At 47.0% G+C, this 142759-nt stretch overlaps 3 protein-coding genes and 3 long non-coding RNA genes across 11 annotated transcripts in view; 3 read left to right on the top strand and 3 right to left on the bottom strand.

Annotated features, from left to right (window-relative positions):
- LOC113885308 overlaps nucleotides 1-1309 on the bottom strand; it is a 1737-nt gene extending 428 nt beyond the window's left edge. The window contains exons 1-2 of the long non-coding RNA XR_003509174.1: nucleotides 1147-1309; nucleotides 1-31 (exon numbers count right to left, since the gene is read on the bottom strand). The exon at nucleotides 1-31 is cut by the window's left edge and continues 428 nt beyond it. This is a non-coding gene — a long non-coding RNA (uncharacterized LOC113885308). The remainder of the gene's footprint in view (nucleotides 32-1146) is intronic.
- Nucleotides 1309-10116, top strand: TMEM254 (transmembrane protein 254). Of its 2 annotated transcripts, none has more exons than XM_027530531.1 (4): nucleotides 1309-1477; nucleotides 2785-2888; nucleotides 3068-3127; nucleotides 8403-10116. In XM_027530531.1, exons 1-4 carry the CDS (start codon nucleotides 1370-1372, stop codon nucleotides 8521-8523), a joined length of 393 nt encoding a protein of 130 aa, XP_027386332.1. In that variant the 5' UTR covers nucleotides 1309-1369; the 3' UTR covers nucleotides 8524-10116. The 2 variants fall into 2 exon arrangements, with proteins under 2 accessions (XP_027386332.1, XP_027386333.1); XM_027530532.1 differs by lacking the exon at nucleotides 1309-1477 and adding an exon at nucleotides 1642-1836.
- Nucleotides 10117-22592: 12476 nt separating this feature from the next.
- On the bottom strand, nucleotides 22593-54730 carry LOC113885441. Of its 2 annotated transcripts, none has more exons than XR_003509211.1 (3): nucleotides 54545-54730; nucleotides 41409-41497; nucleotides 22593-23239 (listed from the first exon to the last, which is right to left on the bottom strand). It is a non-coding gene; the product is annotated as an uncharacterized LOC113885441 (long non-coding RNA). The 2 variants fall into 2 exon arrangements; XR_003509210.1 differs by lacking the exon at nucleotides 54545-54730 and adding an exon at nucleotides 52159-53335.
- Nucleotides 54731-56792: 2062 nt separating this feature from the next.
- Nucleotides 56793-69129, top strand: PLAC9 (placenta specific 9). Its single transcript, XM_027530729.1, has 4 exons — nucleotides 56793-57149; nucleotides 66363-66460; nucleotides 67838-67967; nucleotides 68334-69129. Exons 1-4 carry the CDS (start codon nucleotides 57086-57088, stop codon nucleotides 68342-68344), a joined length of 303 nt encoding a protein of 100 aa, XP_027386530.1. The 5' UTR covers nucleotides 56793-57085; the 3' UTR covers nucleotides 68345-69129.
- A 5218-nt stretch (nucleotides 69130-74347) lies between these two features.
- Nucleotides 74348-116690, bottom strand: ANXA11 (annexin A11). 2 transcript variants are annotated; one of them, XM_027531131.1, is made up of 16 exons: nucleotides 116443-116645; nucleotides 90939-91001; nucleotides 89373-89485; nucleotides 88099-88485; nucleotides 86940-87972; nucleotides 86747-86834; nucleotides 86409-86503; nucleotides 85664-85777; nucleotides 83441-83531; nucleotides 82988-83067; nucleotides 82797-82853; nucleotides 80672-80765; nucleotides 78209-78304; nucleotides 77153-77211; nucleotides 76831-76953; nucleotides 74348-75132 (listed from the first exon to the last, which is right to left on the bottom strand). In XM_027531131.1, the coding sequence occupies exons 6-16, from the start codon at nucleotides 86757-86759 to the stop codon at nucleotides 75073-75075; spliced, it is 882 nt and encodes a 293-aa protein (XP_027386932.1). In that variant the 5' UTR covers nucleotides 86760-86834; nucleotides 86940-87972; nucleotides 88099-88485; nucleotides 89373-89485; nucleotides 90939-91001; nucleotides 116443-116645; the 3' UTR covers nucleotides 74348-75072. The 2 variants fall into 2 exon arrangements, with proteins under 2 accessions (XP_027386932.1, XP_027386930.1); XM_027531129.1 differs by lacking the exon at nucleotides 86940-87972 and having other exon boundaries at nucleotides 116443-116690.
- Nucleotides 116691-119728: 3038 nt separating this feature from the next.
- LOC113885440 lies at nucleotides 119729-142383 on the top strand. Of its 3 annotated transcripts, none has more exons than XR_003509209.1 (5): nucleotides 119729-120355; nucleotides 132902-132941; nucleotides 137569-139063; nucleotides 139988-142000; nucleotides 142277-142383. It is a non-coding gene; the product is annotated as an uncharacterized LOC113885440 (long non-coding RNA). The 3 variants fall into 3 exon arrangements; XR_003509208.1 differs by having other exon boundaries at nucleotides 120082-120355; nucleotides 137569-137750; nucleotides 138913-142000; XR_003509207.1 differs by having other exon boundaries at nucleotides 119731-120355; nucleotides 137569-142000.
- The last annotated feature ends 376 nt before the right edge of the window (nucleotides 142384-142759 follow it).

Here is a 142759-nt window from a genome sequence, read left to right as displayed (position 1 = left end):
ACAGTCTCTTCAACAAATGGTGCTGAGAAACCTGGACAGTTACATGTAAAAAAAAAAAAAAAAAATCAGATCATTCTTGAACACCATACACAAAAATAAGCTCAAAATGGATTAAAGACCTAAATGTGAGACCAGACACTATAAAACTTCTACAGGAAAACAAAGGCAGAACACTCTGACACAAATTGCAGCAATATCTTTCTCAATCCATCTCCTAGAGTAACGGAAATAAAAACAAACAAATGCGACCTACTGAAAAACTTCTGCATAACAAAGGAAACAATAAACAAAATGAAAAGACAACCTACAGATTGGGAGAAAATATTTGCAAATGATGTGACCAACAGGGGATTAGTAGCCAAAATTTACAGACAGCAGACAGAAGACCTAAATAGACATTTCTCCAAATAAGAGACACAGTTGGCCAAGAGGCACATGAAAAAATGTTCAACATGGCTAATTAATTATTAGAGAAATGAAAATCAAAACTACAATGAGATATCACCTCACACTAGCCAGAATGGCAATCATCAAAAATCCACAAACAATAAATGCTGGTGAGGGTGGAGAGAAAAGGGAATCCTCCCACAATGTTGGAGGGGATGTAAATTGGTACAGCCACTATGACGAACAGTATGGAGGTTCCTTGAAAAAACCTACAACTAGAGCTACCATATGATTCAGTCCCACTCCAGCATGTATCTGGAGAAAAACATGATCCAAAAGGATACACACACCCCAGTGTTCACTGCAGCACCATTTGCAACACCCAAGACGTGGAAGCAATCTAAATGTCTATCGACAGAGGAAGGATGAAGATGTACATACATACAGTGGAATGTCACCGAGTCATTAAAAAGAATGAAATAATGCCATGTGCAGCAACATGGATGGCCTTACAGATTGCCATACTGAGTGAAGTAAGTCAAAGAGGGAGAAATATCACTGGACATCACTTATATGTGGAATCTAAAAAGAAATGATACAAATGAACTTACAAAACAGAATGAAATTCACAGACTTAGAGAACACTTGAAAGTATCACAGCATTGTTACTCAGCTATATACACCCCAATACAAAATAAAAAGTTTAAAAAAAAAAAAAACAGACCTAACAGACCTATAGTTATCAGAAACATAACGCACCATTCTATTTCAACACCATTATCTTAAGCTCCGGAAACCCAGAGAAGGTGGGGGGGTCTCCCCTGCAAGATGATGACCAGCCCACCAGGCCAGAGTGGATGGGGACTCTTTCCAAGTTTCAAGGCCACAGACTCTTCTCTTTTAGGGAAGAGAAGGGAGGAGCTTTTGCCGTGGTCCCGCCCCAGCCTTGCCTTTGAACTGCCGGTGGCCTGCCAGGCATCCCATGATGTGCGCTGCAGCGATGGGGAAGGCAAGAGGAGATGAGGCTTACTTCCAGAGGAGTAGTCTGTTCTGGGTTACTATCATCATTCTCTCTTTTGGCTATTACACGGTAAGGACAGCGGGCCCCGAGGAAGGCGAGGTGAGGGGCTGGAGTGCTGCCTGGAGGTGCAAGATTCCACCTGGAGCCGTGGAGTGGTCGCAGGCGCGATCGCGGCTCTCGGGCGCTCTGAGCCAGGGGACTAGACCCGGGAAGAAAACGCAGGCGCACTCGTCTGTCTACGCCTTTCGCCTGTGTTGAGATCTTGAGAAACCAGCTGCCCACGCTTTCCCTCCCTACCCCATGACTAAGTGACTAGATCTTTCAAAATGGTGGCGAAGTCGGAGGGTGGCGGGGCTGCTGCCTCCTACTTCCGTGTAGCCAGACCCCTGCCCTCGCTGGTCACGGTCCTGGTGCTGGGATATTTCGGGGTAAGGTGTGTAGTACGGCGCGGCGCTTCTGTTTTGGCCCGCCGGGCTCCCGTAGAGCCAGGGGCACTGGGGAGGGGGAAGGAGGGAGGTCTTGCGCTTGCGCGGCTGGCGGTTGCCTAGGTAATTGGCGTAAGCTGAAGTTCGGTGGGCTTGTCAGGTTTTCGGTTGGAAATGTTCCTGCCTTTGCGTCTCCAAGGTTAGTAGGACTTGTTCAGGTCTGAGTAGAGCTAGAGGAGAAAGAGGCCAAGTTGACAGTTCTAAACCTGCCAAGACAAGATAGGGCTTCCAAAGCAGAATGTCTGAGGCAGTTGGAATTGCTTGGAAAATGGGGATAAACCTAAAGGTTGGGTAGAATTTAAGTGGTAAGAAAGGATAAAGAGGATGTGCATATTATGACATAGATGTAAAATCAAGAAGACAATCTCTACTGAGATAAGCAACAACTTTTTTTTGAGAGACAGAATTCATTTAAAGAATACAGTGAAAGTGAAAGTTGCTCAGTCGTGTCTGAGTCTTTGCGACCCCATGAACTATACAGTCCATGGAATTCTCCAGGCCAGAATACTGGAGTGGGTAGCCTTTCCCTTCTCCAGGGGATCTTCCCAACCCAGGGATTGAACCCAGGTCTCCCGCATTGCAGGCGGATTCTTTACCAGCTGAGCCACAAGAAGATACCCAAAACGGTGGGTTGCGGAGTACTACATTGTGGAATTCAGTAAGAACAGAAGTCAGCTAATCTGGGTACTAAATCTGATAACCACATAGTTTCCTTAGCAGAAATCTTCCACTGAAATGGCTTTAAGAAAATAGAATTCAAGAATTGAAGCCCGTATGGCTTGGTTCAGAGTTGCTTTGGTCTGTTATTTGTTCTTGCAGAATCAGGATTATTTCATAGCGTTGGTTAAAAATACATTGAAGTGATCTAAAAGCACTCTGGTTCTCTTTCAGTGGGTGATCTTCTGGCCTGAGAGTATTCCTTATCAGAGCCTGGGACCCCTGGGCCCCTTCACTCAGTACTTGCTGAAGCATCATCACACCCTCGTGCATGCTTGGTAAGTAGAGCTCCAGAAATGGGATGTGGACCCCACAGTTTCAGTCTCCCTGGAAGGCCCATGGTTGCCTTCTAAAAGTGGTGTTCGTTCATATGAAAGCACTTTTCTTTTGGAGGTTTTTCTGTTAGAGCTCATCAGCAGAGGACCATCACCTTAAACGAGGCTGACTTCTGTTTCAGGTATTGGCTTGCCTGGATGATTCACGTGGGAGAGTCCTTGTATGCCATTGTATTGTGCAAGTAAGTGTTTTTAACAGATCTCTGTTGCTTTTCACTTGGTATCTCACATAAGTGAAGAGTAGCCACATTTGAATAATTCATGCGCTTGTAGGCTGAGAACACTCTCAGGGTAGAGTTGAAGTCCCACACCTAATACTGAGCCTCACTCAGTACTCAGAGGGAGTACTCAGTAAATAGTTAATGAATGAATTCATTTCATTTATATTAATGAGTCAATTATTTAGTCACTTAATTTAGAAATTTTTTTTCTTTTTTTTCCAAAAATCTCCCTGTAGCCCCAACTAGAAGGAAAGATTAGCAGGTTGCCTTCTAATTTGAAAAAGAGCTGTACTGACCTAGCCCAATGATTCTCAACCCCTAGTTTTGCAACTGAATTACCTGAAGAGCTTTCTTAAAATTCACTTGTCTGGTTTCCAGACCCAGAGATCCTAATCTGGTAGGCCTTGCTTCAGGCACAGGAATGTGTTATTTTTTTTCAAGTTCTGTAGATGATTCTGGGGTGCAATGAAAGCTAAAAGTCCTATGACTAGGCCCTACTCAGCAAATGCCAGTGTAAATAATAAATGTGAGAAAACTACAAAAAGCTTCTGTTTACATTTGGACTTTATGTAAGCATACACAGAAAGTAAATGGTTATAGTAATGCCAGACTGCTTTACAATTGAGTTTTTTTTCTTTGGCTCAAGATTAATTACCACCTCTGTTTTTGTGGTACTACTTCTAAAAGTGGAAAATAAGATACTTTATTATGTTTTAATAATAAATATAATTAATATTTCTTGGGTGCACACTATGCCAGACAACTGCTAACTGACTTAAATATGTTACTCCACCTTCTGTTTTATTAAATGAGCTGGACTTTCTAGGAGAGGAGCATAAAGCAGCTTTATTTTTTTACCTCTCTCCAGTCCCCTGTGGATTATTGTCTGCCTCCCACCCTAGCCCTGGATCAAATCTAAAGCAGGTCCATAGGTTGTCCAGTCAAGTTACAAAGTTATTAAAACTATGAACTTTCATCAGATTCAGTACATCTGTTCTTCAGCCAAGGCTCAGCAGGCCGCCATGGGGAAGAGGGTGTAATCGACGTCTTCACTCTCCCTTGGGGTGTCGGAAGTATATGTAAAGGAAGCAGGGCATGATCTGCCTTGTGATCAGGCAACTGGGTGATGTGGCAGTTACACACCCATTGTTGATTCTTTCTCTCCAAAGGGTCCCTGGTGGGTTTTTGAGAAACCGCTCATCACCAGGGATCTCCCTTCCACAGTTCCCCTGATGGTTCCTTCAACCTTAGTCAGCATATCATTTGCAGTTTCCCCTTTGGGTTGATGATGTTTTCCTCTTATTTAGGTTTCTTCTGCCCTTTAGTTAGGCCTCTGGGGCAGGGTTGCTTTTAAGCCCATGCACACCAGTGCCCTTCCACAAGACCTGTAAGGCTCAGAATGACAGCTTCCTTATCCCTCCATTGGGATAAATCTGTAGGTGTGTGCTGTTTCCTGCACAGCCATGTATCCTATCAGGCAGCTCTACTGGTATTTAAACTTGTGAGTCAGATGTTAACCCTCCCACAAGTCACAGGGGACTCTGGTCAGGCTCTCTCAATGGTTCTTTTGAAGCTGCTTGTCAGGCTGACTTGTGATAGGAGGTGCCACAGCACCAGTACCTCTTTCTGAAAGCCTCTTCACTTCTCAATGACAGCTCAGCTTGGAGGTGTGCAGTCCAGCCCTCCAAATTACAGTGTTGGAGTACATGACACCTATTTTGCAATTGGCATATGAAGCCTCTAATGAAAACAAAAAGACTCAAATTGAACATCCAGCTCTCCAGTTCTTTGAGAGGAAGTGGGAGAACAGGCATAGAGAGGTTAGAGCACTGTTCTCATGTTCCTGAAATCATTTATTTATGGAGTAACATGTTGCAATGTATCATTGGTCACTGTAAATCAGAATGAATATTCCTTTTATGAATGAATGAATACATTTAAATGAAAGAATCACTAAATGTGTTGTTGTAAGGCAGAATAAAGCAGTTTTCCTCCAATTAAAAAAAAATCATGAAGACATGCAGAACATTTGTAGCCCTCAACCCCAAATTCCACTGTCCAACAATAGAAAGGAATTGATGAATTCCATTTAACTAGACATTAGATTGGACTGGATGTTTGACTTTATAGCTGCCATATATATATACATATAGACACAAACTCTTCTATAATTTTTCTGTTGTCATATATGCCTATTTTCCCATGTCTATGCCTGTAAATTGAACTCATTCATTTCATTAGTACATAATATTATATAGATGTGTCCTAATGTATTTAACTAATCTTCCTTCTGATGGACTTTTACACCTCGAGCTTTTCTAAACTATTATAAATAATTCTGTGTGAATGAATTTCTTGTATGTCCTGGCCCACTGTGATATATATTTCACCTTTTTATTGTTTGGTGGTAGAATCTATGAATATAGTTGATGCTTATCTACTGACCTCATACACAGTGACCTTGGTAAATTCATTTTTTAGTTCTAATAGTTTATCTGTTCATCTAATTATTCATCATTAATGATTTAAAAGATCCCTTTACATTTTCTAGGTACCTGGTTGCCTATAGAAATAGACAGTTTTATTTCTTTCTTTCAACTCCATATACCTTTTATTTAAGTTTCCTTCACTGCACTAGCTAGTAATGAAAGGTTGTTGCTGAACAGTGAAGAGATGCCGGGATTCTTGGCTTCCGGAGGAGAGGAATTCAATCTGGGGCCAGTGATAAGCCTTGCTCGCTCAGAGGCTTTATTTTTGTGTAATAAAGTTTTGTTAAAGTATAAAAGAGAGAAAGCTTCTGATATAGACATCAGAAGGAGGCAGAAAGAGTGCCCCCCTGCTAGCCTTTAGCAGTAAGTTATATACCTATTAGCAAGCTGTTAATTAGAGAAAGGAGATGTCTCAAAATTCAGTGGCACCAGGCCCTCACCCATAACATGCATTTTGATATAACATTGGCACCAGGTGAGTCATCCCAGGCCATAAAACGATTGACATGAATCTTGAAGAAAGACAGGTTTCCAAGTAAATATATAGATAGTTTCATTAATATAGATTAGGAGAACAATATATGAGTAAAACATACAGGTTTGTTGAGCCCTTATCTGTTATGGAACCAGATGCCATGATCTTAGGTTTCTGAATGTTGAGTTTTAAGCTCACTTTTTCATCTGGTCCCATCACTTCATGGCAAATAGATGGGGAACCAGTGGAAACAGTGAAAGACTTTATTTTGGGGGACTCCAAAATCACTGCAGATGGTGATTGCAGCCATGAAATTAAAAGACCCTTGCTCCTTGGAAGAAGAGCTATGACCAACCTAGACAGCATATTAAAAAGCAGAGACATTACTTTGCCAACAAAGGTCCATCTAGTCAAAGCTATGGTTTTTCCAGTAGTCATGTATAAATGTGAGACTATAAAGAAAGCTGAGTGCTGAAGAATTGATGCTTTTGAACTGTGGTGTTGGAGAAGACTCTTGAGAGTCCCTTCTACAGCAAGGAGATCCAGCCAGTCCATCTAAAGGAAATCAGTCCTGAATACATTGGAAGGACTGATGTTGAACCTGAAACTCCAATACTTTGGCCACCTGATGCAAAGAACTGACTCATTTGAAAAGACCCTGATGCTGGGAAAGATTGAAGGCAGGGGGAGAAGGGACCACCAAGGATGAGATAGTTGGATGGCATCACCGACTCAATGGACGTGAGTTTGAATAAACTGTGGGAGTTGGTGATGGACAGGGAGGCCTGGCGTGCAGCAGTCCACGGAGTCGCAAAGAGTCGGTACATGACTGAGTGAACTATCAGTTCTGAGTCTTAAGCAGAACCGACTTAAAGAAAGACAGAGTCTAGGGTAAATACATAGTTCATTAACATACCTTAAGACAAACATTTCCATCAGAAAAACGCATTGGTTAGCTCAAAGTTTGAGAAAAGTTAAGTTTAGGTGGAACCAGGTGTGGTCACAGCAACACAGAATTTTAAGAGAAACCTCTTTTTAAATTTGTATGGAGAAGGGGGAAAAATATAACACTAGTAGTTTGTTTCCTGACCGTTTAATAGAGAGATAAAAAATGTCTGACACTTGTAGCCTATTTCCTCTGTTTGGAGACCCCTGGCCTTTCTGCCTGTTACCCTCTCAGTAACCCAGTTCATTGTCAACCTGAAGTGGTAATAGTAGGCATCCTGGCCTTGTAAACTTTCAACACTCTGCCTCATGTTTTTTCTAGAGTTGTATATTGTATAGATCTTCTCTATCAGATTAAAGTTCTGTTCTCTAAGTTTTCTAAGAACTTGTATTAAGAGTGGATGTTGAATTTATCAAATGCTTTTTCTGCATTTTTTATGATCATACAATTTTTTTTTCCTTTAATCTGTTAGTATAGAAAATTATATTGTTTTTACATTTAAAAATATATATATATATGAGACTTATTTATATAAAGATGAAACTGTCACAAGTCAGTCACTTGAACTGGGCCATTTTCTTTTGACCTTGGTGTTAAGCAGTTTAGTTTGAATGGATGTATAAACAGTATTCATTATTTCCATGTGCCAGGCCCTTTACTAACCACTTTGTGTAACTTATCTCAAGGTGAGATAAACACTATTATTCCTGTTTTTTCAGATGAGGAAACTGAGAGTGAGTGAGTGTCTTGCCCAAGGTCATGCTGGTAGTTGGCCAAGCTAGGATTTGTTTTTTGTTGTCTAGTTGCTAAATCATGTCCTACTCTTTTTGTGACTCCACAGATGGTAGCCCGCTAGGCTCCTCTGTCCAGGGGATTTTCCAGGCAAGAATACTGGAGTGGGTTTCCATTTCCTTCTTCAGGGGATCCTCTCAACCCAGGGATAGAACCTGGGTCTCCTGCACTGGCAGCACTGAGCCACCAGGGAAGCCCAAGCTAAGATTTACATCTAATCTGTCTTCAAAACACTTGCTTTGAAGCCATCCCAGTGATTTTTAACCCTATATGTTCATCAAATCATGTGAGAAATAGTTTCATAATATCATCCCCTAGGCAGTAGCCAGACTTTCTCAGGGAGGAGTGTATCCTCCTAAATGCATAAGAAAAACTAAAGTAAATGAACTAACAATTCAAGTTAAGAAGTGGGAGGAAAGTGCAAAATAAATGCAATGAAAGTAGGTAGAAGTAATACATTTTTTTTTAAATGCCTCCTGTGAAACCATAACACTAAGATTCTGGTGGACAGATTTTTCTCTTTTCTCTTTTTAGGTCTAAAGGCATCACGAATACTTGGACCCAACTGCTCTGGTTCCTACAGACGTTCCTTTTTGGGTTGGCATCTCTCTATTACTTGATTGCTTTTAGACCAAAACACCAAAAACAAACTTAAAGAAGATATCCAAAAAAAACTTGTCACTTTATTGTACACTTGAAACTAATATAATATTTTTAACCAACTATACTTCAGTTTAAAAAAAATTTTTTAATTAATTAATGAATTAAAAAGAGAGAGAAAATAGAGCATATAAAGTTCCTGGGGGGAGAAAAGAAGACATTCAAAAGCCTTCTCTATACTTTGATATTCAGCCTCATCTTTTTTGAGGGGTGCTGTGTTTACTTCATCTTCCTACTTTCTAGAAAGTTAAGGCCCTCTAGTTATTCATGATTCCCTCATCAGCTCTAGTTAAAGTTAAGTAGATAGTAGAAAAAGATTTTAGCTTTCTAATTACACAGACTAACGTATTTGGCAAAGTGCTCCCAGCTACCTTCCTGTGGTCCTTGGTTGCACTGACATTCTCCCTGTCACCTGCTTTAAGCCACATACTAAGTTTGATATACCCTTGCTCACACCTTCTGATTAAAACACCTTATCCTTACCACCACCATCTTATCAGCTCTCCTTTCCTCCAATTTTTTTCTCCCCACTTAGTCCAAAATAGAGTGAGGGCTCCACAGCACATCAATTCCACCCACAGTTATTAGACACCTGTGAGGCAGGATCTTCTCCTCTCAGGCTTCCATTTCACATTACAGAGAAAGATAAGGAAGACAAACAAGTGCCTGGAATGGGGTGGGCTGAGCAGCGACACAGAGGACATGCTAGGAATCCAGAATAAAGGATTGGAGAATGCCTCTCCTGCCCTCCCAGCCGGAAGTGGTGTCTCCTTTCACTCGGGGCCTCCGACACGGTGTTCTGTAGTGTGCGGGTCTGACGGCCACTTTCAGGTCAGGACGGCAGCTGAGACAGCTTCGTTTTTAACCCTAACACCTGTCCCATCACCTCACACAGTGTTTACTCTGATTTCACATTGCACTAGTTCAGCAGCATTCCGGTTTTTATCTGAAAACTGCAGGGCCCGGACAGTGTACACCTGTCTCAGAGAAAAGCACAGAACTGCCCTTGACTCCCATCTTTCTATGGGTCTCCTTCAGTGTGGGAAACCTGTATCTTTTCCACACTTTCCTATTCTTAATTACTTTTCTCCAGACTGTAGATGTGTCCTTCCCGTTCTGACTCACTCAGCCGTTCCTGTTCTAGAGAGTCTAGCTCATGGTCCTCCAGCTAATGACTACCTCTCATTCACCTGGCTATCTCATGACTACTAACTGGCTGGGGCAGAAGGGTTATTGGCTGTGGCCTCTAGGAGACTGTAGCTTCCTTTCCTGAAGGCCCCCCTTGCTTGTTGGCTCACTAGGAACTAGACCTTAGTTTTTTCCCATGACACAGTACAGCATGTTATTTGTTTCAAACTAATACTTGTGAGAAACAGATCCCTCTCCCTGCTTCCCACTAAAAAGAGGCTCCTGGTAAAACCACAGCCATGAAAGATGGTAGACTATGAATTGCTTTTGGTGGAGAGTGACTTCTGCACAAAAATCCGGGTCTTTCCCACTGCTTCTTTTGTGATTGAGGTGTTATTAATGGTTTCAAAGATAATATAGCAGATTACTGAATAAAATGTGAATTGTATCTCCAACTAAATGCTTTTCTGGTATGTCAGTTTTTTATACACTCCCACACATTTGATACTTCTCTTTCTCCAACTGACTCTATTCTGGAACTATTTGTAACAGGGTTTTGTTTGTTTTTCCACTGAAAACAAAATGCAGGGGATTTCCCTGGCCATCCAGTGTCTAAGACTCTACACTCTCAATGGGCCTCCTCTATGCAGGGGGCCCAGGTTCGATCCCTGGTCAGGGAACTAGATCCTACATGCCACAACTAAGATCCTTGCTTATGTTTCAAGAGCTGCCTATAGTCCACATAACTCCTCCACATCTACCAAGTCGTGGGTGGATATGAGCATCTCCTTTCATTGCAGGATTGGCCTCCTTTTGTTTCTATTACGTTTCATTCCGTTTGATACAGTCTATGCAGCAAGTAAACGGAATACTGTTTTTAAAGGCAGAAAGTATAAAACATGTAATTTTATTTGGGGTATTATCATGGCTTAGAGCAAAACACATCATAGCAAACTGTGGGTCGTTGATTTTTTGGACCCATAAGCTCCATCCTATGGGGTGAAGTAACACACAGAGGCCAGACTAACTGGATCTCATGTTCCTCCCCTCCCTCTCCCACAGCCCAGGAGTTTAGAAGTCTGTGAAGCAAACAATAAACATAGAGACATCTTGGACTTGTGTTGCAGTCACAGTGGTTATATGGGAGAAACACCTATGTGCAGTTTGGATGAGAAAAGGCCAAGCATGTTGGAAGCAACCATGGAGGGCAAATAGACTAAAACCCCAGAAATACCAACAGCAAGTAGAGTTTGGAAGAACAAGAAAGGACCAATAGAAGGAACAAAAACAAAACTGATGACCTTCAACAACCAGGACTTGTCTCCCTGAAGTTATCGGCCCGTGACCTTTTTTCTTAAATGCAGAATGCTACAAGAGAGTGTTGGAGAAGGAAATGGCAACCCACTCCAGTATCGTTGCCTGGAGAATCCCAGGGACATAGGAGCCTGGTGGGCTGCTGTCTATGGGGTTGCACAGAGTCAGACACGACTGAAGCAACTTAGGAGCAGCTGGTTTACATTTGGAGAAGGGAATGGCAATCCATTCCAGTATTCTTGCCTGGAGAATTCCGTGGACAAAGAAGCCTGGGGGGGGGGCGGGGGGGGTGCGGGGGTGGGGGGGTGGGCGGCGGCTACAGTCCGTGGGGTCGCAAAGAGTCGGACACAACTGAGCCACTAACATACACACACACACACACACACACACACACACGAGAGTGTAGGGGGGAAAGCAAGCTAGGTGCAGAGTGTAATCTGTATGGAGTCAGAGTAAATAAGCTCTGTGAAGGATAAGTCCAGTTACAATCATTTGTTGCTGCTGCTGCTGCTGTTGCTAAGTCACTTCAGTCGTGTCCAACTCTTTGTGACCCCATAGACAGCAGCCCACCAGGCTCACCCGTCCCTGGGACTCTCTAAGCAAGAACACTGGAGGGGGTTGCCATTTCCTTCTCCAATGCATGAAAGTGAAAAGTGAAAGGGAAGTCGCTCAGTCGTGTCCGACTCTTCGCAACCCCATGGACTGCAGCCCGCCAGGCTCCTCCGTCCATGGGATTTTCCAGGCAAGAGTACTGGAGTGGAGTGCCATCGCCTTCTCCTAGTAACAGCTAAAGAATAATGAAGATTGTTTAACTCTTGTAGGCTTGTTTGGCTGGTATGTGCCAAAGGCTGTTCACTCATTTCTGTTTTTGCTGCACAACCTCACAACTTAAAAACAGGCCACATTTATAAACTAACACTGTTCCCTATATTCAACGTGTTTATGACTCCAGGCAATCCAAGTCCAAACATATTTTATAAGCCATGATTTTAAAACAAATCTTGAGGTTATATTCCAGATGTGTAAAGAAGTTCTTTAGCAAAACAACTTACCATCTGGGGGCCTGTATGTATTTACATGAAGGGCATGAAAGCACCAAAGAGACACTGGAGAACTTGCCTTTGAGGTTACAGTACAGAACGCAAGCACATCATGAGAATTGCCAGGGCCCTTGCTGGAACCTTGTTAATTAAAGCTCTTAGTTGAACAATTTGGCTTATAAAAATATATAAATATTTTTCCTTCCATTCTTTACAAACAAAAAAATCTAGTGCAGTCAATTAATATATGAATCTATGAGACCCTTGTCTCTGCAAGGCTCCTTGTCCACACTGAATTGGAAATTATAGTTCCTTTTTCTGTCAGGGTTAGACGACGAGAGTGTGTGCTTATCATTTTACATTTCTCTTTATTTATGATGATTTACACAATGGACACTTAAAAATCTTATCCAAAATACTGCATTTGTAATTCTATCAACAAACATTTTAAGATGGCTCTTAAGCTTTCTGAATAGGTTTGAGTGTATACTGGTTATCCCTCCTCCCTGGTGGCTCAGATGGTAAGACGTCTGCCTGCAATGCGGGAGACCGGAGTTCAATTCCAGGGTCAGGAAGATCCCCTGGAGAAGGAAATGGCGACCCACTCAGTATTCCTGCCTGGAGAATCCCATGGACGGAGGAGCCTGGTAGGCTACAGTCCATGGGGTCGCAAAGAGTCGGACACGACTGAGTGATTTCATTCATTCATTCATACTGGTTACCTCATTTCTGTTTATAGTAAGGCGTAAGGTTGGATTAGGGAAAATACTTTTGCATGCTACAACTATTCAGAGAAATATTCATGAAGAATTTTTAGTTTTTCCTTGTACCAACGCAATGCACTAGATGTTTGTAGTAAATAAAAATTACTCAATATAAATTGTCACTAAAATCAAAGTTTTGACATTGCTGTAAATGAAAGAGAGGAATGGCATCTATAATATAAAGTAGGAAAGTGTTTCCTGAACCTGGAGCATGGAGGGACCATGCTCAAAACTTTAGTCATCTGAATTCACTTTAAAAAACTTCTCAAACAAGAATAACTGAAATGCCACGCCTGGTTAGTGTGTTCATTATATTTTTATATCTAAAATCACCATGCATACTAATGCTACATTCAGCACACTATTAATAATCAAAAAGTATTCTACCATCCACTGAGACTGAAGTTGGGGTTCACCTGGCTCTAGACATATGATTTTAGGCAAGTTTTTCACCTTCCTGGACTTCAGTTTCATCATTGAATATGAATAATTTTATATTGTGGCTGGGATGAAAATAAAATAATAAATTTAAATGAAATCAACTATGTAAAGCAACTTTGTAAACTGTAACATTAAATAAGAGTATAGTTTTTGCTTGAAGATTGGTCATGGCTGATGAAATATGCTACGTTTCTCAAATTTGACTGTGCATATGGATTCCATGAGGTCTTGTGAAAATGCAGGCTCTGATCTAGTGAGTATGGAGCGGGTCCAAGATTCCACATGTCTAGCAAGCTCCCTGGTGATCTGTAGACCACTTTGAGTAGTAAGAGTTTTAGAGAAATTTTAGAATAAGAACCCACGTGGTTTGACCCTGATTTCTTGATATCTGGGGATGATTTCTATACATGACAACATGTTTGTGTCAATAATACACATAATACCTTCACTGGGAGCCCAACACTCAGTGTAAACAATACTTGGAGTCCTGACAATGGTCAAAGAACACTGCTGCAGAGCTAAAAATGCTATGAATGTAACAAAACACAAATAGACTGAAAGATAGAACAAACCACTAGTGGTCACCAGTGGGGAGAGGGAAAAGGGGAGGGGCGAGATGGGATAGGGGATTAAGAAGGTATAGATAAGCTACAAGGATATACTGTACAGCACAAGAAATATAGAGTATTTTATACTAACATTACATGGAATATAAAATTTTGTTGTACACTTGAAACTAATTTATATCATAAATCAACCACAATTTTTAAAAAGCTGGTGAAATTAGTGAATTGTCATACCTGCATACTCCCCACTCTTTGAAAATAAAAGTTTGGGCTTGAGGTCTTTTGAAAGTGTTAGGTAGGAAGTTAGACATGAGCAATGAGGGGTGGCCTAGCCTAAAAGGATGCAAGCTTATCTTGAAACACCCCATCCCAGACATGCCCAGGAGAGCTCACAGATATGCTACAAAAATAACCACAGAGACTTTATCAACTCCTGCACATGTGCCCTGCTGCTGCTGCTGCTGCTAAGTCGCTTCAGTCGTGTCGGACTCTGTGCGACCCCATAGGACGGCAGCCCAGCAGGCCCCGTCGTCCCTGGGATTCTCCAGGCACGAACACTGGAGTGGGTTGCCATTTCCTTCTCCAATACATGAAGGTGAAAAGGGAAAGTGAAGTCACTCAGACGTGTCCAACTCTTAGCGACCCCATGGACTGCAGCCTACCAGGCTCCTCCATCCATGGGATTTTCCAGGCGAGAGTACTGGAGTCGGTGCCATCGCCTTCTCCGTGCACATGTGCCCTAGGCACACAGTAAATACAGACTAACCACAGGGGCTTCTCCAAGTCCAGCACATGCCCCCTCGATGCACAGCTGTGTCCTCAAGTAACCATAGTCAGCGAGGAGCCCATTAAAGGTTCATAAATATTCTATACATACACATGTCTGACTATAACAGACTTAATTATGGGAACAACATGAGCAATAGAGCCTGTTGTTATGTAACTTGCAACTGTCAATTGGTCTTGAGCATATATTTGCATTCCCTTTCCTGATTGGTGGCGGGTACAAGCCCTATTTTTGGACAGGGCAGAACCAAGAAGAGGAGACAGAGTATAAAAGGGAAAGTCAAGAGGGATCGTGGCCACTGCTTTGCAGCCAGCCCACTCCTACATCTTGGGGTGAACTATCCACTGTCCATTTAACTGAGCTGTAACCAGTATGTTGTTTCAAGAAATCCTGCCTGCTTGAGCTGTAATTAATCCATCATTCTGTCAGACGAGTGTATTCTCCTCAGTTCTGTCTCATCACAACAAAGATTTGGAGTGACGGACATTAAAGCCCTCTGCGCGTCACAGCTCTCGGGTCTTGAACAGACCATGTTATAGCTCTCCGGTCTCGAATAGACTGTTATAGCTCTTAGACAAATCAGTGTTAACAACTCTATTTTATTTAGAAGATAGCAGGAGAATCCATCCTCGAAGTATGAGGGCATGCCAACCCAAAGACACGAAGAGAAGAGAGTGGAGGAGAGAGAGAGAAAGAGCGCACGCATGCGGGGGGGAGAGTGAGAGAGTGCGCCCTTTGGCTCCTCTTTTTATATGTTTTTTTCTTCCCCCTGGGCCTGCCCTATGCAAATTGGGCTTAGTCAGGAGTGCTATTCTACCTGAAGTCCTCACGCTGGTCCTTGGACCTTCCTTTGACCTTCCTCTGTTCTATTTTCGTGGGCTTTTCTCTTCCTTGTCTTTTAGCCACCACCATTTTGGACTCTTTTTCCCTATTCTAACTACCTAACATTCCCCCAAGAGATGGGAGGCCTAATTCTTTGGGAATAGGGGTGTCGAGGTCTTTCTGGCTACTTCCTGCTGAACTGGGATGGCAAGGGGCATTGGGCCTCCTCCTCTTGCTAGTCTCAAGCCTCAGAGTCCTTATAGCGGTGTCCATCTAAGGGTGAGTGATATTTTCTGTGGTCGGCTGTAGTTTTATATCTTTGTTGAACTGGCACTGCATGTTGTAGCTTTGTTGACCTGGTCAGAGACAAAACAGGTTAGACAATTGATAATACATGGGGCAATCATAAGCAGCATCAATATGGCATAACGAGTAGGGGCATTAGCCAATTCTAAATTCACATCGCCAGGATGGCTCAAGTCCCTCCTTGTTCAGGGATCAGAAGATTTATCTCCTGTCTGTTTTGGAGTACAATCTCTGTCAAGCTGTGCTGGCTCTTTACAGCTCTCCTGAGAAATCTTATCCCCAGAAACCAGATTTTGGGGGTGTTCATTAGAATGGCACTCATTGGTAGTCCTGAATAGGTATCTGAGATCTCCCAGGGACTCACAGGTGTATTGTGTCCTCTTCTGTTTTCTTCCATGGCTTGACTCATGAGTAGTGAATCCAGGAGTCATGACCTTGACTGCTGTGGGGGTAGAAAGTATTACGGGGTAGGGGCCCTTCCATGTGGGCTGGAGTTGAGCCTTTGGGGACCCATCTTTCAGACTTTAATTAAGACTTGAGTCCCTGGAGCATATAGTGGTGACTCCTTAGAATCTTTTGGGTCCTGATTCATACCCCACAAGTGTATATCCTGTTTGAATTGCCCAATGGCCATGGTATAAGACTGGAGGGTCTGAACCTCTGGGTCTAGGAAGAGGTCATTGACATAAACAAAAGGTCTCCCATATAGCATCTCATAAGGACTAAGACCAACCTGTTCCTTAGAGGCCATACAGGTGCAGAGGAGAGCTATTGGTAAAGCCTCCTTCCATCCCATTTCCTGGGTTATCTTTTTTATCACTGATTTTAAGAATTGGTTGGCTCTTTCTACTTTTCCTGAAGACTGAGCCTCCAGGCACAATGGAGATAATAAGTAATGCCCAGTGCTTTAGAGACCCCTTGGGTGACCTTAGAAGTAAATGATGTCCCATTGTCACTTTGTAATGACCTGGGCAGACCAAATCATGGAATGATTTCATGGAGCAGTTTTTTACCACCTCTATGGGTTCGCACAGAGTCGGATATGACTGAAGCGACTTAGCAGCAGCAGCAGCAGCCTTCTCAGTCCGGGTGGGAAAGCCTTCAATCCATTCTGTGAATGTATCTATCATGACTAATAGGAATTTATACCCTTGAGAAACTGGCATCTGGGTGAAGTCCATCTGCCAGTCCTCTCCTGGATATGTCCCACGTCATTGGATGTGCTGGGCCAACTAGGATCTTCAAGCTCCTTGGGGGCTGTTTAATTGGCAAGTGGGACAAGAGGAGACCACTTGCCTTACAGTTGTTTGGAGGCCTGTTCCTCTGAAGGACCTTTCTAGTAAGTTTTGGAGGGTCTTTTCCCCTAAATGAGTGCTGGCATATAAGGAGTTAATCAACTTCCATTGGAGGTTCCCAGGAAGAAAAAGGAGTCCCTCCTTTTGGAACCACCCCATATGATCTTCTTGAAGGCCCTCACTCTTAGCTTTAAGATTCTCACCTTCAGTATATGAAGGAGTTTCTGGCAAATTAGTCTGTGGAACTAAGGTGGCAATCCCTATTAGGTCATGGTTCTGTAATGCTGCTCTCCTAGCTGCCTGATCGGCTGCTTGGTTCCCTCGTGCCATTTCTGTGCTCCCTTTTTGGTGTCCTTTACAGTAGGAGACTGAAACCTCAGTGGGCAGATGGACTGCCTCCAAGAGCCTAAGGATTTGATCACCATATTTGATTGGGGACCCTTGGGTGGTCAAGTGGTCCCTTTCTTTCCAAATAGCAGCATGTGCATGTATCACCAGAAAGGCATACTTGGAGTCAGTGTAGATGGCTATTCTTTTTCTTTTTCCCAGCTCTAAAGCTTGGGTCAGGGCTATGAGCTCAGCTAATTGGGCTGGTGGCAGAGGCTTAGCCTCTATGATCTCAAAATTGGAGACTACTGCATATCCAGCTCTTCTTTTTCCATCTATGACAAAGCTGCTTCCATCAGTGTATCAGATTTCCTCAGGATTGGTCAGAGGATCTTCTGACAATCCGTCTTGGGGTTTTGTCCAGTGGTCCAAGGTTTCTAGACAAGAATGAAAGGGGAGAGAGCCCTCGGGGGTAGGCAGGAGGGTGGCTGGGTTAAGAACCTCACAAGGGATATAGTGAGGCCTGGATTTTCCATCAGCATTACTTGATATCTGAGGATTTTTTAATCAGACATCCATAAATGGCCTCTCCCCTTTAGGAGTTGTTTTACTTGGTGGCTAGTAAAAATAGTTAGTTTGTCCCAAAAGGAGAGTTTTAAAGCATCTTCAATCATGACTGCAATAGCTGCAAGATTTTGAAGGCAGGGAGGCCAGCCTTGGGCGGTTGGATCGAGTCCTTTGGATAAGCAAGCTACAGGCTGGGGCTCAGATCCCAACCTTTGAGCTAACACTCCCAAGGCTATTCTCACTCTTTCATGGACATAAAGTTGGAATGCTTTTTCTGGGTCTGGCAACCTCAAGGCAGATGCCTGAATTAAGGCCTATTTTAGTATAGCCTCTGTCTTCTTTTGAGGAGTTCCCCACATCAGTGGGATTGAATTATCTCGTCCCTTTAAGCTTTCATATAAGGGCTGGACAATTAGACCATAGTTGGGTATCCAGATTCTACAATACCCAGTTAGCCCCAGGAAAGCTCGCAATTGTTTTTGAGCCGTGGGGGAGGGCAACTGGGGGATTCCTTGTACCCGATCAGAGGACAGCTTCTGGACCCGTGTGTAATCCGAACTCCCAGGTAAGTGACCTTTGTCTCCACCATCTATGCCTCAGCATGGGAGACTTTATATCCCCTTTATGCCAAAAAGTTTAGAACCTGAATTGCATGTTGTTGGGCATTTTCCTCATCTGGAGAGCAGATTAGTAGGTCATCTACGTATTGTAATATTTTCCCATTAGGTCCCAGGTCCAGATTTAGGAGATCCCAGCTAAGGGCCTGTCCAAACAGGTGGGGGCTATCTCTGAAACCCTTAAGTAATACTGTCAAAGTCATCTGTTGGTGTTTTTCTCCTGGGGCCTCCCACTCAAAGGCAAAAATATATTGGGATTCTTTAGCCAGTGGTATGCAAAAAAAAAAAAAAAATGCATCTTTTAGATCCAAGACTGTAAACCACTTGGCACTGGGTGGAATTTCTCCCAAGATTACATAGGGATTGGGTACTGTGGGATGGAGGGGGACTACAGCTTCATTTATGATCCGGAGATCTTGAACCATTCATCAGGTTCCGTCTTTTTTCTTTACTGAGAGAATTGGGGTGTTACATGGTGAACTGGTGGGGACCAATAGCCCACAAGCAAGGAATTTATTTAGTAAAGGCTGTAGTCCCTCCCGAGCCTCTCTTTTGAGAGAATATTGTTTCTGGTTAGGAAACCGAGTGGGATCTCGGAGGACAATGATGACCGGTTCAGCTTGGTGGGCTCGTCCAGGAATCCCCTGGTCCCACACCTGGGGGTTAATTTTGTCTTCCCATAGTTTTTGGTCCCTCTCTATTGAAGAAGGTGTAATGGGTTCTTCAGTAGTAACCAGGGGCTGTAGAGCTCTAGGGGCTGAAAAACTTCCCATCACAAGGGTGGTCCCCAGTTTAGTAAGTATATCTCTTCCCAATAAGGGAGTAGGACACTCAGGGACCACCAGAAACTGGTGGGAAAATATTTGTCCATCCCAGCAACAAAGAGCTCGGGTGAATCTTTTAGTAGTTGTTTTTCCTGTAGCACCCAAAGTGGTACAGGTTTGGGAGGAGAAGGCTCCAGAGTAGGAGATCAAGACAGAGTAGGTAGATCCCTGTGTCAACCAAGAAATTCTAGGACCTACCTGCCACATCCAGTTGCACCCTTGGCTCCAGACCCGTGTTGGTTATATGTGACCGGTGGGCTGGCTGGAGCGGGCCGCTTCAGTCTTCTTGAAACATCATGAGAGAAGGCTTGGCACTTGACCTTGAGGCTCTTGGGTCCCAGGGCAGAGTGCCGCCCAATGTCCCATTTGATGGCATTTGTGGCAAGCCAGTTCTAGGAGACTTGTCACAGTTTGGACACTCTTTGGCCCAATGCCCTGCCTGTCTACAAATTAGGCATTTGCCTCGTGCCTTGTCCTTCAAGGAATCGGGGTGTGCCCTGGGGCTTCTCTGGAGGGCGGCCAGAATCTGGGCATGCCTTGTCTCTTTCCTTCTCCCCCTCTCCTGGTCTTTGGCCTCCTTCTCCTGTTCTCTGTTATAAAAGGTATTGGTGGCTGCCTGGATCATCTCATCTAAAGGGGCAGCAGGGTCCTGCTGCTGTAGCTGTTGTAACTTAATTCTGATATCTGATGCACATTGGGACAGGAATTTGTCCTTTAAAATCACCTGTCCCTCGTAAGAGTCTAAGTCCAGATTGGTAAACTTTTGGAGGGCCTCTTTTAGCCTTTCCAGAAAGGTAATGGGGTTCTTGTTGGGCTCCTGAGTTATTGCTGAGACTCGGGCATAGCTGATTACTTTTCGTTGGGCTGCTTTTAGTCCTGCCTTCACACAGATTAGAAAATGATCTTTTTCTCAGATGTGCTCAGGGTTATTATAATTCCAATTAGGATCAAAGGAGGGGAATGCAGTTTCTCCTATGGGTATCTATCACTTGACATGAGAAGCCCCGCTGCATACCTTTGGGCTTCCTTTAAGACCCTACTATGTTCAGGGTCAGATAAAGTTTGACTAAATATGACCATGATGTCTTTCCACATCAAATCAAAAGCCAAGGTTATATGTTGGAATGTATCTATATATTTGCCTGGGTCATCTGTATAGCTTCCCAGGTCTTGTTTAACTGTCTTAGTTCTAAGAGGGAGAAGGGCTTATGGACCCAGGTTGGTCCGAATTCTCCTCCAGTTTCAACTAAAGACATACTCGAGCTGGCTTTTGTGGACGGGGTGCTCCCGGATATGGGGGCACATTTGGATACAAGGAAGCACCACCAGACAATTCGGGAGCTATGGGAGGCTCTAGTCTCTTTGGGAGCAAGGGAGGTGAGCCTTTGAGGGGGCGGGGAGTGGGGGGCGGGGTTCCTCCTCTTGGTTGCCTGTGCCTAACACCATTTGCCTAGTAGGCTCACTTTTAGGGCGTACAACAATCCCATACTTAAGGCATAGTTCCTTCATATCTCTTAGTCGAAAGAAAATTTGGACATAGGGGATCTCTGTCCATTTCCCTTGTCTTTTGCAGAATAATTCCAGCTGCAGGATGGTATTGTAATTTAAGCTCCCATCCTCAGCCAGTGTTCCTCATCCCCCAGGGGATATTGTGGCCATGCAGTGGCACAAAAGAATTTTAAGCGACTCCTCCTCGGAGTGAGGATCGAACAGCTTCCAGTTATCAAGGATGCATCTCAAGGGTGTCTGCCCAGAAGTGGATTGGTTATTTCCCATCTTAAAGACAGTCATGACAGGGAGGAAAAGGAAAAGAAAAAACTAATAGGCCTCCTTCAATTTCCATGGGTGGACTTCCTTAGAGGTGAGTCTTTCTGAAGCTTATCCTACCCAGTACTGTTGCAACCAGAGAGCCAGGCGTCCCCGGGTCAGGGTGCAGATCCCCAGGCAGGCTGAGGTGTGACAGCCTCCTAGAGATCGAATCCCTGGGCAGGTCAAGGCGTGATGGCCTCCCGAGAATTGGGTCCCTGGGCAGGTCGAAGTCTGACAACTTCCTGGGACCCCTGGGACTGGCAGATTCCCAAGCAGGTTGAGGTGTGACAACCTTTCAAGGACCAGATCCCTAAGCAGGTCAAGGTAGGTTAACCTCCTGGGACCCCCGGACTGGAGTTGGGCATCCCCAAGATCTCCAGCATGACCAGTGCTGGGCAGGATCAAGGGGTTGTAATCTTAACTCATTGCTGGTTTCCCCACCGTGGATGGGAATAGATATCATGATGTAAGCTTATCCTACCCAGTACTGTTGCAACCTGAGAGCCAGGCATCCCCGGGTCAGGGTGCAGATCCCCAGGCAGGCTGAGGCGTGACAGCCTCCTAGAGATTGAATCCCTGGGCAGGTTGAGGCGTGACGGCCTCCCAAGAATTGGGCCCCTGGGTAGGTCGAGGTGTGACGACCTTCTGGGACCCCTGGGACTGGCGGATGAGGTGTGACAACCTTTCGAAGACCAGATCCCAAGGCAGGTTGACCTCCTGGGACCCCCGGATTGGAGTTTGGGCATCCCCAAGGTCAGTGTGGGTAGGATTAAGGGGTTGGATATTACACAGTATTTCCCTCCCAAGGCCAGCTATTTTCTGGTTGTCTCTCCAGAAGATCGTAGAGGAAACATTGTGGGGCTCAGAAAAGGAGCATGAAACAGGAGGGAAGGGGACAGAGCACAACCTTTGAAAGAATGACATAAAAATAAAATAAAAGAGAAAGAATGACATAGCACAAGGGCATAACGTAAACCAATTAAAACCAATTGGGTCCTAGATGACAAGTCAAATTCAAGAAAACCTTAATGCCCAATCTATAAGCCAGCAGACACACCCAGGGGTGGCAGGACAGCTCTAAGGCTCTGTCAAAAGATGGAGGAGTGGGTGGTTCCCCAATGGTTGGAATGATCCTCCCACTCATTAGCATATGAGTTCACCAAAACCTAGCCAGGCCTAATTCCATGGCCCCAGCCCTTGCCCTCGGCAATGGTTCACACCCTGAAGAGTGACTTCTCTCTGAATCCTAACAAATCCACCTCTTACTTATCGCTTTGTCTCTCAATGAATTTTTGGAATGAGACAGAGCCTGAGCTTCATTAGTTTTGGCGGGGCTTGAGTCCTGAGAGAGAGCTGAAGGACAGGAGGAAAAAGCAGTGGGAAAAACATGCCAAGGGATCCCCTTCATAGCCTGCTGGAAAATCTGCTAAATACCTGACCTGTGCTCACAGTTTTCATTGGCCTGATTCTTGGCACGGAGAAGAGTAAGGACAGAAGAACCCCCACCGGCTTGGGTAACAGCTACTGGGGCCCAGCAGATAGTGCCTTTGGGACATACCGAAGAGTAGCCTCTCCAGAGTCCCTCAATTGCGCCCACTGCCGCCCGCCTGTTCACAGGGTTTCAAGGAAACAAGAAACCAGAGATTGTAAAGGAATTAAGATTTTGTTAAGCATGTTCTTCCAGCTATAGGAGCGAGGACCTCCTACCTTAACCAGAGGTCTTCTGGAATCTGAGGCTGAGCCGCGTGAGCTTTCTGCTGAGTTTGTTTTCTGGTGTCCTGGTCTCCAGCACAATGGGCCTCTTGTTAGTTCCCTTGCGCTGGGTTTTCTTCATGTTCCGCTTCAACCACAGGAGCTTTCATTGAGTTGGGATCCTGCTGTTCGTGGCCTCCTCCTTGTGGGGGGGCCCGCACCGAGGTTGTTTCAGCCAGGTTAAATCCAAGTCGTGGCACCATACATGTCAGGTGAGTGTATTCCCCTCAGTTCTGTTTCATCACAACAAAGATTTGGAGTGACGGACATTAAAGCCCTCAGCGGGTCACAGCTCTCGGGTCTTGGACAGACCATGTTATAGCTCACAGGTCTCGAACAGACTGTGTTATACCTGTTAGACAAATCAGTGTTATGGCTCTATTTTATTTGGAAGATAGCAGGAGAATCCATCCTTGAAGCGTGAGGGCATGCCAACCCAAAACACGAAGAGAAGAGAGTGGAGGAGAGAGAGAGAAAGAGCGTACACATGCCAGGGAGAAAGAGAGAAAGAGCACACACACACGAGGGAGAAAGAGAGAGAGAGAAAGAGAGAGAAAGCACATGCACGCAGGGGAGAAAAAGAGAGAGAGAGAGCCCTTTGGCTCCTCTTTTTATATGTTTTTTTTCCTTCCCCTTAGGCCTGCCCAATGAAAATTGGGCTTAGTCAGGAGTGCTGTTCTACCTGAAGTCCTCACTCCGGTCCTCGGACCTTCCTTTGACCTTCCTCTGTTCTATTTTCACGGGCTTTTCTCTTCCTTGTCTTTTAGCCACCACCATTTTGGACTCCTTTTCCCTATTCTAACTACCTAACAGTTCCAAATCTTTGTTACCACAAGAACTGAGGGAAAGAAATAAACCAACCTGACAAAAGTTAAAAAAAAAAAAAAACTCAATACTTTTAAAATATTAATTTTGTTCTAGACACTGATACAAAATAGCCAACATCCACAACTCTCTGAGGTAACAACTTATACTTGAAGACAGGGAGGGGAGATCCCTGCCCAGACAGCCAACTACCTCAGGCCACTGAATCCTTCTCCCAAGATCAACCATGAAGAAATAGTAAACATATGAGAGAAGCATGAATTCCTAAAACCAAAGAGAAAATGTAGGGAATATCCTCCCCACTCCCACCCCACTCCTCAGACAAAAAGCTAGAATTGGTGTTGGGGTGGATGAATTGGGCAGTAGGGAGTAGGTTGGTGGAGAACTTTTAATCTGTTCTCGTCTCTCCCTCAAGTTGAACACAGCTATGGGCCTGACCCTTCTGCACAGAAGTGGGCAACAACAGGGCCCATGACAGCTTCTGTTGATATTAGCAACATAAAAGCCCACCGGATAATGAGAGAGAGTTCAGGAAAACAGACTGAGAGCCCTCGAGCAATCACCCCTATACTGCCAACCAAAGCACCAGGATTGTGGACTACACTGGTATCAAAAAGCTCAAAAGTGAAAAAGCTCAGGCAAAAGAGTGACCAATGGAATGGTGTCAAACAGGAAAGGATTCTTTAAGGGGTCTATGGCTCCTGGATTTTCATCGTTAAATCACTGATTTCAGTGTAGATTAGGGCTTGGCCTTAGCCCTCCCTGCAGTGCATTATCAGACCTGCTGGTTGATATCCCAAGGGATACAAGATTACAAACTAAAGCACTGGAAAGTTGAGAATCACAAACATATGCTAAGCCACACCTGTCGTCTGAAACAGAAGTGTTGAAACAGAAGGACTGGAAATCTAAAAATTCTCCTTGAGTAGATGAGGAATTAAAAAGAGATGTTAGCAATATGGTATGTGAACAAGAAATCATTTAAAAAGAACTAAGTAAAACTATTAGGCATGAAAAATAGAATAGTTGAAATAAAGAATCTATTAAATGAAAATAGAACACATGAAATAAAATGGATATAGTTGAAGAACAAATTTGTAGACACAGGTCTATGAGTGTCTCACAGTGGGAAAATATAAAACATAAAATACAAACGAAGCTTGGAAATGTGGATGATAAAGAAAAAAGAAAAGCTAACACCTAGGGGTATAAGTTCCAGATAGAAACATAAAAATGGAGTAGAAAAAATATTTGAAGAAAAAATGGAGAGAAATTTTCCACAAACAACTGTATTTGGAAGGTCTTAAAAGGGCTTCCCTGGTGGCTCAGAATCCCATCTGCCAATGCATGAGACACAGGTTTGATCCCTGATCCAGGAAGATCACATGCCGTGGAGCAATAAAGCCCACGTGCCTGTGCTCTAGAGCCTGGGAACCATAGCAAGAGAAGCCACCTCAATGAGAAGTCGTGCACCACAACTAAAGAGTTGCCCCTGATTGCCACAGAGAAAAGCCTGCGTAGCAACAGAGATCCAGCACAGCCAAAAGTAAATAAATAAAAATTTTAAAAAGAAAGGACTTATAAAGGGCCAAAAGAAATAAAGCATACGAATCTCTAGACATAACAATAAAAATTGACAATAATCAAGAGAAAAATTATAAGTTTCCAGAGGGAAAGAACAGATCACCTCCAGAGGAATGACAATGAACAGATACCAAACAGCTACACTGGGTACTAGAAGACCGTGAATAATAGTTTAAAAATACTGGGAAAGGTAATTTGAATGTAGAATTTTATCTTCGGTCAAATTATTCAAATGAGAGACAGTGATGGGGAAAAAAAAAAGTTCCCTGCATTCAAGAGCTCAGAATGTTTGCCCTACAAAGACACACATTGAAAACACCTGGGGGGAAAGTCCTTAATAAAAGGGACATAAGTGAGACAATGCTGCAAGAAATATAGGGGAGGGAGAGGAAGAGACATAGATAAGCCCAAATTTAAATTATATACAGTATAGTCAGTTTCCATGATGGGTAGGTGTATGTGTGTATGGAGGCAGGGGGATGGGGGGAGCAGCACTAGGATAAGTTAACCAGGCATAGGAGTAAGTTGAAATACAGAACTTCTTTGGTTATGTCCCAATAAACCCACTGTATATGCATGCTAAGTTGCTTCAATCCTGTCCGATTCTCTATGACCCTTATGGACCAGGCTCCTCTGTCCATGAGATTCTCCAGGCAAGAATACCAGAGTGGGTTGCCATGCCCTCCTTCAGGGTATCTTCCTGACCCAGGGATCGAACCTGTGTCTCTTTATGTCTCCAGCACTAGCAGGTGGGTTCTTTACCACTAACGCCACCTGGGAAGCCCAAACCCATTTGTACACTGAATAGTAAATAAAAAATTCATTAATACAACTAACCTACCAGCATCATAGCTTTGCCTAGACTAATGTAAACATGCTCAGAACACTTTCATTAGCCTACAGTTGGGCAAAATCATCTAGTACAAAGCCTATTTTATAATACAGTGTTGAATATATCATGTAATTTGTTGAACACTGTACTGAATGGTTGTGTGAATACTATAAGTGTGCCCATTGTTTACCCTAGTGATGGTGTGGCTGACTGGGAGCTGCAGCTGCTGCCATTGCCCAGCAAAACCAGCACACTAGGGGTTACCAGAGAGGAGAGGGCTGGGAAGAAGGGCAAAATAGATGAAGAGGCTTAAGAGGTACACACTTCTAGGGACAAAATAGATGCTAACAAGGTTGTAATGTACAGCACAGGGAATGTAGTCAATATTCATAATAACTTTATATGGAGTATAATCTGTAAAAATATTGAATGACTGTTGTACACCTGAAACTAATAAAATATTGTAAGTCAATCATACTTAAATATGTTTTAAAAAGAACTAAATTTTGAAAAACTTTCCACTTTTTAACCCTCTGCTGCTGCTGCGTTGCTTTAGTCGTACATGACTCTGTGCGACCCCATAGATGGCAGCCCACCAGGTTCCCTCGTCCCTGGGATTCTCCAGGCAAGAACACTAGAGTGGGTTCCCATTTCCTTCTCCAATGCAGGAAAGTGAAAAGTGAAAGGGAAGTTGCTCACTCGTGTCCAACTCTTAGTGACCCCATGGACTGCAGCCCACCAGGCTCCTCCGTCCATGGGATTTTCCAGGCAAGAGTACTGGAGTGGGGTGCCATTGCCTTCTCCGTTTAACCCTCTAGAATCATCTAAATCTCAATGAACTAGAATTACTCACACTGATACAACCTCAGAAAACCCAAGTTGCATTAACCTTAACTTTCCTACTACTAAGAAATGAAATCACCCAAAAAGATGAATCTGATAAAGAGAAAAGAGACAAAGATAAAGCTTCCTAAGAGGGAATCTTGCAGGTATTCTACTTTCCAAGGGAAAGGTAACAACATAGCAACCCTCTGAGAGAACTAATAGATTATTGTTGTTCAGTCACTCAGTCACGTCCGACCCTTTGGGACCCCATGGACCGCAGCACTCCAGGCTTCCCTGTCATTCACCATATCCCAGAGTTTGCTCAAACTCCCGTCCATCGAGTTGGTGATGCCGTCCAACCATCTTGTCCTCTGTCATCCCCTTCTCCTCCTGCCTTCAATCTTTCCCAGCATCAGGGTCCTTTCCAGTGAGTCGGCTCTTTGCATCAGGTGGCTAAAGTATTGGAGCTTCAACATCACTAATTCCAATGAATATTCAGGGTTGATTTCCTTTAGGGTTGACTGCTTTGATCTCCTTGCAGTCCAAGGGACTCTCAAGAGTGTTCTCAAATCACCACAATTCAGAAGCATCAATTCTTCAGTGCTCAGCCTTCTGTATGGTTCAACTCTCACATCCATACACTACTACTATGGATAGCCATAGACTACTATGGTTTATCCATACGAAAAACCACAGCTTTGACTATACAGACCTTGGTCAGTAACGTAAGGTCTCTGCTTTTTGATATGCTGTCTATGTTTGTCATAGCTTTTCTTCCAAGGAGCAAGCATCTTTTAATTTCATGGCTACAATCTCCATCTGCAGTGATTTTGGAGCCCAAGAAACTAAAATCTTTCACTGTTTCCATTATTTCCCCATCTATTTGCCATGAAGTGATGGGACCAGAAAACATTTGTTTTCTGAATGTTGAGTTTTCAGCCAACTGTTTCACTCTCCTCTTTCACTTTCATAAAGAGGCATTTTAGTTCTTCTTCACTTTCTGCCGTAAGGGTAGTGTCATCTGTATATGAGTCTACTGGTATTTCTCCTGGCAATCTTGATTCCAGGTTGTGCTTTATCCAGCGTGGCATTTCACATGATGTACTCTGCTTAGGAGTTAAATAAGCAGGGTGACAATATACAGCCTTGACGTACTCCTTTCCCAAGTTGGAACCTGTCTGTTATTCCATGTCTGGTTATAACTGTTGCTTCTTTTCCTGCATACATGCTTCTCAGGAGGCAGGTCAGGTGGTCTGGTATTCCCATCTCTTTAAGAATTTTCCATAGTTTGTTGTGATCCACAGTCAAAGGCTTTGGCATAGTCAGTGAAGCCGAGGCAGATGTTTTTCTGAAATTCTCTTGCCTTTTCTATGATCCAACAGATGTTGGCAATTTGACCTCTGGTTCCTCTGCCTTTTCTAAATCCAGCTTGTACATCTGGAAGTTCTTAGTTCACATATTGTTGAAGCCTAGCTTAGAGGATCTTGAGCATGATCTTGCTAGCATGTGAAATGAGTGCAGTAGTTTGAACATCCTTTGGCATTGCCCTTCTTTGAGATTAGAATGAAAGTTGACCTTTTCCAGTCCTGTGGCCACTGCTGAGTTTTCCAAACTTGCTGGCATACTGAGTGCAGCACTTTTACAGCATCATCTTTTAGGAACTGAAATAGCTCAGCTGGAATTCTATCACTTCTACTAGCTTTGTCTGTAGTGATGCTTCCCAGGGAGCCACTCGACTTCACACTCCAGGATGTCTGGCTTTAGGTGACTGGTCACACCATTATGGTTATGAGTCATTAAGATCTTTTTTATATAGTTCTTCTGTGTATTCTTGTCACCTCTGCTCAATATTTTCTGGTTCTGTTAGGTCCATACTATTCCGTTATTGTGCCCATCTTTACATGAACTGTTCCCTTGGTGTCTCATTTTCTTAAAGAGATCTGTAGTCTTGCCCATTCTATTGCCTTCCTCCACTTCTTTGCACTGTTCACTTAAGAAGGCTTTCTTATCTCTCCTTGCTAGTCTTTGGAACTCTGCATTCAGATGGGTATATCTTTCCTTTTCTCCTTTGCCTTTTGCTTCTCTTCTTTTCTCAGTTATTTGTAAGGCCTCCTCAGACAACCATTTTTACCTTTTTCTTTTATTATTTTTTAATTTAAATTTATTTATTTTAATTGGAGGCTAATTACTTCACAATATTGTATTGGTTTTGCCATACATCAACACGAATCCGCCACAGGTGTACACGTGTTCCCCATCCTGAACCCCCCTCCCACCTCCCTCCCTGTACCATCCCTCTGGGTCATCCCAGTGGTATTTCTGTTTCTTGGGGATGGTTTTGATCATTGCCTCTTGTACAATGTTATGAACCTCTATCCATGGTTCTTCAGGCACTCTATTAGATTTAATCCCTTGAATCTATTTGTCACTTCCACTGTATAATCATAAGGGATTTGATTTAGGTCATCGATAGATAGCAAGTCACATTTCAATCTATCTGTAATTGTTATGCATGTTTCCACTTAAGAGCAAAAGTCAGCAGGGTGTAATGTCCCTCCGTTGGCCTTTGAGTGACACCTCTCTTCAAACTGTCACCTAGTACTTACTAGCTATATTAGTGATACCTTGGATAAATTTCATGTCTTTGAATCCCAGTGTCTACTCCCTTCTTCTTTCCTTTTATCCCCAACACCCCTACTGCCCCCACATCCAGGCAACATTCCCAACTTGTTTGCTGTGCCTGTTCTTCAAAATGTACATTGTTGTTTTGTGAGCAAGTATTTCTGATTTAAATAAAAAGTTGTATATACGTATACACACACAAACACAGGATTTAAATACCCAATCATGTTGCTATATGTCAACTGCTACTAAACTCAGGCATCTTGAGAAGAACTCCCAGAATGGTGAGTTTGGTAACTTAATCTAATTTTCATTTAATTCTTGACTATTTGCCACAGATTGCTGAGTTGCCCACATTCCTGTTGCTCCCTTGGAAGGGGAAAAAAAAATCATCCCTAAAACAGTGTGGAAGCCAACTGGAACCTGCAAGATTTGTAAGCAAGATGGGAAACAATAGAAAAAGGCTGGCCAGCTAGGATAGCTTATCTTGGATGCCTCCAAAAAGCTGTCTTAACCTTGTTTAGCTTCGCTAGAAGCGTTTAACTACACAGGGAATGAGATCAAATGATGTTTGTGACCCACTCCTAATCAGAATCTCTTTTTTTTTTTTTTTTTTTTAGAGAACTACATGATTTAATCTGCGATAAATACATAAGTACATAATTCGAAAATCCAAACCTCCGACCCCAATCAGAATCTCTTGATGAATCACAGCTTTGTTGTGGTGAAGGGGCTTATGTAACTCAGTGAAGCCATGAGCCACGCTGAGCAGGGCCACCCAAGACAGAAAGGTCAGAGTGAAGAGTTCTGACAAAATGTGGTCCACTGGAGGAGGAAATAGCAACCCATTCCACTGTTCTTGCCAGGAGAACCCCATGAACTGTATGAAAAAGCAAAAAGATATGACACTGGAAGATAAGATACCCTTCGACCCCACCCCCACCAGGTCGTAAGGTATCCAATATACTACTGGGGAAAAGCAGAGGGCAATTACAAATAGCTCCAGAAAGAATGAAGCGGCTGGGCCAAAGCGGAAATGACGCTCAGTTGTGGACATGTCTGGTGGTGGTTAAAGTAAAGTCGAATGCTATAAAGAACAATACTGCATAGGAACCTGGAATGTTAGGTACAGAGGAGCCTAGCATGCTGCAGTCCATGGGGTTGCAAAGAGTCAAACACAACTTAGTGACTGAACAACAGAATCAGAATGTTGTAAGGGATTACAGAAATCTTCAGAAGGACACCCCACACACATACACACACACACCCTCATTTTACATTGGGAGAAATCAAGTGTCTACAAAGGAAGGTAACCACCAATGTCACACGATCAATCTGGTGGCAGACCTAGGTCTCTGGCTCCTTGGTATTTTACCAAGCTGCCTGTCAGCAGTGCTGGATGAACCGCCAAAGTAATGCTCTCAACAGCGTGGCTCACCTCCCAAATATTTTACAAATATTATCCAAGAAAGATGCATTAAGAGTGAGAATATTTTCCATCACTGTTGTTAGAGGCCCTAAACCCCTACATCCTGTTCATGTTACTGGCGCCTGCCTTTGATACTGTATCCATAGCAATGTACAAATACTGTAAACATCTGCAGACCTAGGGGATGTTCTTGCCATTGGTTAAAGGTACAGCAATAATACGTTGCACATGTACACTGAAAAGGGGTATTTATAGCATTTATGAAGCTTTAACATCTGCACAGCTTAAGAATTGGCTGGGCTTATGTTCTGAATATTACAGAACATTTCCTAGGAAACTGAAAATAAATATATTACAAAATTTCCATTTTGAAATACATTTAGTATTGTCCTGGCATCCTGTAATGCCTGTTGCAAAATACACTGCAGATATTATTAACTAAAGTACAGATTTTGTTCAAATTTCACAAAACTTTATGCTCGTGTCCATTATTTGCTTTTATACTTTATTCGAGATTCCACATTGTATTTAGTTGCATTGAGCAGCTTCAGCTGCATGCAACAAGTTCTGATAAATTGTCTTTTCATTTTTAATCTGTTACAAATATTTTCTGATTTTCCTTGTTATGGCTTCTTAGATGCACCATCATTTAAAGTGGACACTTAATTCCCAATACATGGGGCTTTTAAAGTACTTTTAATATTAACTTCTCATTTAAATGCTTTCTTCTCTGTAATCACCCTTTGTGTTTTTGCAGTCTTTTAATTTTATTGAGGTTTTCAATGGCTAAGTCAAAGATCTCTCTTGGTAACTATGACATTGCACTTGAAAATATGTGGGCTATTTTCAAATATCTTTTTATATTTATTTTTAACATAATTCCACAGTGACAAGAGAACAGACTCTGTATGATTTCAATACTTTTAGACTATGAAATTTTTGCACCTTGCACCTGGATATGTTGCAGTGTCTCCTGGTTTATAGTCTATGGGAGCTTGAATAGAATTTGCATCCTCCTATTGTGTGAAAATTATATAAATCTTAATGATGTTGAATTGGTTCATAATGCTTTTCAGGTCTACTATATCCTTCTACTTTTCTATTTATTCTATTAATTTATGAAAGTTTGATATTGAAACTCCAACTAAAAATCTTAATGTATCTATGAAAAAATAACTGTAATAAGTAGTGGATAAGTAATAAATATGTAACTTGTTTTGTATTTTCAAAGTCTCCTGTAAATGTGTTATCATGCTTTCATAATTTAAAAAATAAAGAAGGAAAAGTTTTTTAAAAATGAAGAATGTTGTCTCCTCAGGAGTTCTGGTTAATGCATCATACAACATAAACTAAAGAGGAGGGAGGAGACCCCAACAGGTAAAGACAATGTTTATGTTTGTGTTTCTCGTCTTGTCATAAAGCATGGATTTCACTTCATCATATCATACAGTGGAAATACTATGTAATAGTGTGCTGTGTGTCTCTTCTCTGCTTGGTAGTTGGTAATGTCATGTTGGTAGCTTAAAATTGTCCACAACAGGAATATGTAAGAAGAAGGAATTCATAGGGTCTGGACTCCATCTTAGGCCTGTTCATGCTGATCATCATAAAATTTTCTGTATCTATCAGAGTGTAACCTCGGGTGGGCCAGAAGAGCATGAGAGAGAGCTAACTCAATTATTCCCTGAGGTCTGGGCGGAAGACAAAACCCCCTCTCCCCCAGGCTGGCTAAACATCAAGCCCCAGTGATAACTGAACTCAAACCAGGCACCATCCTGGTTAGAAAGTGCCAGTACCCGCTACCGATAGAGGCCTGGGCCAGCATACTGCCCCACATCAATAGACTGAAATAAGCGGGCATTCTAGTAGAGTACCAGTCGGCTTGGAATACACCAATCCTGCCAGTCAAAAAGGAAGGAGGACAGGACTATAAGCCTGTACAGGATCTCAGGCTAGTCAACCAGGCTACTATGACTTTACACCCCACTGTTCCAAACCCCTATACCTTACTTAGCCTCCTCCCGCCAAGGACTAAAGTTTATAGTCGCCTAGATCTCAAGGATGCCTTCTTCTGCTTACACCTCGTCCCAGCGTCACAGCCCATCTTTACCTTTGAATGGGAAGATCCAGTCAGGGGCACCAAACAACAGCTCATCTGGACTCCCCTACAAGGGTTTAAGAATTCCCCAGCCATCCCCGGGTCTGGTGGCTCAGAGGTTAAAGCACCTGCCTGAAATGCAGGAGACCCAGGTTCGATCCCTGGGTCGGGAAGATCCCCTGGAGAAGGAAATGGCAACCCACTCCAATGTTCTTGCCTGGAGAATCCCATGGAGGGAGGAACCTGGTGGGCTACAGTCCATGGGGTCCCAAAGAGTTGGACACGACTAAGCGACTTCACTTTCACTTTCACTTTCACCCATCTTTGGGGAACCCTTGGCTTCTGACCTGAACTCATTCCATCCAGAAGAGTATGGATGTTGGCTCCTATAATATGGGGATGACCTGCTGCTGGCTGCTGAGACCAAGGAAAAATGCTGGAAAGGGAAAAAAGCACTGCTCCAGCTGCTGATGGAAGCAGATTACCAGGTACCGAAGAAGAAGGCACAGATCTGCAAGGTGGAGGTAAGGTATCTGGGGTTTGTTTTAAAGGACACAAGGTTCCAGACCCTAGTTGGGTCCTATATACCGATGGCAGTAGCCTGATAAAACAAGGACAATGGCTGTCAGGTTAGCCAAAGCAGAAGGGGCCACCAAGACTGAAAAGGGATGGTGGGAATTGCCAAGTGGTAAATTATTGGCACCAGAGGAGCTGGCACACACTCTGGTAAGCCAAACACACCAAGCGACCCACCTAGGCCATGCTGCCTGCTCACAGGTTAATGCTGCCTCTCGGTGTTCAGACAAAAACCTCCGGGTATTCAGCTGAAAGGCACGCTGCCCTTTGAACACCTGGGAGTGGATTTCATTGAAATGAAACCTCACCGACATGACTGTTCCCTGCTGGTCATGGTATGTGCGTTCTCGGGATGGGTAGAAGTTTTTCCTACCTGGACTGAAGGAGCATCACAAGTAGCCCGGTGTCTGCTTACGGAAATAGTTCCCAGATTTGGACTTCCTACCAGCATTGGTTCAGACAACGACCCGGCTTTTGTAGCTGATTTAGTACAAGTAAGCAAAACTTTAAACATCAAATGGAAACTGCACACGGCATATAGGCCCAGAGTTCTGAGATGGTAGAATGAACCAACTGGACGTTAAAGAGACTCTCCAAGTGGATCATAGAGACTGACTGCTCCTGGGTGGACTTGCTTCCGATGGCTCTGCTCAGACTCAGGATGACCACATGGTCCCAAGGCTATTCTCCATACAAAATTGTGTGTGGGAGGCCCCCTCCCATAATAAAACAGGTGTCAACAAATTTGCCTCAGGTAAAGGGGGATAGGATTTCACAGCAGATGGAACTGGGTAAGGTAATAAATCAGGTAACTAAGTTTGTACAAGAAAGGGTGCCGTTCCCCCTTGGGGAACAGATTCATGAGTTTACGCTTGGTGACCAAGTATGGGTCAAAGATTGGAAACATGATTTTCTAGCCCCTTGGTGAAAGGGCCCTTGTGTTATTCTAACTACCCCTACTGCAGTTAAAGTTACAGGTATTGTCCCTTGGATCCATCATACGAGGGTTAAGAGAACATACCACACAGACCCAAAAAATGGTGAATGGACTGCACAGAGGGACCCCACTGACCCTCGAGAGACTAAGACTATCCTAAGGAAGAAGCAAAAGAAGATCCTGGACGAGCCCCTTCAGGATGAAGCCGCACAATCAACTCCTGCTGCTTGGCCTCATCAACGTGATTTTGAATTTAACTTCCGTTTCAACTCAGGACAATGTTTTCATCTCATGGGCACATTCCTATGCAGACTTCCACAGCACTTCCAACTGCGGGGTATGTAGGGCTATGCCTCTGTCAGTGATGGATGGACTTCCACTGCTGGGTATGTAGGGCTGTGCCTCTGTCAGTGATGGAGGGACTTCCTTGGTGGGTGTCACCGCTCTGCCAAGGAGATTTCAAACCACTCTGCTCTTTTCTGGGATGACAGAAAGAGATTTTCCTCTCCTTGCTTTCTTGGTGTAAGACCTATAGTCAATAGACTTGGGTCATGGGGTTACATTTGATATAAATGCCAGTGTAATAAAAGCCTAACCTACAACAAGCCCCGGTAAATCTACCTTATTTACATGCTAGGTGGACAAGATCCGTGTTTCAATGATATGAGTATATTGCTGCCTTATTCATATCCTCTATAGGGACAACAGATATCATGATTAAAGTAGAGGCCTTGACTAATTTCACAAAACAGGCCCTCCTAGATAGAACAAAAGTCATCCAAGCCTTAAATGAAGAGCAAATCCAAATGAGAAAAACGGTAACTCATAATAGAATGGCTTTGGACATACTCACAGCTGCTCAAGGAGGGACCTGTGCTATAATTAAGGTTGAATGTTTTGTATACATTCCTGACTTATCTGGCAATGTATCGACTGCTTTAGATGACAAGAAAAACCAGGTAAAAGCAATGTCAAATGAAAACATCCCTTTCTGGACTTTGGTCTTATCTTGGGTGAAGGGCGATTGGTGGAAAACTGTATTTACCACTGTTATAGTTGCCTTGATAGTTCTGCTTTGTGGACCCTGAATTTTACAATGTATTATGAACTTTGTAACCCGAAGGTTGATGTCATTCTCCCAAACTGGCAGTCGGAGAGCCAGGGTGCAATAAAGACTCCATCTTTAGGCCTGTTCATGCTTATCATGCTCAGCCACCTTTCCAATGGACTCTGAACTCTGTGTTTAGTGCCTATGAAAACAACAACAGAAGGTTAAGACCCCCTCCAGACCGGGGAATCTTGAAGGTCGTATCTAGGTTACTCAGCGCCTAAGAGAAAACATACACTAATCACCCCTTCCTCCAAACAGGCCATACACTTTTCTGTATCTATCAGAGTGTAACCTTGGGTTTATTGACTATTGGCTAATTGTTTGTTTGGGCACATGAGCACGTAGGACGTGAATGATGGGGTTATTGGGATCGTATTTTCCTTGGTTGATGTAAGTCTCAAGGAATTTGGGGTGGTGGGTTTGGACATGTACACATGGGGTATAAAAGATTTTCACAAATGCTGGTCGGGGTCCTTGGCTAAGAGGAGACTCTGCCTTGGGCCCGTCGGTGTGATAAACTGCGCTCCACTATCTGCATTGTCCTTCTGAGTGAGTTTGTTTCCCGGAACGCGTGGCTACAACATGTACACTAAGGAAATTGGCGAATGCTGTATTGGTTGATTTATTATTTTGTTGCTTATCTAGATTTAAGAAAGTCAAGGAGAAAATATTAATAATGCAGATTAAACTTCCGTCTGAATGACTAGAGCCCAGGATGAAAGCGGATTTAGTTCAATGAACATAGTTTGTACAAGAGTGAATTTATCAGTAGATCTTATCATATGTAAGACAATCCATTTATCGGGAAAAGAGCAGACTGAGATGCAACTTCATTTGTCAGATCAAGGTTGAAATGCACCCATGGTTTGACTATGGATTCAAGAGCATCCTGGGAGGAAAATCAACTATATTGGATTTGTAGGAAAGACAACTGTGTATTTTATACTATCTGTAAATTTATTTTATAAATATACATGATTAATATCAGTAAAACTTACAATAATGTATGTATTAAATACACAAACACACACACACACACACACACACACACACACACAGGGTAGGCCAGAGACAGGCATTCCTTGTGTAATCCCATTATATCCTTTGAATTTGCAGGAATCCCACAGAATGACTTCTATGTTAATAACAAGAAGAGAAACATTCATTGAACAGTCACTGGGTGGCCAGGCATTATGCTTAGAGCCTTGTTTGCATTCTTTCACTTAATCCTCACTTTAACCCCTAAGAGGTTTGTCCTGCCAGCCCATATTTCCAGTTACAAAACTGAGGCCTGATGAAATTCAGTAGCTTGTTAACAATCAGAGCTAGTGAGTGGCAGAACCAGGAATCAAACCAAGATCCCCGTGACTCCGAAACCTATGTTTGTTACATGTGTGTTTGTAGCCTATTGGTTACAAACCAATTGGTTTGTAATTGGTAAATTACAGATGCAACGATAATGTATTCATGGTGAAATACATTGCTCTGTGAAATACTTATTTAAAATGAACTCCATTATCTAAATCCTTGTGTAGAAATTACTTGCTTTCTACCTCAAGCAAGCAATCCATATTGCCTTTTAAAACAGAAGAGAGTATTTATAAGGATATTAGGGGATTCTTGGTTCTTAGTGTTTAACAGAATAGATAATTCTACAATCCTTCCACTAAATATTCAGACAAACTGTAACAAGAATCTTTTAAATGCATGGATGAGCTTTCAAGGAAGTAACTGACCTCCAGAGGCAAAAAACAAAGTAAGCTTAAGTGACAGAACAAGACTAAACGTCTGAGCTGATACTCTGCTGGGCCCCAAGGTGATGTGGTGGGATTGGCCTAAATAATCAGAAAGTGTGAGTTTTAATTATCATGAAAGAATAATGCAAATGGAAATTTGTAAAATATTCACTCAATAACAAAACCCGTCTCGATCAGCCTAGGCTCAAACAGGGAAGATATCTCTCCTCCCAAAATCCTAACCACACAGTTCAGGAAGTCACAATTCAGAAAACTGCAAATGACCCTGATTGAGTGATACATCCCTGGGATCTCTGGCACAAGCAAATACAAACTCTCTTTGCAACCCACTTCTGGCAAAGCTACTACAGATAAAAGCTATACTGCAGATTAGATCACAGCCCAAATGAAAAACATTGAAGGAAACAATCTACCACATGTGTGTGTGCTAGTCGCTCAGTTGTGTCCAACTCTTTGCGACACTATGGACTATAACCCACCAGGCTCCTCTGTCCATTGGATTTTCCAGGCAAGAATATTGGAGTGGGTTGCCATTCCCTTCTCCAGGGGATCTTCCCGACCCAGGTATCAAACCCAGATGTCCTGCATTGCAGGCAGATTCCTTACCCTCTGAGCTACCACGGAAGCTAGTCTACCATTAAATCCTTTTAATAGTTTTGTTTTCATATACAAAACTATTAACAGGATTAGAGTCTCTGGCTTCTCTCATAGTCCAGTGTTTAAAAATCTGCCTTGCAATACAGGAGACACAGGTTCAATCCCTGAGCCAGCAAGATCCTACATGCCACGGGGCAACTAAGCCCGTGTGCCACGACTACTGAGCCTGCATGCTGGAGCCCAAGAGCAGCAACTACTGAGCCCATGTACCCGAGAGACCATTCTCCACAACGAGAGAAGCCCCTGCAATGAGAAGGCCACGCACCACCACTAGAGAGGAGCCCTCGCTCTCCACAACTAGAGAAAAAGTCCATATGCAGCAATGAAGACCCAGCACAGCCAAAAATAAATAAAAAGGATTAGAGACTCAAAGAACTTTTTAGGGGATCAATCTCTGCTGTCTTCAGACGTACAAGTGCTCCAGGGAGAAAAGGGGGACGTCACCCCTGCCTCAGAGGCAAGTTTTACATGAAATCTGGTCTTGCTGGCTAACCACCAGATACATTAGAATTGCCATATCACTCTCTGCTGCTTCAAAACGTCCCTTTGAATTGGCATCTAGAAGGAAAATACGTTTTCCATCTGAACATGAGTCTAACCAGGAACTGGTTAGAGAGGCCTCCTCTGAAACCACTGAAGCTTGGGCCTTGTAAAGATTGCAATGATGCTTTCTGATTTCTCATCGTAAGAAGTTAATTCAAGAGGTGGAGGGGGAAGGCCAGCTCAGGAGCACAGAGCCAGTGAGCTGGGCAGAAGGGTTGCAACATCCAAGGTCAAGTCAGTGGCACTGAGGGCATCTGGGGGTGGCCCGACCCCTTGCCTGAGCAGGTACACATGCTATTTTTCTATAATCACCATGGCAAAAATAGATCCAAATCCTTGTCAACTGTAACTATCCCCAGAAGTACCACGTCTGGTGTGAAGATACTGCCAGACTAGGTGGAGCAGGTAGGGAAATGGACATTGGCCTTCAGGGCCTGTGAAACCAGGCGTTTTTTAAATAGCATCAGGATGGAGGTTAAGAGGCCAGGGAAACTAGTGAGAGCTGGGCAGCGGAAAGGGCTGTGTCTAGGAATGGGGCGAAACTGAATCATCCCTGTGACACTTGGGTGGAGGGAGGGGATTGCCTCCTAAAAAGTAGCAAGGAAAACTCAGCCTTATTCATTTAGAAGTTCTAAAATAGAGGTTTTCATCCCTGGGTCCAGGGATGAGTTAGTGAATCATTATCTGGGATCCAAAAAGACTCAGCAGACAGCCTGGGGCCTCCAGGAATTGTTCTCTGGGGAGAGTGGGGGGCACGGGTGGATACAGTACCAAAGAGCTCAAATGCACTAAGGAAAATGGACGTAGTAAATAAGACTGGAAGAAAGGAGCCACTGCCACCTAACTAGCCACGCAGCCTTGAGCAAATCTTTTACCTCTTGAAATTGGGTTTCTTCATGAGGCAGTTAAACCTGAGATTTACATAAGCGTTCAGCTTTAAAATTCCATGAAATCCCAGAAGCACTATTGGTTAGTGAAATGATTTACTGGGAATAGTGAGTTTCCTTTCACTGGAAGTATTCAAGAAGAGTGAGGATAGCCACTTGTCCAGCATGCCAAGCCAAGAATTTCTATATTAGTTAAGAAGTTAAGATTTGATTTTGAGTAGTAAAAACAACAGAAATAGGGACTTCCTTGGTGGCCCAATGGTTAAGAATCTGCCTTGCAATGCAGGGGACATAGGTTAGATCCCTGGTTAGGGAACTAAGATCCCACGTGCCACAGAGCGACTAAGCCCACATGCCACAGCTACTGAGCCCATGCATTCTGGAGTGCGAGCAACACAACCAGAGAGCCCGAGGGCTGCAACTGCATATCACAACTAGAGAGTCTGTGTGCCACAACTGAGACCTGACATGGCCAAATATATATAAATAGATTTTTAAAAATTATTTTAAAAATCAAATAATAGTTACCATTGATTGTATATATAATATGTGCCCAGCACTATTCTAGGCATTTGTACACATCTCATCTGATTCTCTCAACAACTTCCAAGAGGACACAGTTACTATTAACATCCGCATTTGACACTCAGGTCAGAGACAGCAAGTTACCAGAGATCTCTCACCTAGAAAGCGGCAGAACTGAGACTGGAAACCATGTTACTCTGACTCCCCCAGCTCTTAACCATCACCCAGTTCTGCCTCCAGCCCCTGATGCAGCCTGGGCATGCCTTCCTCTGGCCTGGGCTCTTGAGTACAAGGCGATGTGACTGCCTCCAGCTACATCTTCCTCCAAAGTGAACAACTGAGCATGGAATGCAGCCAGCCAGCTTGCCAACAAGGTTGCTTTCCTAAGTCTTGTGATGTGAGCAGGAAGGAGCTGCCATCACTGGAGTTCCTTTCACCCATCACTTCATTTTGCAAAAGCAGACCCTAACACCCAGAGAGGGTGAGCTAACCACCCAAGCACACACAGCAAAGAGCAGCAGAGCTGGGAAATAGCTACCTTGTCCTAACTTCCAGGCCAGTTCTCAACGTTGTTTTGTTTTGTTTTTCAGCTTAACTAATATCCATATACAACATAAGACCTGTGAGCTGAGATCATTCAGTGTCTTAATGAGAACTACAGCCCAGGAGACAGCCCCTCAGACTGCTTTGAAGAACTGCTCTGAAGAGGTATGTGATTTTGGAGGAGTATGTGCAATCAGGCACACATCTCTGCAGAATGTTGCTATCAGTCACAAGAATCAGATATCTCAGCTAATTATTTCAGTGCTTTTCTAACCATGGGCTGATGCAAGAATCTGGGTTCATAAAAATTTCTCCTGAAAATATCTAACTATCTGAGGGCCTGTTCTGCCAGTTTTCCCAGACCAGAGAGTGCCTCATTCTTGACCTTCACCTTGAATTCTTTCCGGAGTGTGCTATCCATCAATAACTGAAGTGGCATTTAGTGACTTGAGTCTTATAGAAACGGGTGACAAGCAACATTCCTTAATTGGTGAGTTAATTCCTATGACCCTGGTAGCTCACTTATGTCCCTTGGTTTTCAGATACAACATATATATACACATTTTTTCTGATGAACGACAACAAATTAGAGATCCACAAGAGTAGCAATTATTTAAAATTAAATTCTCTGCCTCTTTTAAAAATTCGAATGTAACCTTGCCCCACACAATGGAATTTACCTCTTATCGATCCTGAATCAGTATTTCTGCCCCTTCAGGCAAATTTCTTCACTAATATTGACCCAAAAGTACATATTCCCACCTACTAACCTTTGTCCAGGCCATCAGCCCAAGAATTCCCTCCAGGATCCTCTCTTCTTTATCAGGGCAAACTGGAAATTCAGGTTCAAGTAGTCACCCTGAGGAGAAACCAATCATTGGAACATCTGTTTTCAAACTAAATTTATATCTCAGTCAGAAACATGAAACTTCAGCACCCCATTTAAGCTTCAGCACAACACACAAAAATTTCAATATATTTTAGATTTACAAAGAATAAAATTTTCAGACTGGTTGGAACAGTTTAGAATTCTCCACTCATCTATTCGTTGGTCCTAGGGAACAGAGTTAAAGCAGAATTATTCCAGAGATAAAATATCAACACTTGTATATACCTTCTTTTTTCTCTTCCTTCCTCTTTTTTCGTTTCTGTTCTGTTTTTGTTCCTTCTTGGTCAAGTTCAGTGCTGTTCAAATTTTGGTTGCAAAAATTCTCAATTTAAGTGTGATTTTTTTAAAGGATGTTCAAGGCCTAGGTAAGTGTAGGTAAGTGTCACACGCTAGTTTGGGGATCAACTCTTAGTAAAATGCACTTTTCATATCCAGAGGCATATCCACAGTGAGGAATGGGCTTTGGAGTCCAGTGTGACCTTGGGTAGGTTTCTTATCTGTTCTCAGTCCCATTCATAAAATGAGGGCAATGAACGTGGAATCAGTGGGTCCTGGGCTGTCCCAGCCTGCTCTCTGGCACTCACTCCCTGTGTCTCTTCACCCTCAGCTGCAGTTAGACTGTCCTCAGCAGCATTTCCTCAGTCAGCATTGTGGCCACCTCCGCCATACTCAGGATCTGTGTCCTGTGCTGGGGCGCAGAACTCTGCTCTCCACTTTCTCAAGGACCACAGAGCTTTCAGAGTTTGCGGAGGCAGGGCCCAGCCCCTCTTCTCCCTAAACAGTACATTTTCTACATGGTCTCCCCAACTGGCTGTCATCTACTCACTTCTGGTCCCTCCCAGCCTTGCTTTCTCATCTACTTCTCATCGCGCTGCTAACCTCCCAGCTAGACTTGGGCAAGGCCCTTTCTCTGGGCCTCAGTTTCCTTTCCTGGACAAGGAGGAGTGGGGCTGCAACAGGAGTTGTAACTGCCATTACAAAGATATCCCATGCTTGCTGTGACACATCAAATCATTCAACAATGAGAAATGTCTAACACAAAGTTGCCAGTTAATTAGTACCCTCACTGTCATCCTAATTCCTGTGTATAACAGAGATTGTACCTTTAGCAGCTGACTGAGCATTTTTTCTAAATATCAGTTATAGAGAGAGAGACATGTATAAAACAGTGTATAATATACATGCATACAGATTCACAGATGTACTTTGGTTCATAATGGGATTGTATTGTGCACATTTTTCTGCAACTTGCTTTCTTTATTCAACAGTAAATCTTGCAGGTAATTCCATGCTGGCGTACATAGATAGAATCCATTTATTTACTTACAGATTTACTCACATACAGCACTGTGTAAGTTTAAGGTGCACAGCATAATGATTTAACTTATATATACATCATGAAATGATTATTGCAATAAGTTTAGTGAACATCCATAATCTCATATAGATTCAAAATTAATAGAGAAAAATTCTTCCTTAATGAGAACTCATAGAATTTACTCTCTGAACAACTTTCATACAATATATAACATACAGCAGTGTTAATGTGTTAACTATATTTATCATTTTGTACATTACAACCTTATTACTTATTTATCTTATAATTGGGAGTTTGTGCATTTTGACGGCCTTCATCCAGTTCCCCCTCTGACCACCCACACATCTGATCTCTTTTTTTATGAGTTTGTGTGATTTGGATTTTTCAAAGTATCATTGATCTACACTGTCTTAGCTCCTGTTACTCAGTGATTTGATGTGTCTATACATTTCAAAATGATCACCATGATAAGACTAGTTGTCATCTGTCACCATGCAAAGATATTACCTAATTGACTCTAATTCCCTACTCTATTCATTTCATATCTGTCACTCATTTATTTTCCAACTGGAAGTTTGTACTTAATTTCTCTCACCTACTTTTTTCCTCTCCCAACCTCCATCCCCTCTGGTAACCATCTTTTTGCTCTCTGTTTCTATAATTCTGCTTCTGTTTTGCTATGTTTGTTCATTTGTTTTTAGATTCCACATATATGTGAAATTATACAGTATTTGTCTTTCTCTAACTTCTTTCACAAAGCATAATACCATCCAGGTGGACCATGTTGTCACAAATGGTAAGATTTCATTCTTTTTATGACTAATATTCCATTTGGTGTGCATATATATATATATATATATATGCACATACACACATCACCATCTATTAGTGGACACTAGGTTGCTTTCTGGGCTCCCCTCATGGCTCAGCTGGTAAAGCATTGCCTGCAATGTAGGAGACTTGGGTTCGATCCCTGAGTTGGGAAGATCCCCTGGAGAAGGGAACAGCTACCCACTCCAGTATTCTGGCCTGGAGAATTCCATGGACTGTATAGTCCATGCGGTCACAAAGAGTCAGACATGACTGAGTGACTTTCATTTAGAATTAGGTTGCTTTCATATCTTGGCCATTGTAAATAATGCTGTAATGAATGCAGGGATAGATATGTTTTTGTTTTCTTTGGATAACTACCCAGGAGTGGAATTGCTGGATCATATGGTAATTATATTTTTAATATTTTGAGGAATCTCTATACTGCTTTCCATAGTGGCTACAGATTCAATGCAATCCCTATCAAAATGCCAAGAACATTTTTCACAGAACTAGAACAAATCTAAAATTTGTACAGAAGCACAAAAGACCCTGAATAGCCAAAATAACCTTGAGAAAGAAGAACAAAGCTGAAGGTAATATGCTTCATGATTTCAAATTATACTACAAAGCTATAGTAATCAAAACAGTGTGGTACTGGAACAAAAACAAACACACAGATCAAGGGAACTGAATAGAGCCTAGAAACGAATCCAAACAATCTATGCTAGGAGGCAAGAATATACAATGGGGGAAGAAAACCTCATTAACATGATGTTAGGAAAACCGAACAGCCACATGCAAAAGAATCAAACTGGACTACTCTCTCAAACTATGCACAAAAATGAATTCAAAGTGGATTAAAGAATTAAATGTAAGACCTAAAACTATAAAACTTCTAGAAGAAAACAGACAATAAGCTCTTTGACATCCGTACTGGTAATATCATTTTTCAATATGTCTCAGGCAAAATAAGCAAAAATAAACAAATGGGACTATATCAAACTAAAAAGGTTTTGCACAGTGAAGGAAAAGGCCATCTACCAACTGTGCAGTGCTTAGTCTCTCAGTCATGTCCAACTCTTTGTGACCCCGTGGACTGTAGCCTTCCAGGCTCCTCTGTCTATGGGATTCTCCAGGCAAGAATACTGGAGTGGGTTGCCATGACCTCCTCCAGGGGATCTTCCCAACCCAGGGATTGAACCCAGGTCTCCTGAATTGCAAGTGGATTCTTTACTGTCTGAGCCACCAGGGAAGCCCATACCAACTGGGAGTAGATATTTGCAAATGATATATCTGATATATATATATATATTTTTTTTTTAACTTGTGTGTGTGTGTATACAATGCCTTTTTAAAAAATTATTATTGATTTATTTTTGGCTGCACTAGGTCTTCACTGCTTTAGGCAGACTTTCTCTAGTTTGGCAAGTGGGGCTATTCTTTGTTGTGGTACCCAGGTTTCTCACTGTGGTGGCTTCTCTTGTTGCAGAGCACAGGCTACAGGTGCATGGGCTTTGGCGGTTGCAGCATGTGGCACAGTAGTTGTGGCTCACAGGTTCCAGAGCACAGGCTCAGCAGCTGTGGTTCATGGGCTTAGTTGCTCCACCACATGTGGAATCTTCCCAGACCAGGGATTGAACCTGTGTCTCCTGCACTGGCAGGCAGATTCCTATCCACTCTGCCACCAAGAAGGTCCCTGATAAGATGCTAATATCCAAAATATATAAAGAACTCATACAACTCAACTCATACAATCTGATTTTAAAATGGGCATATCTAGACAGACATTTTTCCAAAGAAGACATACAGACAGTCAATAGACACATGAAAAGATGTTTAACATTATTAATCATCAGGGAAATGTAAATCAAATTACTGGGGGGCGGGGAATGCTGCACCATGTGGTAAAGAATCCACCTGCGATGCAGGAGCCGCAGGAGATATGGATTAGATCCCTGGGTCAGGAAGATCCCCTGGAGGAGGGCACAGCAACCCACTCCAGTGTTCTTAGCTGGAGAATCCCATGGACAGAGGAGCCTGGTGGGCTACAGTCCATATGATTGCAAAGAGTGAACACACCTCATGACTGAAGCAACTTAGTGCACATGCATGTACCATGCTAACTTCTGTGACCAAGGATTAAAACTATGCCCCCTACAATGGAAGTGTGGAGTCTACACCACTGGATCAGCAGGGAAGTCCAAGAGAAATGCAAATCAAACCACATTGAGATACCATCTCACACATGTCAGAATGAGTGAAGGTCACTTAGTCGTGTCCAACTCTTTGCGACCCCATGGACTGTATAGTCTATGGAATTCTCCAGGCCAGAACACTGGAGTGGGTAGCCTTTCCCTTCTCCAGGAGATCTTCCAAACCCAGGGATTGAACCCAAGACTCCCACGTTGCAGGCGGATTCTTTACCAGGTGAGCCACAAGGGAAGTCCAAGAATACTGGAGTGGGTAGCCTATCCCTTCTCCAGAGGCTCTTCTTGACCCAGGAATTGAACCGGGGTCTCCAGCATTGCAGGTGGATTCTTTACCATGTGAGCTATCAGGGAAGCCCACGTGTCAGGAAGGCTATCATCAAAAATGGAGAAAAGGGAAATTTGTTAACTTTAACTTCTCCTTAGTACACCATATGCCTTCTGTGTACATGTGTTTCATTATCTAAGTGAAATTGTAAAGTTAAAGAGTATACACATTTAAAATTTTTGTGGAAACTGGAAAATGGGCCTCCACGAATGCTGTACAAATTTACATTCCCACCAACCATCTATGAGGCTTATATCATGGAAACGGAGATCCATAAGAATAACCAAATTTGAGGAGATAGGTCAGTTTTAGGCCCATCAGAGCCTGAAAAGATAATCCTCAGCCCAGAGGGCCTGGGAGAAAGGCTCCCTCTACCAGGTTGAGGGTGGGTATAATAGTGATCACCCCACAAGATACTCATTTATTACAAAAGGGAAAGCAGAAATTTTGCAATGGAGGAACCTGGCAGACATCACCTTTACCATATCATCTTTCAAAGTTAACATCACCAGTAATGAGACAGAGCAATATCCCATGTGACTTCTGATGTGACTTACTAGAAAGAAAATGAAAGTCACTCAGTCGTGTCCGACTCTTTGTGACCCCATGGACTATACATTCCATGGAATTCTCCAGGCCAGAATACTGGAGTGGGTAGCCTTTCCCTTCTCCAGGGGATCCTCCCAACCCAGGGATCGAACCCAGGTCTCCCACATTACAGACAGATTCTTTACCGGTTGAGCCACAAGGGAAGCCCAAGAATGCTGGAGTGGGTAGCCTATCCCTTCTCCAGCAGATCTTCCTGACCCAGGAATCAAACCAGGGTCTCCTGCATTGCAGGTGGATTCTTTACCAGCTGAAGCACAAGAGAAGCCCAACACAGCATCACTCATGTGAGATTCTCACCAAAAATGTGTGACCTCAAAGTCTTCATGAAAAACTCAAGTTGAGGGACATTCTAAAGATTAATTAGCCAATATTCTTCAGAAGTATCAAGGTTATGAAGGACAAAAATAACTAGCCAAAACTCTTAAAAACTGTCAAAGTTATGAGAGATTTAAAAGAAAAAAGACTGAGGAGCTGTTGTTCTAAATTAAAGGAGCCCTTTGGAGAAGGAAATGGCAACCCACTCCAGTGTTCTTGCCTGGAGAATCCCAGGGATGGTGGAGCCTGGTAGGCTGCCATCTATAGGGTCGCACAGAGTCGGACACAACTGAAGCAACTTAGCAGCAGCAGCAGCAGCAAAGAGATATGACAACTGAGTCAATGTGGGATCCTGGATTGCATCCTGTGCCAGAAAAAGAACATTAGTGAGACAACAAGCAACATCTGAATAAAGTCTGTAGCTTATGTTGCCTCCCACCCCACAAGGCCACAGGTGTGAGGCCTTGCACCAAGGCCACAGAAGTGGAGTCCAGAATCAAGGTCACCTCCGAAGCTGAGTCCCTTTGTAACCATTGCCAAAAGTCCCTGATCATCACTAACAAGCTTCCTGACTCTCAATTAGGCAAAGATGCCCACTACAGTAAACACTCTATATGTGCTACTAACTCTATAGCATCCCAACCAATCACCTAACACCAACTTTCCAGCTGGAATTTTCTTTGAGGCTATGCTGCTGCTAAATCGCTTCAGTCATGTCCGACTCTGTGCGACCCCAGAGATGACAGCCCACCAGGATGCCCCGTCCCTGGGATTCTCCAGGCAAGAACACTGGAGTGGGTTGCCATTTCCTCCTCCAATGCATGAAAGTGAAAAGTGAAAGTGAAGTCGTTCAGTCGTGTCTGACTCTTAGCGACCTCATGGACTGCAACCTACCAGGCTCCTCCATCCATGGGATTTTCCAGGCAAGAGTACTGGAGTGGGGTGCCACTGAGGCTATAAACATTAGCTATTAACCCACAAAAACTGTCAATTCTCCCTGGTCTGTCAGGAGGTCAGCCTGCTGTGCTCGCAGTGCCCATATTATCTCAGCTCTTTGTTCTTAATAAACTCATTCCCTTCTGAAACGCTCTGTGTCTGGAAATTCTTTTCCAACCTGTGCTCTGACTGCCCCAATAGCTTATTTAATAGTATTGTGTTAATGTTAACTTCCTGACTTTGATAATTCTACTGTAGTTTGTAAGATGTTAATATTTAGGGAAGCTGTTGATGAATATTCGAGAACTCACTGTATAATTTTTGTAAGTTTACACTTATTTCAAAAGAAAAAGATTTTTTTAAAAAGAAGGGGGTTGGCATGATTGAGTCATCCTTCAGCCAAAATCCCTGCCAGCACTTCTACCTACAGCATAAAGGGTGACTCTCCTAAAGTGGCATTCAAGGCCCTCAATAACCTGACCAAACATTCCCCAGATTTATGGATCCTCTCCTCCTGTCACCTAGCTACACCCCACCAATTTCCATGGCACATAATACATACTGCTTAGAAAAACCCTATTTTGGGGGTGGAGTGGGGGAGGGACGTTTAGAAGCGAGGGAATATATGTATACATATAGCTGATTCACTTTGTGGTACAGCAGAAACACAATGCTGTATAGCCAGTCCAGGTTCAATGCACGATACTGGATGCTTGGGGCTGGTGCACTGGGACGACCCAGAGGGAGGGTATGGGGAGGGAGGAGGGATGAGGGTTCAGGATGGGGAACACAGGTATACCTGTGGCGGATTCATTTCGATATTTGGCAAAACTAATACAATATTGTAAAGTTTAAAAATAAAATAAAATTTTAAAAAAATAAAATAAAAATAAAGAGAAAAGAAGAACCCTACTCATCTTCAAAGACCTCCTTGATGAGGCCTTAAACTCTACACCTACTTCAGGAAGCAGAGTCAGCTGCTTGGTCAGAGTGATCAGAGTCAGCCCTTGCTTGGTCTGCAGTTGACTTTCCTGACTCCCTGTGTAATAGGGAAGAGCGAATCTGACTCCATATTGGATTTGTTTCTTTTACTTTTACCTCTGTATTCCATTGCTTTTTCTACAAGTTAATCACTAAAGGGATGTTGTCTATACCTTAAAGTAGGGGTCCCCAACCCCTGTTAAGAACAGGGCTGCATCATGGATTGGAAGAATCAATACAGTGAAAATAAGTATACTACCCAAAGCAATCTATAGATTCAATGCAATCCCTATCAAGCTACCAATGGTATTTTTCACAGAGCTAGAACAAATAATTTCACAATTTGTATGGAAATACAAAAAACCTCGAATAGCCAAAGCAATATTGAGAAAGAAGAATGGAACTGGAGGAATCAACCTGCCTGACTTCAGGCTCTACTACAAAGCCACAGTCATCAAGACAGTATGGTACTGGAACAAAGACAGAAATATAGATCAATGAAACAAAATAAAAAGCCCAGAGATAAATCCACACACCTATGGACACCTTATCTTTGACAAAGAAGGCAAGAATATACAATGGAGAAAAGACAATCTCTTTAACAAGTGGTGCTGGGAAAACTCGGAGAAGGCAATGGCACCCCACTCCAGTACTCTTGCCTGGAAAATCCCATGGATGGAGGAGCCTGGAAGGCTGCAGTCCATGGGGTCGCTGAGGGTTGTACATGACTGAGCGACTTCACTTTCACTTTTCACTTTCATGCATTGGAGAAGGAAATGGCAACCCACTCCAGTGTTCTTGCCTGGAGAATCCCAGGGACGGGGCATCCTGGTGGGCTGCCGTCTATGGGGTCGCACAGAGTCGGACACTACTGAAGTGACTCAGCAGCAGCAGCTGGGAAAACTGGTCAACCACTTGTAAACAAATGAATCTAGAACACTTTCTAACACGATACACAAAAATAAACTCAACCTGGATTAAAGATCTTAACGTAAGACCAGAAACTATAAAACTCTTATAGGAGAACGTAGGCAAAACACTCTCTAACATAAATCACAGCAGGATCCTCTATGACCCACCTCCCAGAATATTGGAAATAAAAACAAAAATAAACAAATGGGACCTAATTAAACTTAAAAGCTTCTGCACAACAAAGGAAACTATAAGCAAGGTGAAAAGACAGCCTTCAGAATGGGAGAAAATAGCAAATGAAGCAAGTGACAAAGAACTAATCTTAAAAATATACAAGCAACTCCTGCAGCTCAATTCCAGAAAATTAAATGACCCAATCAAAAAATGGGCCAAAGAACTAAACAGACATTTCTCCAAAGAAGACATACAGATGGCTAACAAACACATGATAAGATGCTCAACATCACTCATTATCAGAGAAATGCAAATCAAAACCACAATGAGGTACCATTTCACGCCAGTCAGAATGGCTGCTATCCAAAAGTCTACAAGCAATAAATGCTGGAGAGGGTGTGGAGAAAAGGGAACCCTCTTACACTGTTGGTGGGAATGCAAACTAGTACAGCCACTATGGAGAACAGTGTGGAGATTCCTTAAAAAACTGGAAATAGAGCTGCCCTATAATCCAGCAATCCCACTGCTGGGCATACACACTGAGGAAACGAGAATTGAAAGAGACACGTGTACCCCAGTGTTCATCACAGCACTGTTTATAATAGCCAGGACATGGAAGCAACCTAGATGTCCATTAGCAGATGAATGGATAAGAAAGCTGTGGTACATATACACAATGGAGTATTACTCAGCCATTAAAAAGAATACATTTGAATCAGTTCTAATGAGGTGGATGAAACTGGAGCCTATTATACAGAGTGAAGTAAGCCAGAAAGAAAAACACCAATACAGTATACTAACACATATATATGGAATTTAGAAAGATGGTAATGATAACCCTGTATGCGAGACAGCAAAAGAGACACAGATGTATAGAACAGTCTTTTGGACTCTGTGGGAGAGGGAGAGGGTGGGATGATTTGGGGGAATGGCATGGAAACATGTATAATATCATATAAGAAAAGAATCGCCAGTCCAGGTTCGATACAGGATACTTGTGGCTGGTGCACTGGGATGACCCAGAGGGATGGTACAGGGAGGGAGGTGGGAGGGGGGTTCAGGATGGGGAACATGTGTACACCCATGGCAGATTCATGTTGATGTGTGGCAGAACCAATACAATATTGTAAAATAATTAGCCTCCAATTAAAATAAATTAATTAAAAAAAAAAAAAAAAGAACCGGGCTGCATGGCAGGAGGTAAGGCGCAGGCGAATTAGCCAAGCATCTGCTGCTCCCCACTGATCCCCATTGCTGGCTCAAGTTACTGCCTGAATCACCCCCTTCATTACTCACATTTCAGTCTGAACCAATGCTCACCATACAGCCTGCCCCAAGCATCTCCCCCAACCCCCACCACCAATGTCCATGGAAAAACTGTCTTCCAAGAAACTGGTCCCTAATGCCAAAAAGGTTCAGGACCATCATCTTAAAGTATACATAATAGCCCATCTCCGAGAACCCTGCCTCACATGCCTGAGAACTAAGCTAAAATATTTTTGTTTAAACTCACAAGAAACATCCTGACCAGGCCCATCTGAGAATGGCTTCAGGAAAGAAGAAATTAACACATTGGCCAGAAAACATCTGGCGAACATTTTGCAACAACTTATCTCCTTTTTCACTTGACACCCTGGCCTCCCCCTCTTTGTTCCATAAAAGAAACTAGCATCCAAACCTGGGTAAGATGGCTCTTTGGGAAACTAGTCCACCATCTTCTCAGCCTGCAGCTTTCCAAATACAGTCAATATTCCTTGCCCCAACAACTCTACTCTCAATTTACTGGCCTGGCCTGCCCTGCTGCGAGCTGTTCGAGCTCAGGCTTGGTAACACCTGAAAACCCTGAAGTTCATCTGAGGGCCTCTGCCAGCCTGTGCATTGCCCGCACCTTTTCCACCCTCAGCAAACTCCCAACCTGCAGACAAATAAGGTGAGGAAACAACAGTGACCAGCCCAGGAAAGCTTCTCAGAAGCAGGTGAGGGAATTCTCATTTCTTACTGTTACTCCCTCTTTGCTGGTGAGGCCGTTGCGACTCACCTAAGGCTACGCGACCAGTAAGGGCAGAGTCAGTGGCTGAACTCCTCTTTTGATGGATTCTAACTCCAAAATGCTTTGAATAGTCAGCCATCTGACTTGACCTTGGACCTTTATGGCAGTGTTTGCACCTGGCCAACTGTCTCCTGGAGCAATGGAATACAAATAAAACTATGAAAATGACTGCATCTTGCGGTTGGAGTGAATCAAAAACAAGATACAAAAAGACTATAAACCCAACGGCCTTTTAGGAAGTGATGGAAACAAAAGCAGGATACTGTGCGTGAGCCCTGCCTGCAGCACCACCAAAGGGGTGGGCACACCACCCAAGCCACTCTTCTAATTCAACTTGCAATCTGCCCCTCCCCTCCCATTTAAAGGACCAGCTCCCCCTCCCTCACGGAGCAAGCAAGGACACCTGTTACTTGTTTTCACTCCCTTCTGCTGCAGCACAAGTCCAAGTCCGAGTAAACCTTTGCCTGCATTCCTCATCTGGCCTCTTATCACTTTCTGCTGATTAAAGTGTCCAAGAACCCACATCACTACACAGAGTGTCCTTAGTTTATACTTTATCCCAGCGCCAGCCTTGAGCAAAATGAGATCATCGCCCCCAGAGAACACTGATAACGTTCTCACAGAGCTGGGGGAAATGCCAGACGACTCCCTACCCCCAAGTCCACAGGACCCTGGAGTCATAAATGAACACATTGTTGGGAAATGTCTATGGCCTTGACAATGGACTGAATTGACACAGAGCAATGTGAATCTGTGTAAAAAATATCTCAAAACTAAGCAGGGAGGATACCTTTAAGCTGGTTTCCTCCACTTTTAAATGTGGATTCATCACACTTCAAAAAACACTGGGTGGAAAACTGCCCTTACCAACCTCCGGGATAACCACAGAATGCTGCTCACACAGTACCAGCCGGGATGACCTGAGAAACAATCACACAGTGCTTGGAATGGTGCTTGACATAAAGTTGGAATCAAGGAATGTCAGCATCAGTGAATGTCGGCATCTAGGGATGACAGTTACTGACGGGATACTGGTTAACATTAGGCCTGTACACAGCAGATTTCCCTACCTTCCTACATCTTCCCCTACCTGGGAGGATTTGGGACTGTTTGCCAGAAAGGGGATAGAGTTTTAAACAAAAACAAAACACAAAAGACCTCTTAAATCTCACCTTGTTAGGTCCCCTGCACCTTCTATCCTCTACAGTTCAGTTCAGTTGCTCAGTCGTGTCTGACTCTTGGTGACCCCATGAATCGCAGCACACCAGGCCCCCCTGTCCATCACCAACACCTGGAGTTCACTCAGACTCACGTCCATTGAGTCAGTGATGCCATCCAGCCATCTCATCCTCTGTCATCCCCTTCTCTTCCTGCTCCCAATCCCTCCCAGCATCAGACTCTTTTCCAGTGACTCAACTCTTCGCATGAGGTGGCCAAAGTACTGGAGTTTCAGCTTCAGTATCATTCCTTCCAAAGAAATCCCAGGGCTGATCTCCTTCAGAATGGACTGGTTGGATCTCCTTGCAGTCCAAGGGACTCTCAAGAGTCTTCTCCAACACAACAGTTTAAAAGCATCAATTCTTCGGCGCTCAGCCTTCTTCACAGTCCAACTCTCACATCCATACATGACCGCAGGAAAAACCATAGCCTTGACTAGATGGACCTTTGTTGGCAAAGTAATGTCTGAGGCAACTATACCCACACTCCACTGGTTCATTCTCTCTGCCTGTAACATGTGTGGCCATGGGCTAGCAGCCCTGCTCCAAGTGTGTGGAGTGGGGGTGGCCTGGCCCCCGCGGGGCTAAGACCTTTCTGGAACCAGTCTTGTCTGCGCAGAGACAAGAAGACAAGGAGGCTTTTGTGGACTCTGACCCTCCCAGCCACTGAGCCCCTTCCAGCTTGGCAGTCCCTCTCCTCCGCTCCACCTCCAGAGAGATGGCCAGCTCCCACTAACTGTTTGCCTTGGCCCCCTTGCCTTTGGGTGTGGGCCGGGGGAGCAAGCCCTGCCAGATGCCCCCTACCCCCTTTTAGCACCACAACAGGCCAGCCTGGGAGGCCACACACATCCTGCAGCATTGCCAATGGGTATCCTGGGAGCAAGTCTCCACATTTCTGTGTGACCTCAGGCCACCCCCTGACTTCTCCAAGCATCATACTCCAAGTGAGGGTTCAACTGTGAATCTTGGTGGTAACTGCCAGAGCGGAAGCATGAGAGGAAAGGATGACTTCGCACATTACAGCACTTTAACTACGCAGGCAGTTATGGGTCGTCTTTCCTTAACTTAAGAACTTGCCACTCTGAGCCTCCAAAGACCCAATTTGCCCTCTTCTACCTCCACCTCCCTCCAGATTTCCTCAGTATCTAGTTACTCACCTGGGGCCTGATGATGCTTCAGAGCATGAATTTTAGAATCTGGTCCACCTGCCTTCCAACCTGGGATCTGCAGTTTTCTGATCTAATCAAATATATCTTCTCTGAAAATATATGCTTTTCACTGGGTCAATGATGCCATCCAACCATCTCATCCTCTGCCGCCCCCTTCTCCTCTTGTCCTCAGTCTTTCCCAGCATCAGGGTCTTTCCCAATGAGTCGGCTCTTTACATCAGGTGGCCAAAGTACTGGAGCTTCATCTTCGGCATCAGTCCTTCCATTGAATATTCAGGGTGATTTCCTTAGGATTGACTGGTTTGATCTCCTTGCTGATATTAATATATCAGATTAATAATCAGAATACATAAAGGAAAGAGGGAAAATAGAAGAAAAAAAAGTATTTGAATAGGCAAATAAAACTCAACTTCACTCATAAAAAATTGCATGTAAATAAAAATAACAAGGTCATTTTTATCATCATCAAACTGTCAAAATATTAAAAGATAAATATCCAGTGTGCAAAAATGTATAGGGCTGCCAGTACTACAACTTCAGGTCTCCCCACTGCAGAAGTATTTTATGTAAACGGCGCCACCTGCAGCACAATTGCAATATAGACTGCAGTGTAACTGGGTGTGCCTTGGAGCCCTGCTCTCAGTGGCTGGCCTCTCCTTTGGGCTTAGTAAGAATCTTTGACATATCCAGCAAGAGGCCAGCCTGGCTAGATTCAAGTCCAGTTCCCTCAGCTTGGTAAACTCTCCCAATTCCTTGTCTGCTGCTAAGCCACTTCAGTCGTGTCTGACTCTGTGCGACCCCAGAGACGGCAGCCCACCAGGCTCCCCCGTCCCTGGGATTCTCCAGGTAAGAACACTGGAGTGGGTTGCCATTTCCTTCTCCAATGCATGAAAGTGAAAAGTGAAAGTGAAGTCGCTCAGTCGTGTCCGACTCCTAGCGACCCCATGGACTGCAGCCTACCAGGCTCCTCCGTCCATGGGGTTTGCCAGGCAAGAGTACTGGAGTGGGTTGCCATTGTGTCTATGCAGTTCCTAATATAAATTCAGACAAAATGTGTATATATGGAACTGAATAATATATGGAAAGTGAAAGTCGCTCAGTCCTCTACAACTCTTTGCAATCCCATGGACTATACAGTCCATGGAATTCTCCAGGCCAGAATACTGGAGAGGGTAGATGTTCCCTTCTCCAGGACATCTTTCCAACCCAGGGATCGAATCCAGGTCTCCCACATTGCACGCAGATTCTTTACCAGCTGAGCCATCAGGGAAGCCTACATTTGGGGATTTTTACTGTAATGCTTTTATTTTCATGTTCATCTCATCAACATTTAGAGATCATTCCATCTTAGTACACCTAAATCTGAGACAGGCTGGGACTTGGGACCCTTTGCTGCAGTGCTTGCTCCTGGACAAACTGTTTTCTCCAGCAACAAAATACAAAGAAACTATAGGGGACTAAAAGTAACTGTGTGGCTGTACAAACTAGAAACAAAAAGATACAAAAAGACCAAAAACCCAACTGCCACTTCTCAGGGGTCAGAAACAAAAGCAGGGTACTATTCATCACACCAAGAGGGTGTGCAGACCTCCTAAACACACCCCTCCAGCCCAGGCACGGATCCACCCCAACCCTGGAGTCATTTAGGGACCAGCTCACCCCCTCCCCCAGGGAGCAAGCAAGGGCACCCATACCTATTATTTGGCGTGCTTAGGTAAGAGATCCAATAAAGCCTTGCCTCATCTGGCATTTTATCAATTTCTTTTTTAATTTATTTGGTTGCCATCATGTGGGATCTTCCATTGCGGCAAAGGGACTCTCAACTTGTGGCTCTAGGGCTCAGCAGCTGTGGCATATAGGCTTAGCTGTTCCTCAGTGTGTGGGATCTTAGTTCCCTGAACAGGGATCATACTCAGGTTCCCTTCATTGCAAGGTGGATTCTTAACCACTAGACCACCAGGGAAGTCCCCATCAATTTCTATTTAAGAACCCGGGTCAATAACAAATCCACTATATTCCTTTGGAAAGTATCTTTTAACAATACTGTTACTCCTTTAGAAGGACAAAATTTCTGTGGAATGCAGACCCTCCATTTCTGAGCCTCCCTCTCAGAGCGACACTATCTGATGTCATCAGAGCTGATTACTCCGTGAAGTTAGGGATTCAGATCCTGTGCCACAGGCGTAGGTGGCACTTCTGGAAACTGCAACTTGCTGGTCTGTGAAATGGGCTCATAACGGATCATTGGGCCTCCGGTTCCATCATCCTCTTCTGTGCTCGAGCCCAGGGGGAGGTGAGGGGGCTCAGAGCGCGGCCCCTTCCTGGGGAGACACCCAGCCTGGCACATCGCCCCTCCGCTCGCGGGGTCTCTGGAGGGGGCGGGCTCGCTGGAGCCAGAAAGCCCGGAGCCGCCCAGGAATCTTGGCTGGAACTGCGAGCATTTCCTCCCAGGCGGGCCGGCGCGATCCCGGGGAGGGCGGGGAGGGCGGCCGTCGGCAGAAGCGGCGCTGCGCTCCGCCGGCCGGCAGGATGCGGCTCCTGCTCTGCGCTCTGGCCGGGCTCGCCCTGCTCCGCGCCCCGGGCGCCTTCGCCGGTGAGTGGGGCCCGGGAGCGGGGCGAGGGCTAGGGAGACCGCGGACCTCGAGGAAGGAGCAGAAGAGAGGGAGGGAGATGGGAACGGAGCCAGATGGAGAGAGATGGAGAAAGAGGGAGATAAAGGGAGGGAGAGAGAGCGATGGGGAGAGAAAAAAGAAAGACGAAACAGAAAAATGCAGAGGGACATAGAAAAAGGAAAGAATAAAGAGAGAAAGGGAGAGGCTGGGACTGAAAGATTTCGGAGGTAAACAGATGGGTGTGAACTGTGTATGAGGACAGAAAAAGGAGTTTAGTGGGAAAGAAACAGAGGAACTAAAATGGCAAGAGAAAGGGGAGAGAGGCAGAGAGGATATTGAGGAAAAGAGGAAGATCCGAGAGAAACAAAAAAAGGAGAGAGGGTGGAGAAACCCAATGCCCCAGGTGGGGAGGAGAGAGAGGAAGGGGCCAGGATCAGGAGGTGAATGGTCAGGTCTGCAGGGTGGGGCGGGCCTGCGAAGCACCCAGGCCTCCTTTCCTGGGGAATTCACTGGGATGCTGAGCTCCAGCAGGCAGACGACCCCGGTCTGGTCCGGCCCAGCTATAGGGGCCAGGCAGGCGGCCCCTGGAGGTCTCGGCTTCACCTGCCTGGTAGTCTGAGGAGGTCCTGCAGTAGAGGAGAGGAGACCCGTTGTCAGCCTTTTGGAGAGCTTCCCAGAAGGCTGGAGCAGCCTTGGGTGGGTGGGGAGGAGGCCGCAGGAAGGCCTCTGGGTGCTCCAGGCTGGGTTCCTTGCAGTGCTTTATCCCCTCTAGCTCCCCTGACAGCAGCCATAGAGCTGTCCCCTCACAGGTGAGGCTCGGACAGGAAGGCTGCAGAAGGACTAACTGTACTGTACGCACAGATGTTCCTTCCACCACCCCAAGACTCTGCACTTTATGTACCACTTTACAGTTGACATTTACCCAAGCTCTCTTGCCAACCTCAACCAGAGACAGCTGGTGCTCACAGCTGTACAGGTGAGGGGAAGGCTCAGTCTGCCCAGGCATGCAGGTCTCCTGCCCCCTCAGCCACACCCTTGCCCTCTGTCAGGCTGCTCCCCCATCCACCTGGAGCCAGAGGAAGTGCCCTGTGTTAGGATGGAAGCTCCCCTGGCAGGGAACTGGGAGCACCAGGGAAAGGGCTGAGGCCAGTCCTGCTCCTGGCAGCCCCCGGCTGAGTGGCCTTGGGTGAGTCATGCCACCTCTCTGGAGCTCTTTCCTCTTCTGTAAGTTGGGGAGAATGGTAGCCACCCAGAGAGCTGGAGGAAAGGGAAGTGCCCAGCGCAGAACACCTGTGAACACACATTGGCTTCTTCCCTCGCGCCCTCAGACAGCTCCACTGACCTCTCTCAGCCAGTTTCTCCACTGAGGTTGGCAAAGGAGGACCAATAACCCCTTCCTCACAGGCTGAGTGAGGAGTGGCTGAGACCACCCAGCATAGAGCCCGGCCCACAGTGCCATCCCCCTACCCCCTACATCCTGGCCCACCGCCTGCCCCCTCTTTCCAGAGTCCCCACCTCCAGGAGCTGAGGGGACAAAGCTGAGTCTGTGCTCCCCCAGAGGGAGGAGCTGGCCACTGCCCACAGTGGCTGACCTTCTGTGGCCCCTTAGCTATGACTGGTATATAAGTTTTGTCTTAAAGCCATTTTAAACATTATTTTCTTCCTAATCATGCTCATTGCTTCAGATTAAGAAAAAAAGAAAGTATAAATGTATTTATGTAATTTCACATTGTGTTCAAACATTTTTTTATATAACCTTTCAGACTTCAGACAATTATACCATTTTTTTTTAAACTGTTGATTATCAAATCTTTTGGCTATACACACAGAATAGTGTAAGGAACCTCCATGGATTCCTGACAGATCTTAATTCATCTAATCCACCTTCTCTCTGCTCCCTCAGATTAAAGGAAACTCCAGGCACTAAGTATTTTCATCTATATATACTACCTTATGTATTATTAAAGCATCAGTAATCTTTTAATAACTAAAATACCACTGTCACTCCCTAAAAGTGGACAATAATTCCTTAATATCATCAGCTATCTAGTCAGGATTCATGTCCCTAATGGTGTCATGGTTTTATATTTGGTCTGTTTGATTCAAACGAGGTGGATACATTTGGGTTTTGGTTGATATGTCCATTAAGTTTCTTTTAGTAAGTTTTAAGTTTCTTTAGAAGGTTCTTTTCTCTCTTTTTTCTTAAAATTTGGTAAAGAAACTGCGTTGCTAGTCGTATAGCTTTTCACATTTAAATTTTAGCTGATTGCATCTTCTATATGTCATTTTAATGTTCTCCTTTTCCCTGTATTGTCTATAAACTGGGAATTAGATCTAGAAGCATTGTCTAATTCCAATTAGACTTTTTTTGCAAGAATGCTTTAAGATGGTTTATGTGGTTTATTGCTTTAATTTTAATTTCTTTGATTACTGCCAAGTTTGGTGGGGTTTTTTTTCAATTTTTTTTTCAAATGAATATTGGTCATTTCTAATTCTTGCGAATTGTCTTGGCCTTTTCAATTGTGGTATTAGGATTTTTCGTATTGCTCTATAAAGTCTTTTATGTGTTGAGTGAAATAGACAGTTCTGTGTTATTTGTAGAGAATTTTTTTTAAGTTAAGACTTCAGCTGAGTTCCTTTTCTATTTTGCTATCAGAGGGGTCTCAATTCCTAGAGCGTAGTCCCATTAGCCATTCTCATCCATGCCTCGGCCTATAGGAATCCACCATCACTCCAGGTCCCTGTGGACTGTCTTCCATTGGGATTCTGCTTTTTGGCTTTGGGTGAAAGAAGATGCTCGAACTATGGTGAGACATCTTCCCAGGTGGCATTAGTGGTAAAGAACCTGCCTGCCAATGCAGGAGACTCAAGAGACTGGGGTTCAGTCCCTGGATCAGGAAGATCCCCTGGAGGAGGGCATGGCAACCCACTCCAGTATTCTTGCCTGGAGAATCCCATGGACAGAGAAGACTGAGAGAAGACTGGCAGGCTACAGTCCAGGGGGTCGCAAAAGTCGGACACAACTGAAGTGACTTAGCACGTAGCATGCGTGGTAAGGATCACTGCATTTCTTCTTACAAAAATGGATGACAGGGAGTGAGCCTCTCAAAGACAATTTGATCCAATGTACACATTTGGGCTCTTGTTGGGCCTCAGGACAGGTGCACAGGTGTCGTGGGTACAGGTCCCTTTTGCCCCATGCTTGTCCAGCCCCTCATTTTACAGAGGAGGCAGCTGAGATCCCAAGATGGGAGGCCCTTAATTCATCACAGAACTCCCAAAGCATAGCATAGTGTCAAGCAGGTAGGATTCAAATCCTGTCCCCATCACCTACTAGCCGTGTAGTCTTGGGCATGACCCAACCTCTTTGATCTTTGGTTTTCTAATCTATAAAAAAGTGATGTAAGAGTACTGAGCTTATAGATAGAATTAAATGAGATAATAATGCAGGTAAGCACTGAACAAAAAGTTTGGCATGTAATGTGATCATAAATTGACAGTGGATTCAAATATAGAGTATGGCTGTACCCATTCTAAAGGTGGAGAAACCAAGGATCCAGCAAGTGGGACTGGCTTATAACAGAGCCCAGAAAATCCGGTCAGCCTTGAAGCCTCGGTGTGCTTGTTGGCAAAGCCCCTCCCAAGCACCCCTTGGACCCCTGTACAGTGTAGTCCCAGAGCAGATGCCTCCCCACCTTGAGGAGACCTAGCCAGGGTTACCTAGTGAAGAACACTGGCTCCATGTGGAGAGAGAAGACCACAGGGGCTTACACTGACCTGCTCAGTCTCCAACCCACCTGGTGAATGCCTTACCTGGCATTTGCACATCATCCGGCAGTTCTCAGATACCTTCAAATGTGGAATCCCCTTGAATCAGCACAGCAGTCCTGCCAAGTAGACAGGGCAGGGAGGATCCCTTGCAGAAGAAGCTGAGTGAGAGGCAACGAGCACAGTCAGCCAGCAGTGGAGGTGGGACCACTCCTCTGACTCCCAACCTCATGTTCTGTTCACAGCATGTGGAGAGAAGTTTATCCTGGATGGCTTCCTAGGCCTTGGTGTGGTGGGGGTTTAGGAATGTTCTAGTACTTTATAACCCAGTGGATTAAAAAACGTAGGATTCTGAGGTAGAAGGAATCTGGTTTCCTGTACAGCCTTGGGGGGAGCAGAGCTGCCTGCCAGCCCGGAGCATCAGCCAGTCCACCTCTGAACTGATTAAGTGAGAAAGAAAGAAACACGTGTATGACTGGGGGGCGAGGGAGGGCTCTTTGTTACAGCAGCTCAGCTTGTATCCTCACTTTAACCACCCGCTGACTGCATTGGTAAGCTCTCAGAGTCACCGGCAAGGCTCAAATCCACCTCTGGAAAATGACCAGAGAACAAGGGAGAAAACATATCGCTCCCAAAATACAAGTTTCCCAGTATCTGAGCTCCCTCTGAGGGGGCTTAAGCAGCCTTCTCCTGTTTCAGCCAGAGCAGGTCCACAGATTAGAGTTCTTCATATAATTGTTTGAAAATAACATTCTTCTGCTTAAAAACAACAACAACACTGGTTTGGAATGAAGCAGAAATTTTAATACAAATATTGAATGTGGTCAAATTTATTAGATATTATACTGAATGTGGTCACATAGAATTAAGCCCCAGGCTACAAGTGTAGCTGGTCAGAGCAGCACTTTTCAGGATCAGAAATCATTGAGTTGTGCACTTTCTTAGTGAGTGTTCAGGTCTAGAGGAAAAAAAGTTCTATGTCTGTCATTGGGAGGGGGCCGTATCAGAGGCTGGGGGCCCAGTGGCCACGCCCCTTTAACCGGAGCGTCTACCCCTCGCCTGCGCTGGGCCTCTGGCCCCACCCCACCCGCCACCGGCAGCCTGCTCTCACGATGTTCCACCCGAGGCGCAGTCCAGGGTGCACACAGGCCCTGAGCAGGCGCCAGGCCAAGGAAAACAACCTTGCATCCAAGAAGGTCCATTCCCCAACTGGCCAGGCAGGGGACGGGGGAAGCAGAGAAAGGGAACACTGGGAACCGCAGCCTTGGCCCTCCGTGGTCAGGCGGGATAACCTGCCACCTCCCCCACTCTTCTTCCTCTGGTCTGAGTTTCCCTGGAGCCCCGTGAGGCCGGCAGGCATTATCATGAGCTCCATACTGGCAAGACAGTGCGAAGGGAGTCCTTGCCTAACTCTTGCCTTCCTGGAGTTTCTGGGCAGACAAGCAACTTGTCCTTAGACTCATCGCGGTTCTGTCCTGGTAGCTCATTTGAGGTCTGAGAAACGAACCTTGGGTGCGCTGCATCTGTTCGGGAGCGCCTCGCCCTCCCCACTGCCCCAAAAGCCTTGTTCTGAGGAGGCAGCAGAGGCTCAGGGAGCAGGAAGTTCCCACTGGCCGCACCAGTGCGCGGCTGAGAACAGAGGCTTGCAGTGTGCTTTCTGCTTTCAGGCTTTGAGGTCAGCGCCCTGAGAAACCCCGTGGGGGAAGGGCGCGGCAGGGCAGGGTGGCCGGGCTCTTCCCAGCCACCCCACCCCCCACCCCCAAACCCCTACCCGCCCTCTCAGCAGAGCTCCCCGGGAGGCCTGGATGAGCTCATAGACAGTTGTGCCGCAGCCCAGGGCGCAGTTGTGTCCAGATGCGACGGATTACTGCCGTGTGATGTGGAGAGCAGCCTCAGCCCAGCCTCTTCCCTGGAGGGGTCTAGGAGCCAAGTCAGGCCTCATCACAGACACGCAGAGAACAGGGTGTTTTAGGCTGAGCAAGGGGAGCAGATTCATGTTGCTTGTGACTTAGAGGGCTGATAGAGCCCCGCTTGGCCGGCAGGGTCACCCTGCTTCCTCTTGGCCTAAGTGCTTGGGGGAGGGGGAGGAGAGTATAGGGTCTGGGAGAGGGCAGGTGGGGTTCAAGGGAAAGGCTTGGCCAAAGGCTCCTCTGGGCGGAGCCTGCAGAATGTGTGTGGGCACAGACCTAGACCAGGCAGCCCTCTGTGTGGCTGAGAACAGCTCTGCTTGCCCCCTCCAAGTCCTTTATCTCTAGCTGAGCACCCCAGGTTTCCTAGCTGAGACACATGAGTCAACATCTGGAGTTCCTTCACAGTGGCCCCTTTACACCTGCCTCTGCCTGTCCAAAGCCTTCTCTCAGTGAATGACCCAGAATGGAGCACAGCCCTCCAGGTGGGTTCTCTCAGAACACCCCCCAACACCCATCCAGAACATTTTGTATCAATGCACAAAGCCCACAGGGACTCATACTTTTTGCTGACAACCTCATTGGACAACTGCCTTATATTGTGGAAAGTTTCAAACCATGCATACAAACGTAGAATAGCAGAGTGAACCCTCCAACCCCCATCCCATGACGCCATCACTCAATTTCAACAATTACCAGTCTTGGTCAACCTTGACCAATGTCCAATACTCCCGCCCATGCCTCGTCCCACTCCCAGGCCTGGATTATTTTGAAGTAAAGCCAAGACATAATAGCATTGTATCTATAAATATTTCAGGATAGATCTCTAAAAGGCTCCTTTAAAAAAAATAACCAAAGTGCCACTATCACATCCCCTCCCGCCCCAAAGTCAACAAGAAGACCAGTGTTTTTTGAAGTGGTTTTTCTAAGTTCAGTGGATGGATGTAATAAAAAGCAGAAAGTAAAAACCAAAATTGTTCTCCACTAAAGACGCTCAGAGTGAAAGGAAGTTTTGTCCCTGTGCTTGGCTCTCACCCCTGTGTGGAAGACCTGGGGTCCAGATAGAGTTGGGACCAGAGACTCTTAGGGCATGGGGGCTCTGGCAGAGCTCCAGAAAACCAGCTGGCTGACCAGCTAGTGGGGCCAGGAGGAGGCCAGGGTGCTTGGGGTTCAGTCATTTGCCAACTGTGTGATCTTGGACAAGTCACCCAGCCTTCAGAGTTACACATTCATCACCAGCAAAATGGCTTATCATCTCCATCCTTACTTCAAGGCCTGCCAACCTTCTAGGCAACTTTATATGTCCCCTCGGGCAACCCAGTCAACACTGGGGTTTTAGAGTTACAAGAGTTTTGCATTTACAAAGATCAAGTCCAATAACTCTTACCCCACTCTGCTTCAGATGCCCACAGCCTTAGTATTGTCACTGTGAAGCTGCTCCACCTCTCAAAGCTAAAAATTGCAGTATCTCTTAAAAAATGCAGTAAATTCTGTTACCCCCATCATTGCATCGAGACCTCCAGTGCCTTCAGCCCCTCCGTTTCTCCCAATTATCAGTCCTCTGATTGGCCTTTTCCCCTTCCTTATTCAGCCTAGACTCCAGAACTCAGCCACTTAAGCCCTGGATGGTTGAGTCCTCAGCTCATTTCTCTTCTGTTGCCCTTCACCACACTCATCCCCTGGACTCCCAGGTTTCAGCTTGTCCACCCATCTGTCTTTGCTGCTAACACCCACCTGCTGAGCTGCCCGGGTGGGGCTTCTTTGGCGCTGTCACTCCCTACCATCCTCCAAACTGCCTCCATCATTCTCCTCACCCCCTCTGTTTATTCAGGCTTCTTACCCAGGGGTGCTGATACACTGGCTCTTGGGAAACAACGCATGTGTCAGTTTCCATGGTGAAAGTACTCTTGCCATGGCTCCCATTTTAGTGGCTGTGTGTATCAGCCTGCTCATAGAATTCCCAATAACTTCACAACGAACTCTCCTCTTTGCTAACCCTGCATGAGTTTTCAGCAGATGATTCCCCTCTTCACCGAGTGAAGAGCGGTTATTAGGTGGGACTCGCTCAACTTCTTGACCCTTTTAAGTAGAACTTTTTACCCATTTCTGCTGCATGTCCTCTCTCTTCCTTCCACGTGTGACCCCCCACCCCCACCCCACCACCATTTCTGGATTCTGTGGCCTCGTATCTCTTCAGGACATGCATTCTTTCAGTCCTCCTAGGTTCTTCCTGTCCTCAGACTAAAAGCATGGTTTAGTTTCTTCAATGCTTAAAAACCTGGAAATAACAATAAACACTTCTTTAGACCTTGTGATCTGATCTCCATTCACAGCCAAGCTTGGTGGTAATGTTTTCTAGGATCTCTGTTTCCTTCTCTTGGCCTTTCCTTCCCTTCTCATCCCACTGCAACGACTCTGGTCTGCTGGCACCTCTTTACTCCAAGCGCTGGGATGGCATTCAGTATCAGCTTCTCTGTTGCTCTGTGTTTCAGACTTTATCTTGCTAGGCCCCAGTGCCTCTTTAGGCCATGCGGTTTCATCCTCTTTAAAGTGCTTGGCTTCTCTTTGTTTCTGGAGCACTGTCCCCCTTCCTGAGTGTCCATGTTTTCCAAGGACCCAGCCAACTTGGATGCCCTGAAAACATCTCAGAGCCACCAACCCCGCAACTTGAGCTCAAAACCAGGCTCTAAGACTTCTGGTGTGAAGGTTGCTGGTGCCAGGAACAATCAAGGAGGAGCCAATGGTGGGGAGGAAAATGATGTTAAACAGGTTGAGCCTCAGAGCTTCCACTTACTAGGTGTGTGATGCTGGATGTATCCCTTCACCCCTCTCAATTTCCTTATGTGTAAACTGTGGATAGTCATTGGTTGTAGAGGTTGGCTGAGTTTATGCATTTGTTGAGCACACCATGTGGCACATAATGCTATTTCTAAAGTATCTCCACACATACTCTTCCTCTTTTCCTACAGCTGTCTCCTTTCACCAGCTCTTACACCGGTTACTATGATACTTCCTGCCTTTAAAGATGAATCTCTCCAATTCATTCTCTGTTTAAAAATTCATATACGACTACATGACTCTCCTGTTAAAATAACCCCCCAAACAAACATCATGATTGATTAGGACCCCAGCTTTGTTTCCATCATCCACCTCTCTAGTCTCATCCCCCAGCCACCTGGTACTTTCCAGCCACTCCAGACACCCTAGGGCTTCTGCACTGAGCCATGCTACCTCATGTCTATCTTTGCGCATTCATTCTTTCCGGCTAAAACATTCCTTCCCTTCCTTTTCTTACCCAGTTCAGGCCGCACCTCCTTGAGGATGCCCGCTTGGGTCTGTAGGTGACCATGGCCCTAGAGATGAATGAGTAGGGTAGCCCTACATTCACATCCTGGCCCTCTCTGCTTCTCTTTGGACTGTTTCCTGGACTCACCTCCTTTGAGCCAGGTACTTTGTAAGAGACTCTAATGTTACAGGGAAACCAAGGGCCCCACAGTGACAAGACTTGTTTTCCCACAGCTGATGAACCCTTCATCCCCTCCCGAGGAGACTCGGCTCAGAGCACAGGGTGTGACACATACATGGCTGTCCACAGTCGGCTGGACGTCATAGAGGAGGTAATGAGGGTGACCTGGGAAGACATGCAGCTTCAGGACCATCTGCCAGGCTGGTGGTGGCTTTGGAGGGCTCAAGCCAATCTGGTTTTTGAAAATTGGGGCGATCTAGGCCAGTCCTGCTCCCTGGCCACCATGTTAAACATCTCCATGCCGTACCTGTACTGTTAGGCTGCCAGCCCCCAACAGACCCTGCCTCCCCTGGGAACTTGCTTGCACCCAGCAGGGGATCTCTGCATATTCACCAGATGAGAAGCTGGAAATTCAGTCACTGTGTTTTGTTATACAGCTACTGCTTGTAACTCGAGGTCCATAAACTTGTGTGCACTTTATTTCACAAACCTTTAGCTAAAGTTTAGCGCTCTCATTCACTATAGACAAAAAACAATTGTACCTTGACTTTGTCATCAACAGAAATCAGATAATTTCATATCATTATAGTCACTGCGAATATCTCAATTTATATCTCAATTTATTCTAATCAGTGTGTTAAAAATTCAGTAGTTGTTAGGTCTGCTGTTACTTAAGGTAATACGTTTTATATCAAAATGTAAATACTTTAATATTTTAATGCAGTGTATGTCCTTGGACAGAGAAGGCAATGGCACCCCACTCCAGTACCCTTGCCTGGAAAATCCCATGGACGGAGGAGCCTGGTAGGCTGCAGTCCATGGGGTCACGAAGAGTCAGACACGACTTAGCAACTTCACTTTCACTTTTCACTTTCATGCACTGGAGAAGGCAATGGCAACCCACTCCAGTGTGCTTGCCTGGAGAATCCCAGGGACGGGGGAGCCTGGTGGGCTGCCGTCTATGGGGTCGCACAGAGTCAGACACGACTGAAGCGACTTAGCAGCAGCAGTAGCAGCATGTCCTTGGAAATCCTATATATTTTATTTTCTCAATGAAAGCATTCTTCTGATGGGAGTCTATAGGTTTTACCAGAGTACTAAAGGGGTTCATTTACAAAAAAAGAACCCTGAATAAAGAAAATTTCAAAATGCCAAAACGGTCATTTGGCAGAGTCGCCACCAGGGGGCGGGGCAACAAAAGAAATGTGAGCTCCCAGGGGTGTCATCTTGAAAAGGGAAAAGGTATCCGAGTCCATCCACGCCCCAAACCAGTGATTAAGCGAAACCCCTGAGCGCGAGAGCCAGAAGTGGCCTTGAGTGAGCCCTTCGAATCTTGTCATCTGGGAGCTGAGAGGCAGGTGGGGGCAGTGCGTGAACCAGGAGGACCCAGGTCCCCTGGCACCTAGTTCTCTTCCCGCTGCACCCTACTTGCTGCCACGGGCTCCGGAGGATGTGGCTGATGAAGCAAGACTGACCCCACTCTTGTCTTCACTCCCCTACTGTCCTCCGCCTTCTCTCCTCACTCTAGACGGTGGAGAAGACGGTGGAGCACCTGGAGGCAGAAGTCAAAGGCCTGCTGGGTCAGCTGGAGGAGCTGGCCTGGAACTTGCCCCCGGGGCCCTTCAGCCCGATCCCCGACCTCCTTGGAGATGGAGATGGTGAGCAGCTTGGGGAGCAGAGATGACAGCCTCTGGGATTGGGCAGCAGGGTGGGGACGACTACGCCACTTCGTGTAACCTGGACAAGCCAGGGAGTCCCCAGCTTCTCCTTGGGACAGAATTGGGAGGAATCTCCCTTACCCGCCCCAACAGAGTGGTCTGCCCACACCCCGGGGTTGCTGTAACCCAGCATCAGGAAAGGGCACCTGGCAGAGTTCCACTCTCAGCACCACCCTAACTCGGAGCAGCTGCCTCCTCCTTGAGCTCTGTGTTCCTGGCACAGGAGTCCCTGGGGGACTGGCAGGGGAGGGCAGGCAGCAGTCAGTACCCGTTCACTCACCCCCCAGGTTGCCCCCTCTCTTTCAGATCGCTTTTGAGCACCAGAGCTGGAGCCGCCCAGCAACTGGCAGTGACACAATAGCCCTCCTCCGAGAACAGAACAGGCGTTCCGGCCTGGCTTCCTCAGCTTTGTGCAAAATAAAACCTACTCCTTTGGTCCTCTCTGTATCTGCTGACAGTGACCTCTGCAGCCACAGCCCCTTCTCCATCTGTCCCCATGCCCTGAGGCTCGCACCCCTGCAGACTCAGACCTAGGAGCACCAGTCCATCTGCACGCTTCCACTCTTCTTATTTGCAGGGATGGACAGTGCAGGGGTGGGTTCAAGAGGTGAGGCACCCGAGGCCCAGAATTTTAAGGCAGCACAGTGGAAGGGCCCTCTGAGTAGCCTTGTTACTCAGTATGTGGCCATGGGTGAACCAAAAAGGAGTCACCTGGGACCTTATCAAGAATGCTGAATTTCAGGCCCTACCCAGAATCTACATTTTAATGAGATTGCCCCCGCGATGTGTGTGCACATTAAATTTTTTTTACCTTTTTGACTGAGGTAAAATTCACATAAAATTCTAAACTTTAACCATTTAAAATGGTACAGATTCAGTGGATTCACAGTGTTGTGCAATCACCACCACCTAATTCTAGAAATTTTCATCACCCCCTGTACTATTAAGCAGTCATTTTTCCATCCCCTCTCTCACCCTCCCTTGGAAATCACTAATGTTTTGTGTCTGACATTTTTTCACTTACCATGTTTTCAAGCTTCATCCATGTTGTATCAATACTTCATTTTTGTTTACAGCTGAATAATATTCCATTATGTAGTTATATCACATTTTATTCATCCATTCATCAAATCTGTGGACGTGGGTTGTCTGCGCTTTGGGGGTATTCTGAATAACACTATGAACATTCAATCATGCATAAGTTTGGGTGGGTATGTGTTCTCATTTCTTTTGGATGGAATTGTTGAGTCAAACAGTAACTCTTTGTTTTTGAAGATTCACCATTTTTGCAAAGCAACTGTACCACTTTATGTTCCTACCAGCAATATATAAGATTTTCAATTTTTTCCTTATCCTCCCCAACACATCTCACTGATGACAGCCATCACACTAGATGTGAAGTGGTATCTCATGGCTTTAAGTTGCATTTACCTAATGATTAGTACTCTTGCCTGGAAAATCCCATGGACGGAGGAGCCTGGTAGGCTGCAGTCCATGGGGTTGCTAAGAGTCGGACACGACTGAGCGACTTCACTTTCACGTTTCACTTCCACGCATTGGAGAAGGCAATGGCAACCCACTCCAGTGTGCTTGCCTGGAGAATCCCAGGGAGGGGGGAGCCTGGTGGGCTGCCGTCTATGGGGTCGCACAGAGTCAGACACGACTGAAGCGACTTAGCAGCAGCAGCAGCAGTGATGCTAAACATCTTTTCATGTTTGTGAGTCACTTTTGTTATCTTTTTTGGAGAAAGTCTATTCAAATCCTTTGCCCATTTAAAAAACTAGGTTGTTTTTCTGCTGTTGAGTTCTAAGAGTTCTTTATGTTAAGGTGGATACTAACCTTTTATCAGAAATATGATTTGCAAGTGTTTTTTCCCATTCTGTGGGTTGTCTTATTTTGATAGTGTCCTTTGATATCCAAATTTGTTTTGATGAAATTCAATTTATCTATTTTTTGCTTGTTCTTTTGGTATCAATCTTAAGAATCCATTGACATATCCAAAGTTATGAATTATTTATTCCTGTCTTCTAAGATTTTTATAGCTTTAGTTCTTACATTGTTTTGTTTAAAGCTATTTCAGGTCAATGTTTATATGTGGTGTGAGGTGAAGATTCAACTTCGTTAGTTGGTTTGTGGATAGTTGTTGAAGAAAATATTCTTTCCCCACTGAATGGCCCTGGCACCCTTGTCAAAAATCACTAGTATAAGGTTTACAGCTCAATTCTAGCCCATGTTTCTATATACCTTCTTTATGCCAGTATCACACTGAATTACTACAGCTTTGTGGCAAGTTTTGACATTAAGAACTATGAGTTCTCTTTGTTCAAGACTCTTTTGGCTTTTTAAGGAATTCCATGCAATTCCTTATGGATTTTAGGATCAGCCAGTCCACATGGACAAAAGGCAGTTGAAGTTTTGATACATATTGAACTTATAGATCAATTTTTAGAGTATTGCTGTCTCCACAGTACTGTCTTCTAATCCATGAGCACAGGAATTTTGTGTGTGTGTCTTACACCACCTTGGTTAAATTTATTCCTAAAGTATCTTACTCCTTTTGTCTCTTCTATCCAATAGGGTAAGTAAGGTGTTATTGCTTAACTCCTCCTCCCTTCCATTGTCATGTTTCTGACTTTTCGGGGCTCTACTGTTAGATGTGTATGTATTTATAGTTATGTCTTGATGGGTTAATTTTATTAGGGTGTGCCCTTGGTCTGCCAACATCTGCCTCTTAATTGGAGCATTTACTCCCTTTAAATATAAAGTACTTATGGGCCTCCCGGGTAGCACAGTGGTAAAGAACCTGCCTGCCAGTGCAGGAGGTATAAGAGATGCGGGTTGAATCCCAGGGTCAGGAAGATCCTCTGGAGTAGGAAATGGCAACCCACTCCAGTATTATTGCCTGGAAAATCCCATGGACAGAGGAGCCTGGCATCCATAGGATGGCAAGAGTTGGACACAACTGAAGTGACTTAGCCACGTTAATACCTTAACAATGTTTTATTTCTTCATGTGGATTTTAATTACAGTCTCCTTTCTTTTCAGTTTGAAGGACCTTCTTTGGCATTTCTCATAGTCTACTAGCAAAAAACTTGTCTCAATTTTTGTTCACCTAGGAATGTTAAGTTTTCCTTCAATTTTGAAGACGATTTTGCTAGATATAGGATTCCTGTTGGGGAGAAGGCAATGGCACCCCATTCCAGTACTCTTGCCTGGAAAATCCCATGGATGAAGGAGCCTGGTGCACTGCAGTCCATGCAGTCACTAGGAGTCGGACACGACTTAGCGACTTCACTTTCACTTTTCACTTTCATGCATTGGAGAAGGAAATGGCAACCCACTCCAGTGTTCTTGCCTGGAGAATCCCAGGGACAGGGGAGCCTGGTGGACTGCCGTCTATGGGGTCACGCAGAGTTGGACACAAATGATGCGACTTAGCAGCAGCAGCAGGACTCCTGTTGACATTTTTTCCCAGTGCATTGAATATGTCATCCCATAACCCTCTAGCCTCCATGGTTTCTGACAAGAAATCAGGTGTTAATATTTTTGAAGATCCCTTGTATGTGACAAGTCGGTTCTCTATTGCTGACTTCACAATTCCTTGTCTATCAACACTCTGGTTATAATGTGTCTCAAAGGAGATCTTCATAAAAATACCCCTTATGATTTGAGTTCCTGAGATGTGTGGATTAATGTCTTTCATCAAATTTGTAAGATTCCAGCCACTGTTTCTTCAAATATTTCTGCTTTCTCTCTCCCATGACTCCCATTATGTGTATGTTGATATACTTGATGATGTCCCACAGGTCTTAGGCTCCGTTTTCTTCTCTCCTCAGATTGGGAGATCTCAATTGACCTATCTTGAAGTTTGCCAACTCCTTCTTCTGCTTTCTCAAATATCTTCTTGAACCTCTGTGATCTTGTCTTTCTGTACATGGGTCATACTTTGTTTCCTTGCATGCCCTGTAATTTTGGTTGAAAATTGGGCATTTTTTGAACATTATGTGAAAACTCTGGAAATCATATTCTTCCCCTTCCTGAGTTTGTTGTTGCTGCTGCTGAATTTCTTGTAGTTTGTCTAGTGACTTTCTGAACTGATTTTTAAAAGTTTGTATTCTCTGTCAAGTGTGGCCACTGAAATATCTGTTCAGCTAACTTAATGGCCTCTAGTGATTCAATGTTATCTCCTTTAACTCCTGGAACAACAAAACCCCAATCTCCCAGTCTTTACATATGTGTTGTGTGTGTACTGGAGGCAATCTTTTGATACTCAGCCAGCCAGTCTGTGACTCTGCAGTAGCATTCACTTCCTGCAAATGCAGAGCCTGAAGGTCTGCCAGAGGCAAGTCTTCTGAGCATATGCCCAGCCCTGAACATGCATTTGGCCTTCCAGATCCCCAGGAATTAGTGGGAGCACTCCAAAACCATGACTCTGCAAAGCATCACACTGTCAGCCTGTGCTCCCCAAACTTTTCAACCTGTCACCCGTTTGCCCCAACTGTTACCCCTCTCTCCAGGCATTAGTGCTAATGAAACTGCCTTCAAAATGTCCCTGAGGGCTGCCACCTGCACCTTGCGAGAGTTCCGAATTAGGTAAAATACAAGAAAGTCATTGAGTCAGTCTTCCTGGAAGCAACCAGACAGATCAAAACAACCAACCATAATTCTTGAGAACAAGGTCCATTCTGCTCCATCCATTGCTAAGAACCTATAAAGGACTGTGGATGCTGTTCTTGAGGCTGCAAGCTGGGATGAGGAGGATAAGGCTGGGTAAGTGAGAATGCCCCAAGACCCTCTTAGCAAGACTGTTTTTGTTTTTTTAAAGCTTTTTATTTTTGGTTGCTGCAAACTTTCAGTTCATTGTCAGATTTCTCATAAAGTTGATTCTGACAGTTTTTACCATCTTGTCACTTTTTTGGAGGAATAGGCTTTTCAAGTTCCCTACTCTACCATTTTTGCTGACTACAATGAAGTTTAAGAAGCTCTGATCTAGTCTCCCCTTCATTTTAGGCCCAAAGAGGAGAAGTAACTTACCCAAGGTTACACAGCCAATCAGTAGCTGAGCTGAGGCCATAATAGGGATGCCTGACTCCTGGACCAGTGTTATTTCTGCTTCGGGGCTGCACTGGGTTCAGAGTGGACACCAGTATTAGGCCAAAGTGAGTTTTCCAAGGAGTGGGAGGGGATAAGAGCCCCTTGTAGAGTTGGGGGCTTGACTGATTGGATCCTCTGCTGAGAGTGAACCCTGTATAGGGCCAGGTGGAGGAATGAGAAACGATGTCCTTGTTTTTAAAAGAACACAAGCAGAGAGCTTTCAGGTTTGATGAAGCAAACATTTTAAGCTAGTATCTGCCTGGGGGAACGATTTTGCTTGATTTCTATGCTAGGAATATAACTCCCTGACAAAGCACGAGGATGGCCAAGCATGCTGGATCTTGGTCAAGGGCCTCCAGGCACAGGAACTGAGGCAGAGCTGAACTGACAAGCAGGGCCTGCCTGCCTCCCATTCCAGAGCCCACAGCAGCCTTCTCTGGTAGGGTAGACCAGGCTCTGTCCAGCTCATGCCCCTTAGGCCATCTCCTCTTCTGTGTCCAGAAGGCAGGGAGGAAACAAACTGGTGTCCCAAAGCAGATGTCTACTTTGTGGACAAGGCGCTCCCTAGAGCCCTTGCTAGGGCTCAGCAGACTTGGGCTCACACCCTAGCCTCTGGCTTCTCTCCTTTCTAAACTTTCAACATAAAAAACCAGGAAGGGAGTGGAGACCACTGACCAGAAGACAAGCTCTGGGCTTCTGGATGAGACACAACGATTTCTACAAAGTCTGCCCCTTCTGGACTCGACTTCTCCTGATACGACCAACAAAGGGGCAAAGGGCCCACCGTGAGACCATGCCTGGAGCCCCCTTTCACACCGAAGCGTCCCTGCGGGGAGGAGCTGATCTCATGCCTCTCCGACTTTCTGCTGTAAAGCTACCCCCAGGAGTCATGCACACTCCCTTCTGCCTGTGGCCTTCCTTCCAGACCTGGGGGAAGGGCCACACTCCTCCTCCTTGCCCTAGTGGACTTCACTGTACCCACGTCTTACCCACAACCCTGTGTGCCTTTTCAGCATCCAGGCCCTGAGCAAAGATTTCAGGAACCCCCATTTCTCATGTCCTTAAGGCCCAGTCCCTGCAAATTACTTACATTCAGGGTTTCCTAAGCACAAGTTTCTATTTAAAGCCATATAACTTTTCACGAGTTAATAAGGATGGAACCCCTAAGCTACAGGGCAGAATCATGAAGCATGAGAAAGCAAACTGGCACCAGGAAAACACTTCCAGAACGTTCCAGAGCTGGCTGACTTTAATTTGGAAACAGCATTTGGCCATCAACATTCAGGTTTAAGGCACATTCTCAATTACAAGAAGCCCTGTCACTGGCAGGGAGCTGGCTTTGTTCTTGTGGTTTGTGTAGAAGAAAGAACAGATGACTTTCTGGCCTTTTCTTTTCTAAAAAGGAGTGAGTTTGGCAACAACAAAGCTCATGACACATTTTCACCAGATGCAGAGTCTATCCTGAAAGGTTTTCCCTTTTACTCCTCAGTGAAGACATGGCACTCCAACCCCCCACCTCTTTTATCCAAACTTTGTATGCAGCAAAGATGTGTATGCAACTGTCTGCAACTATATATTAAAAAAAAAAAAACCTCTAAACATACAAAACTACATGACTAGAAGGAAGCCAAGAGTTTCAACCATAAGCAAAGAGGAATGACTGCATGAGTCAGGAAACAAAACATCTACTTTAGCTGCAAGAGGCTGTGAGGGGTCGGGATGGGGAGGAGGCGTCCTGAGAGAGTTCGAGACTGACTAGGTTCTCGGGCACAAGCACAATGCACGGATCGAGGGCAGGGGAGGAGATGGGGCCAAGGCTCTACAGTTGGTCTGAACTGTGACACCTGGGGGCTACTTTGTAGATTTGTTAGAAACAGACAAACGTTCTTTTGGCCTTTTCCTGGCATTGCTGTTGCCAGCAGGTGGACAGAAGTGACCCACCAGCCACTGCTCAGTCATTGCCACCACAGATCTTCAGCAGAATCTTCCGGTAATCCCCTGAAGTGTCTCCCTGGTCACAGAAAGGAGCAAGACATCAAATTAAGAAAGGCTTGACCAGTTCTGGCTTCCTGGCTCTTGATTTTCTTCTGCCCAAAGTGCCCTTACAGAGAGGTGGCCCTATCTTACGGAATTTCCCATTTTGCTGAGCAGGTGAGCAGCTCACATGCTGGCCTCACAGGTGCATGGACCATGGACAGTGCAGCTCAGCCTCCCTAGTCTCCTCCACCAAAAAAACTGAAAGCTGTATTCACCCCAGTGATCAAAGTCAGAATTTGAAAAACAAACACAAAAAATGTTTAAACAGCCAGAAACACCCCTACCCAGGTCTAACTGATGGCGGCCTCTGCCCAGTGCATTTCTGTTGCACTCAACGGGGATTATACCATAAGGCACCACCGTGTCCTCTACCGGAAATGTCATCTACTGTGATACGACCGTCCAGTGGAGGAGACAGTTACCATTTCGGCTCCCGGTTCACATTGAGCTCTCATCCAACTGTCCACTGCACTTAGAAGTAAGGCCACAGTGAGCTAATTTCTGATCATTTTCTTCCTTAAGGGCAAGGCCTATGCCTTATTCCAGATGCCCACAGCCTACTGACACACACAAGACTGCTATCGGCAGCACTGTTTCTATAGCCAAGAAGAGAGAGAGAAGCTTCTCTCAAAAAGATGCCCAACATCAAACACCAGTGAGTCTGAAATCAGGACCTGGGTGTGGCAGTTTCAATTTTAGGATTCATGTGAGTTCAGAATTTGACTATCAGAAGCCCCTCCTCCCCACCGCTCTGCAATAGGAACCAATTTGTCAGACTGTCCCTGGCACACAGTGATAAAGAGGCACTAGTGTCTACTAGACACGCACACATCGTACAATATGCTTCACATGGGCCACTCCCCTCAAGTCTATTAGACACGCACATGTCGTACAGTACGCTTCACATGGGCCACTCCCTTCAAGTCTATTAGACACGCATATGTCGTACAGTACGCTTCACATGGGCCACTCCCTTCAAGTCTATTAGACACGCATATGTCGTACAGTACGCTTCACATGGGCCACTCCCTTCAAGATCCAACACTTCTGGGGTGGGGTCATCTTAAGGGTGATGGAACTAGGGTTCAGGGAGGTTTACGCAAGCTGTGTGAGATCACACAGTGAGCGAATATTAATAGAAAAGCAAGAACTGGACCCCAAGTGGTGTGACCCCGAGCTCTTGCTCTGAACTGCCTTCCTGTGCTGCCCCCACCATAAAGCTGAAAGAGGTGACTCGTCAGGGAGCCAGAGCCATGCACCCTCTGGGGGGCTTGGGACCTGAGTTCTCACTGATGGATGCCAGATCCACAGGGTGGCTGGACTCTGAAGGCCAGGCCCCAGGTGTACATGTGTGTGGGGGGTGGTACTGTGAGTCTCGTGCTGATTGTGGACCCTCCTCTGCCAACCATTTCCTGAACAGCAGTTGTGCTGGATGCTGGGATGGAGGGTGGGGTGAGAACAAGGTCAAGACTCCCCCTGCTATCAGGAGCTGACAAGCTGCTGCTGTGCATGCAGGCGAACAAGTGAAAGCTGACGAGGGCAAGTAGAGGACCACAGACGAGAAGCCCACGCTTGGCTGAGGCCAAGCCCATAGGAGTTGTGAGGAGGAGGAGCAAAGGGGACAGGGGGAGCGGCCAGGCAGACAGCCCAGACGGCCCCCGGAGGCCCGTACCGTGATGTCGTGGTACAGCGACTTGCCATACAGCCGCTTATACTCTGCTCTGATGTCCAGGAGGTCGATCTCGCTGCGAGACACCATGATGCGGATCAGGGTCCGGTCTTTGGTTCCGGCTCCCTAAAGAGAGTGGCCCGAGGGCGTGAGCTATGGACCTCCTCAACATCCAGTCCCTACCTTTCCTAGGCCCTGGGCCCCTCCCCGCCCCTTCTGGAGGAAGGCTGGCTTTCCTCAAGCTTCCTCCCCTGAGCAAGGTCCCAATCACAGGATGGGCTGAGATACCCCCCTCACCCAGACCCTGCACCTGGGGATTACCTACCCTCATGGCCTTGTTGAGCCTTTCAGCAAAGAAGGCTGGGGTATTCTTAAGACATTTCACTGGAAGAGAGAAAGCATAAGTTGATCTGCAGAAAACTCAGTCTAGGGGGGCATGGAGCACACAGCCTCCTCTTAGAAGGCCGACTGTCCATCAAACACACCACTGCATCCATCTTCCTCCCTCATCTCCTTTAGGCTCAATTATCCCACGATCCTGGCTCCAGCCCTCTGGAATAGAAACAGGCAGAGCCTGGACACCAATACAACCCCTTTCTTGGTAACCAGTGTGATGGAGGAAGCTGTGTAGGGAAGGAATGTGGATGTTAGTTAGGAATCATACAGCTGCTCAGGCAGGAGGGGACCTGTTGGGATGGCGTGACACTGGGGGGAAGGATGTCTGAGCAGAATGAATATCTAACTAGGGTTCTCAGGCCATGATACCTACCATGGGGGACACAGGGGAACCTGTCCCATTGAGAAAGCTCCAAGAAAAGCAAAGCAGAAGATGGACAACCTGTGATAGTCCCAAGTGGGTATAAAGAGGGGCCAAACTCTCAGGTGGAGGGCTGGGGGAGGACTGGCCTAGAGCCTGCCAGGCCCTGCTCTGGAGGACAGAACCCAGGCACTGTGGGAAGCGCACAGCGTCCTGGGAGCTACGCCAGCTTTCCTCAGCCAGGGCCTGTTTTGCTGTTGCAAGTAAAAAAAAAATCTTTCCACGTGTTTCCATCACAAACATCTGACAACTGCCTGCAGGGATGTATTTTTAGAGAAGACTTGGCAGGATGTGAGTCATCTTCCTCCCGGAGAGCGGCTGGTCGTGCTCCCACTGGTGCTCACACTGCAGCTCCCTCCCCGGGGCTGGGCTTGAAATACAAACAAGACCGCTGGGGGCACAACTACACAGTGATCCAGGAAGCAGCCTGATTTCACTGCGTTGGCAGCTGGATTTAACAATCTTGGACCCTCTCACTATGCTCGTCCTCAACCAGAGGGTGGGTGAGCACCCAGAAAACTCACAACACACCCCAGGCCCCAGCAGGCGGGCTGAGACACCTACCCACAGCCAGCATGCCCTGCTCCAGGTCCCCGGACATCTCCCGGCAGATGCTCTTCTCAATGTCACGTCCTGTCATCCTCTGATACTCGTTAAAAACTAGTGGGAAGACAGAGGGACACATTATGAACTGAATTCTGTCCCTGACGCTCGCCCCAAATTCCTCTGTTGAAGTGTCCCAACTCCCAGGACTTCAGAATTTAACTGTACTTGGAGATAGTCTTTAAAGAGGTAATTAAGTTAAAATGAGGCCCTCAGCATGGGCCCGAATCCAATCTGATTGGTGTCTTTATAAGAAAAGGAGATTTGAACACACAAGCAAACACCAGGGCTGTAAACACAGAACTAAGAGCATACACAGACACAGCAAGGAGGGGCCACGTGCGAGCCAAGGAGAGAGCCCTCAAGAGAAACCATCACTGCCGGCACCTTGATCTTGGACTTCTGGCCTCCAGAACTGGGAAAAAACAGATTTCTGCTGTTTAAGCCACCGGGCCCGTCGTATTTTATTATGGCAGCCCGAGCTGACTCGGACAGGACGCGTGGTGAGAGCTCTGCCTCCTCCCAGAGCCCCTCCCACTCTGCTCCTGGCACCCTAGGCGGTCCCAGTGACCACACTGGCCCAGCTCTCAAGCCTGCCGGTTCTTCACCCCCAGGCAAGTGCACTCCCCCGCCCCCCGGCCTGCTCACTCAGTCCCCTTACCAGCGCCTCCGCTTACCCACTGTACCACAATCCCCTGTCCAGGAGCCCTGACACCAATACGCTCTTCTCAGACCCACCACTTCCAGTCCCAGCCCTTCTCCATTCTGTGCGTCGGTCTTTCTCAATCTGACTGTAAGCTACCACCACTCCGGCACCCCAGCTTACCCTGGGTTGGGCTGAGCACCCACAGGTTCCAAGAGAGGCAGGTGGAGCCATGGAGACCCGGGTCCTACCTTGAGCTCTGCCCCCAGGATATAACCTCCTCTTCCCTGGCCAAGGTCTCAGTTTCTGTCTTCTCCAAACTGCTGTCGTGTGCGTATCAGAATCATGATTCCTCCTACCTCTGTGCCCAACTCAGCTCAGCTCTTTTCTCCTGACTAGTATCATTCGTGCAGTTCTGATGTGCTACAAACACATTTCATACTTATAAAAATAACTAATGACCAAGATGAACATGTGTGCGCACACGCTCCATTACAGTGCAGTGCAGAGGCTCACGTGTGTGCTGTGGAGGCAGGCAGCTGAGGGCAAACGCCAGCTCTGCCACATTACCAGCTGGGTACCTGACTTCCCCAGCTGCCCTTCACCCCCTTCCTCATCTGTAAAGTGGGAGAATGGCGTCTACTGGCCTTTATTAAAGGCTCAGTGCATGCACACAGTGGGTGCTGGAGATCCCACCCCGCGGCTAGGTGTGGTCATTGTTCCCATCCTCACCTGCCCTCTTATACGCTGACCCTGCTGGCCTCTAGGACACCCCTTTCTCTGGGTGTCCCTCCTAAGTCTCCTGCCATGGCCAGAGCCCTGTCCTCAGACCGCTGCGCTCCCTCCCAAGGCAGTCCCGGGGCCTCAAACTCCTTCAACCCACTCAGCTCCCAAACTTCCACCTCTAGCCAGACCTCTTCAGCCCTCCGGGCTCACAAACCTAGAGGCTTGCACGGCATCTGTGGCTCCTGGCTCCCTCCCTCCTTAAAGCCTCCCACTCTCAGTCAAGGGCCCCGCCCTCTCCCACTGGCACAGCGGGGACAAATCCCGGGGTCCTTTCTCTCTCTCACACCCCACATCCACTTCATCCGCAGACAGAGCCGGGATCTGACCCCTTCTCACCACCGGCCCCTACCAGCTGTCCACACCACCATCACTGCTCCCCTGGACTGACGCAGCCGTCTCCTAACTGGTTTCCTTCTTCACCACAGACCCCGTCACTCTTCTCAGTACAACTGCCAGTACACTTGCAAAACCTAAGTCAAATCACACCCCTCCCTCACACCAAGCCCTCCACTGGCTCCCTGTTTTATTCAAGATAGACACCTAAGTCCATGCAACTGTCAGCAGGGCTTCCACCTGTATAGTACAGGGGACTATATCCAATCTCCTGGGATAAACCATGGAAAAGAAAATTTTAAAAAGAATGTATAAATGTGTAAAACTAATTCACTTTGCTGTACAACAGAGATTGGCACAACATTATAAATCAACTATATTTCAATAAAAAAAAAGAAATTAAAAACTGCTCACAAACAAAAAAACTCTGAAAAAATTCTAGCAGGTAAAGATACCAACCATCAGGACGACCCCCTTTCTCTCACCTCCTCCCTCGCTTTCCTCAGAACCAGATGCCAGCATACGCTGGAAACACGCTGATAAAATCCTGTAAATCGCCACTAGGGGGCTCTTTCAAGGAAGTGAAAGGCCCCTGCAGTGAGGAACTGCCAAGTGTTTCTGCAATCCGTTTCCTGGCTACAGGGAAGCCAGGACAGCCTTACCTGCCACCAGGTGGGCCCGGCTCCGGGAGCACAGAATCGCATTGAACTTGGACTCATCTGTTCCCAGGCGGTTCTCCCCGGCTGCATAGAGCTCCTGGACAGAAGATGGACAGATAGGCATGCAGGCCTCACCCCCGACTCCAGGCCCAGGTCACCTAGGACAGCTGGGCAGAATCTCTGGGCCCTGAAGCCCAGAGGGGTGGGAAAGGGGGGCAGGGCCCCAGCTGAGTTCCATTCACTGTGCTGAGACAGATGCCATCCACACATCCCCTGGGCCAGGAGAGCCGAGGCCGCTGGGTCCGGGACAGGCAAGGAACCAAGGGGCAGCAGAACAAAGGAGAACACAGGCCTCAGCTCTAGCTCGACTACCCTCTTGCCACGGGACTCCAGGCAGGTCACTGGCCCTCTCAGTGCTCTCAGCTCTAACGTGGGAAGCGTGAATTAGATTCAGGGTCACCAACCTGAAAGCCCGAAGGGGCCACTGGGTAACTTAAATGCAGGAATCAGGGCAGTTTAAGGCCGGAGAGTGGTGGGGACCATGGGGACTACACAGAGGTGCTTCTCAGCTGAGAACAGGACAGAGAAACAAGGCTCACAGCCCCCAGATCCACTTTTCATGCAGTGGTTTAGTTGCTAAGTCGTGTCCAACTCTTACAACCCCATGGCCTGCCAGGTTCCTCTGTCCCTAGAATTTTCCAGGCGAGAATACTAGAATGGATTGCCATTTCCTTCTCCAGGGCATCTCCCCAACCCAGGGATCAAACTTGGGTTTCCTGCACCGCAGGCAGATTCTCTACCGACTGAGCCTGGGTCTCCTGTACTGCAGGCAGATACTCTACCAACTGAGCTACCAGAGGAGCCAGAAATCCAGATGTCCATATGAAATTTCTCATCTTAAAGGCAGTTTCCCTATCTAGAAGCGGAAACACATAAGACAGTAACTATTACAATTGATAGATCGCAGCTATGGATGTGGGACTTCATGTGATAGGTGCCTACCATTTCATTGCATACACCATTTTATGTTTGTAAATGGGAAGAATGTGCAGTTTCCTCTTAAGGTCTAAGCTCAGTATATATGCCAATTGGTAACCTTTGAACCAGACAGCTCCAAAGTGCCTTCCGAGCCTCAGGTAGCAGCAGCTCGTGGACTTAAAGGCACAAATGTTTGAGGGCAGAAGGTGCCCATCAGGGGCTCAGAGACCCCACAAATCAAGGTGAAGCCAAGCAGGTCCAGAGGTAAGAAGGCAGAGTAGTTGGCACGAAACCCTTCAACCAAGGCAACTTCTGCCTGAGCTAAGAAACGGCCTGGACAGGAAACAGCAATGGGAAAATCCCCACAGGGCCAAGGCCAGAGCCTGGGGCTTTGAGGATGTCCAGCCCTGAGTTCAGTTATGGAAATGGGGGTCCCAAGCCAGGGAGATGTTAAGGAGGGGTCCGGGACCAGGACAGGGGCAGGCACTGTCTGGGCACAGGGAGTGAGCGAGGCGTCTGGGCCTCTGTCCAGGCTCTGCCTCCAGGTCTCTTGGGACACAGCTCTGCCTTCCTGGGCCTCAGTGTCCTCACCTGGACACCTTGGTGCCCGCCAGCCCACCAGGAAGCCAGGGCCCTCTCCAACCAGAACTGCTACGGTGGTCTGACATCATCAGTGGGAAACCCAAACTCCTCTTGAGAGGCGCTTGGATGCCTGGACAAGGAGAGGAAACGGCCAGAGACAGTTCCCATTTTGGTCTGCAGTTCACACCAGGCTGGGGACAAGGGCAGAATTCTCAGGCTCCACAACTAACATGGCAGCTGGTTTCTAGGTTCAAATCAAAAGCTTAACAGAATAATGGTCTAGTCAATCAAACACAAGACAAGTACCGAGTCACATGAAATCCCACATCCATCACTGATCTACCAACTGTTAATATTATCCCACATGGTCCCTCCTACAGGGCAGGAGACTGAAGACTATGGAGGTGGGGTGACCCGCTCAAGGTCACACAGTTGATAAGCAGCAGAGCCTGTGAAACTCAGAGAGTCTGGAATCCACTCCTAATCTTTGCTGTTTCCACCCCTCATAACACACGGAAGTGGGAAACGCCCCTGCTCAGGAAGCCAGGGAAGCGGCCATCACACTCACCTGCACATCTCTCTGGACAAGGGTCATGTCCACGTTTGTGCTTTCATCCCGGTTTCCCTGAAAGGAAGCAGGCTGTGAGGCAAGGCCACTCCTTGGAGTCACATCCCTCCCTCCATCCCTGCTCCTCTTCCCCGTGACTCAGACGTCCACCTCTCCCTACCGTAGGCCCAAGCTCTGCCCTGGGAAAGTACCTGAGAGAGAGAGATGAGGAGCCGCTGGAAGTGCCCTGAAGTGTCGCTCCGAATGGCCTCCTCCAGGGTCTTTTTGAATTCTGAAAGGGAGATGCAGGGAAGGGCCACCCTGTAGCTCCGTGGACCAAGCTGCCCACTGCACACAGCCAACAGTGAGCACTGGCACGAGGAGACAGGTGGCCCACCCGGCCCCCAGGAACATACAGCTGGAGACCAGGAGGGCTATGACTCCCAGGCTGACCTGGCCCTAGTCACGCCCAGGTTCTCCCTCAGCCCTCCCTTAACCCCAGCTACCTGCTTCTGTGTAAACAGCAAGCAGGGCTGGGCCTGGGATGGAAGCCCAGTGTACTAGGGATGGCAGGAGATGAGGAGACAAGGTCAGGAAGGAAGAGTTCAGGCCCCTGGAGGGAGAGGGTGTGGCCCAGGCGGGTGAGGCCCTGGGGCCAGCCTCACCTGTCTTGTAGACTCTGTTCAGCTCCCGGATGTGCTCGTTGCTGCGGGAGGCCAGGATCTCGATCAGGCAGGCTTCATCAGTGCCCGCCCCCTGCGGAGCCAGAGCGCATGACAGAGCAGGAGCTTGTGACAGCCTCCTTGCTGGCACGCAGGGGAGAGCAGGTGCCATGATCCCACAGGAAACAAACCCCAGTGGGAGAGGCCACAGACACAGACCCACCTGTCACGCTGCTGCTGCTACCCTGGCCTGAAGCAGCCAAACTCCCCACACAGTCCCAGGAAAGTCCCAGGAAAGATAGCAACATGGTGACAAATAGAGGTCCATTTGAAGGATTATCCCCATTCCATCTTCCAGGACACCAAGAAATCAGAGAAGTGTGGTGACTTGTCCAAGACCACACTGTAAATGGTGGGGCTGAGAGGCGGACCTAGATCTGTTTTATTCCAATTCAGTCCATGAATAAGGTGACAAACTGAGAAAACGGTTTGAAAGCAAGAGCATGAACATGTGGGAAAACCTGACTCCCATAGTGGAGAGGGGAGCATCTGGAGACACCTAAGGAAAGGGAACAACATTGAGGATGGAAGAGACAGCTGAGGAAGGGACAGTGAGGAGGCAGGGGACAGGGTCAGTAGCCTGGCTTCTGCATCGGGTTGCCTCTTGGTTCTGATGATCACTAGCTGTGTGACCTTCGGCATGTTACTTCACCTCTCTGTGCCTCTGGCTCCTTGACCATAAAATGGGAGTGATACTGGGGGCACATATGGTAGGTGTCCTGGAAGCAAGAGAATGAGGAAGGACTTTCTTGACATAAGAGAAACCATTTCTGGCCTAAACCATTTTGTGACCTAAGCCTGGCCACAGTACTTGTCCTTAAGGGAACAACAGAGCGATAGGCAAGATAACAAAACATATGTAAAGACCCTGGGTTCTGCGTCAATGGTAAAGACAAGCCCGAAGCACTTTCTTGAGCTGTTCTACAGAATTTAAACCCCCTTGGGCACTCAACCACCAGAACAACTGGAACCTAAGGGATGATGATGTTGACCTTTTTAGGTATGGACTCTGTGGACCATTCAAGCCCCTTCATGAATATGTATGTGTTAGCTTAAAATTTCCCCAATTTTGCAGTTCCAGGAGACACTGCTTTGGGAAAGACCCCTGACGTTCTTACTTGCTGCAAGTAATAAATCCTTCTCCTGCTTCTTGGGCTTCCCTGGTGGCTCAGAGAGTAAAGATTCTGCCTGCAATGTAGGAGACTCGAGTTCGATCCCTGGATTTGGAAGATCCCCTGGAGAAGGGAATGGCAATCCACTCTAGTATTCTTGCCTGGAGAATCCCATGGAGAATCCCATGGACAGACAAGCCTGGCAGGCTGCAGTCCACAGAGTCACTTTCTTCTGCTCCTTGGCTTAGTTGTGTCTTTTGACACCCACGGAGAGATGAACCTAGTTTCAGGGGATGTCCCTTCGGGGCAGGAAGAGTCACTGTGCCCACTAGGCCCTGAGGAATCTTAGATTCCTTCTGGGGCACCTGCTCAGCTCACAAGGACTCCCCCATCTGTGGGAGTGGCCCCAGCCCATCCACAGGACCCCTGCTGAGGGTCTTGGCAGTCACAGGACTAGGGGGAGGCTGAACCCAAACAAAGTCCATCAAAACCTGCCTCCTGTTCGGAATTTGGATCAAGGGACAGCTGGCCTCTTCCGCGGCTGGATCTCTGACAGGTACTCGGGGAGGGGCCCACAAGGATGCTGTACCAAAGAAGGAGAGGCACAGAAGCAGATGGAAGAATAAAGCAGACACTCAAGCAGCAGGCATGAGAAATGCTGCCCAGTCCCGTCCTTCTCCGAGTCAGGCTGCTGTCTCTATCCTCCTGATTCTACACCCTGGCTCTGCTTAAGCTCCTCAAGAGTGTCCTGTTATCTGCTAACAACAGAGTCCTGATGAATGAGGATGACGTCAGCCACTCCTCCCACCCCTACTACCACTGATCACTGATTTCCTCTGAACCCCAGCTCCCACCATTTAAGGCAGAGAGACTCAGATGCTCCCTGATGATGAGTGATGCCTCATTTGCCTCTTGGAGGAGCCACCAGAAGTTCCCTTTTCTACAGCACTTGGAGCCCAGGAGCTGTGCTGACAACAGTAGCTACTAATTGAGCTAAGACACACACGTGGTCTAGGTCTTTGTCCATCATGCCCACACGCCAGAACATACACACCTTGATAGCTTCCTTTATCTCATAAGCGTCAAAGAGGACAGGGGTCTTCATCAGGGCCAAGATTGTCTTCTCAAAGTTTCCTGACAGTTCAGATTTCAGATCTTTGATCAAATCCTAATTGGACATTTAGACAAACAAAAAAACCTATTTTGAGAATCCACGGAGGTGACCAATAGGGAACAATATCCCAGATCCAGCAGCATTTACAGAAAAGACAAACCTCAGGCCCCAGACTGACCTACAGAATTGTAACCTGCATTTGAACCAGATTCCCAGGGAACTCATAGCCCATTAACGTAGGAGAGACACTAGGCCAGAACACTAGCCTGCATGTACTAGCCTATATGTACTCAGTGGTTATCTTTCCATTAATAAGATCCAAAAGCCCCCAAATTCAAACTTCTATGTGTTCAGTACTTAAAGCCTCTTCCTTCAAAGAGAAATAACTTGCCCATGGTCTCGGTGAGTCACAGCAGAGCCAGGACAGAACCCAGATCCCTGGGCACCTCTCAGCAAACTTCAGTACCCTGTGGACTCTGGGATTTCTGCTTCAGAGCATCCTTTGCCTCTAGAAGATGCCATCAGTTGAGAGCCACCAAGAAATGCCCTAACATGCCTTACGGTCCATCTAGGAGATCCAGGTCCCAGGGAAAAGCAGGAGTAGGCTGCTCCTATCAGGAGGATATGCCCTGATTCAGAAAGGAACCCCTGACCTTCCCTGTGGGTCCCAGGAACCAACACTCACCTTCCCATATGCTGTCTTGAACGACAGGAGGATCTGCTGTCGTTGCTTGTTGGAGCGACTACCCAGGCAGTCAATGATGGCCTGCTCGTCAGTCCCTGGTGGAAGGAGAGGTGGGAGTGGGCGTGGGGTCACAGGGATGTTCTGTGGCTAGAGACTTTCTTGGCCTGGGCCCTCCAATTCTCCTGAGCATCCGCGATACATCCCCACATCCACTCTCTTTCTCTAACACGGGGCCAGGCCGCCTCCACCCAGCGACCCCAGCCCACAGAGCCACTGTGTAACTGCCGAGGGAGTCAGGGGGGAGGCAGCTGGGACTCGTGCCACCCAGGGTCTCTCACCAAAGCCCTTCATGGCCTTCCGCAGGACTTCAGCATCTCGCAGGGGGTCAAAGCCAGATGCATCTGTGATGGTGCCTCGGTTTCCAAACTACTCAGACAGACAGACAGACAGACAGTAAGATGCTGCGTTTCCTAGACGTGAGACTGCCTGTCCAGACTCTGGAAATGACCTTTCTTCTAAAAGTTGGGGTACCTGAAGGAGCCTGCAGTTGACAGCACAGGAGACTCAACACTGAGTCGGCCTAATGTGACCATCGCCTGTCCTCGTGTCCTGGCACTGAAGCATCTGCCGGGCTCCCATGGCGAGGAGCCTACCTAGAGCTGAGTCCTGATGCTGAAAATCTACCCTATGCCCGGGTCCTCCAGGCCAGGGCTCCAGATGAAGGGGAGGCCTCAGAACAGGATTCCAGCCTCTCCTCAAGGCCTCAGCACTGCACATCGGGGCTCCCCTAACAGGCCTGCTTAGCCCACTCTGTGCACATCAGAAACAGGTGTTCCTCCGGGATGCCTTCAAGTGTCCAGCCTTCACGATGGTACATGCAGACCGGCTACCTCCTGGATTCACTCTGGTTTCCTGGCACTGTGTTCTGGACTCTAGGACCTTCTTGCCTGCTGGACTTCTTCCTCAAATGACGGCTATGCTCCAAGCACACTGGATTTTTCCTGCCTAAACTCTCCCTTGATGGATGATCTAGGACAAACTGGCTTTAACAGAGGAAATAAGCTGAGAGAAAGATGAGGGGAAGGCAGAGAGGGATGATGCAGAGCAGGGCAGGGGTAGGGGGATGTGTGGGTGTTGGGGAAGGAGGGGAATGGACCCTCTGGCTAAAAATATTAGTCAACCACATTCCACTAGCCCTGTGCTTGGCTGGTTTGGCTGTGTAACCATGACAATGAATTCTAGGCTCTGCAAACATGAACTGCTCTCCAAAATGAGCCAAGAGCAGTCCTGAAAGAACCGCCAACAATTTTCCACACTCAAAGGGGCTGGTTTTGAGTCTGGGAGGGCACATCCAGAGATTAAAGACTAAGAGCCACTGGGCAAAGGCCTTTTGAGACAGTTCTCACAACACCCAGGCTGTAAATAACACAAGAGGAATGAAGAGTACCTGGAGCGTTCAGACCCGCCTCGCACAGGGACCCTCTAACCAAGCTGGGACAAACAGGGCGGCTCCCTGGGCCCTCAGGAGCGCAAGCAGGGGTGGGGAGTCCGTGAGAAAGCGACACTGAAAACCACAAGTCAGAGCTACAGGGCTGAGCCCTCCCGCATCCCTGCGAGGGGACACTAGGCCACGTGTCTCTGGCCCTTAGGGCCAGGCCTGGACAGGCAGCAGCACAGGGTTGGCACTTACCTGAGCGGGGGACACGGCAGGGGTGACAGTCCCAGAACCTGAGTACCCTGGATAGCTTGGCACTGGCTGCTGCCCAGGAGGTGGCACTGGTGACTGTCCAGGGTAGGTCATGGGCGGCTGTCCAGGGTAGACCCCTGGGGGCTGCTGTCCAGGGGGCAACATGGGCTGGCCTGGCACAGGGGCCCCTGGGTATGGCGGATATGAAGGCATCCCGGAGGGTGGGTTTCCTCCAGGGGGCGGGTACATTCCATACGAAGGAACAGGCTGCTGGGCGGGAGGGGGCTGCCCGAACCCCCCCGGGGGAACTGGGGGGTAACCACCCCCAGGGGCCCCCGGGTACAGGTTTGGCACGTTGGCTCCTCCAAACGTCCCGGACATGTTGGCCGCCTGAAAGTCCACAAAGCAGAGCCTTAGACTAACAGCCCTGGAGAGGTAAGGCCACACTCCATCGTCTGTCTGCCCTTCCCCACCCTGAGCCTGCAGCGGGTGCCCCGGAGCCACACTCGGCTCAAGCTGACTCCGAGCACCACCAGCCTCTCAGCAGGCCCACCGAGCCCACCCACCTGTCCCACATGCCCTCCGCCTGCACCACTGACCCCTTAACCTGCCTGTGCACCACAGCAGCCACACTCGCTTTAACACAACACCACTGTCTCCCCCCAGTGGATGGTAGGCACTCCTAGGCTGGGGTTTTCTATCCCCAGCACCTACAATGGGCCTGGTGCAAATTAGACTATGTAGTGGTTGCACTGTTTACACTGCGCATACGTTTATCTTTAGATTATAAAATCCACCATTTTATAAGCAAATCAAAAGTAGCACGCCTGCCTGTGTTACCTGCCCCCAGGCCCAACCAGGACAGTCATCCACATGTACAAACACAGACAACACACACCTGCATCAGTCACACGTGCGTGACACACACACACCCCCTCACCCTCCTCCCGTCCCTATGCTGAGCGCATACAGAAGGTGCACAATGCATATTCCTCACCCCGACCCAATCCCTCAGCGCTGAAAGGAACCTGGAAGACCACACAGCACAACACACTCCCCTACCCCTCACTTTACCGTCAAGAAAAACGAGACGCACAGAGGGACAGTGAACTGGTGGGAGCCTTGATGGAAACCCTTCTGTCCTAAGATACGGTTCGACACCCTCCGTGCCCTCGGGTAACACACACCCCTCTGACACCGTGGAAGCCCGCGGCCTTTCTCCCTCTGGTCCCACGAGAGTGGCCCCCAGGGCAGCCCAGTGGGCGGGCTGGACTCACCACTCCTGAGAGGTAGTCCTGGTTGAACTGCCCTGCATAGTTGGCCACATTATCCAGCCCAATGGGAGGCATGGTGGGTGGCGGGTAGCCAGCACCTCCCCAGGCACCGCCACCTGAAAGCAACACCCAGTCCATCAGCCCCCCGATCACCCACCAAGAGGACAAGGCAGAGACATCAAGCTCCCAGGCGGTCAGAGAGGAGGCCAAGCAGGGCCTTGGGCCGTCCTACAGGCAACAATGAAAACACTCAGGCAACAGAGTCTAGCCTGATCCTGCTGCCAGAGAAGAGAATAAATAAGGAACCTTCCCCACTTTTCAGGGAGGAAGGACCACTCAGCAAACACTCCCAAGACTCTCTGTGGGCTATGAAGGCAGAGGGCCAAGGGCAGACCTGCTCTCCTGGGCTCACCACCATGGACCAGGAGTACAGACAGGTCACTCAGGGAGGCTGTGCCGAGCCCAGCAGAGTACGGAGCTCAGGGAGCACTCAGAGTGCAGAGTGACGGAAAAGCACAGCGGGTGGGGTGGGCTGTCCCGCTGATTTGGTTGTATGCTGTCACCACACGTCTGTAGGAGGCAGGGAGAAGCAGGATGACAGGACAGAGGCAGACAGGGCTTGGCTGTCAGGAGGACAGTCGGGGAACAGCAGTAAGAAGTCCCAGCTCTGACACCAGCAGGACCGGGGCATGTGCCCTGAGCGAGCACTCAGCCATCCTGGCTCAGCTTCCTCGTGTGAAGTGGGGATAACTGGTGATGGCCTCGATTGCTATAAGGAGGATTAAGAGAGTTACTGCCAGTCAGGGCTTAGCTGGGAGCCCGGTGAGTGTTCATGTGACAGCCCTCACCGTAGCCCTCACAAGTAGCACAGCAGCTAGCATCATGGCTGGCCCGTCAGAAACAGCCCTGTCCATGGCAGCGAAAAGGCCCTGGGGGCCTCCAGCGTGGCTTTCCAGCTCCGGGACACCTAGGACAGAGCTCCCCAGAGTCACTTGCCAGTTCCCACTCTTCCTGCTCAGGTGCCGATAGAGGTAGAAGTGCTACTGGCCCACAGCAGCAGCTGCAGCAGCAGCATCTGACCTTCAGCGACTACCTCCCCGTCCTGCGCGCAGGGGCCCTGCTGCTGGGAACCACGAACCGTGTGCATAGGGCAGGAGGAGCGACGGGGCAAGTGCCACCGCGCAGTGCTCCAGAGGACCCCGTGCCAGAGCCTCTACCCGGCTATCGCGGCCCTGTCTGGGCCAGCCCCGTGATGGAGACGCTTGAATTCATTTGCAAAGGAGAAAACTGAGTCTCAGAGAATGGAACATGTTCGTCTGTTCCTATCAGCTAATAAAGCGAGAGACTGGGGCCTGGCCTCACCCTGGCTTTTCATAAGTGGCTTCAAACCCTGGCCTCACCTGGCCCCAGGACCCAAGCTCTTCTCCAGCCCCTTCCCATCTGGCTGCACTGTGCAGGTATGAAGGGAGCAAGGAAATGACTGGAAAGCACCATCACTCCCCCACTCTCCATGCCTAGACCCTCTGAAGAGAGGGCAATCCCTCCCCCACAGGCCCCAGACCTTCTTACCTGGTGCACCTGGTGGGTAGCCACCTGCGGGCGGGGGGTAGCCTGGGTAGCTCATGGCTAGATCTGAAAGGAAAGAGTGAAGTGTGCTCAGGCTCGTTGGAGAACAGTGACACCCACAAGCCAGCCCCAGCAGGAGGAGCTGCATCAGGCCTGACCTGGGGTGGGGCAACCCAGCTCACCCTTTACCCACCAGGCCCCTGCCAGAAACAGCAATCGGGGCATTACAGGATTCGCCACCCACTAGCTGGTGAGTTACCTTGTACACCCCTTTCACCCAGGCTCCACTCCCACCTGTGCTGACAGGGATGCTGCACGTGTGACGCTGTTCTCCCATCTCATTCTCAGGGGGCCAGGTCTATCTGCCTGGATTTCTTTGTTACCATCCATCCAGCACTGGGGAAAGCCCATGCTCCCATCTCCCTGCGCCCAACCTACAGACCCTGAGCAGTCCACAGCGGGCTCCAAACTGGATCTGCCCCAAACTACACTTTTGTTCTCCAGCCTCTGGTTCACCCGCCAAGGGAATCCCCGGGTACGGGATGACCATCCCCAGAAGTAAGGAGAGCCCTCAGGAGGGCTCATCTGATCAAGCAAGGCAGTACCATCCTGTCCCTACAGATGGAGCTCAGAAAGGGCAAGAGCCTTGCAGGTCGGCAGTGAGGGAAGGAGACAGGCCCAGAACCTAGAATTCTTGGTGATGGTGGGACACCTGCCCTCACAAACCCCTCTCTGCACAGATCCTTCTGCCGTGTCTCACACCAGCGGAGCTGCCCGGAGGGACACGAGCTGCTGTGATATTACAGTCTCAGACCATCAGGAAACCTGCTTACTCTTGCCAATCAGTGGCTATTACAATTTAAGAGGCACCGAAGGACCAGTGAAAGCGAGGAAACCTGTAGGCTTCCTTAACAATCACACCTGCTGAGCCCAGGTGAGCAGCTCCTCCTTGCACACCCAGCCCCAAGCTAGTTCTCAAACTGCAGTGTGTGTCAGAACCCACCTGGAGAGCTTGTTAAACACACTGCTGGGCTCCATCCGCAGGGTTTGAGTCAGTAGAGCCAGAATTCGTATTTCTAACTAGTTCCCAGGTGATGTTACTGGTCCAGGAACTCTGAGAAACACCTCTCTAGACACCATTGCTACTGCTGAGTCACTTCAGTCGTGTCCAACTCTGTGCGACCCCATAGACAGCAGCCCACCAGGCTCCCCCGTTCCTGGGATTCTCTAGGCAAGAACACTGGAGTGGGTTGCCATTTCCTTCTCCAGTGCATGAAAGTGAAAAGTGAAAGGGAAGTCGCTCAGTAGTGTCCGACTCCTAGTGACCCCATGGACTGCAGCCTACCAGGCTACTCTGTCATGGGATTTGCCAGGCAAGAGTAATGGAGTGGGTTGCCATTGCCTTCTCCCCCAGACACCATTATCTACCTACAAAATTCTGGGCCGCCCTTCCCGGCTGCACTGGAGAACTGCGCACGCTGTTTAAGGAAGATGAAGGGCTTCCTTAAGGTGCCACTGGTCCCCACGAGTCTGGTTCTCAGCCCTCTGGGCTTGGTAATTTATTTGGGTCAGTGGGTCCACGGGTGACTGCAATGGGAGGCCAGATGGTGGCCTAGTGACCTTGCAGAGAGCAAGAATCGGCGACCCGTGGTGTGGGCCAAAGACCTCCTCCCAAGCACGCTGCAATGTGGCGACTAAGGTCCCCAGTGCGCTGCTTTCAGTCTGACCCCTGTGCCAGAACCCTGAGGCCTCGCTGGTGAGGCAACACCCTGGGGATCTGAACTGATGGATGGGCCAGGAACCTCCTCGTGGAATAAAGAGGAGCCGCCCGTCTGAAAACCAGAGGAGCTGCAGTCCTGTTCGTGACACCTTTCTCCCTGGAGACCACCTCCCAGAGGAATGAGCCTGGCGGCCTCACCCACAGCACGATGGGAAAACAAAACGGAGGAGCAGGATACTGCCCTGTTCCCCACTTCAAAGTAAAATGTCAGCCAGACCTAAGCTTCAGACTTCAGAAGTAGCCCTTATCCCCAAAGATAAAATTAAGCTTCTGTGTAAGACCAAAATAAGGAAAATAACATAAAGACAAGAGAAAAGACAAACTCAGGAAAAACGTTTTATGGTAAGAAAAAGACCAATAACCTTTAGAGAAACTCAAATGATGCAAACTACGACAGAAAAGGAACACTAGACGTTCATGCTCACTAACATGGTGAGGCTCGCCGAGTAAAAACAGAGATGTTGAAATTAAAAATGACACAGTCTTTGACTCAGAAACTCTACTGGAAACCTATTTCCCAGATGCACTTAACTGTGACATTTACTATGACAACAGGAAGGAATCCCTAAATACCCACCTGCAAGAGGCTAGTTAAATAAATCACAACGGATCCATACAAGGGATACTCTGTATATTACATTCATGTATCTATATATTATATTATACACTTCAGAATTAGCCAGCTCTATGAGTGGCGATTTGAAATGATCGCCATTATTAATCAAGGTGTAGTACTGTGCGTACGCTAACTTTAAAAAAAGAAAATGTACAAATTTAGTGCTGAACACACACACACACACCCTACAATCCCTGGAATGTTAAACAAGAAACTGGGTAACACTGATGGCCTCTGGAGGGGAAAACTGGAATAGAAATGAAATTCACTGTTTATATTTGCATTTCTTGCCACATGCATGTGTGCCTATTAAAAAAACAACTTTAAAAAAGACCCAATTCAGGTAGGGCTTTCTGAGCTCACTTGAGGTTGTGGCTGTTCTTCCAAGATTCGAATAACTCACACAGGGTCCATTCAGTGCAAGGCAGCCCGGCTCTGAGCCTGGGCTTAGGATTATTACATAAACACACCACAGAACTTGGACCTGGAAGGACTGCTAGGGTTCCTGCCTGGGCCGGGCCGCAGGCCAGCCCCAGCCACTCACAGGGAGATGGTGCTCATTCCCAGACCCTGGAGGGTCCCACAGGCCAGGTCTAATCCCACATCCAAGGAACAGCGCTTCCTCCCGTGCCCCCTGGCTTCCCCTCTCCCCAAAAGCCCACCTCCAGTCTTCCCCTCTTCTGAAAGAACAGTCTCATTTGCTTCCCACCATTTGCTGCCTGAGGCAGTTCCATGCCTGTGGCCCACTCCCTTCTCGTTCACAGAGCTCCCTGGGAAGCAAAGGCTCCAGGTATGGTGTGGAGAGCCCACGGCAGTAGCTCCCCAGCCTCCCTGCACTGGTAACACTTGCATGTTCTGGACAATGGAGACAGGGTGCTGACTCCTGTTGAATTTCCCCCCCATTCTACCTGTTGCTCCTGCCTACAAGATCTCCTGCAACCCGGGCCGGTATCAGGCATCTTAGCACTCTCTCTCAGCTTTCTTTTATATTCACTGGTTGGGAAAAAACGGCATTTGCGCTCTTCCCAGTGAGTGACACTGAAAAGGCGCTCCTACACTGTCGCCGCCAACCCCTCCCCACCCAGGACCACTCAATCAGTTACTGGACCACCTAACTCTACCACAGCCCGATCTACACCTGTTTCCTCATCTAGTTCACGACAGCAGGAAGAGGGCCTCTGTCAAATAAAGATGTAACACATCTCTCCCCATCCCCCACCCGCCTACAGCGCTCCAGTTTATCTGTCTAGGAACCTCCATGAGAAAAGCAAAGGCAGCCAGAGAGCCCGGGTCGAGACCTTCGGGGGCCCAATCCTCATTCCCAGTGCCCTGACTCGCCCCTTCCCAACGACGACATGTCCTAGATCAGCAGGCAACTCTTAAGACTCCCAACATCTACAGTCTTCCCCTCACCTTTTAAAAATAATTTTACTTATTTATTTTTGGTCGTTGGGCTTTTGTTGCCGCGCAGGCTTTTCTCCAGTCGTGGCCAGCGGAAGCTACTCTCCAGCTGCAGTGTGTGGGCTTCTTGTTGCACTGGCTTCTCTCGTTGTGGAGCACGGGCTGCAGGGCGCTCGGGCTTCAACAGCTGCACACGTGGGCTTAGCAGTCAGCAGCTTCCAGGCTCCAGAGCATAGGCTCAATAGCTGTGGTGCATGGGCTTTGTTGCTCCAAGGCATGTGGGATCCTCCAGGATTAGGGATTCCACCCATGTCTCTTGACTGGCAGGTGGATTCTTTACTACTGAGCCACCAGGGAAGCCCCCCTCTTTTTGTGACAATTATGAAATTTTTATGGCCCAGGCTTTACATACTCTAGCCTCCACTTTTTCTCAAGAGGTCACCATCAGGGTCCACTGCCCTCGGCAAAGTTAGTCTAGCACCCGGGGTACCATATGCGACTCAGAGGGGAGTTTGGGCAGGGCATAGTGGGGTGGGGGGGCCTTCACCTTCCCCTCCACTCTGTCCAACCCTCACTCTGCACAACAGAAGGTAATACAGTGATTATAATCCTGCAGATCTGCTTTCTCTTGGGAACTACAAATATCACACCTTCCATGCTGACCAATGCCTTCCTCCTACTTCTGCCCTTTAACAAAGAAAAAAGGTGCCTGAGTGGGATGCTTCACAGAGTGGACAGGCCGGGATTCTGACAGGCCAGGCACATCCCTGTTCTGTGCCGGCTCTCATCAGGGCACTCTGTCTTGGGACTCATTGGAGAGGGCCTCCAGGTGCCACAGGCAGCTGGCCTCTTCCGGGACTAATCCAGTTCCTAGACACCAGCCTCTGGGGAACTTTCAACCTCAAGTACTGCCTCTCAAGATGCAGCACAAATACCACCCTTCCCTTCCTTCCTCACTGGGACCATCTACCTGCAGCTGTGCACCCAATTTCATCCAGCTGTGGCCCTCTCTGGCTAAACTAGGGCTTCTCATGCTTCAGGCTGCAAAACAATCACCTGCTGGACTGTTTTAACCCAGACTGTCAGGTTCTGGCCCCACAGTCTCTGCAGGGTGGGTTTGGGAACTGGCCCCAAAATGCTGATGCTGCTTGACTCTGGACCAGTTTCTGTAGCACTGCTTTCTCATGCATGAGAATCACCTGGACAGCTTGCTAAAAATGCCTAGGCCTTGGCCCCAGTCATTCTGGGCACTTCAATCTGGGATGGTCCTGGGAATGTGAAATATAAACAAGCACCCTATCCCCATCTCCAGGGATTCTGACGTAATTGATTCTGCAGTCCACAATCTAGGAAACGCTTTTTTCTTTAAGGTACTTGGACACTTTCTAGTTTATTCTATCTAGTCTTTATTCCCAGCGGTAAGTAAACTCTGAGGATAAACAGCAAGATCTGAGCATCCCAGGGTCCCTTGAGACCAAGCCTCAGCTTACTTGGTGAATGTTGAAAGCAAACAGCAGGTACACAGGGGGCTTCTCCAGGCCTATAAAGTGGCTTGTTCCCTAAAACTGTGTACATGTACACAAGAATACCATTACATTTCAAGGATTCCACAAGAGTAGGCACCCGGAGTCCTCAAACACAGCAATCTAGAAACACTGTATTGGGAGAAGAGGCAAAATAACCCAGAACGAGAGGTATCTCACTACCCTGACCTAGTCATCATTCCCCCACCTCAAGAGTGAGAGATGGAGACATATGTTAGGAAAAAGGATGGTGGCAGGGCCATGCATGCCTGGCACAAGGATCATGCAGTGTCCTCCCCAGAGGGCCAGGGTTGCAGCAGGCTAACACTGAGAGGAGGCAGAAACCTGGAGCTCTTCCTGGTCCAGAAGTCACATGCTGTGAGACCTCCCGCCCAATGCCCAGCAGCAAACCAACAGGGCCTGGACTAGAGCGCATGCTTTGTTGGGATGACCCCTTCCCAGTCTCGGGGCTAGAGTATTTATTTGTGTGTTAGTTCATTAATGTTAAATCTTCAATCTGTTTTTATGCAAAAACTTAAATGTAGAGCTTACGCCATACAGTCCAGATGATCCCTGCTGGTTTCTTTTTAAAAATCAAAGGAAGAGAAGACAAACCACAGAATGGGAGGAAACGTTTAAAAAGACACATTTGATAAAGGACTGTTATCCAAAACATAAAAACAATTCTTAAAAACTCAACAGTATGTATATCTGAAACTAACACAACATTGTAAATCAACTATACTTCAAGTTTTTTTAAAAAGTAAGAAAACTCAATTAAAAAATGGGCAAAAGATCTGAACAGATACAATCCCCAAAAATACATAAACATGGCAAAAAAAAAAAAAAAAAACATACGAAAAAGAGGCTCAACATCATACAGCCTTAGGGAATTACAAATTAAAAAAACAATGAAATACTACCACACACCTATTTGGATGGCCTAAATGCAAAACACCGATGACACCGAATGCTGATGAGGGTGTGAAGCAACAGAAACTCCTTCACTGCCGCTGGAAATGCAAAATGGTACAGCCACTTTGGAAGGCACTTTGGCAGTTTCTTACAAGCTAAACGTTCTCTCGGCTTACGGTCTAGCAATAGCACTCCACGCTATTCACCCAAAGGGGCTGAAAATATATGTGCACACAAAAGCCTGTACGTGGATATTCGCAGCCGCTTTCTTCATAACCGCCAAAACTTGGAAGCAACCAAAATGCCTTCAGAAGGTGAACGGATAAACGGTGGTACATCCAGACCGTGGAATATTATTCAGCAGTAAAGGAAATGAGCTGTCAAGCCATGAAGAGACAAGGAGGAACCTTAAATGCATATTACTAAGAGAAAAAAAGCCAGCCTGAAACGGTTATGTCCTGCACAATTCCAACCGTACATTATTCTGAAAGAAGTAAAACTATGGAGAAGTTAAAAAATCAGTGATTACCAGGAGTTAGTGAAAGGAAGGCATGAACAGGCAGAGCACCAAGGATTTTTAAGACAGTTAAGCCATTCTGTATGGTACTAAAACAGTGGATATATTGTCAAAACCCACAGAATGTACAACACTAAGAGTGAATGCTAGCAATAAACCATGGACTTTGGGCGATAATGGTATGTCAATACAGGGTCATCAACTCTAACTCTGATATGAGATACTGATAGTGGGCGAGGTGATGCTGTGAGCCTAAAGCTGCTCCGTAAATTAAATTACACTTAGAAATTAGAAATAGGGCTCCCCTCGTGGCTCAGTGGTGAAGAATCCTATTGTTCCTCCTGCCAATGCAGAAGACATGGGTTGGGTCCCTGATCCGGGAAGACCCCACATGCGGTGGAACAACTAAACCTGAGTGCTACAGCTACTGAGCCTGTGCTCTAGAGCCCGGAAACTGCAGCCACGGAGCCACATGCCACAGCTGCTGAAGCCTGCGCGCTCTAGAGCCTGTGCTCCACACCCAAAGGAGACCACCGCGATGAGAAGCCCACGCACCGCAACCGCAGATTAGCCTCCATTTGCCGAAGCTAGAGAAGAGTCCGGGTAGCAACAAAGACCCAGCACAGCCATAAATAAGTAAATAATTATTTAAAAAAAATAAAACGAATATAAACCCATTGTATGGAAATTCAAACAGAACAGAAAGGCACAAAGAGAAAAGCAAAATTCACTCTCCCCTCTAATCCCCTAACCAAAGGTCACCACTGAGCGGCTTCCAAAGTAAAATTCAATTTCACACACACACACAAAATGCCAATACATACATGTGTATATATAGTTTTTATATGTTCATATTTATAGAGCGAGATGTAGAATTTTTTAAAAACAAGAAAGAAATTTGTCTATCAACAGACTCTCGCTCCAGTTCAAAGCTAGGTTTGGGCAGGCTCTGGTGTAATTAGTCAACCACATGCCTCCCTGGCCTACTTCCTGTACCTGGCTGTTGGGAAGATGAACAGTTAGCCAGCCCTGAGCTGGTCTGAACAGCTCCTGACCACCACACACAGCTGGGAGGCAACGACCCAGAGCAGGGTGCACAAGGGGCCCAAAGCAAGACTAGTTACGGTAGTTCAGTTCAAAGAATCTCACACGGAAAAGGGCCCCAACCAGTGACCTGGAGCTAGGCCCTCACCTCCGCACACCTTGGGTGTGACCGGTGGCTTCACCTCTCAGGGCTCTTCCTAGTTGGACTTTACAACTTCTGAAGGTGATGCCTCTTCAGGTTTTCACCCCAATCCTAGACTTAGAGGCTCCCAAAATATCTATACTGGAAAGAAATTTGCAGTTTCCAACAGTTTCCAACCACCTTGGTTTTGCAGCTAAAACATGCCAGGGACCCAGCTTACTCAAGTCACAAACACATGGGAGAGGGTCCAAGGCGGAACTCCACCTTCCTGAGAGAGAGCAGAGCCTCCCTGCCTTCCCAAAACAGGGCTGTGTTACAAAACCTGTGACCACTGCCACCTGGGCTGGGCTGGTTTGTTTGGTGGTCCCAATCGGTCTTGCCATTAATGACCTACTTTAAGATCTCTCTCTCCTCCAAGGGCAAAAGGAAGACAGTGCAGTAACTGCTTTGAACTGGGGTCAGCCAAGGTCACTCCTCATGGCCAGGAGGTTCCAGAAACCTTCAGGTGCCTCAGCTCACACCACAGGCCTCCACCCATACCTAGAGGGAGGAGGGGAGAGAAGCCTGGTACAGCCAAGCTCTACCACACACAAGCCCTCCAAGTTTCACTCAGATCTAGCCTGGTGCATCTCCAGCTCAGCCCAGCCAAGCAGAAACAGGGAGCATGATACAGAGCTCAGTGCTCCCTCAACTGCATTCCCCGACACCAACTTACGTCTCACGAGTGGGAATTTACCAGGTACCCACTTAAAAAAAGAGGCTAGCTGTCCAAAAACTTTGAAAACTGCTGCCTACTACATCCTCTTCCAGGAAAGTGCTCATTTTTGATAGCGGATTAAAGACTCTGAGAAGTTCTCTAACAGATGCCTGCTTAACTTTACCCCTCAATTTCCCAAACTTACTAGACAACAATAATAGTTAACATTTATCAAATACTCATTATGTACTAGGCCCTCTGTTAAGTGCTAAATATGAAACTGAACTTTACAACAACTCCCTAAGACATATAACACTAAGATCATGATCTCTGTATTAGAGATAAGCAAACTGAGGTGTGGAGAGATTACACAGCTTGCCCAAGGTTATGGCTAGTAAATGAAGAGCCAGGATTCAAACCCAGGCAGCCAAGCCCCAAAGTTCAGGATTTCACCCCTACAGTGCACTTCCTCAAGGGCCCACCAGCCCCAGAAACTACTATTTCAAAGACTGAAACTTTAAAAACACTGGTTGATGACACAGAACAGAATCAGGAAGCAGGACCCTAGGCTTTACTGCGATCTCAGGTATTTCACTAAAGGCAGTCTAGGGTGGTGGGAGGAACATGAACTCTGACGCCAGGTGGCCCAAGTTCAAATCCCAGCTCTGCTGCACTGGGATGTGCGGTCTTGGGCAGGCTATTTAATACTCTGGGCCTCATTTTTCCACATCTGTAAAGTGCAGATAATAACAGCTTAATATCAAATATGTTCTCATTATATCATCGTGAAAGTGAAAGTTGCTCAGTCGTGTCTGACTCTTTGCGACCCCATGGACTATACAGACCCCATGGAATTCTTCAGGCCAGAATACTGGAGTGTGTAGCCGTTCTCCAGGGGGTCTTCCCAAACCAGGGATTGAACCCAGGTCTCGCGCATTGCAGGTGGATTCCTTACCAGCTGAGCCACCACGAAAGCCCAAGAATACTGGAGTAGGTAGTCTATCCCTTCTCCACTGGATATTCCTGACCCAGGAATCGAATAGGGTTTCCTGCATTATAGGCAGATTCTTTACCAGCTGAGCTACCAGGGAAGCCCCCAAAAAGTTCTAGTCACTCAGTCATGTCCGACTCTTTGCGACTCCCTATAGTCCACAGAATTCTCCAGGCCAGAATACTGGTGTGGGTAACCGTTCCCTCCTCCAGATCTTTCCAACCCAGGGATCTAACCCAGGTCTCCTGCATGGCAGGCGGATTCTTTACCAGCTGAGCTACCAGGAAAGCCCTATATGTCATCTAACCTCTCACTATATCAGTTTCCCTAAAACAGCAGGTTAGATTAGAGGGTCCCGGAGGACCCTAGACCACTGGATAATACTCAGGATGAGAGATGTGGGGGCAGGGAGGGCATGCGGTGGAACACAAGAGCTTGGAGAGTCAGGACAGTGTGAAGGGCAGAGGGCGGGGGGGCGGCGTGGAGAGTAAAGTCTGCTGGTTCCTTCTCCACTCCAAGCCCAGCCCCTAGCAGCAGACCCTGGGTGGGGATGGCTGTATTGGATTTTCCAATCTCCCTCAGAAACCACCAACAGGAAACTGGCAATGTTTTCTTTCTATTCCTGCCTTAGGCCGAGGTGCCCAGGGGCTTGGTCCAAACTCCATGAAAAAAGCTGGGGGTGAGGGGCGTGGAGCCTCCCAGGTGATGCTAGTGCTAAGGAACCCATCTGCCAATGCAGGAGACATAAAAGAGGCAGGTTCGATCCCTGGGTCAGCAAGATCCCCTGGAGGAGGGCATGGCAACAAGGAGAATCCCATGGACAAAGGAACCTGGCAGGCTACAGTCCATAGGGCTGCAAAGAGTCGGACACGACTGAAGCGACTTAGCACACACGCATTCAGGCACACAGGGGCCAGGGGTGGAGGTGATGGAGGAGGAAGCACCTCTGAAAAGAACTTAAGAAGAAACCTGCCCCGGGAGGAGTGACTGGCAGAAGCAGAGCCTCAGTCTGCACAAAGCTTCAGCCCTACCAGTACCTAGGAGCCTGCTGCCTGTATGCCCACTCTGGGCTCGGCCCTGACAGAAACCATTTTTTCTGCTCTTAGGACCTTCCCAGACCATGTCCTGGGAACTGAGAAAGAGGGAGCGAGGCAGGAGCAGACGCCTCCACGGAAAGGCACCTGCAGGCAGACACAGCCTCGCAGGCAGACACAGCCTCGCAGGCAGCCTCTCTGCCACCCTCTGCCCAGCACAGCCCTGGCCAACCTGCATCTCTTCAGTTCATGGCAAGGGCCCCTTTTGACAGATGCCCACACTAAACAGGCTTCTGGAAGCACCAACACTTAGTCAAATGCCAACCCTGATTCAGGATTTCTGAGGAATGAAAAGTGGCCACAGAGGAAGCAGATGAATCCAGATATGGTGTCAATATCTGGCAGACATCCAGGCTGTGACAGGAGATCAGGCTGAGGTCCCTGGAGTCACCAAGGTTCTTCTGACGGACACAATTTTCTGTCACAAAGGCAGTGACAGAAAATCCCCCCCACCCCCACCAACTTAAGTCCAAGGTGTGGCAAGGACCTTATTAGGAAATTCCCCCTCCCCCAAAGGGAAACGGAGGTTTGTTTCTAAGTGCCTCTGGGGCTGGGGAGGCAGGCCTGTATCTGTCAATTTCACCACTTCCGCATGCGGAAGCTGCTTGCAATTACACCGCCTGATCAGAATGGGCTCCTCAGGATCAGCTGATTTAACAAGCACAACTCTGAGAGTAAAGAAAGCCTCCTTGGCTGTCCCCGACTTAGCTCTCAAGCCCCTCCATTTCCTGCAAAGTCCAACCCAAGAGTTGTTCCTCTAGAACCACCGGGGCCCACAGGGGTGCACCCTCCAAGCTCTCTGGAGGGTACTGTCTGCACAACAAAACCAGCAGCTCAGCTGGAAGGGCACTTGGGGAGCTCCTTCTCTGAACCCCGCCTTGGTCTTGGTGGGGAAAGGGAGGCTGGACAGCTCATGCAGGTCACGCAGCCTAAGCATCACCAACACTGGGTCTCGTAACAGTCAACCCCAGGTCCTCCGCAGATTCTTGTACCACCTCCAACTACTCTCTCTTCCATCTGTGCACAACCCACACTCCCCTATCGAGCCACAAACATCACAGGACCGTCGTAAGAGACTTCTCAGCTCTGTCATGTGAACCTTACCCGTGGCCCACCAGCCCTGATGCCATCTTCTAACACTGTTGCTGGGCAACCGGGTGAAAGCACGGTCCAACGACAGCAGCTCTAACGCTTGCTGGCTGTGAGCTCAGCACGCGCCGCGACCTTGAGCCTTTCTCCTTAAAACCGGGGAAGGTACATTCATCTTACTATGCGGCTGTGAGGGTCTGATCCACTGACAGAGGCATATGAAGCTATCCACCATGTACTTATTAGCATACAGTAGGTGCTCAGTTAATCTTAACTTACTTCCTAAGAAGCAGTAGCTTGGTAGCTAGGGTCTAGGTCCTAACTTCACCATATGCTGTGTGACATTTTCAGAACAACTTAACTTCTCTGAACTTCTATCTGCAGAAATATGACCTGCCGACCTACTTTGGTGTTACTGTAAATATGACCTGCCGACCTACTTTGGTGTTACTGTGAGGACTGAATGAAGTGAGAACAGGGAAGACTTGTAAAATAGGGACCGTTTTCTGTGCTCTGTCACAATTCAGCCTGGGTTGTACCCTTCCAAGTGGCCAAAGAGCACAGGCTCTGAAGTCTGGAGACCCTTTCCCCCCGAAAGGGTCATCAAAGATCCTGAACAGACATCCCAACTTATGTAGTGTCTGCTAGGTGTCCAGCCCACACAGCGAGGGGAGTATCTAACCAATCGTTATGGTCTCAGATGGTTCAAGACAAAGCTGGGAAGGGAAAGAAAGGAGTGCTTTTCAAAGCCCATGATCAAGGCACCATGAAGTTTCTGGATTAGGTCTGTCAAAAATATCCCCAACAAAGAGTCAGCATCCTGACCCCCAGAATCTGTGACTATGTTGCCCTAAACGACAAAGGAGTTTGCAGATGTGATCAAGGCTACAAACCCTGAGATGGGGAACATACTGTAGATTATCCAGGCGGGCCTATGAGTCCTTTCCTAGCTATGGTAAGGATGAAAAGAAAGAGATGAGAAGCTTGAGAGGGATTCCATCCTCCCAGGAAGGGTGCCAGAAGTCAAAGGATGCAGATGGTCTCTAGAAGCTGGAAAAGACAAGGAAGTAGATCCTCCTCCAGAGCTTCCAAAAGAGACATAATCCTGCCAACAAACACCAGGAGACCCGTGAGACAAAACCGTACAACAGAAGGCAGTGCTAAAATGGGGCCGTCGCAGAGGCAAACAGGAGGGCAGCACCTCAAAAATTAAACACATGACCTAGCCATTCCACTCCATAAATGCACCCCAAAGAACTGAAAGCAGGACTCAAACACATTTGTCCACCAGTGTTCCCATGTTCACAGCAGTTGTTATTCACAACAGTCAACACGTGGAAATAACCCAAATGTCCATCAACAGATGAATGGATAAACGATATGTGGTGTATACATAACAAAAGAGTATTTTGCCTTAAAAAGGAAGGGAATTCTGACACATGCTAGAATATGGGTGAATCTTGAGGTTACTATGCTGAATGAAATAAACCAGTCACAAAAGATATTCTATGATTCTACTTATGTGAGGGGCTTCCCAGGTGGCACCAGCGGTAAAGACTCCACCTGCCAATGCAGGAGACGCAAGAGACACAGGTTCAATCCCTGGGTTGGGAAGACCCCCCCGGAGAAAGAAATGGCAACCCCTCCAGTATTCTTGCCTGGGAAATCCCACGGGCAGAGGAGACGGGAGGGCTACAGACCACCGGGTCACAGAGCTGAACACAACTGAAGAGACTGAGTCCTCACGCTCAACTGAAGCGAGGTAAGCAGAGTAGTCTGATTCAGAGACAAAGAGAAGCAGTGATGCCAGGAGCTGAGGGGAGAGTGGATTGGGGGTTAATGTTTAACGGGGAGAGAGTTTGTTCGGGAAGATGAAAAGTTTTGGAGACGGACGGTGGTGATGGTTGTACAATAACGCGGTGCTGGAGATGACTCTTGAGAGTCCCTTGCACTGCAACTTTAAACCAGTCAACCCGAAAGGAAATCAACCCTGAATATTCACTGGAAGGACTATGGCTAAAGCTCCAATACTCCGGCCACCTAATGCAAAGAGCCGACTCACTGGAAAAGACTCTGATGCTGGGAAAGACTGAAGGCAGAAGGAAAAGGTCAAGACAGAGGATGAGATAGTCGGATGGCATCACCCACTCAGCGGACATGAATTGGAGCAAGATCTGGGAGACAGTGGAAGACAGAGAAGCCTGGTGTGCTGCAGTCTATGGGGTCTATGAAAGAGTCACAAAGAGTCAGACATGACTTAGTGACTGAACAACAACAACTTAAAACAACCAGACAGACAGCTAAAAATGGTTATTAAAAAAAAAAAAGGCACTGTGATATTAAGCCCCTAAATATGGATATTTTGCTACAGCAGCAATAGAAAGCAAGTTCATACGGAGACCACTACTTCTCTCCTTCCCTCCAGATCCTTCCATGGTATGCTCTTTGAAAAGGCTCCCTCTGTATAAGAGATCAGTGCACAGTTTGAACTCACTCAGCAGAAGATGCAATAAACCCCAAGACCACAAGAAAAACCATTCCACCAAGAAGGGAAGGCCCAGGTACATGCATCTCCTACATGTCTGGGAATAAGAACTCAGTCAATAAAGCTTTGCTTGCTTGTATTATCAGTCAATAGTCACCATGGTGAGACCTGGGGCTTGTAAGGAGGTTCTGTATGGCCAGCCAGACACACCCAGCCAGCAATGCAAATGCTCCTGGGAGGGAAAATGTGGGTAGTGTGATGCTTGGGTGGGTGTTGTAGGTGAACACACCCAACCAGCCGGGACCGAGCAACTGGAATACCAGAGCTCATTCAGCCTAGAGATGACTCAGTTCATTCCTGCCCACCCCACCTTGGCTCCTATTTCACAAATGCAGAAACTGACAACCAGAGAGGGGAAGTGACAGGGCGAGGTGACACAGCAAGACCCTCCCAGGGCTGGTTCAGGACCCTTCCACTCCTGCCTCCAAGCCAGGGCCCACTGTCCAAAAGGCAGGACCGCAACCAGTTGCTGACTTTTCACAGCATCTCTAGTTGGGGAGGCAAGGTTTTATGGAGCCTGAAGCCTATATAATTTTAGGGGCCCTTTTTAAGATGCCAGAAACAGGATGCTTTTTTTTGCAAATTCTACAAAACTATATGACTTAGTAAATTCACTGCGAGGGCCTCTCCCACAGCCTTGGAGAGACCACATGCAAATGACTAGGGTGTGGGGGTTGGGAGACTTCAACTAAGGACTGTATGCCCAGCAGGCTCCTCTGTCCACGGAATTCTCCAGGCAAGGATACTGGAATGGGTAGCCATTCCCTTCTCCAGGGGAGCTTCCCTACCCAGGAATGGAATCAAGGTCTCCTGTACTGCAGGCAGATTCTTTACCGTCTGAGCCACCAGGGAAGCCCTACGTTTCATCAGTTTCACAACGATTTCACCTCTGGGCTCAAAGAGGCACCCAACGCTGGGGCCAGACTCCCCTGAGAACAGGTGTTAAAAAAACAGAGCTCTGGCCTACACTAGGCTTTCCCTCTAGCTGGAGCTGCTGCTGCTGCTAAGTCGCTTCAGTCATGTCCGACTCAGTGTTACCCCATAGACGACAGCCCACCCGGCTCCCCCGTCCCTGGGATTCTCCAGGCAACCCACACTGGAGTGGGTTGCCATTTCCTTCTCCAATGAGTGAAAGTGAAAAGTGAAAGTGAAGTCACTCAGTCACGTCTGACTCCTAGCAACCCCACAGACTGCAGCCTACAAGGCTCCTCCATCTATGGGATTTTCCAGGCGAGAGTATTGGAGAGGGGTGCCATTGCCTTCTCCTGTAGCTGATAGTCACAGGAAAACACTCACCAAGTGTTTTAAGAGCCACTCCCAGGCAGAATGGAGATTAAGGTTGAGAATCAGGAAAGGGCTCTTTGGAAGCAGAAAGGATATGTGTTTAGGAAACCCACTTCTCTCTCATGGGCCCTGGCAAACCCAAGGCTCCCCTGGGCACCTCTCCCTCATCTGTGAAATGAGTGAGCCCGCAAGGGATGCATGGTAGTCAACTTGTGCTGCCCAAGACCTGGGGCTCTTTGGAGGTTCTGTAGTTCACAAAGATTAATTTTGTTGTGGGGAGGAAAGGGGCGGGGCTGCAAAAGAGTCTCTCCAACTTAAATTTTGTTTTAAATGGAAAAAGAGGAGGCCTGGACACCAGGAGCCCACGTGGTGGCACACAGCTAGGGCTGCGGCAGCTGCTCCTTCATCCAGGGATGCCTGCCTCCGCTGCCCACTGTCCCCACAGGGCTGTCCCAGCAGGCACCTGTATTCATAATGAAAGGCACAGATGTTCACCCAGGGCCCTGCTAGGCCCACCTCACCTTCATATGCAAGTCAGTCACAGATCCTCTCACAACAAACTGGGGGAGAGGAATGGAGGACAAGTCAAAACATCAAAAGGCAGCAGAGAGTCCCTGGGGCTTCTACAGACCTGGGGCCTGTTCAAATGCCTTTGGAAAGGCCTGGTTCCTTCAACTCTCGAAGACCTGAGAGAGTACCTATTTCAGCTCCAAATAGCGGAGCACCCCACCCTGCCTAGAAGTCCCAGAAACCTCTCCTTCAAATAGCACTTCTCAAGGGCAGCTCTTCTAATGGTGACCGAGTCCCCAGCCAGCCTTGTTCAGCTAGAAAATGAAAAGAAATCCCCACCAGAGCCTACAGATCACAGTGGAGGAGGTGATGCTCTTTTAGATCTCAGGTGGGCCTGACTGATGTGCAGGTGGAACCCTAAGACCTGCCAAGCAGCCCTGGGCTGTACCACAACAAGAAAATGGAAGGTCCCTGGAGGTCTCCATGTGATGGCAAGAAAGCAGGAAATGCATGTTCATAGCTCAGTCAAGCCAATACCTCAGCATTTTCCATCTTCAGAACTTCTGCTCAGTCATCTCTCTACCTAGCCTGTCCTCCTGTGTCCTTTACTCCTCTGTCTGCCCTCCTTAAACCTAAGTCAATTCTGGCTTTTCCTTTAAGCCAGATGGAGGCCCGCTTCTTTCAGGAAACCCACACTGATCTCTCCACCCACAACAATCACCTCTCTTTCTGGAACTTACCACCACTTGGCCTAAAATGTTTTCTACGTTCTCTAGTGTTCTAATAATACTCCCCTCTTTCCAGTACCTAAGTCGCTTTAGTCATATCTGATTCTATGCGACCCTATGGATTGTAGCCCACCAGGCTCCTCTGTCCATGGGATTCTCCAGGCAAGAATACTGGAGTGGGCTGCCATTTCCTATTTGAGGAACACATATTACTTCATCATGTATCACCTCATTAACCTTCATTAACCAACCCTCATTAACCAACGATCCTACAAGATAGGTATTATCACCTCAAGAGGACTACGGCTCAGAGATGGTTCTTGACAAGCAAGGATCACACACCTGACGTGTGCCAGGGCCAGAATTATTTTTTCTAGGCCTCCCAGCGAGAGTCGGTGCCACGGCTGTAGGACAGGCCTCTTCTCTCCTCCTGCACCAGTTAGCATGGGCAGGGCACTGCGAGGTTCCTGACAGGACATCAGTGGGTCCTGATTATACCTCCTTCACACCCTGGTGGCACCTGTCCCAGTGACATCTTTGGTATGGAGGCTCCAGAATTCTGGGGGCAGAGAGAACTCATGTAAAACATTCTGTCTCTCCCTCCTACGACAAGGCCGGACCTTGAGTGACGTAAGAGGCGTCGAACATTCCTGACTCTGCCGGGGCACTGCCTCACCTCCGAGGTGTGGGTCATGAGGTCATCAAGCCCCGGAAGCGATCAAGGGAGGCCCAAGGCAGCACCCTACCAACCCAGACCATCCTTTCCCAAGCACTGAATAGAAAGCCCACAGAAGGTGCTGTTAAGACGTTCAACTCCCCCCCACACACACCCGTGAATCAAGAATAGCTGGAGCACACGTCAATCATTAGACAAGCAGTGCCTCCAACTCTGCCCCCACCCTGCCCCCCGCGGAGGCTGGCACCTGTGGTGGCCCCACCTGGAGGAGCTCCGGGTACAGCAAGCTAGGAGAGTGGCCACGGGCCAGTGTCCAGGCCTGACCAAGAGGCTGAACGTGAGCAAGCAGGCTCAGAAAGACACCGCTGGGAAATAAAGTCAGTTTCCAGCGTGCTAGCTTTGGGATTACACAGGAATCCTACAACATCAGAGCTGGAAGGGGCCTTCAGGAGACCCTTTGACTCCACTGGCTTATTTTACTTAGGTGGGAGCCAAGGCCTGGAGAGCAAAGCCTGCCTGGGCTCTCACCATTGGCTGGGGCAGGGCAAAGACTCAACTCATGTTTCTTGACCTCCAGGCCAATGCACCCAGGCCCAAGCTGGCTCCCCTCCACTCACGCTGCTGGGTTCTACTCCACCTTCCTGGGTTGGAGAATGGACTTGGAAATGTGAAGCCTATCCTGGGAAAGACAGAATGAGAAGGTGGCCCTGCTGCCTACAAATAAAGTCCCATGTCATCAAGTCACAGAGAAACTGTCCTCTGCCCAGGGAAGCCTCTGTGACACTGCTTCTCCCCAGGTTCTTGCCTACGACTTAACAAGAGCAGAGAGCAGGCATTGGCAGCCACTTGTTTTGATCTTTCTGGGGTATCAGGAGCTGCACTGACCACCAGTCTAACTCAGCTCACGGTTCAAATGGCCTCTGTCCCCACGCTTTCCCAGAAATAAGTTACTAATGTGTCACACCTGGAGCTGAGGCAGGTCAGTCAGGAGAAGAAAGCACAGTTAAGATACTCTCTATCCCAAAGTTGGGTCTTGGAGGGACACCTGCCCCCACATCCCTAGGGCCTCTAAGCTGGTTCCACATGCAGAATGCATGGCTGCCAAATCCGACCACTGGGAATGGCCTGGAAGCAGTGATAACCCTCAGAGCATCAGCAAAGCAGGAGCCTGCTTAGTCACCAGCCCACTGGCTCAGCCGCTGCCCTCCTCTGCACTGCCTGCCGGCCTGCCACTGTCATGAGACCCCATTCTTATTTCCCAACCAGAGGAAGGCTGGCTTAGAAAATGGCAAAACCGACAAGCACAGTAGTGGTTTCAGACTGAGGACAGCAGTGGGTGGTGTTCCAGAAACTTCTGGTTGTCCCCCCTCAACCATCTGCCCATCTCACTTCCATAACAGAACACTTACCAGTAGCCTGGCACATGGCAGCCCCAAATTAGGACTATGCTTCCGAGCTTCCCTGGCAGCAAGGCAGGACTCTGTCAGGAAGTCAGCTGTCCTGGGCTAGCAGGTAAGGGAAGCCAGAGCAGCACTATGGTCCCCAGACTGGCCGCATCAGCACAACCTGAGTGCCGTTAGAAAGGAAATTTCTCGGGCCTCACCACAGACCCCCTAAATCAGACCCTTTAGGGATGAGGCCCAGGAATCTGTGTTTTAACAAACCTTCCAGATTATCCATAAATGTGCTCAAGTTTGAGAACTAAAGCCCTGAAGAATGCCAGGAGCAACTGTGCCTAAGGAGTCTGGTGCCTGGACAACCTCACAGAACAGGCACTTATTAACTCTGGACTCCAATTTCTGGAGATAGAGGGAGAGAGAAACTCCTCTTAAATCATGGCCAAACCTGAATCCTGATGCAGGTGGGTGAAGAAGAGGAACAAGGAGAAACTCAACCAAGAGAGCAGGAAGTAGGAAAGAAACAACATCCAAGTGTAATAAATAATAAACAGACAACAAGAGGCAAGAAATACAATCAAGACTACCTGGCATGCAAACAGTCCGAATTCTCTACCAAAGACAGAAATGACCAAGTTCGGTTTGTTGTTATTATCACTGCCTCCTGCCATCTCCCCTGAACCCCAGTCACGTGCTGATTACAAGAGAAACACTTTAAAGAAAAGTTGAAAATTAAGGCAAAGACATATTAGGTGAGCACGGAGAAAAACCAGAAGTGGAAATATTAATATTAAAACCATGTTGAGAACTTTCCAATAACCCTGCCTCTGCAGACTGAGGGTTTTTTCCAGCCACTTCTCAGCCATTTGCCTTTATCTGGAAACACAGGACTTGGAAAACTACTCACTAGGATTTCATGGTACAACAAGGCTTAGGCCATTCTAGTTCCATGAAATAGTTTACATGACTTAAAACACAAGCACAGAAAAGATTGTAAAACTTGGGGCCCAAGCCTTAATAGCTGACATTTGGTCTTGGGACATTTTTGTGTACTATTTTGTCATATCCCTTGGGGAACAGAGAGTCTGTTTTGCTGCTGTAGATGAGGAAGGAAATATAACTGTGAGTGAGAGCCATCTACTTGGACCTATGGGATAGGGGAGGAACCAACCGCAAAGTCAGAGGTCCTCTCCTGGGTTTTGCGAACTGACCTCCTTTTATCCACCCCTCCTAAAACCTGGCTATCGTGGGGGCCACTGGGACAGACAAGAAGGGGGAGCTCACAGTCGTCATGAGTCTAAGAAGCAGGCAGAGCCTGATCACTGCCTACTCTGCATAAGCCTGAGTGGGAACTAAAGGGTGTGGCGTACCCCCTGCCTGACTGAGGCTTGCTTCCAAATTTCTGAGCCTTTTACTTACTGTCCTATAAAATGCATTTAATTACTAATTTCAGGACTACAAAGAAGGAATTCTCCCAGATTACTGACAATATATGCTCCTAAAATAGATAATATGGAATTTAAGGCCAAAGGTACAGAATAAGTAACGAATGACACAAGGTACAATCCACAAAAATGAGCTTGAAAAGCTGTATACACCAGACACGCACGCCAAATTCACAAATCCAGAGCAAATGTAAGTCGAGTTTCACTCAAAAAAAAAAGATTCAATAAGCAAGGATGCAGAGGGCACCCTCAAGATCACAGAAATATCTGATGTCTGTGTGCCACAGAGAATATGTGTCAGGAAAGTTCTTCAGGTTGATCATGTAGCTGGCCACAAAGAAAATCTTAATACAGTCCCACAAGAGATTCTGCCAAGCACCTTCCCGCAACAGAACTGTATCTGTATGCTCAGTTGCGTCAACCCATGGACTGCGGCCCGCCAGGCTACTCTGTCCATGGAATTTTCCAGGGAAGAATACTAGAGTAGGCTGCCATTTCATACAGGGAATCTTCCCGATCCAGGGATTAAACATGCATCTCTCGCATCTCCCTGCATTGGCAGCTGAGCCACCGAAGAAGCCAAGAGAACTAGCAGCCAACATTAAAATATGATCAGACTGCCCCAAAACTGCCGCAGAAATTAAAGATCCTGCCTTCTAAAAAGTCCTTGGATCAGAACTGATCTACAGAGTACTAGGAAGCAATGGAAAGATGAGCATTTCATATAAAGGCCCACTGGCTAGACTGGTACTCAGAAGAAAATGCTGAGCTCTACATAATTTTTAAATTAAAAAACTAAAAATAAATGAACCAATTTAGACATGAAAACTAGAGCAATGAAATAAGCAAAAAGTAAGAAGACATGAGTAACAGTAAAGGTTGAAATTAATGACCAAAAAAGTAGAATTTTTTAAAAAATATTTACAAATAATTTCCAAATTATATAACATATTTTATGAGATATATACCTCCAGCATATCCAATTAGAATCCTATTCTTAGTATCTAATGAAGACATTCTATATCACAAGGCCTGTAATCTGTCCTTGATTTGGAAGACTTAATATTATAAAGTGTTAACTCTTCCTTATAAAGATTCCTACCGGTGGCTCAGTGGTAAAGAATTCGCCTGCAATGCAGGAGACCCAGGTTTGATCTCTGGGTCAGGAAGATCCCCTGGAGGAGGGCATGGCAATCCACTCCAGTATTCTTGTCTGAAGAATTCCATAGACAGAGGAGCCTAGCGGGCTACAGTCCATAGGGCTGCAAAGAGTGGGACACAACCGAAGCGACTGACCACGCACAGACTATTTACTCCAACACTGTTTCAAACTATAAAAATAGTCAATAGCCTCCATACCCAGCAATAAGGGAAAGGTTGAATAAATTAATTTACATCTGTACTACAAAACAGCCAGGGACGACCTAGGGTGGGTGGGGGTGGCCTCTGCTTTTGTGGTCACAGTACAGGGCTAGGCAAACAGTGGGTACTCACTAACTATGAGTTCAACAGCAACATCCTTGTCACAAGCTTCCTAAAATAGCCATGACCTTTTAGGTGAACACAGCAAGCTCAGTCGGCTGTCACCAGCCCCCTCACAGACACATCCTTTTCCTCAAGGATGCCATCCCCAGGCTTAACCTCCACCTCCCTGTCATCAGCTCTGAGTTTCTCTTCGTCCCTCACTCACTGTCCTCCAAGCCAGTCTCTGCCCATGCTACAGGTGTAAGAGGCTCCAGGCACCTGACTTCCCTTCTCAATTTCAGGAGTCATTCCACCCCCTTTTTCCTGCTAAGGCAGTGGCACCTTCAGGACCACAAGCCCCTGGAAGACTAGAACTCAAATCACAGAACCAGGAGTCAGCTACCTACCACCCACACACTCCAACCCCAGCTTCAAGATTCCTTGCAGCAACCCAAGATATCAACACTGCCATCGCCACCCCCTAACTGATCTCAAGCCCCTTTTGCAAACATCTTCTCACCAGATTCTGCAAACAACCATTTTACTACCCAGAACACTGGACCCTGTGTGGCTATGTGGCTTGTCCCAGGATACCCAGCACAGATGGGACCTCTGCCTCCTCACCCCTCCATTGCCCCCCTGTTACTTTCTCACATCAGGAGCAAAGTCAGCTGTGGTTTGAGTCACTATTCACGCCACACTGTCAAGATCCTCCCAAACCACCACATGACATCTGACCTTATTTCACGGGGTCCCGGGGTCAGGGTCAGTAGGCCTCCTGTGGTATGGTTTCAGCGTTATTAGAAAGCTCCGTTGAATTTCAACAACTGCTTTTAAAAATGCGAATTCCCAACAAAGACATTTCAGTTTCTCCATTTCTCCTAAGACCTTTCCTGTCTAGGTATCCCTCAGATTTCCTCATGTTCTACAGGCCATGGGCTCACAAGGTGCTGTTGAGAAAAATCCAGAGAAACCTGAATCCGTTCACTTAGCTGAGATTGTGAAATACACCTACACACAGAATCTTCCTCCAGTGCCCACCACGGGACAAGTGCTAGGAACTGCTCAAGGGGGAAAAGACAGCAGCTGAAAAGAGGGAGGAAAGAGCAGGAAAGACAGTGAGATCCAGAAAGGCCCTCGGTTCTCTGAAGATCCAGCACTCAGCACAGATTTGGTTTCTACATTCACCTCCTGCTCACACCAGTTTTTTTTGTTGTTGTTGTTGTTGTTGTTGTTTTTGCAGTGAATACCCAGGAAAATCCCACACTCACCTATTCTGGCTCAACTCTCATTCCTACCACCCCAAGCTACCCATCCTCCCCAAATCACATGGCCAAGGCATCACTAATCAATCGTAGCCTTCTAGGTGCCGCGATCCAGGACAAGCCCTGACAACAACCCTGGACCTGATAACATAAAGGAGTCCACGGGGACTTCCTCTTGACCTCTCTGCCAGTTCCTATGCCCACCTCTCAGTCTGAACTCAATTCCATCTCACTCTTCCCACTTTTTCTTTTTTTTGCCTATCCCAATTCAGCTTCCAAGGTCAAATATCCTTGGCCTGTCTCTTCACTTAGCTAACATCTGCTGAGTACCAACATCAGGCAAGGTCCTTTCTGGATGCTGTGAGACCAAGACACGAGTGAGAAACACCACCCACCCTCCAGACACAGAGGACAGGGCAGAGCGATGTTGGCTGTACAATCACTACTGCACGGCGAATACTGAGAAGCGATGTTAAAGGAGTGGAAGAGGGCTGTGTGGGCTGACCGCATGTCTTGCCCCTTCCTGCTCCAGGTACCCGGATGGCTCCTAGAAGGGCGATGAGTAACAGGCAGAACTGGGGGAAGGAGGGCAGAACAGCATGAGCGAAGACAGAGGAACAGGTCAGGAGAAGAGCAATTCAACTAGGCTGACCTTCAGCTGCATGAAGGGAGTAATAAATATTATTATTACTGACTCTTACAGATGAATACTAATGTGTCAAGCCCTGCTGTAAGCTTTACGTCTATTTGGGACACAGGAGCATGGTCACCACCTATTCAGATCAGTGACTGAGCTGTATGGTTATTAAGTATATTAATTTATTTAATGCTCACAACAACCCTGGGAGGTAGGTATTATTATTGTTGCTGTCGTCATTTAGTCGCTAAGTCGTGTTTGGCTCTTTGTGACCTCTTGGACTGCAGCCCGCCAGGCTCCTCCGTCCACGGGATTTCCAAGGCAAGAATACTGGAGTAGGTAGCCATTTCCTTCTCCCGGGGATCTTCCTGACCCAGGGATAGAACCTGCGTCTCCTGCACTGGCAGGCAGATTCTTTACCACTGAGCCACCAGGGAAGCTCCAGGTATTATTATTACCCCCACGTTAAAGATAAGGAAACAAAGGCACAGAGACCGGTAAGAGGCGAGATTTGGAAGAGATGCCCAAAGTAGTGTGCATCCCATGCCGGGGCAACATACGGCCCTGCAACCTCACCTGGTCTCTCCTGTCAGGGAGAACCTTGTGGCAAGGAGAGTGCCTTGTGCGGAGGGGCCCTGCTAACTCTCCTGGCATCCCCAACAACTGACTCAAACAAGGAAGGAACATAAGGAGAGCCAGTTGGGGGATGAGCAAGATAATACGCCCTGCCTGGACTCAGCCCGGCACTGCCCTCTAAGCCTTTGTTCCTGCTGTGGGAGTTGGGCAGAGGCTCACCCCTTGAAGGGTCACTCCAAGTCCAGGTCAAAGCAGCGGGGGAGCAAAGTGAAGGCAGAGAGGGAAGGCAGAGTGGTTGGCTACCAAAGATACCCTGGGGCTGTCCTAAAATACCCCATCGCCAAAGAAAGGTCGCTGATTTAGAGGGGAAGGGACAGAAATGTGAAAGGCAAACTGCTCCCAGCTTGGGCTGGAACTGTCTAGATAAGCTTCTGCTCCCCAAAGTCTCAAATGGATGAACTGCACAACTTTCCGTTAAATCAACATACTCTTTATTTCTTAAAGCTTTTTCAGGGGGAAGAGAAGTCAAGAATCCCTCCCCGAAACTGTAGCTCAAGGCTGAGATGAAGGAACAGGCTGAGAAGGTAAATACACAGGTGAACACAGCACCAGGGGTGGATCCCGCATTCTCTCAAATAAAGTGCCTTATAAATCAACTCCAACAGCAGCAGCTCCCAGGAATTTCCGTCTTTCCAGTTCCGGAGGAAAGTTCCTGAAGGCAGCCAGCCCTCCTAGGTCTCCTCAACAGAAGCCTTTTCTGGAAGGATACACACACTGTCCAGAAGTCAGCGGGGTCAGGGAGGTCGTGGCCACCGCCATCCCCACACCAGCCAGCCGCCTTCTTGTCGCAGGTTAACGGGCTCCCAGGCCCTGAGCCCCGGACCCCAGCGGAGCAGCACAATCACGCGGCCCTGGCCACTGGGGCCCCGCCTGTGCACCGCCCACCCCACAAGGAGGGCCCCCAGCCGCTGACAGAGCTGGGCAGGAAGGCCGACGAAGCCCGTCCGGGACAGCCCGACACCCGCGCCTTTACCCCCATGCTGTGTAACCAGGAAGCCGCAGGGCCGGGCTGAAGGTGGCGCGGGGCAGACCGGGGCCTCCCGGCGGGGGTCGCGGCGCCCTGCCTCCGCCCCGTCCCGTGCCCGCCTCAAGCCGGAGAACCCTCACTCACCTGGCCACGGGGCAGTGGGGAGTCGCGAGGGGAGACGTGGGACGCGGGCAGAAGCAGCTCTCTCTCCGGGCGTCCCAGGCGCAGCACCTCCGACCGGCCTCGAGTTTTGTCCCACTTCCACACTCGGAGCACTCAGGGAACTCGCGACCCGCAGGCTCCTCAGCCGTCAGGGCGGGGCCGGAGGAGGAGCCCACTGGCCGGAAAACCCCGGGCCGAGGACCAACGTGCCCCGGGGCGGGGCCGCGTGCGCCACGGAGGGGCGGGGGCCGAGGTGGGCGGGGCCGGGGCGTGGTATGCACGCGGCCCCGCCCCCAGGTGAGAGTCTTTCTGGGCCAGCACACTACGGAATGTGTCGGCTAGTCTGGGAAGGAAGCCACAGGCCTTCCGCCGCGAGAGGTTACGGCAGGCGCCAGTAGGTCGGCGAAGAACCGGTTCGCCGCACCGCCTTCCTTGACCTGTCCTGCCCTGCGCCTCACTCCGGGGGAGGGGATTTCCCCAAGCCCCCTCCAGCTCAGTGTACCTTCCTTATTGACTCTGTACATTAAAAAGTGACACAACAGGATGGAAGTGGAGGTGGGGGAGAGAAGCTTTATGGTGCAGAAACTGCTGCTGCTGCTGCTGCTGCTAAGTCGCTTCAGTCGTGTCCGACTCTGTGCGACCCCAGAGACGGCAGCCCACCAGGCTCCCCCGTCCCTGGGATTCTCCAGGCAAGAACACTGGAGTGGGTTGCCATTTCCTCCTCCAATGCATGAAAGTGAAAAGTGAAAGTGAAGTCGCTCAGTCGTGTCTGACTCCTAGCGACCCCATGGACTGCAGCCCACCAGGCTCCTCTGTCCCTGGGATTTTCCAGGCAAGAGTATTGGAGTGGGGTGCCATTGCAGTCAACTATTAATATCTCAGCCGGCTGATCAAGGTCAACGTCAAGAATGATAGATCAACAGTGATAGTATGTACAGATTGTGGTCTTCTTTTCAAAAATGCATAATCCTAATCTAGTCGTGAGAAAAACACGATTAATCCTGGTTCAGGGATATTTTACAAAATACTTGACCAGTATTCCTCAAAATTGTCAAGGTCATCAAAACCAAGGAAAGTCTGAGACACATTGGTACAGCCAAGAGAAGCCTGAGAAAATGTGAAAACTAAATGTAATCTGGTATCCTGGATAGGATCCTGGAAAAAGGACATTGAGTGAGTGAGTGAAGTCGCTCAGTCATGTTTGACTCTTTGCAACCCCATGGACTGTAGCCCACCAGGCTCCTCCATCCATGGAATTTTCTAGGCAAGAGTACTGGAGTGGGTTGCCATTTCATTCTCCAGGGGACCTTCCCGACCTGGGGGTTGAACCCAGATCTCCCGCATTGCAGGCATACCCTTTACCGTCTGAGTCACCAAGGACATTAGATAAATACTAAGAACAGTGAACTTCCAGTTGTTCAAGCTGGTTTTAAAAAAGGCAGAGGAACCAGAGATCAAATTACCAGCATCCTCTGGATCATTGAAAAAGCAAGAGAGTTCCAGTAAAACATCTATTTCTCCTTTATTGACTATGCCAAAGCCTTTGACTGTGTGGATCACAATAAACTGTGGAAAATTCTGAAAGAGATGGGAATACCAGACCACCTGACCTGCCTCTTGAGAAATCTGTATGCAGGGCAGGAAGCAACAGTTAGAACTGGACATGGAACAACAGACTGGTTCCAAATAGGAAAAGGAGTATGTCAAGGCTGTATATTGTCACCCTGTTTATTTAACTTATACGAAGAGGACATCATGAGAAATGCTGGACTGGAAGGAGCACAAGCTGGAATCAAGATTGCCAGGAGAAATATCAATAAGCTCAGATATGCAGATGACACCACCCTTATGGTAGAAAGTGAAGAGGAACTAAAAAGCCTCTTGATGAAAGTGAAAGTGGAGAGTGAAAAAGTTGGCTTAAAGCTCAACATTCAGAAGACGAAGATCATGGCATCCGGTCCCATCACTTCATGGGAAATAGATGGGGAAACAGTGGAAACAGTGTCAGACTTTATTTTGGGGGGCTCCAAAATCACTGCAGATGGTGACTGCAGCCATGAAATTAAAAGACGCTTACTCCTTGGAAGGAAAGTTATGACCAACCTAGATAGCATATTCAAAAGCAGAGACATTACTTTGCCAACAAAGGTCCGTCTAGTCAAGGCTATGGTTTTTCCTGTGGTCGTGTATGGATGTGAGAGTTGGACTGCGAAGAAAGCTGAGTGCCGAAGAATTGATGCTTTTGAACTGTGGTGTTGGAGAAGACTCTTGAGAGTCCCTTGGACTGCAAGGAGATCCAACCAATCCATTCTGAAGGAGATCAGCCCTGGGATTTCTTTGGAAGAAATGATGCTAAAGCTGAAACTCCAGTACTTTGGCCACCTGATGTGAAGAGTTGACTCATTGGAAAAGACTCTGATGCTGGGAGGGATTGGCAGCAGGAGGAGAAGGGGACGACAGAGGATGAGATGGCTGGATGGCATCACTGACTCGATGGACGTGAGTCTCAGTGAACTCTAGGAGTTGGTGATGGACAGGGAGGCCTGGTGTGCTGCGACTCATGGGGTCGAAAAGAGTCGGACACGACTGAGCGACTGAACTGAACTGAAGGACACCTGAATAAAGTATGGAGGTTAATTGATAATAATTCATCAATACTGGCTCATTCATTGTGGCAAAACACCATGCTAATAAAAGATGTTAATAGAAGAAACTGGAGTTTATGAGAACTCTATCTGAAATTTTTTGTAACAAACTGTTCTAGAAAATAAAGTTTATTTGTTGAAAAAAAAGATCATCTATATAATATATTAGTATGTTTATTGTACTTATTTTAAAATATAATGTATATTAAATATTATTTAAATGGCAACCCACTCCAGTATTCTTGCCTGGGAAATCTCTTGGACAGAGGAGCCTGGCCGGCTACAGTCCCGGGGGTCGCTAAGAGTCCGACAGGACTGAAGCGACTAAGCATCCATAATATAGTTTTAAAAAACAAATTCAGCCTTCATTCTCTCAGTCCACTTTCAGGCGTATCTTTCGTACAGCAGGTAGATGTACTGTTTACAAAACGCTGCTGCTGTGTTTTTCTGCAACGTGGATTTTTAGTCACTATATATTCGAGGGTCTTAGGTAGCAAGTGCACCGGGATCAACTTGGTTCTTCCCAACCGCTGCACAATAGGAGCGGTTTTGCGCGTCATCATTCTTGTTACTTAGCTCCTTACAAGGGACTTTTAGATTGTTGCCCATTTGGGGCCGTTAAAAACAAAGCTACTGGTTCGATTTGCATTTTAATAGCGAAGGAGCTGGACATGCCGAGGAGGATGCCAGGTCCGTGTGCTGCGCTCAGGGTCCCTGGTGCAGGCTTGGCCGCAGGAGCCCAGCTAAGAACCCTGGGTATCCATCCAGTCATCTTCCGCAGCCTCTCCAACACCCCCACTTCCCCCAAGGCGCGGCTCTTTTTTGGGACTGTACTGCATTTTTTGGAGATGATTGGGCGGGTGAGGGTGAAATGCAGGCCAATGGCTCGCGAGCGGCTCGAAGGAAACGCTCCCCGAAGCAGAAAAAGAGCAGAAAGGGTCAGAGGCACAAGGCGACTCTGGCAGGATTGTTGTTACTCTGATGGGGGCGCCTGCAGCGTTGTTAGTGCGGGCGCCCGCTTGAAGCGCCCAGCCGAACCCGCAGCTTTCCGGGGGCGGGGGCGGGGAGGGCTTATCTGTTGCATGGCTCTCTCTCTGGGCTGGGGGTTTTGTCTGGTAAGTTCACGTGGCACCGGTCCAGCCCAAAAGCCTGAACACCCAGCACCCCCGACCCGCGGTGTTCCCAGCTCCTGCTGCTGCTGCTGCTAAGTCGCTTCAGTCGTGTCCGACTCTGTGCGTCCCAGCTTCTAGGTAGTTGCAAAAGCGAGTTGTTTTTTGGTTTTTTTTTTGTTTTTTTTTGGCTCATTTTTCTCCTGACTGAGCGAATGCTTTTAAATACGACGTTGATAGATAAGTAAAGTCATTTACCCTGGAATTCTTTCTTTGTGTAGCACAAACTTTTCTGCCTTATAACTGAGCCCCTGGAAGCCAGAATAGTTGCCGCTGGGTTTTGTGACTTGATAGGAACACCATGTGGGGAAAAGACTAGATTTGGTGTTCAAACACCTGGGTTCTAGTTTCCATTCTGACACTTGGAAGGGATGCATTCTCCAAGCATTGGTTTTCTCACCTGTAAAATGTTCAAATTAATCTAAACAATATGTAAAGTAACCTCTACTTCATTCTTGCTCAGGGCTGATGCAACATCGAAGCAAGGGAAAGTAAGTGCCTTGTAAAACTGTCAGGTGCTGTAGACCTCTGAGTAGTACTGTATTAAATCTTTTTCACATTGATTCACTCAACTGACCATGGTTGAATACAGCCAAGGTGACCCAGCCAACATGACCAGCCCAGTACTAGGTGCCTCAGGAAGAGGCACAAAAGAAAATCCCATTACTCTAAATACAGTTCTTCTTAAGTATATGTGCTGCCGAAGCGAGCACTAAATACAGTTCTTCTTTAATGGGAAAAAAATATTAAGTTGTAAATACCTCACACAATAGAGACTTGCAAAAAGGACCCCGGGGTAAATGAGCGGCAGGTGAGAGGCTGGGGTCCAGAAAGTCCGCTGATCAGTCTTGTCAGACTTTGCAAAGTGAAAGTGAAGGTCACTGAGTAGGTGCCAGACTCTCTGCGACCCCATGGATTATACAGTCCGTGGAATTCTCCAGGCTAGAATATTGGAGTGAGTAGCCTTTCCTTTCTCCAGGGAGTCTTCCCAACCCAGGGATCAAACCCAGGTCTCCCGCACTGCAGGTAGATTCTTTACCAATTAGGGAATCTTCTAATTTTTAAAATCATGTGAATCCTGTTTTTTTTTTTTTTAAGGATCTATTCCTTTTATTTCTGCTTTTATCTTGGTACTTTTGTTCCTTCTACTTTCTTCGTGCTTGCTCTAGTGTTCTTTATCTGGTTTTTAGAGTTGAATGTTAGACTTATTTATTCTTAGAATCTTTTGTTGTTGTTTCCTCTTGGAAAGGCCATACAATTATTTTTTACAAGATTTAAGAAACAGATCTGAGTATCTGCTTTTAATTGGTGAGTTTAACCAGCTTATATGGATAATGACTACAGAAATACTGAGATTTATATCCACCCCTTTTATGTTGTTATATTTGTGTATGTGTGTGTGTGTGTACGTGTGTGTGTGTGTGTGTGTGTATGCGCTCAGGACTGATATAACAAATTGAAAAAATTCCATCCTGTTCAGTAAATAGTTGTTGCCTTGAGATCTTACAGTACCCCACCCTTGACCTTCCCCTGGATCCAGCAACAAAAGAGGCATTAAGCCTTACAGGTGGCGCATGATATGTTGAATATCACATGGTATATACTTTCTCTTTGTTTCTTTTTTGTTTTTCTACCTTCCTTTGGATTGTTTGAATTCTTTCATTTAAACAGGGGATTGATACTAGAATTACAAATGTGTGAATCAATAACTGCTATATACCTTTACCAAAATATTCCTCCAAAAACTCACACTTATAATGTCAAAAAGTGAACTAACCATCTTTCCCTCTCAATCTGCTTTCCCTCTGGGTTCTATATCTCCAGTGAGATACCACCTCTGTCAAGGCGTCCAGGCTAGAGCTCTGGCAGCTATTTGCTTTCCAATGGCACCCCACTCCAGCACTCTTGCCTGGAAAATCCCAGGGACAGAGGAGCCTGGTGGGCTGCAGTCCATGGGGTCGCTAGGAGTCAGACACGACTGAGCGACTTCACTTTCACTTTTCACTTTTCATGCATTGGAGAAGGAAATGGCAACCCACTCCAGTGTTCTTGCCTGGAGAATCCCAGGGGCGGGGGAGCGTGGTGGGCTGCCATCTCTAGACACGACTGAAGCGGCTTAGCAGCTGCCAGAATCACCACCATGAAGTTGCAAGCCCCTGGTTTCCGTGGATTCCTCATGGGAGAGGTTTCACATGTTTTTACTTCGTAGTGTTTTACGACGTTATCTGTTCTTGTAGGATTTGCAGAAGTAAGCAAGCTATTGTAGGGACGAACAGTTCAGATGGCAGGCTCTGCCTCTCCCTTTGCAGCAGCTTATACAGCTCTAATCTCTCTCAAAATGTCAATTGCCCCCAGGGGGAGAAAACCAGGAGAAGCCAGCTATTTCTCTCCACCCCACCCCCAGAGTCTCAGCAAGACTCAGCCCTTGAAAATGTAAGGTACATGTAAGACTGCTCACAGGGCTGCAGGGCATGGGTGAAAACTCTAGATCACTTTCTCTGTTTCCTTCAGGGAGATATGGGAAAAGGGAGACTTATTTGTCACATATGTTGAACTGTGGGGACTGCAGAATGGTACATGTAAGGCAATGAACTTGTTTTTGTTCTTGTTTTTGTTTTTTAATTGGAGGCTAATTACTTTACAATATTGTGGTGGTTTTTGCCATACATTCACATGAATCAGCCATAGGTGTACACGTGTTTCCATCCTGAACCCCCCTCCCACCTCCCTCCCCATCCCATCCCTCAGGGTCCTTCCAGTGCACCAGCCCTGAGCACCCTGTCTCATGCATCAAACCTGGACTGGCGATCTATTTCACATATGATAATATACATGTTTCAATGCTATTCTCTTAAATCATCCCACCCTCGCCTTCTCCTACAGAGTCCAAAAGACTGTTCTATACATCTGTGTCTCTTTTGCTATCTCGAATACAGGGTTATCATTCAGTTCAGTTCAGTTCAGTCGCTCAGTCGTGTCCGACTCTTTGCAACCCCATGAATCGTAGCACGTCAGGCCTCCCTGTCCATCACCAACTCCCAGAGTTCACTCAGACTCACGTCCATCGAGTTAGTGATGCCATCCAGCCATCTCATCCTCTGTCGTCCCCTTCTCCTCCTGCCCCCAATCCCTCCCAGCATCAGAGTCTTTTCCAATGAGTCAACTCTTCACATCAGGTGGCCAAAGTACTGGAGTTTCAGCTTTAGCATCATTCCTTCCAAAGAAATCCCAGGGCTGATCTCCTTCAGAATGGACTGGTTGGATTTCCCTGCAGTCCAAGGGACTCTCAAGAGTCTTCTCCAACACCACAGTTCAAAAGCATCAATTCTTCGGCGCTCAGCCTTCTTCACAGTCCAACTCTCACATCCATACACGACCACAGGAAAAACCATAGCCTTGACTAGACGAACCTTTGTTGGCAAAGTAACGTCTCTGCTTTTGAATATGCTATCTAGGTTGGTCATAACTTTCCTTCCAAGGAGTAAGCGTCTCTTAATTTCATGGCTGCAGTCACCATCTGTAGTGATTTTGGACCCCCCAAAATAAAGTCTGACACTGTTTCCACTGTTTCCCCATCTATTTCCCAAGAAATGATGGGACTGGATGCCATGATCTTCGTCTTCTGAATGTTGAGCTTTAAGTCAACTTTTTCACTCTCCACTTTCACTTTCATCAAGACGATTTTTAGTTCCTCTTCACTTTCTACCATAAGGGTGGTGTCATCTGCATATCTGAGCTTATTGATATTTCTCCTGGCAATCTTGATTCCAGCTTGTGTTTCTTCCAGTCCAGCGTTTCTCATGAGGTACTCTGCATATAAGTTAAATAAACAGGGTGACAATATACAGCCTTGACATACTCCTTTTCCTATTTGGAACCAGTCTGTTGTTCCATGTCCAGTTCTAACTGTTGCTTCCTGCCCTGCATACAGATTTCTCAAGAGGCAGGTCAGGTGGTCTGGTATTCCCATCTCTTTCATAATTTTCCACAGTTTATTGTGATCCACAGTCAAAGGCTTTGGCATAGTCAATAAAGGAGAAATAGATGTTTTTCTGGAACTCTCTTGCTTTTTCCATGATCCAGCAGATGTTGATAATTTGATCTCTGGTTCCTCTGCCTTTTCTAAAACCAGCTTGATCATCAGGAAGTTCATTACCATCTTTCTAAATTCCATATATATGCCTTAGTATATACTGTATTGGTGTTTTTCTTTCTGGCTTACTTCAGTCTGTATAATAGGTTCCAGTTTCATCCACCTCATTAGAACTGATTCAAATGTATTATTTTTAATGGCTGAGTAATATTCCATTGCGTATATGTACCACAGCTTTCTTATCCATTCATCCGCTGATGGACATCTAGGTTGCTTCCATGTCCTGGCTATTGTAAACAGTGTTGTGATGAACATTGGGGTACACGTGTCTCTTTCCATTCTGGTTTCCTCGGTGTGTATGCCCAGCAGTGGGATTGCTGGGTTGTATGGCAGTTCTATTTCCAGTTTTTTAAGGAATCTCCACAGTGTTCTCCATAGTTCCTGTACTAGTTTGCATTCCCACCAACAGTATAAGAGGGTTCCTTTTTCTCCTCACCCTCTCCAGCATTTTTGTTTGTAGACTTTTGGATTGCAGCCATTCTGACCGGCGTGAGATGGTACTTCATTGTGGTTTTGATTTGTATTTCTCTGATAATGAGTGATGTTGAGCATCTTTTCATGTGTTTGTTAGCCATCTGTATGTCTTCTTTGGAGAAATATAAGGCAATGAATTTGAAAGAAGGAGGTAAGATACTGGGCTAAGCAAGGAATAAACAGAAATTTGCATATTGAATAATGGGACCTCAGACCCTGGGAAGTCAGCAATCTGATTTACCATCCACAAGCAGGGAACTGGAGGATTCATTTGTGCAGAAAATGAGCATCTCAGACAAACATCCTTCAGTGACTGATTATTTACTGTTTCCCTCAGTGCCAGCACTGATGGACGGTTAAACAGCCTGCAGCAAACTCCATTGGTTGACAAACCTACTCCCAGGCAGAGATTCCAGGCAGTTCCCAAATGTAGATGTCCAGCCTAGGATCACCAGCTTGTGAGGAAGGCTCCAGATAGGGTGACCCACCATCCTGGTTTGCCAGGGACTGAGGGTTTTTCAGGACACTGGACATTCAGAGTCAGACTGGAAAAGTCTCTGGCAAACTAGGGTGAGTTGCTCCAACAAGTATGAGCAACATCTATCAGTTTGGCTCTGGTTTAATAATTTGCAAGCCTGACTTTCTCCATGCATGCATAGTCATCTGCTATAATTTATAGGGTCTTGAGACAAAGTCTGCCAAAAATTGGATTAAATGGTTTATGACTTTTGCTGATCCTTTCCCAGCCTCTGACACCATATGTAGCGAAAAATATGGTCTACATTATTTGTAATTTCCAGCCCAGTCAACTAAAGATGTGTCCTGGCTTCTTTTATTATTAACTTGATCTTCTTCTTCTTCTTCTTCTTTTTTAAAGATCTAAGTAGCTTTAGCACTTCCCAGGTGTCTCGGTGATAAAGAATCTGCCTGCCAATGCAGGAGACGCAGGAGAGGTGGGTTTGGTCCCTGGATCAGGAAGATCCCTGGAGAAGGGAATGGAAACCCACTCCAGTGTTCTTGCCTGGAAAATCCCATGAAAAGAGGAGCCTGGTGGGATACAGTCCATGGGGTCGAAAAGAGACGGACAACTGAGCAACTGGGCACACCATCACAGTTAGCTTTATTCAGCAATTATGATTGGGCAGTAAATAGTCTAGTAAATTGACTAGATCATTCTTAACTCGATCTTTAATCAACTGAAACCACTTTTGGCTGTTGAAACCACTGATGTTCCTGCTGGACTCAGTTGCAGCCCACCAGCCAGAGTCAGTTCTGCAGGGTCAGTGTCTGGGTCAGGCAGGTAGTTAAATGTGGTCTTACCATGCCATCCTGCCCTGCTCTGGAAAGCAGAAAGCCCAGCAGTCTCTGGGATGTAAATTACCTGATTTTCATGTCATGGACCAGGAATGGTCTTAACAGACAGTTGATACTACTAATTATCTCCGGAAACAAGGGCTACCAGTTCTGGATCTGAAATAATAATTATGATATTAATAGATAGCCTCCAACTTTAGGGAGATTTATAGAAAATAATTATAAATAGTAAGTTTATTTAGTTACTTTGGGAGGACATTCCACAACCAGTTTAACTAGCAGGATCTGTTGCTCAAAATGAAATGTGCTGCAGATTTTTGCACATGTTGCCAAACAGAGTAGATGGTTAGCAACCCGCTTTACCATTTTTCCAGGCTAATTTTTATTGCTGTCTCACTTTAGGATGTTGAACTGTGGGGCTTCAATTACCTCCATTACTTGTTGCACGGCTAGAGAACTCTCAAAATTCCTCCCAAAGCAAATCTTGGCTCTGCCGGCAAGGACTCCCTTGACGCACTTTGGAGGGGATGTGGGTTGGCCTTCTTTTAGGAACATGTACTTGTCGGCGCCTGAGTTTTCGTAAGAGGACTGAATCAAAGTCCCAGCCCAGTTTATTATTAAGGCATGCGGCTCATTTCTTAACTGGCAATGGAAAGCACCACCATTCCAAGTAGAATCTAAAACCCACAGCCACAAAGGACTTTTCAAAAGCTTGGCTAGGTGAAATGCTGTTTGTGCCTATAAAGTATGTATTCTGTTCAATCTCTAGACATGTGTTCTTAAATATATCACCGATTCAGCCACAGCAGTAGAGTTCTGGTCTTTGACTAGAACTCATGGCTTCTTGGAGAAGTCCTTTCCATGCTTTCTGCTTTGGCTGGAGGCCTTTGACCTACACTCAGGAACATTATACATAATACAGTTTTGAACACTGATCCCCTATCTGTTGTTGGGATGTTGTTGAGGGCATCGCTTAGTGGAATCATTCACAGTGGCCACTCCATGTGGACCTCTCGTAGAAGGGAATCTGCTCTTTGGTCTTACTATCTGGAATGGTTGATTTTTCTTAGCAAGCTGCAAATACTCTGAATCTTATACTGTGTCATCTTTCCCTCTATCAGGTGCTAGGTCACTAAAACAACCATGTGTACCTGTGTGCTAAGTCGCTTCAGTTGTGTCCAACTCTTTATGACTCTATGGAATCATAGCCCACCAGGCTCCTCTGTCCATGGGATTCTCCAGGCAAGAATACTGGGGCAGGTTGTCATGCCCTCCTCCAGGGGATCTTCCCAACCCAGGGGTTGAACCCAGTTCTCTTACATCTCCTGCATTGGCAAGCAGGTTCTTTACCACTAGCACCCCCTGGGAAGCCCAGAGAATAACTACGAGATCATACAAAGGAGACTCATCACTCAGGTTGAGCATGGAATCAGAGCATACAGGACTGGCAAGATGCTCTAGGGGACCGTACCTGCCATGTTAAGTGTCCAAGAATCCCCTGGAGGAGAGTTGGAGACAAACATAGGTTCCTCCAAACCAGTCCTATAGAGGTGCCTTCAGATCATCCCTCTTTCTTAGAGTGAGGTTTAGGGTCAGGTGTAGTAGGGCAATGGCAAGGGGAGAAAGACATAGCTGGTCCTATGTCCTTCTCCCTCATCAGATTCCTATCAGGTAACACACAGGACGTGATTGGAAACCCATGGGCACTGAATATGAAGTCAAGCACCCTGTGCTTTCTGTTTGTTTCATCGTGGTCCCCGGGTCAAGGTGCATTCTTACCCCAAGTTCACATCTATTATATGAGCTGGGAAATAGTACACTGTAGAAGTTAAAAATGTGGGCTCTGAACTTCACACTGCACATATATAAATTTTTTTTCCAAGCCATTGTTGGTTTTTAAATTTTATTTTTGCTATCTTTTGCCATTAGAGATTGTTATTATATTATCTGTTTAGGGTAAAGTCTTCTGTGGGGGTGGCAGAGGATGAGATGGTTGGATGACGTCACTGATTCAATGGACATGAATTTGAGCAAACTCCAGGAGATCCTCGAGGACAGAGGACCCTGGCGTACTATGGCTGTGGGGTGACAGAGTCGGGCACGCTTTAACAACTGAACAACAACTTATGTATATGGGTATGAAATTCAGCCTATGTGTGTAATCAAGTCTTTTAACAATTTTCTTTATACCTGTGCTCTTGTATGTTTAATAAAGACAGTCCTTACTAATTCCAACATTATGAAAAAAAAAAAGGCTCTGGAGTCAGAGAGCTAACATCAAACCCTACCTCCACACTCACTAGCTAAGTGACCTTGGATAAGAAGCTCTCTTCATCTCTAAGTGTATAGAACTGCTTACCAAACACAGTTACTACAGGAAATACATTATATAACCACTGTGAATCATCTAGCCCAGAGCTCGACATTGCAATGGGTAGTTGCTATGAAGAAATACATCATGGTCACTTAGAGTTTGGGGCTTTGGAACTGGGTATACTGGGGGTTCAAATTCTAGCACTCCCTGGGCCAACTGTGAAACTTTGGGCAAGTTTCTAACTTCTTTAGATCTTTGCTTTTTTTTTTTTTTTTTCCATCTGTAAAATGGAGCTAATAGTACACATAAAACCCTTGCATGCCATTTGAAATGTGTGCTCTGTAAATGATGCTCTTAATTGCTCGTTATTTTACTGCTCCACCAGAGAGCATGCAGCTAAGCTAAGCAGGCCAGAGAGACCATGTAAGGGAGATTGTCCAGAGCTGCCAACCTTCTGTGGCAACAGGGAAACTGACCTCCATCCCCAACATATGGTAGTAACACATTGTTCTCTGTGTGCTCAGCAGGGAGCTGTGAGTTTTATATTTTTGTTATATCTGGGGCTAGATCAGATGGATCTTAATATTTTAAGGGCCACAAGTACACAAGTATCACTCCGGGTCCAATCAGGAGGCAGAAACCACATAGGGTTTAAGAAATGGAAGTTTGATATGAAGAGTATTACATACACTATGATCAAAGAGTAACTATAGGATGTAAAGTCTTCCTGGTGGAGCTAGCGGTAAAGAATCCACCTGCCGATGCAGGATTCAATCCCTGGGTTGGGAAGATCCCCTGGAGGAGGAAATGGCAACCCACTCCAGTATTCCTGCTGGAAAATCCCATGGACAGAGGAGCCTAGGGGGCTACAGTCCCTGGGTCACAAAGAGACAATACTAAGGACACATCATAAATATCTAAAACATAAGTGGACCCCTGTAGGGCTACTCTTCCTTCAGCTGAGAAAGAGGGCCCATGAAGGAGGTCCCTCCCCAGGCTGGGGATCAAACCTTGCTGGAGGAGGTGTCATGGCCCCACTGGAGGCAGAGAGATTAGCTGGTGCCTGGGCCAAAGCTAATTGGCATCTGCTGGACAAGCAGAAAGCAACCTGGTAGGTGGGTATGTGGACAGATAGAGGGAGTTGAGTGGCGGTGTAGGCAGGTGGCACAGAACGTACAGTGTCTGTATTGGGAGGGTCATGGGAAAGTGATCACCAGGCCAGGCAGGACTGCAAAAGTCACTGGAGGCCCTTCTGGGCACGTGGCTGGGGCAGAGCACCACAGGATGCCCTCCGCCTGCCCAAACCAGCAAGAACTGCCCCTTCCTCCTGCGGTGTTCTCCCAGCACCCTCTCCTAAGAAAGCTTACGTTATAGCATTTATGCTCACTGTAGAGGAGAGTCGCCTGTGGGAATTCTGCCCATTATCACAGAGTAGGTATTGGTGAGTGAACTTGGAGTTGAGGAAAAATACATGAATAACTAGCACAGACACCTTGGGGCATTTGAAGAAAGCTGGGAACATAATTAGTGTGGATCCATATGCTCATGCATGTGCTCATATATAGATAATTTCCTTTGCTTGTTGGGGTTGGGAGGGGATACTACTCCTAGGGTGTTCACAGACCTCAGGTGAAGAGCACTTGGAGGGGAAGTTATCCAAATGTAGGCTCCTCTATGGATCCAAGGCAACTACAGGAAAGCCTTCCCAAAGCACTGAACTTTTGCGGGGAGGTGGGGCATTCTGAATTATTTTTTAACTTGCAGATTTCCTGTCTGCGTATGTGAACTGAAAGTGCCTTCAGAGTAGATTTTGCCTTTGAGAAACTAACCTGGTCCCTTGAATTAGGAGCCAGAAAATCTGACCTAGCTGTGTGTTCCGGAGCACATCACCTTGGCTCTCTGAGCCTCAGTTTCCCCAAGCGAAAACTGGAACCTTAAGTCAGCCACTTTCCCTGCAACTGTTTTACACCAGCATTTTAAGCCTCCAAGGAGGGTTCCGATCCCTGAGTCGGGAAGATCCCCTGAAGAAGGAAATGGCAACGCACTCCAGTATCCTTGCCTGGAGAATCCCATGGACAGAGGAGCCTGGCGGGCTGCAGCCCATCAGGTCGCGAACAGTTGGGCAAGACCGAGCACACGCAGAGAGTAAAAGGTTAAAGTCCTTGTTGGATTTCCCTGTGTTCTTCCACCAGCGTGTCCCAAACTGCAGCTTCTGCAGATGCTCACTACATCTTTTCACCAAAGGAGTGGGAGGACGGTGCTTCAAACGGGAGCAATGGGCATTTCGGAGGCATTTCGGAGTTCGGAGATGGCAAAAGGACAACCAACTTTTCTCCCCTTATCCTTGCCATAGGGACGTTAGGAGCCGGGAAAGCTCAATTCTGCCATCTGCTGGTCACCTTTTGTATAGCAGCACCCAAATATTCACAGTTTTACAGTGCTAGAACTAGAGAAGATGCTTGGATGGCATCACCGACTCAATGGACCTGAGTCTGAGCAAGCTCGGGGAGACGGTGAAGGACAGGGAAGCCTGGCGAGCTGCAGTCCATGGGGTCGGAAAGAGTCGGGCACGACTGAGTGACTGAACAGCAACAAATTTAAACTCACCTAAGGATCGGAGAGAGGAAGTGGCATTTACTGAGCACCTACTGTTTACAGGCGGCTTTCCAGGTGACTTAGTGGTAAAGAATCCTCCTGTCAATGCAGGAGACTTCCAGGAGACCTGGGTTTGATCCCTGGGTCGGGAAGATGCCCTGGAGAAGGAAATGGCAACCCCCTCCAGTATTCTTGCTTGGAAAATTCTGTGAAAAGAGGAGCCTGGTGGGCTACAGTCCATGGGGTCACAGAATCTGACACAGCTGAGCACAAAAGCATGCACTGTTTATAAAGGATCCACCCTCTTCAAGGGTGGTCTGAATGCAGATATAAGTTATCCTTGAACCTTGCCTGTAAGGGCTTCCCTGGTGGCTCAGTGGTAAAGAATCTGCCTGCAGTGCAGGAGATGCAGGAGACGTGAGTTCAATCCATGGGTCGGAAAGATCCTCTGCAGGAAGGCATGGCAACCCGCTCCAGTATTCTTGCCAGGAAAATTCCATGGACAGAGGAGCTGGCGAGTTACAGTCTATAGAGTCACAAAGAGTCAGACATGACTGAAGAGACTGGGCATGCACGCTGCCTGTAAAGAGGGCATGGGTTCCAGAGAGCCAGGGCTGCTTCTCAATGGCTGTGTTCCCCAAGCACAGGCTTCGGCTGCTCTCAACTTCAGTTTTCTCATCAGGTGGATGAACGAAGGATTTGGAAGGACGGCGTTAAAAGATAAAAGAGGTTGTTACAGGTGGGTACTGAGAAGGAAAGGAGGGCACCCTAGGCAGACCAAGATGAGGGTCTCAGAAGACACCCATGGAAAGCCTGACACGTGTCCTCTTCTTGTCCCCTTATTTGTGAAGCCAGTTAATCTCCAGATCTCTAGGTGTCTCAACTCCTGACGTCTGGTCAGGGGCAGGGACAGAGGAATTGGAAAGATTTCTTCAAGGAAGAATGAAACAAACACCTGTGTAGACTCCACCAACTTTAATAGGAGCCATATCATTGTCTTCGAAGTATCCTATTATATGAACATATTGCCATTTATTTACACATTCTACAGCATATGGACATTTGAATTGTTTCCAGTTTCTTGCTGCCTTGGACATTCATACACATAATTTTTGTCAAGTATATAATCAGGGAGTGGCATTGTTGGGTGGCAGACCATGTGCATTTTCAACTTTATAGATAATTACTATTTATCCCAAGAGGTTCCACCAGTCAAAACTCATGTTAAAAGTGCGTGTGTTCACATGTGTGTGTGTGTGTGTGTGTGTGTGTGTAGGAGGGAAGGTATTCCTGTTCACCAGATTCACTGCAAGCACTTGATATTGTCAGTTTTTTTTAAGTTTTGCTAATTTGGTGGGGTGAGATGATGTCATTTCAATTTCCCTCCAAAGGTGACTCTGTAATTGTTAGTCATTTTGAAGTATACCATAATTACTTTTCCTAATTTGTGCATTTAGAAATTTTCTTGGAATAAATAATTTTTTCTTTAGTAATTTCAATATGTTTATGTACTCAGAATGTTTCATTCCCAACTCTTACATCACATGTAAAATATTCTGTAAATAGCAGTGCCTTGGAGATCCTTTTCCTGGCCTGGAGCTTTCTGACCTGCCCTCTTCTGTGTTGGCTCTGCAGGCTCGCTGCACGGTTGCTAGATTGAATTTTTTTGTTTTTTTGAACAGTCATCCTGGGCATTCTCGTTGCCATTTTCTTCTGTTTTCCTGGATCCCTTAGCAACTTCCTCCTTCCTGATTTACTCTTTTTTTTTTTTTTTCAGTACATCCTCTACTAGTTTCCTGAGAAAGAATTCTCAGAAGGTAAGTTTTTGGAAGTCTTGCACGTGTGTAAATATCTCTACCCACAAACGTGAGTGATATTTTGTCTGGATATCTAGTTTCATGTTGGAAAACATTTCTGCTGAGTTTTGAAGGCATACCTGCTTTGCCTATGGGGTATGATTTTATTAAGAAGTCTAATGTCTAAGTCTTGATATTTTTGTATTTTTTATTCAATTTTTTTCTAGGAACTTGCTTTTTATTCCTGGGGTCTGTAATATCCTGGTGGTGTATTGTGTATGAATTTGTCCATTTCACAGGGCGCTTTGGGTGTCCTTTCAACCTGAAAACTCACGCCTGTCTATTTCAGAAAGGTTTTTTTTTTTTTAATTATTTACCGAAAAAGTCTTTCCTTAATCTGTTTTTCTCTTATTTCTTTCTGGAAGCTCTACTTATCAAATGCTGCCTCTCTGGACGAATTTTCTAATTTTCTCATTTTTTTCCCCTCCCATTTTCTATTTCTTTTTCTTCTCATACTAAGTTTTGGAGAATTCCTTTACTTTTATATTCTATGGAATTGTCATCTCTGCTTTTTCTTAAAGAAAATTCATTGGATATTTTTGTCCTGTGACCATTCCTTTTTTTTTTTAACTACCTGCTCTTGTTTCTGAGTATGTGACTGGCATAGTTTTAGTTTTTCTTCTACCTGTGTGGTTTTTGTGTTTTCTAAGTTGTTTTGCAGGTGGGTTGTTTTTGTTTGGCCTCCATCTTTTACGTTAAAACTCTGTGATGATTTCTGGAAATACTTCAGTGAGACACTAGACGTCTATTGGCGGGTCTCTGTACATGAGTGGTGCTTGTCACCTGGTGGGTTTCACTTTAGGGTCGTTGCGACTTAGCAGCAGCAGCAGTCGTGTTGCTGTGGTTCATCGCTCAACCATGACTGACTCTTTGCAGCCCCATGGACTGCAGGCTTCCTGGCTTCTCTGTCTATGCGATTTCCCAGGCAAGAATACTGGAGTGGGTTGCCATTTACTTCTCCAGAGTATCTTCCTGATTCAGGGATCGAATCCGTGTCTCCTGTATTGCCAGCAGATTTTTTACTGCTGGCTCCTTTGGTACAAATGCTTGTTCTGTTTATGGTTATCCCCAGGAGGACTGAGATACCACTACATTCTAAAATATCACAGGAATTTAATTACATAAAGAATTTTCAAAAATTTGGAAGAAGGGACCATGTAACACGTGTTTACAGCAACTTATCATTGATTACTTGTTTCTTTATATCTTAATTTAAGCTCCTTCTGGGAAGAAAGCATGTCTTTTTAATTTTTTTCTTTTGATGAAGTCAATGTACTTTTAAAGTCTTTGTATCTTGTAGGACATAATTTCTTCATTGAACTAATGTGTAACAAGAAGGTATTGAGATCATCATATGGGGTAAAAGGGAACTAACATTTCTTGAGCACCTACTGTGTGTCCAAGGTTATGGGAGAGTATCTTAGAATTTGGTTGACTTTGAGAATAAAGACAGCTAACAGAACTGTTCAGAGCGGGCCTTCAAAGGAGAGGAAGCTGCTGTGTCTTGCTGGTTGTAGGCTCCAGCTGGGCTTCCCTGGTGGCTAGATGGTAAAGAATCTGCCTGGAATGAAGGAGACCTGGGTTTGGTCCCTGGGTTGGGAAGATCCCCTGGAGAGGGGAATGGCAGCCCACTCCAGTATTCCTGCCTAGAGAATTCTATGGAGAGAGGACCCTGGCAGGTTACACCCCATGGGGTCACAAAGAGTCAGACATGACTGAGAGACTAAAAACACACACAATTCAGGCTCCAGCTAGGGGTCACAGGGGAAGGTACAGCCTTAACAAGTGTACAGTGGAGCTCCATGAACACCAGTTGTGACAGTGATAACTGATACTGACAGGCTAGATTTACTAAAGCTGATAGTTTGCATCAAGGGCTTCTCTGGCAGCTCAGTCGGTAAAGAATCTGCCTGCAGTGCGGGAGACCCAGGTTCAATCCCTGGGTGGGGAAGATCCCCTGGAGAAGGGAATAGCAACCCACTCCAGTATTCTTGCCTGGGAAGTCACATGGACAGAGGAACCTGGTGGGCTACAGTCTATGGGGTCACAAAAAGTCAGACACGACTGACCGACTAACACTTCACGAACACCAAACCTGGGGATCTGTGCTATAGACACATTCAAGATCCACAGAGATCTTGTAAAGATGGATGAAAAGCCAAAATGAACAAGGAGAAATTCTCTCTTTGTTAACATTCTCTCCTTGGATTCAAAAAACTAATTTCACAAATTCAGGATTAGGGAAGATCTGATTCAGGAAGAATCCTTGGGGTAAAGTATGGGAATTTGGGTTGGCGCCAAAACTAAAATAAAGCAAAACCTCTTTACCATCTTTAGCTACAAGGACGCAAAACCAAGGACACGGGAGGTGACAGTCCTATTTCATGTTGCTCAGTATATTACACAAGGCCTGTACTTGGTGTTGAGACTGTCCACCGCACAGATGTTCAAGGATGGAAAAGCCATTTCACGGAGGATACCATGCAATGAGTACTGTAGTCAGAGTCCAGAGGATGCTGAGGCCGTATTACCTCACTGTGCAGGACCACAGTGGTAAGGGGGGGTGTCAGGAACGCTTCCCAGAGACCCCACATCAGCTGATATCTGAAAGATGATTAAGAGCTCTATAGATGGATATTTTAGCCCAGATGGCTAAAAATAGACACTGGTACAAGGACAGTTCTGAGAGGGAAGAGCATGGATAAAACTACAGTCCAAAGAGCACTGCTGCTTGTTCCGTTCAGTTCAGTTCAGTCGCTCAGTCATGTTCGACTCTGCAACCCCATGGACTGCAGCACGCAAGGCCTCCCTGTCCATCACCAACTCCCTGAGCTTACTCAAACTCATGTCCATTGAGTCGGTGATGCCATCCAACCGTCTCACCCTTCTCCTCCTGCCCTCAATCCCTCCTAGCATCAGTCTTTTCAAATGAGTCAATTCTTCACATCAGGTGGCCAAAGTATTGGAGCTTCAGCAGCAGTCTTTCCAATGAATATTCAGGACTGATATCCTTTAGGATGGACTGGTTGGACTTCCTTGCAGTCCAAGGGACTCTCAAGAGTCTTCTCCAACACCACAGTTCAAAAGCATCAATTCTTTGGAGCTCAGCTTTCTTTATAGTCCAACTCTCACATGCGTACATGACTATTGGAAAACCAAAGCTTTGACTAGATGGATCTTTCTTGGCAAAGTAATGTCTCTGTTTTTTAATATGCTCTCTAAATTGGTCATAACTTTTCTTCCAAGGAGCAAGCTTCTTTTAATTTCATGGCTGCAGTCACCATCTGCAGTGATTTTGGAGCCCCCCCCCCAAAACAAAGTCTGTTACGGTTTCCATTGTTTCACCATCTATTTGCCATAAAGTGATGGGACCAGATGCCATGATCTTAGTTTTCTGAATGTTGAGTTTTAAGCCAGCTTTTTCACTCTCCACTTTCACTTTCATCAAGAGGCTCTTTAGTTCCTCTTTACTTTCTGCCATAAGTGTGGTATCATCTGCATATCTGAGGTTATTGATATTTCTCCCAGCAATCTTGATTCCAGCTTGTACTTTATCCAGTCCAGCATTTCTCACGATGTACTCCGCATGTGAGTTAAATAAGCAGGGTGAAAATATACAGCCTTGATGTACTCCTTTCCTGATCTGGAACTAACCTGTTGTTCCATGTCCAGTTCTAACTGTTCTTTCCTGACTTGCATCCAGGTTTCTCAAGAGGCAGGTCAGGTGGTCTGGTATGCCCATCTCTTCCAGAATTTTCCACAGTTTATTGTGATCCACACAGTCAAAGGCTTTGGCATAGTCAATAAAGCAGAAGTAGATGTTTTTCTGGAATTCTCTCACTTTTTCTGTGATCCAATGGATGTTGGCAATTTGATCTCTTATTCCTCTGCCTTTTCTAAATCCAGCTTGAACATCTGGAGGTTCATGGTTCATATACTGTTGAAGCTTGGCTTGGAGAATTTTGAGCATTATTTTGCAAGTGTGTGAGATGAGTGCAATTGTGCAGTAGTTTGAGCATTCTTTGACATTGCCTTTCTTTGGGATTGGAATGAAAACTGACCTTTTCCAGTCCTATAGCCACTGCTGAGTTTTCCAAATTTGCTAGCGTATTGAGTGCAGCACTTTTCACAGCATCATCTTTTAGGATTTGAAATAGCTCAACTGGAATTCCATCATCTCCACTAGCTTTGTTCTCAGTGATGCTTCCTAAGGCCCCCTTGACTTCGCATTCCAAGATGTCTGGCTCTAGGTGAGTGATCACACTATCATTATTATCTGGGTCCTGAAGATCTTTTTTGTATGGTTCTTCTGTGTATTCTTGCCACCTCTTTGTAATATCTTCTGCTTCTGTTAGGTCCATACCATTTCTGTCCTTTATTGTGCCCATCTTTGCATGAAATGTTCCCTTGGTATCTCTCTAATTTTCTTGAAGAGATCTCTAGTCTTTCCCATTCTATTGTTTTTCTCTATTTCTTTGCATACAATTGGGGAAGGTTTTCTTATCTCTCCTTGCTATTCTTTGGGACTCTGCATTCAAATAGGTATATCTTTCCTTTTCTCCTTTGCCCTTCGCTTCTCTTTTCACAGCTATCTTCACTGCGGCTTGAGATGGGTGCAAACCAAACTCAAGTAGGGAGACCTCTGGTGGTGACTGAGAAAAGTACAGTCTCACAGACTAGGCTGTGGGCCTGGAGGCTATGGAGGGATTCTGAGTCCCAGGGGGACAGACACGACCACTTTGGAGAAGGGGACAGCGAAGGGGAAGAAAGGTAAGTATCAGCAGGATACAGAAAGATACATAAGGATAAAGGAATTTTGAAAGGAAAATCAAAATGTTTAAGGGGAAATGTTAGTAAGTTTCTGCTGTGTGAGGTGAGATGTTATTCTTCTTCCATCTCCCCAGGAAATAGTCTGTAAACTATTTATATCAGGGAAAGAAGGGAAGGAGGGAGGGAGGAAGGCCCCTGAAAGTAATAGGGAGGCTGGGTTAGACACACGATGCATGGAGAGAAGGAGACTCAGGAGGACACAGTTACTGACATCTTCAGTCACCATAGTTGTGTAACAGTCACGACTGTGTCCTGTGGGTAGAAACTGGGCGGAGATAGACTTTGATTCTCACTAGTTTGAGAGCAAGCCATGTACAAATAGAATGGACTGCTTCAAGAGGCACTGAGCTCCCTGTCACCAGTAGGGCACAAGCAGAAATTGGTTGGCCATCCTCCAAAGAGGCTGCTCGTGTGATTTCTGCAAGAGATGGGATGTTGATAGGTGAGCCTGAGACCCCCAAGCTTTTGATGGAGGCTGAGAACATCAGTCTCTTCATCCTGGGTCCTCCCTTCTCAGCCAACTCATTCAGGTACTGAAGTGGAAGGTTTGATTGCATTCTTTTGAGGGAAGGTGCTAAGTTCCACCTATGTGTTCAGGTTAAGTCTGTGGAGACACAGGGCACATCTAGAAAGAAATGTAGGAGAAGGCAGAATCTGCAAGGAGAAAGGAGGGAGAAGAGTCATTGCTGATGGTCCAGAGCTTAGATTGCAAGAGTCCAGCATATTCTATCTGCTCCAGGCATTTAGACATCATTTTCCCTTGAGGGCTGTGTCCATTAAGGTCTCTTCAGGAAACAGAACCAGTGCAGGTGGTGCCCACGAAGATGCTGTAATAAAAACTATTGACAGAGTGTGGGCAGGTTAGGGGAACAGGCAAGGAAGCAAGAGGCTCGTAGAGACTAGCAGCGAGGGGAAGCCCCCATTGAAGGGGTTAGGAGAGAAAATTGTATTCCAGGCCCCTTGAGAGCAGAAGCCATGGAGGAGGGGTCTCCTGAGGGAACCCTGATCATGGAGGTCACACTTGCAGGTAGAGACATGCTGATGAAAAGAGAGTGGGGAGCACGGGAGAGATAGCCCAGTGCTCTTTCCTTTTACCTTCCAGAATCCCCCTTCCCCTTCCTCATTAACCCAACCAGAAGCCAGAGGCTGAAGAGCCAGGAGGACTCAGTCTGCAGGGATGAGGTCACCCCAGCACAGAGCCAAGAGACAAGGAAAGAAAAACGTGGAAGGGGCGACAACAGAGAATGAGCAGTGTAAGGGCTCCTTTCCTTGCCTTTTGTGATCGAGACTGCAGGCTGTGCCACAGGATCCCGCTGTCTGGAATGCAGACACATCAGTGGGCCAGTTTGGACCATGAAGATGAGGGCAGAGAAGCTGTGGAGAGCCTGTCACCCGAAGACACAGGGCTGCTGCCCTGAGCCCACACGGCTGCCCTGAGGATTGTTACCTGAGAGAGATGCAAAGTAGCAAGTGGCTCCAGCTGCGGTCCTGTGCCCACCAAACTTATTACAGCCTTTATGGATTTTGAGAAGTACAGAGTCCCCATCTTTGAGAAGGCTTCAAGAGCTTACTGCATGTTCTGATAGCACTCCACAGGGACCTAGTTCCTCCCTTCTTGCCTAGGACCCCCATCCCTGTGATGGCTCAGAGCAGCTGTTACCTTGCACAGAGAAGCTCTCTTCCAGTGTGAATGTCCTTCCAGTGATCTCTGCGAAGTGTCAGCCCCGAGTAGGGTGGGGCAGGCTGGGGCTGGGTTAGGATACTGCGGCTCTGTGTCTTCTCCCCAGTGGGTGTTCTCCCCATCGTGGCTGTGACTTCTCAGCCCCTGACAGCCCATGGCAGTTGCTGGTAAGAATCACTTCCTGCTGGGTTCTGAATTGAGAAGACAGAGATGGCCCATCGTGCAGCACCATCTCACTTCCTGTGTAACTCCATTAAGCTTCCCCTGGAAGCAGCCAGGGCCACTGCTCAAGCCTCCCTGATGAGTGTAGGATGCCTGGACTTGACAGGAAGTGTGAGGGGGTGGGGATGAGGGAGGAACAACAAAGCTTAGACCATTTGTATGAATTTCTGACGTCTATTTTGTGTTGATATTTCTTCAGCTTACAAAGCAATTTCTCAGAGTTTCACTCCATCTGAGAAGTTTGGAATAAACATTTTTCATTCTCATTTTGCAGATGAAGAAACCGAGCTTTCCAGGGGTAGAGAAACGTACCCAGTGACGTGTCACTCGGAGCCAGCCAGGCTAGGAGTAAGGCCCAGTTTCTGGTATTTATGCCAGATCTTCTTCTTGTCCCAGAGACCTCTGCATGGTGAAAGAAAAACTCTTCTTTAGTGGACGTTTTATGAAACAACACTTAGAAAATGCTGAAGGTCTCCCTCCTCCCTGCCCTGGTTGTCAGGGGACACATCATGGTGGCCCAGTTCCGTGAGTGACAAAGGCAGTTTCAGAGAGCTTGTCTGGACTCTTCAGGCCTGTACTTTACCACAAAGTGTGGGGTGTGTATGGCGTGTGAGTTATGTGATGACTGGGTATATAATGTGTGTTGGTGATGTGTGGTATGTGTGTGCCTGTGCGGAGTAGCATGTGTGTGTGGAGTTGTGTGTGTGTGTGTGTGTTGAGTCTTCATTTGAGGGTGTGTGGGAGTGTGAATGTGTGTGACATAATGGTTGGTGCGTGTGTGATATATTGTGTATGTGTGTTGTGTGTCAGTGTTGTGATATTCTTGTACATGAGTGTGATCGTGGGTCTTTCTGAGTCTGCTGGTTCAGTGAGTGTTATGGGTACATTCTCACGTGTGCTGATGGATGCGTGATATGCCATATGTGTGCTAGAAAGAAAAAGTGTGTGTGTGTGTGTGTGTGTGTGTGAGTGTGTGTATGTGCAGATGGCAGGTCTGGCACAGAGGCAGCCAGGACAGGAGGCTCACACCTTAGCAGTGTGTGTGTCGTGGCTTGCAGCTCCCAGGTGCTCGCCCCGGCGTCCCCACCTCGTTGGTCAGTTTGCCCAGCTGAGGCCTGGTTCAGTGTCAGCTGGGGCTTCCTCTGTTCTGAACAGGCCGGCATCCTTGGCACAGACCGGGATTTCACACTGGCTCGTCCCCAACTGCAGGTCCCCTCTGGGCCAGGCCAGCTGCCCTGCTCCCTTGGGACTTCCACCCACAAGAGAACCCCTCCCTGCCTAGGACGGGAGGAGCCAGCCCGGAGCTGGATGGAATGGCCACGTCAACAACTCTGCCCTCCCCGCCCCTGGAAACGGTCAGAACGAGCACCTGCCACCAGCGCCCTACAAACATCAGCCTCACTGGTGGGGACGGCCGGGCCTCCTCGGCAGTCAGCCTCTTAGTGAGGCCTAGCCCACCTTCCCCTTTCAGATGGCAAATCGCCTTTCATGCTCACCCACCTGCACCCTGACCCCTCACGCTGGTGTCTTTTATCTCTTTTAAAAGAGTGCTTTTCGCCTTCTAACACTTTGTGTGATTTACCTGATTTGTTTCCTCTTTGTCTCTCATTCTAACTCTCCTTACTAGAATGTAAGCTCCAGGAGGGCAGGCACGTGTTTGGTTTTTCATGTACTTAGAGGAGAGGAAGCAGGATGTTTAGAAGACACTCAAAATGTTTGTGGAAAGAAGGAAGGAAGGATGGAGGGACTTGATGCCAACCTCCCACCTAGGCCAAGCCATGGTGAGGGGTGTTGGGGAGTGTACTCGGTCCTGCTGGGGTCAGCCAGAGGCCAGAGGGCAGCTCCAGGGATTCGGATCGAGGCCTGTCAGGCTCCCAGCCACCGGCCTCATGGGAGGGCACAGCTGTGGGTGGGAGGGGAGCTGGGAGGGATGTGTTCAGTTTCTGGGGACGGAGCTGCTGGCTGGGGATGCATTTAATTTAGCCCAAGTCTGGCACGGAGTCGGGGGAGGCGATTAATACAGACGGGGTGCTGTTCTTTCCTTGGGGCTGGAGCTGTGGCTGGGGGCCGGGTTGGATCAAGTGCGTTATTGGCCCAGAGCCGGGTGAGATAAACACACTCTTGGGACAGCCCTTCTTCCAGGATAGGATGGCCAGATCTTGCCTGCTGGGGCCACAGTGAACCAAGAGTTGGCATAGGACTTTAGAGCCTGCTACCTGTGTCCCATGTATGGACTCGTCTGGACCCCATCACCACCTGCCAGGGAGCTAAAGTTTCCACTTTACAGGTGGGGGGTGGGGAAGGGAAGCTGTGAGGGTGGGAGGGGCTTGCTGGAGGGTGGCTTGAACCCAGGGCTCTAGATCCAGTGCTTGCTCCTTCCTCTTCTGTCCCCCACATATGATAGAAAGAGACAGACCCCTTACCTGCTTCCAGTTGAGGAACAGGCCCACCGGAGAGATGGGGCAGCCCCTCTAAGCCTGCACCAGGCCCCATGCTGATGTCAGGAGGGCAGAGCCCGCCAAGGCTGGGAATCATCCAGCTTTGATCTCTGGTTTGGCTCCAGGTTCTTCAAGCCACTGCCACTCCCTGGGGCTCAGTTTCCCCACTCGGACAAGCCCCGTCCAGCTGATGGTGGTCAGTTGGGCTCTAGTGTCTCACTAGGAAGCTAGGCTTCCTACACGGTGGACTCTACTCACAGGCCAGGAGCTTCCAGAGGCCTCCGTGGGAACTCATGCTCAGCTTGCTTTCCTCCACTTTCCCTTCTCTTCCCATCCTCTTTCCCTCTTCCCTGGGTCAGGGGATCTGAATGGAGGCCAAGCGACTCAGCTGCTCTGCAGGGCATGCTGCCCAGCAGCCGCTCCAGCATGCCACTGCGGCCACCATAGCAGCTGCCTGGGCAGGAAAGGACTTCATAGGGGGACTGTGACTTCATGGGGGAACTTGCTTGAAGTGCTACTCACTCTAAGGTTTGAGTGATGATGGCGGGACCTCAGCTTATTAGTGACTTTTGCCTCAAAACGGGTCCAATGGAGGAAACACCCCAAAC

Source organism: Bos indicus x Bos taurus, chromosome 28, assembly GCF_003369695.1.
Source record: "Bos indicus x Bos taurus breed Angus x Brahman F1 hybrid chromosome 28, Bos_hybrid_MaternalHap_v2.0, whole genome shotgun sequence".
Classification (NCBI taxonomy): domain Eukaryota; kingdom Metazoa; phylum Chordata; class Mammalia; order Artiodactyla; family Bovidae; genus Bos; species Bos indicus x Bos taurus.
Note: the sequence above shows the minus strand (reverse complement) of the source record. Positions and strands in the feature narration are given on the sequence as shown.

Bases quoted from the DNA above. Each gene is read 5' to 3' on its own strand.
- PLAC9 (XM_027530729.1), top strand. From the start codon at position 57,086: ATGCGGCTCCTGCTCTGCGCTCTGGCCGGGCTCGCCCTGCTCCGCGCC. The intron at 57,150-66,362 runs GTGAGTGGGGCC...GTTTTCCCACAG, and splicing joins CGCCCCGGGCGCCTTCGCCG to CTGATGAACCCTTCATCCCC. The intron at 66,461-67,837 runs GTAATGAGGGTG...TCCTCACTCTAG, and splicing joins GGCTGGACGTCATAGAGGAG to ACGGTGGAGAAGACGGTGGA.
- TMEM254 (XM_027530531.1), top strand. From the start codon at position 1,370: ATGATGTGCGCTGCAGCGATGGGGAAGGCAAGAGGAGATGAGGCTTAC. The intron at 1,478-2,784 runs GTAAGGACAGCG...GTTCTCTTTCAG, and splicing joins TCTCTTTTGGCTATTACACG to TGGGTGATCTTCTGGCCTGA. The intron at 3,128-8,402 runs GTAAGTGTTTTT...TTCTCTTTTTAG, and splicing joins TATGCCATTGTATTGTGCAA to GTCTAAAGGCATCACGAATA.
- ANXA11 (XM_027531129.1), bottom strand. From the start codon at position 90,993: ATGAGCTACCCAGGCTACCCCCCGCCCGCAGGTGGCTACCCACCAGGT. The intron at 89,486-90,938 runs GTAAGAAGGTCT...TGTTGCTTTCAG, and splicing joins CTACCCACCAGGTGCACCAG to GTGGCGGTGCCTGGGGAGGT. The intron at 88,486-89,372 runs GTGAGTCCAGCC...GTGGACTTTCAG, and splicing joins AGGACTACCTCTCAGGAGTG to GCGGCCAACATGTCCGGGAC.